Here is a 119,677-nt window from a genome sequence, read left to right on the forward strand (position 1 = left end):
CTAATTGTTTACTGGTTTGAATACGAAACTGGTCAAATAAGGAGCCAACTTCAGAATAAGGAGCCAACTACAGCATCGTCCTAATGCCGGGTGGTATGTATGAACGAGCTTTTTCTGCATTACATCAAACCGACATGCTTCCGGCCTGCCCCAAAAGTGCAAAAGTTAAGACAGTTGCATACAAACCCAGTACAGCCCAATAGAAATCAGGACACTTGGGAGGTATGGTCCAAACAGTCCCTCCCAATACTACGTTTAAGATCACGTGAAGCCCGCCATGGGACACACAGATATATATATATATATATATATATATATATTCTTTGTGTGTTCTGCGGTCCAACTAAATGACATCATGTTTATTTACACATGCCTTTAATCCTATAATATGAAGCCTTTATTCGCTGCATATATGTACATGAAAGCCAGTAATGTGATCAGCACTGGATATAACAACTATGTTTTATTATTCGGTTAGTACAACATTCAGAAGTCCGTGTAGAATGACGTAACACTGGAACAAGCCAATCAGACAAGAGCTTACAATTCTGTTCCCTTACCCGGAAGTAAACTGACATGTGCTGTTACACAAATACGCAGGGGCTATGCGTTAACGCGATCGCCTATAGAGACGTCTAAATACATGCGTGAATGCTATTTCATAATTGCTCACGGTATTTTATCGGTTTGAAAACCTGTTGATAATGTCAGAGAAAAAAACCGCGAACAGCGAGAATACTGGAGATTGGTCTGCCAGGCAAGTAGATGAATTCATCTCCAAGGTAAGATTGCCGTTTTATGTCAGTTGTTAAAAAATATAGTTGTGGAAAGCGTGTCAAGGATTTTTTTTTGGCGCCAGATCGATAAACGAGGTTTGAAAAAGCTATGTATATATATATATCACCGGGGCCTGTCTGTGGGTTTAAATGAGCCCTGATGCACTAAGAGCAGCGCCGAAAAATCACGAAGGGCAAGAGTGGTCCTAGTAGTGATCGATTGTTACATGGTGAACATTAACACTTATTATTATTATATAATTAGTATCACTACTACTACATTTAGTGTATTTATGTATTAATTTAGTGATTAATCCATCAGAATGAAAAGGAGACCGAGCTATGGCTAAATGTATTGGGCCATGTGTATTAATCTCATATAGAATATACAAATATTTACTAAATCATTCTTTTTGATTTTAGTATAAAAAAGTTAAAATAACACCAATGCACGTTTTTCTACTTCACAGTTTAGAGAACAAGGTGTAATTGTGGACGAGCTATCGAATTTGAAAAAGGATCGTGTGAGTTAATCTGCTGGGGTTTTTTTTTTTTGTTTGTTTTTTTTTTCCCCATCTAAAATATTTATTTTACTAGTACATATTTTTAGCATTCGCTATAAAACAATAATCAATAGCTGTCTAAAGGGGCACGTATCTGCTTTACCGAAAGTTCTGTAACTTCTATACATAATGTAAAATAATCTTTCTTTTTAGAAGGTGTATAAGCAGCAGCCAAACAGCCATGTTTTCTTCCTCGCTGACAGAATTCAAACACTGAGCGAGTGTAAAAGTAAGTGACTTGTTTTTGGCTGAAATTAATAAAAACAGCGGCCGCCAGCACAATTCATTATTTGTATTCATGTTACTTCTAGACATGTACCAAAAAAGACAGATGCCCTAATATGTTATTTCCATACACTCTGAAAACCTAAAAAATGCATGAGGCATCAGACACTGTTTGTGGCCAGTGATGTCAGATAATGTCAGACACCCCTAGTGTGAAGCTGCATATTCAGAAAATAAAGCTGCAATATGCGCCCAACGTACTAAAATGACGACATTGCACATTAAGTTGTGTGTGAAGTAGGGCTGCAACTAACGATTATTTTCATAATCGATTAGTTGGCCGATTATTTTGTCGATTAATCGGATAAAAAAAATGAATGTAAATTTTTCATTTATTTAAAATAATTTAATAAACAAATGTTAAATACAAACAGCAGAATAAAAAAAAAACTTTGATAAAATACATTTCTTGTCTTTATTTCCCAACCAGCCCCCCCAATTGATGCACATTTGAGCCCAGGCTTGCCATGCTGCCTCCCAGACATGCCAAGCTGCCTCCCACATATGCCACTCCACGCTGCCTCCCACATATACCACTCCACCCCCACATATGCCACTTTGCCTGATATGCCTTATACCCCCTGATACACCACTCCATCCTCCCCAGACATGCCACGCTGCCCTCCCCACATATGCCACTCCACTCTACCCCCAGATATGCCACTGTGGCCCCAGATATGCCTTATACACCCTGATACACCACTCCGTCCTCCCCAGACATGCCACGCTGCCCTCCCCACATATGCCTTATATACCGTATATGCCTTATACCCCCAGATATGTCACTCCGTCCTCCCCTGATATGCCTTATACCCCCCAGATATCTCATAGTCCCCTCATAGAGTCACAGACCCGTTCACAGCACACTGACACCATGCTTTAATAAATAAGTACTGGGTTAATCTTCACTGCCCCCAGGATTTATATTCCCCTTAGTTTGGCCCCCCTTTATCTCTAACTGCACCTTAAATTAACTTTATTAAATTTATCAAATTAACCCTCAGTCCTCATCATTAAATTAACCCTAAACACCCCATTAACCATAACTGCCCCTAAATTAACCCTAAACACCCCATTAACCATAACTGCCCCTAAATTAACCCCCACCTCCCCTAACTTTCAGCAGCCCAAATATTAATTTTATACTTACAGTTAGATGAGTGTCACAGCCATGTGGTTCTGGCCTTCTGGGAGAAGGAAGGGGGCGGGGCCAGTTGTCACAGTGATTACAGGGAGGGGCTGGTAAGTAGGAGCTGCTGCTGTGAGTCAGACTAAACGGTTTATATAATGAGGGGTATTTTTCAGAGCGTTTGCTCTGAAAAAACCCTCATTTTATAATCGATTCAACTAATCGATAATGAAATTCGTTGGCAACGAATTTCATTATCGATTATCGATTTTATCGATTAGTTGTTGCAGCCCTAGTGTGAAGTAATTGCTGCAGTATCAGAGCTCTAAATTTAAAGTTTTTGAAGGGCATATATATTTTATAGCTCTGTTTACAAAACACAAAACGAAAACTTTGGACAAGGTTGGGACTTCTTCTTTATGTTTGACTTGAGCACACAAAAAACCATGGATAATTAAAATATCCCAGACCATATATTGCCTCTAAGAATGCTTTGGGATCTGCATCGCTGAGATTTATATTTGCGTGTGTGTCTCTTTTAGGGAAAAAAAAAAAGTCCAATGTAGAAATAACTCAAAACCTAATACCCCCCCCAAGTTTGTTCTTGCATGACCTGCATTATGCTTAGTGAAAGGACACTCCAGCTATTAAATGTACCTTAAGGCATTTGATAGCTGACGGGCATTTGATTTGATAATAATTCTGCTGCACAGCTGAAGCTTTTAGTGTTCCTGTGGCAAATTATGATTGCAAGCTCAGTTTGTTTGGTAGAATGAAAAAAGTTGGTAAGGATAACATTTTATTTCTTTTTATTTGCTAGAAACATTTGATGACATGAAGCTTACTCAACAAGAGCTTCAGAACGCTGGAAAGGCAAATCCCAAGAATTAAGCTAAACGTTTTATGAGAATGTGTGGTATATGCTGTACTGTGAGTTTCATTGCTTGCCCTGGCGAGACATTTGATTCTGAAAATGATGTAAACCTTCAACGCAGAGGTCCCGATAGCAGCCAGCATTTAATTACTTGTGATTTTAATCATCGCTATAGTTGCTTTTTCTCTGGTCATGTTCTCCACTTGAGAGGGAAGTTGACTCCTCAGCCATTGAAAGACAAGCATGGTAACGTTTTTCTTTGGAATGGAGAAGTCTTTGGTGGCATTGAAATATCCTCTACGGAAAATGACACTCAAGTAATGCTTAATCACCTTTCTGACTGTAATGGAGAGCATGATATACTGGCGCTTTTGTCCCGTGTACAAGGTCCTTGGGCTTTTATTTATTATCATGCTGAAAGTCATAGTCTGTGGTTTGGAAGAGATTTTTTCGGACGGCGGAGTCTTTTGTGGAAGTTTAACCAGAATTCCGAGAAGGTCTTGTGTCTTGCCTCAGTAAAGGATTGCTCTCCGGAATCTGATGAGAATCCATGGCATGAAGTTCCAGCATGTGGAATATTTCGGTGTGATTTAGGTTCTTGTGGTATTTCAAAATCTCTTCAGTTGACGTGGTATCCATGGAAGTGCGCTGCTGAAGATATGCTTACCAACGAGCTAACATTATGTGAAGGGAAAACCCCGGTTGTGACAGAGTTCCCGCCGTTTATCACTGTATTAAAGAGTGAAAATGGCATATTAACTACTCCAGTTTCTCCCTTAAACAAAGAAGTCCCTGAAATATCAGTCGAGACTAATTTTTCTAACAACTCTAACAACGTTACTTTAGAAGACCTTAATGGATTGGTTACAGATGAAAACCGCAAAAATGCAGCTTTACTTATAGACGTGTTAAGTGAAGCTGTTCGGAAAAGGACTCTATACCTTCATCGAAATAAAGAGGATTTGCAGTCGGATGTTGAAAGTGCAAATATTGCTGTCCTATTTTCTGGTGGCATTGATTCCATGATTCTGGCAGTCCTTGCAGATCGGCATGTTCCACCGGAGGAACCTATAGACCTTCTCAATGTGGCTTTTATGATGAAAGCAGCAAATCCTCAAAGTACTCGCCTGAAAAATGTCAGAAAAGCCAAACACCAATCCGTATCTTTAATGCATCCGAGCAATTTTGACCCCTCAGCTTCAGATTCCTCCTTTGATGTTCCAGATCGAATCACAGGAAGAGCAGGTCTGGAAGAACTTAAAGCCATAAACCCATTAAGAACTTGGAATTTTGTAGAAATTAACATTTCTTTGGAAGAACTAAAAGAGATGAGGCAACAACGTATTTGTCAACTCGTTCAGCCGCTGAATACTGTCCTAGATGATAGCATTGGCTGTGCTGTGTGGTTTGCTTCCAGGGGTAAAGGCATGCTAACTAGCAATGGAGAAACTAAACAGTATGTCAGCATGTCCAAGGTAACCACCGCTTGTATTCGAATGACTTGTTAAGAACAAATTGATGTAAAACTGACTGTTGTCCTAAATATGGCATTGAAGATGACAGGTTTCATGTATGTAAAGCATAAAATTATATAATATATAAATGAATTGTATGTATTTAACCCCTTCGCGACCTTTGCCGGTTCAGGACCGTCATAACAAGAAGGTCACTAAATGACCTTTGACGGTCCTGAACCGTCAAAAAATTAAATAAGCTTAGAAAGTGATCAAGGATCACTTTCTTCGCTTAAACGGCCTTGCTGCAATGCCTCGATGTCGAGGCATTCAGCAAGGCCGAGATCGGCATCGGGGGCCATGTCTGGCCCCTCCCGGGGCGGACGCCCGTTTTAAAAGCGTTTAGGAGGCGATCAACGATCGCCTCCTAAACTTAAATGGTGTCGCTGGAATGCCTCGATCAGGAGGCATCCAGCGACACCAAACACTTACCTCTGGGTGGGCTGTGACCGCTCCGGAGAGCGGTCACAGCCGCCGCTGCCGGTGATCTTCGCCATCAAGCAAGATGGCGGCGGCCCGGGAAATAAAACAATAAAGACGAAAAAGTTCGCTAGAGGGTCTCCAGACCCTCTAGAGAACTGGCTCCACTTGCTGGTTGAATACAGGTACTGCATTCAACCATGCAAGTCAATGGAGCCCAGCTTTCTAATCACTATGTGATTAGTAAAATATTAAAAAAAAAATAAAAATAAATAAAAAATGGAAAAAAAAATAAAAAAAAAATGTGCTAACATTTAAAAATAATTATGCAGTGATGTCACTAGATGAACCATCCAGTACCAGCAAAATGTGTAAAAAAAAATATAAAAAAAGTATTAAAAAAATAAAATAAAATTAAAAAATAAAGTTTATTATTTTGAGCAAGTGCTAAAAATTCTCAAAAATCTCAACAAAGAGTTAAAATAAAAGCACTTCAAATACCCAAGGGGTGTCTAATATATAAAAAAAATGGCTGATGGGGTAAATTGGAGTGGCCTAGCTCAAATATAGGGCATAGGTACAGACTGACCAAAATGGAGAAAATAAGCGCACTTCCCAAATGTGGCATTTTAAATCTGAAACAACCCGACAAACCCATGCATGTCGGGTATCACTGCACTCAGGAGATGTTCCTGAACACACATTGGCGTGTTGTTTGACAGTGGCATATACCAGGACCTGTATATCTATAACTAAAGTACAATTTGTGTGAAAAAAAAAAAAAAAAATACTATTACAAAGTTTGACAAAGTGTAGTTCTATAATTGGTGCATGGAAAGGGTTAAAATAACAGCATTTGGAATACCCTGGGGTGTCTAGTTTTCAAAAATATATGGTTTGAATGGGTTAAATTGAGTTAACCGGCTTCAAAGATATTCCAAAGAGGAGAGGGAGGCACAATGACCAAATGACCACCTGAATTACGCATGCCCCAAAAGTAGCCTTTTACCAGCCAAACAATCTGACAAACCCATGCATGTGGGGTATCGCTGTACTCAGGAGATGTTGCTGAACACATATTGGGGTGTTGTTTGACAGTGACATATACCAGCACCTGTATATCTATAACTAAAGTACAATTTGTGTGGAAAAAAAAATAAAAAAAATTACTATTACAAAGTTTGACAAAGTGTAGTTGTATAATTGGTGCATGGAAAGGGTTAAAATAACAGCATTTGGAATACCCTGGGGTGTCTAGTTTTCAAAAATATATGGTTTGAATGGGTTAAATTGAGTTAACCGGCTTCAAAGATGTTCCAAAGAGGAGATGGAGGCAGACTGACCAGATTTGTTAAAAAAGATTTGGAAATCATAAAACGCTGCTTGTACTTATTGCCCTATAACTTACAAAAAACAGCAAAAAAACATAAAAACATTGGGTATTTCTAAACTCAGGACAAGTAGTAGAATCTATTTAGCTAGTTTTTTTACTTGCTTTTTTAGGTGAGTAAAAGATTTTTCAAATAAAAGTCATAAAATGTGTTTTTTTTTTCAATTTTTCACCATGTTTTTTTTATTTTTTTTATAGTAAATAAGATGATACGATCAAAATAATGGTATCTGAAGAAAGCCCATCTTGTCCTGAAAAAAAACAATATATAACTTATGTGGGTACACTAAATGGGTGAGGAGAAAATTACAGCTGAACACAAGCACCACAAAAGTGTCAAAACAGCCTCGGTCCCACAGGGTACAAAACGAAAAATGAGCCCGGTCCTTAAGGGGTTAAAACACACATAGGTCACTTTATATTAGAGTGACAGCAAATATTGTACTGCTATCGCAACAGGGAACAAAATGGACAACATACTGGCACAGGGGAAGATGGGACAGCTCTTCATTATTTACAGTCTGTTAGGAGGCTGAGGGGAAAATACATATTATACTGATTATGGTGTAAAAATATTATGAAAAAAAGAAAACATAAAAATAATAAAAAGAAAAAACCCTTACACCTCATTGCCCTAGCACTTCATGTATAATGTCGTTTTTTAACTCTAAAGGTGGTGTTGACTGGAATTGGCGCAGATGAACAGCTTGCCGGCTACTCCCGTCACAGAGTGCGTTTCAAAAACATGGGTCACAAAGGCCTTCTTCACGAACTGAGCATGGAACTGGGGCGTATATCTTCCAGAAACCTTGGTCGCGATGACAGAGTTATTGGTGACCACGGAAAAGAAGCAAGGTAATTCTCTTTAGCGCAGATCTTAAAAGCGCACTTCGGGAACAGATTAGGAGAAATAGTTCTGGATAATCTATAATGACTTCCTTAAATTTCAGATATTCCACTTTACGCAGACAAATACCGTATTGGCCCGAATATAGGCCGCACTTTCCCCCCCACTAAGTCTTTAAAGTGGGGGTGCGGCCTATATTCGGGGTCTAGCGCCCGACGCCCGGGACATGCAGTACCGGGCGCCGGGCAGGCAGCGGGGTTAGGATACAGATCCCCCGCAGCGGTGCAGGGGACCTGTATCCTACTCTCGGATGTGCTCAGACAGCCTCCCCTTCCAGCACTTTCCACGGGGGGAGTGCAGGCACGGGAGATTGTCTAAGGGCATCGCGCAGACGTTCACCAGCACTCGGGGGGGGGGGGGGGGATAGAGTGGCAGCAGCAGAGTAGTATGTTTACATAGTGACCTATTCGAAGGGATGTTTAGTTTGAGACTATATATTTATTATAATAAACATATTACTGTGCAAATGTTTGGCAGGTACGAAAAAAATGCCGTTTAACAAAATGCAAAGTGAGTTAACAGAAGAAAAGTCTTCTAGGTATGCTTTAACAAAGCCATGGGTTTTGTAGGCATATAGTTAGGGGTATGAATAAACAATTATACCAAACAGGTGCTAATGATCATCAATTTAATATGTAGGTTGAAACACAATCATTAAGTGAATTAGAAACAGCTGTGTAGGAGGAATAAAACTGAGTAAGCAACAGTCAACATTATTAACAAGGTGAGGTTGCTGAACACTGTTTAATGTCAAATGTCATACACCATGGTAATTAAAGGCAGATACTTATCCATCATGCAATATCATCAGCTGGGCAATCCTCAAATATTTATTCTGCAGCATTACAATGACCCCAAACATAGTCAGTCATTAAGTAATGTCTTCAGCATAAGAAAGAATGAGTCCAGGAAGTGATGGTATGGGCCCCAAAAAGCCATCTTTAAATGTTCCTAGAAGAATTGATGCTGTTTTTGACAGCAAAGGCTGGTCAGGCCCCTGATTTGATTTAGATTTGTCTTCTATTCACTCACTTTGCTTTTTGTTAAACGATAAAGATAAACTATTAAGGTGTCTTTATAAACGCATTCATACTTTACAACATGATTTCACACCTGCCTTTAACTTTTACACAGTACTATGTATGTGTATAATATATCTCGATCTATATAGATATAATGTACACCCATACATACTTGGGAACATCCCAGGGCAGGCTATTGAGAGAGCTCTTATCTTCAGGTAGAGTGGATTTGCAAAGAGTGGGCATAGCCTTAAATGTTTACAATTTACATGTCTAATACACACCAGTGTTAATTGTTAATATAAATAGGCTGTGATTTCTTGATGTAGCTTCACCGAAAGGATAGTGCCCTTTTCAAAATCCTTGTAATACACAGAGCTCTTAGTAGGAGCTGACATCTGTTTGAGTACATTAGTAACTTTTTGACGTTTTATGGTAGCATGTTTTTTTATTTATTTATTTTTTTTTTTTTTAGATTTCCATTTCTCGATGAAGATGTTGTATCGTTTTTGAACTCTTTACCTATCACTGAGAAAGCAGACTTAACCCTGGCCAGAGGTCTTGGAGAGAAATTCATATTACGGGTTGCAGCAATGGAATTGGGACTCGCCTCCTCCTGTGTATTACCCAAAAGAGCTATGCAGTTTGGATCCAGGATAGCAAAAATGGAAAACAGAGCCGAGAAAGCATCAGAGAAATGCAGCAGACTACAGACTAGTCTTTTAGAATAGCCTCCTTCGGGTTTTTTTGTACCCTTTGGCAGCAGAATATGAAATTCAAGGTTTTATTGTAAACATTACTTTAATAAATGGAATTCCCTAAGATTGCATTTGCAGAGTATGTGAGAAAATACTAAATACATAATTATATAAACTGATTTAACCCCTTAACGTCCATTGCTGGGTCAAGCACATCATGCAAAACGGTCACTTAACGACCTATGATGTGCCTGACACGTCATGAGACTTAAACAAACTTAGAAAGTGATCATGCATGGAAAGGGTTAAAATACTAGCATTTGAAATACCTTGGGGTGTCTAGTTTTCAAAAATATATGGTTTGATGGGGTAAATTGAATTAGCCGGCTTCAAAGATGGTCCTATTAGGACATGGGGGCAGAATGACCAGATGTAAAAGTTCCAAGTTAAAAAATGTGCACTTCCTAAATGTGGCGTTTTACTTCCCAAACAACCCGACAAACCCATGCATGGGGGGTATGACTGTACTCGGGAGATGTTGCTGAACACATATTGGGGTGTTGTTTGAAAGTGATGTATACCAGGAGCTGTAAATCCATACATGAAGAGCAATTTTAGCGATAAAACACAAAATAAATTACTACCACAAAGTTTGACAAAGACTGGTGGTAGAATTAGTGCATGGAAAGAGTTAAAATTCTAGCATTTGAAATACCTTGGGGTGTCTAGTTTTCAAAAATATGATTTGATGGGGTAAATTGCATTGGCCGGCTTCAAAGATACCCGAAATAGCATAGGGGAAGAATTACCAGATTTGGAAAAAATGGTTTTGAAATAGCAAAACGCTACCTGTACTTATTGCCCAATAAAAAAAAAAAAAAGCAAAAAAACATTGGGTATTTCTAAACTCAGGACAAATAGTAGAATATATTTAGTAGGTTTTTTTCATTAGCTTTTTTGGATGAGTAAAAGATTTTTGGGGTAAAAGTCAGAAAATTGTTGGTTTTTTTTTACATTTTTCATCATTTTATTTTTGTTATGGGAAATTAGATATGATTAAAACAATGGTATCTGAAGAAAGCTCTTCTTGTCCTGAAAAAAACATATCATTTGTGTGGGTTCACTAAATGAGTGAAGAGAAAATTACATCTAAACATGAACACCGCAAAAGTGTTAAAACAGCCTCGGTCCCAATGGTACACAAGGTAAAACACAGCCTGGTCCTTAAGGGGTTAACAATGCATTGGATATATTCTAAAATATAGGCTAAAGTAAGTTCCTTTTAATTTGATTCTTTTAAAAATAGTTTTGCACTACATCATTGAAGGTACGTGGGTATATTCCTGATGTTCTGTTGGAAATACTTGTGACAAGTTATGTAGGATTCTAAGTTCCCAACGTCAAAACGTCCAGATACTGGATAAACATGAACAGGATTTCTGTAAAAGAAAAAAAAAAACACACACGGAAGTTTTCCCTTTAATGTTGAGGATGAGGCCAGTGGTGGGGTTAGCACAGACAATAAGGACATACTTAAAATGAAATTTAAACCTGCGATCATGAAGCGTTTGCCCATGGATGAACCAAAAAAATGGAGTAATCTTAAATGCGAATGCAAGATAAGTGAGGAATGGTATGATTTGATCTGTATCAGAAACACAAGATGATACACGACTGGTCAGTAAACTTACAAGGTTGCTCACTATAAGGGACAGATTAAAAAGAATAACTTAAACCTAGTATTAAGGACGGTGTGTGATGACTCTGGTAGTAATGTGCAGACACTATGGGTGAAGATTAGCATCGACAATAAAAGGGGCCACAGATTACTTGTAGGTATATGCTACAAGCCACCAAGCACTAGCATTCGTGGGGAGGATATGTTTTATTGCAAACTGAAAACCTGCAAATCTGGGTGAAGTTTCAATCATGGGAGATTTCAATTACCCAGATATAGATTGGACAGCAAGTTCCTGCAAGTTTATAGATTGGACTGCTAAATGTCATTTATGTACCAATTGCTAGAGACCCCAACTGGAATGGATCTTGTCTGGATCTGGTAATAACTAACAAAAAGGAGCTTATCTAAGTATGAGAACATTTGAGAAATGGTGACCATAACATGGTTTCACTTGAGATTATTACAGCAAAGCATATTGGTAAATACTCCACCAAGACACTTAATTTTACAAGGGCTAACTTTTACAGACAGGGCATCTTTTGAACCCATACACTAGGATGGATTGACAGAAGACAAGTGGAATACACTTAAGCAAACATTACAAAATTACACACATCAATGAATACCTTTGGGAAACAAATGCAAAATACGCAAATTAAAACCAATGTAGCTTACCAGTAACGTAAAAGAGGAATTAAAAAAACAAGAAATGGGATTCAAACATTATAAAAAAATTATGTAAATAGAAAACGTTAACAGAAAATGTTGGTTCTTTGCTATCTGATACACTTGTGCATTCCGATTCTCTCAATCTCCGAAAACGAGGCCGGAAACCACACAAAACAGATGAAAAATCCGACGTTTAAGGGCTCTATCGCTCCTACTCTCTCACAATCCTCTGCTCACCACTTCCCTGTCTGGTATCTTCTTCTTTGTCTATCTCCATGGACACATAAGATTCTGGGTGAAACTTACGCCAAAATGGCAGAGCTTCCAATGACATCCTCAACCCAGATTAGAGGGTCGGAGTGGAGGACGTCATCGGAAGCTCTGCCATTTTGCCCTAAGATTACCCTGTGCAAACTTCAGCCAAAATGGTGGAGCTTCATGAGATCTCTGCCATTTTATGTGACAAAGCACATGAGATATTTAATGTACACAAGTGTTTCCCCCATACTTCCTTACATGCCTTTTGAGTAGCATCCTTGGACCAAAGAAGTTAGACAGTTATTTACTTGGGTATCATAAAGCAAAAGTCTTTTATTACCTGCCCACAAGCCAAGATAATAGATGTCCAGGTGCATCCTTTTCTTCTATGGGCGCATTCTATAAGAAAAGAAACGTTACATTTTAACAAAGAAAAAATATAAGCACAGATATTCTTTACGTTAAATATGAGTATTAAATTATTTTGCATGTATGTGCCACAAATGTTTATAGTTTGAAGCAGGATTAGCAAGGACTAGTGAAAAAAAAACTTAGCCTTTGACACTGCTTCTGTAGCAGACACCATAGATTAGACAGCAGAGATCCGGTAACACAATCTCCATACTGCCGAGGCCGTGCTAGTGTGGAATGGAAAGACCCGATGGTATCATACTGTTGATTGTGCTCTAATGTCATTGAGCCTTTTCAGGATGTTTTATATATGTCAGGTGTCAGAAGCCACCTTCCGAGATTTAGGAATCCCCTTTCTTCAGGGACACCTGTTTTTTGCAACTGAGACATTTTTAGTTAGCTATCAAAGTGGCATGGGATGTCTGATACAATAAAACCTAATATACCGCATAAAATACACTTGTTTAGAAAGTAGCATAGTATTTACCTTTTTTTCATTTAGGAATGCTTGCACACAGGTGAGTGAATCCTTAGACAACACATAGAAACATGGACACTAGGGGAAAGCAGAAGATATATTTGGACACTTATCTCTGCAGTCTTAATGGATTTACTTATAACGGATGCAAAATATTCACAAATCCAACACAAGTGTCAAATCTACTAATACAAAAAAAAGCTTCTAAAGACCATACTCAACATCTACAATAGGGCCTATGTTCAGCCATACTTATGGCATGTATGTGTTTTCTGTCAATCAGATAGTTAGGTTAAATTTGACCCCATAAAACCTTCATGATGTTTCACGCCATCAATAAAAAAGCGTATTTACCTGGCGCTGGGGACTGCATTGCGCCAGAGGCACTCTGGGAACTGCCAATTATGATTCCCATGTGAGACCCCATAATAAATGGATGCGTGTAAAATGAGTGCCTCAGTAAAGTAAAGAAGAAAAGTAAAAACAAATAAGTACCAAGTAGGCTGGATCACCGGGAACTGCCATTAACCGTCCCAGTGTACGAAGTCTTGCTTAATCAAAGTCAAAGACCAATCAGAAGCCATCAATAAAGTTATCCAGCGGTAGGCTGGATCGCCATAAACAACGGTTCCAGGTGAAGGGGACTATCTCGTACCCTAGTGGAACACCCTGGCTTGTCTTCTCTCCCAAATATATTTTTGTGCGGGTATTTTTAGGTAGTGTGCTGCTAAACAGTCCCAAATGAGAGACAAGATTTGCAAAATAAAAATGTAACAATTTCAAGTTTGGAAAAGGGAATGGGCATTTTGTGCCCCAAATGTACGTTCCTACCCTCAAATTATCGCCCTTCTCCTCACCCACTCTTCCAAAGCCTGCTTAGACCAATCAATAATAATCAATAGGAAGAGGTTGATGGGGAAATGGCCGTATGAGAGGGGGCAGAATATACCTTATAAAATACTAAATAGTAGTTTAGATATCTGTTTATGGTTTCAAAGGAAATATACAATATTTGTGGGTAACTTAAAGTAAAAAAGGAGTTTAAAACAGGCTTTGCCCTTCAGGAGTTAATTGTGAGAAATAATCGTTCAGATATGTTTCTCTATACTAATAAATGCGTGAGCAGTAACAGATCCACAGTAAATAAAAGGCTATGTTTTTAAATGCACACTTACCATTCTATTACTATTTAGGAAAGGCCATTTTCTGTGTTGCTACTTCCTGAATCACAGACCATTGGAGGTTCCAATGTACATAGACTTTGCCTCCAGCCAAAGACATGCAAGGTCAACCATTATAAAGCATCGAGGTTTATCCACGCCTTTCGGGGTTTGCCATGCGTAATGTATAGTTCAAATGAGGAATGTCGTACCAGTATTTTAACTGCAATTTATGGTCAGCAGGAGAAACTCAAGATGTGTTTAGAGTTAAGATGAAATGTTAAGCTCACCTGCAAAGTCTTGTTTTATAGTGAATATAGCTCAGAATGTAACTTTATAATAGCTCTGTATTGTGTTTTCATGAAGTAACTCTACAAAGACAGTAAGGCCTCCAGCTCTCTATGATGTAGGGAGCACATTTATGAAAGAGAAAAACAGACTCCCACTTTAAACGTATCTAAGAGAATGCTTCACAAATAACATTTCTATGAAGTGTGATACATCTTCTCAACTGCACTCAGTGTCTTACTGCCTGTCTGGATGCTGTGTCTGTGGGAGAGGGTTTTTCTCTCAGTGCTGTGACTTTGTGGTTTTCATCGGTTTCCAGAATCCCATACTTCCTGGTTTCTGTTGAAAACAAAATGGTTGGCAAACGATACCACACACAAATCACTTCATATGTCAATGTATATGGCAGCATTGGCCCACGAGAAGATGGAGTCACATAAGCTTTTGCATCTTCTCTTCTTGAGATAGAACCTTAAGACAACATCTCCGAAGAGGAGTACCTTTACTCCTGATTCCTTACATTACTCCATATCTTTTTCTACATTTCACCCCAAAAAAGCACCACCTATGACAAAAAAACCCCCAAAGTACTGTACTTTCATATCAGTGCTAATCTGTATACAAAATCATTTAAGTATTGTATTCATGGAATTAGATGTAACACCCTTTCTTCCCCAAATAATACACTCCAGCCTTGCTTCATACAAAGCTAATGGTTGTTGTTAAGATCTGGTATATTTAGTGAAGAAATATGTAAACGTGCATGAGCTTTTGGGACCTCAGACATTTCTAATTTAGATTAGATCAACTATTATAGCTTATCCACGGCCTTCTTCCCACCCTACACACATTAACCTGTCATATCCACTAAGCTCAGCTTTTAAATACCAATCAAGGCAATTACCACGTAGCATCTCAAATACATGTGGCTTGACTCCGTGGGCAATATAGTATCCAGAAGAAAACAAGACAGGCATTACAAAACTTGATAGAATTCAAGTTCCAGGAAACCTTGGCTTTTTTTTTTTTACGTCAATGTTATTTTTGATGTGTTTGGACATTTAATAAAAAGGTAGCTTGAACTTTGCTCTCTCTGAACGGCCAGCATCTGGTCGCAACTGTTTTATCATTTTGATCTTAGGATTCACGTTTATTCATCATTCTTCAACAATTATTCTAGCTAAAATAAACCAAGAATTGGCAAGGATAGTTTACCTTCATCCTTACAGGGATACGACAAAACCAGGTTGGCATAATTGTTGTCCTTAACGATGGTTTCAAATTGCCCAATAACATTATGTAGATGGAAATCCTCATAAAACAAGGTATCCCTAAAGAAAAGAAAGCTTAATTTGGCTCAGCATTACTAAATTACAATAAAAAATGATGTCATTTAGTAATAGAGGACATGGTACCGATCAGCTTCTACCTTGACTGAAGTCTGTCCTATCTCTGTCACTACCCTGTGCTTTCATTAGAAATATTATACTACGCAGTCTCTAAATCCCCCCCTTTGTATTGCGCAAGTGTCTCTACCAGACATGGTTGCAGTCTGCGTACTGTCTATTAATCTGTGCACTGAGAGAAACATGTATTTCTGATACATTCAATATGGCAAACATACCCTCCAATCACTAGCACATGATCATTTATTTGGAATTTGTCAATGGCCAGCTGTAAACAGGATACAGCCCCCAGTCGCTCCTAAAAACAAACAAAAAAAGTACACATGCAAAATGGGCAAATAATATTTAAACAAAACAAGCCTTAAAAGGCGTGCAAGTCCAATACTTTATATGTAACCCCTTAAGGACAATGGGCGGTCCCTAAACCCATTGAAAACAATACACTTTGAGCCCATACATGTACGGGCTTTGTCATTAAGGGGTTAAAATGTTCCCTACACTCCTATGTATAACTAGAGGCATTAGTAGCAGACAGAGGTCACAAATCTCTGGTCAGCCCTCACGTAGAGTATTGTGTACAGTTCTGGAGACCCCATCTCCACAAGGATATTGACATTTTGGAGAGAGTTCAGAGGATGACTAACAAAATGGTGAATGGTTTGCAGGATAAAATTATCAGGAAAAACTAGAGGAACCGTCATATGTATAGCATATTATAGTATATAGCATATTATAGTATTTAAATACTTAAGGGGATTTAACAATACAGGATTGAAGTTATTTCAAAGAAGGAGGTCATAGATTGTTGGAGGTTTAGATGTAATGTTAGTTTTACTTTACAGAGAGGGTGGTAAATTGAACTGCCCCCAGTAGAAGTAATAGAGGTAAATACAGTGAGGGATCTTAAATATGCATGGGATAGGCATAAAGCTATCATGAATCTGAGACAAGATCAAGGACTGATTAAGATCAGAGTCTTACATCAGGAAAAATGGGCAAACTAGATGGACCTAATTGTTCCTGTCTACTGTGTAATTCTAGGTTTTTTTGGTTCTCCATTAAAGAGAAAAAAGACCAGAGATTCTGTTGAGACCCTGACAGAATATCAGAAACATCTACAACTCTATGTTTGTACCTGCGTTGCTTAAATTTAAACTTACATTTATAAAAAGTACAATATACAAACTGCATTTTTTATGAATGAAAATGAAGCAGTTGATGTTTATCAGTCCAAATAACCTGATGTTTGTAATTGTGTTTGGTGGAAAAACTGCTAATTTGTGACAGTATTTTCTGTCTCTTGTCTTGACTGGCAATGTTCTAATGCACAAAGAAAGAAAAAAGAGAGAGAATCAATTAAGAACTCTTTCTACATTCAGAGCAGGAGTTCCAAATATATTTATATATCACACCTTTAAACCTGCAATTCAGAAGAGAAAATTAAGATAAAGACTACAACATACCTCATTGCTGGAAGTCCCATCATTTATTAACGTTACAAACGGATATTTCTGTGCCCACTCTTTAAACTTACGATGGTAATGATTGTTGGTCTGAAAAGCAACATTCTATTAGGAAAGGTGACAAAACGTTCCACAAAACTCCAAATACATTATTACACATACCATAACGAATGTATAAAGCAGGAGACACATGCATTTAAATTTGTTAGATCTGTTATTAAAGGACATCCTGCACCAAGCACATACAATACCAGATGAGAGACAGTCTCTGTGCTGGTACGCATTGTTAAGATTGTGAGACGCTAGAAGAATATGGGACTGTTAGAGGTAAGAGTTATAAAAAGGCAGGTTTCATTATGAGCTCTCCCAACCAAGTCACATTTTATGGTTTTGCTGATCAGGAAGGGCTTCACATCAACTTAAACTGTAAGATCTAGTGGCTTTATTCACTCAACTGCGAGTCCTGATGATGTGAAGAGCTACATCGCACTTGGTAAACTATGATTTATGAATGGCCAATATATTTCTAGTACAAGAAGTCAGAATGTTATCAGAAATAGGGGTTCTCCGAATAAATATTATTACACACTAGTAAAAAGATTGCAGTGAATAGAATATCCCTTCAAAAACTATAAAGTATTATTTAATGCAGATGGTAAATATCTAAGCTTAACTGTATTTTCTGGATAGGAACATTATGTTGCGTTGCCTTTGATGTTCTTCAGAGCTGGGATGGAAGGGGAGGCTAATGCATACAAGGGAATTCTGCAGAATCCCTCCATGCATTTGTAAGGGGGATTAAACAATAGTTAAATAAGACAGATCACATGCACGTTAATAGTAAATTAAAGTGCATGAAGTATCTGGAGTGTTAAACTCATCCTCTGTGCTTATCGCCACTGGACTCATTACTGATTCCATCTGCAAGTGACAGAGTGTCCCGGAAGAGCCTTCTTCCTTACAGAACGGATTCCTCAATGCCTGTCATGCATCCATCATGTAATAAAAATAGAACTTACAACTACAAAAATATCTGAAATGTCATCTCTGACTTTCAAGGCTTCCACCCAGTATGAGATGAGTGGCCGTTCTCCAATTGGAAGTAGTGGTTTCGGAACTCCAATAAGGTGTTTAAATTGTTCATTCCGATCATTCTTGAGATCCTTAAATAGTCTTGTGCCATAGCCGGCGGCTAGGATAATCACTTTCATTTTTTACTTTGTAAAACTGAAAAAAAGAGTGAATTGGAACATTGTAATGCTGGTTTTCATGCACTTTAATACATTTCATAGGTGTATTGTCCCTTTACCTTTTTCATTGGTCTGCTCTGAAGATGCATGGGAGGGGGGTTCTGCTTTCCCTACCCTCCAAGCTAAAAGCCAAGTACAATGTTTTGCCACTTGTATGATTTTATTATAAAAATATCATCGAGTCTCTGCTGCGAATGGGGATGCAAACCATGAAGAAGAGACACAAAGATTTAAAGATGACACAACCAATTGTAGGCGTTCTGTTGCATGGTAACGACACCAAAGCAGTTCACCTCATTCTTTGTCAACATAATAAGCTCCAAATGGAGTCAAGAAAAGCCTTAAAGCCAATTAGTTGACATTGAGCACACTGCACTGAAGCGTTTGTAACAGAGCTGAGGAAGTTCTGCTGATGCTGATGAATGGGTGGGTCACAACCACACCTGTGAACTCTCTGGCTCAGACTACCCAGAGCCGCCCTTGTGGGATGTGGTTAGGAGGTCCCGCTGACATCGTCGTGGGACACATGCCAGTTTTGGAAGGGGGAGAGGGCAGAGGGCGTTCCACTATGCTGCTCCCGCACTTCATCCGGAGTCTCTGGGCAAAACCCAGAGAGTTCCCAGGTATGGTCACAACATTTCAAGTAAAAGATGCGCATGGGGCACTGAGCCACCAGTGTTTGTACACTACAGTGGACAATGTCAGGTGAGTTCCAATTTCAACAGAAACTGTGGGTTCTATTCACTAAAGGTAAAGTTGACAGGAGAGTTATGGTTTCAACTTCTCTTTACATTTTGAAGGCACAACCTCATTAAGATTCTCCTGGAGGAAGAGCTTGGCTGACCCTGTATAAGGTTTAGTTGAATCTATGAAGTTTCTTTGTCGTCTTTTTCCCCATTGAAATTATGTATTATGCTGGGCTAGTTAAGCCATGCTTGCTGTTGGTCCTTCACAATGAATAGTAAAGTGGAAGAACTGAAAGCACAACTCCCCAGCGACCTATACCTTTAATGAAAAAATCTGTATCTGTTATAAAGGTCAAACTCAAGTGAGCTTCTCCAGCAAGAGCTTGGTTGTCTGTAAAATTCAGAATTAAATCAGTGACATTTCTTAAAAGCGCGGACCTGGTGTTCTGCCAAGCAAAACTTTCCAGAGTTGATCCTTTAGAATACATATGTAAGGATTTTACTTCAGTGCTCTTGCAAACTCACCTGCCGACGCCTGCTTTAGTTAAAGGCACGTTATAATATCTCTGACATCCTCCCCAAAAAATAATCCACATTAAAGTACTTTAACAGACTAAACAAAATAAATAAAAGCATTTATCTAAGGGAGCAGCTGCAGCTTCACATCTCCTCTGTGCTCTGATTAAGTGGCTCCCATTGGAATCAACATAAATCGGGAAATCTGGTTCTACCCGTGCTGGAGTTAACCAGAAGAAAGTAAACCACCGGAAAAAAGGGTTTGGAGAACAGGGCAACTGCATATGGACAGATACTGCTGAAACCCCCCACGCATATGCAAGCAGAACACCATGTAAATTGGACTAGCGCATGCATTAAAGTGGCTATGACGGCTATTATAAACCCTACTGATCCGGGTAAAGCGCATCCGATGTGAGAATTATGTCTTCTCGAGTCAATGGAGTTTGCAGGAGAGTTGAAATTTACTCTTGCAGCCCACGGTCAAGAGAACTGCGTCAGCCGGTCAGATGTCATTAAGATTTTTCTGCTGTATAGCGGGTAAAAGAGGTAGACATTGCTGTAATTTCTTTGTTACAAGAGTACAGTTATGTTTGAACGTTGAACTTGGCTCAAGTTTGAACTGAAAATAAAACACAGATCTCCATGTTGCTTGAAAGCTCTGGGAAGCAGCCGTTCAGGTTTTACACACTATGAGTTTGGTAGCTTAGTGTCACCACACGGGCCATTAAGCAGACAAGGAGCCCCTGAGCCACAAACTCTTTAGATGCGCTTCAGGCGATTGGCTATATAGCCTGCATTAACATAAAATAGGATTGCCACAGCCGCATAACACATACCTCTTCTAACTCCCACAATGCACCTGGGGCGTGATGAGTCACGTGATGCAATAGCTACGCCTGTGCTATGTTCTCACGCTTTCTAACTCTGTATAAATATCTGTTTCGTTATATATGTTAGTATACGTATATTTATACACGGGTAAGCAGCAGAGACAGAATCACCCCAGCAACAGGATTAAGCTCGGAATTGTTACTATGGTAACCAACTCAGCAAAATGAGTAGCTAATCGACGCCGGAGATGACGTATAACCCAACAGTACCTTTGTTACCTAGCAACTGGGTAACAGGAAGACTGCATTTTATTTGTTTCGGTGGAAGAATTTGCCGGCTGAATTGGTTCCGTACTGAGTTACACCTACTTCGAGTTTAGAAAGCGCTCCATGCTAGAAGAACCGAATAGAAATGGGATCTGAAATACGTGCAGTCTTTATCTTAGTACACGCTAAGCTACACAGTGAATGGTTAGCCTGTTGTTTTATACTTAAGCGTTGTGTAAACGTGGGATAGGAATCATTGAATTGGGAATGCATTGGGGTTAATTAAGCAAAGATTCTGCATAAAACAGAAAACTAAGTTTAAGAATTGTGCCATTATGCCAAAAATCACATTTGTGAATGAAAAGGCTCACACGGTCACAGGGTTAATGCTATCCTATAGGCTTATGGACCTCATTGGTCTAAAGGCACAGATCCCAGCTTATATTGCTGTCATGTCTCTTTTTCATTAACAAACTTGTAAACATGAGTTATTATGTCCCTTTATTCATAATGATCCATTTTTATTAATTGTACTTAAATCTAGAGACACCTTTTCACCATCACGTCATTAAAGGAGTGTATCCAGCATATAAAATATTGTTGGGATTGTGAGATAATGTAAGTACAGGCAGAGCTTTATGTGCATCAGTCTTTCATATACATGGCCTGGCTGTATTGTGACATATGGTATCATTATATGTTTGTGTGAAATTCAGGATATTGTCATAATAAAAAATAAATTCAGGCAAAAAGTTGGGCAGTATCCTTGTCCTGTATATTGCACGCCTTGATTACATGTAGTAACATCATTGGGAATTCTGTATGGTATTTTGTGGTTCGGCGATGAATCATATGCATTATGTATAGGAAGCTTACTACGTTTTTCGGTTTATTATAAATATTACAAATAGGATTATCGGATAGATTTCATGATTATCTGTATATTGAGTGGAAGGCTGAGGTTTGATTTTCGTTTGTTTGAGCGTATAAGATTTCTCGATATGTATGGTTATGGATTATTTAGGAACCAGAGAGAAATGACCGGGAATAGATCCATTCTAAGAATTTTAACATCAAAGTAGAATAAAAAGGGGCTAGCTAGGGTAGTCATTCCAAAAGATAGGGCAGCCCTTGCAAAGTCTTTTAGTATTCACTGTGTTGTGTAAGTCTTTATTAATTTGAGTATTGATTTAGTTGAAGTCATGAAGTACTACTGAAACCGAATAAAAAGATGAGGTGTTATCTGATGATTAAAACAACCTTTGCACAGAGCAGATCTGTTTTCTGTAATCTCTATTATGTCTGCTCTTATAGTCCTTTACTCATAAACTACTGATCACCGGTCTTCAGTGTATGCTTTAATGAAAGATACAGATAATCAATGATACATTTGGAGTGCTGCTACAAATATGTTATGAAAAAATGTTGATTTGGGGGTAAAGGATACATTTCGTTTTGATTTTTTGTATCGTTTCAATGATTATTTTTGCTAGTATATATGCATACATCAGACCCATACTCCAGAATTTGTGTTGTCAAGTAGCTTTCACACTACTTGCTGGAGACCCTAGAAATTAATTTATTAATAACTATATAAATTAAGAACTACTGGTACCTAAACATACTAATCAACATGGCATAAAGACTGTGTAAATATGTTATAACCTACCTTATGAGTCTACTTGCAATAAAATATGTCTCGCATTTACTATCTCCCCTTTGTGATCATGTATAACAGCATTCTCCTGGCTTGCCTGTCTTTAATGGCTGTCCATTTAGCATATTTTCTTAAAGAGTTTATAGCATACATTAGGTATAGAAAACAAGAAAGCTAGATGGGTGGCAAGTCCAAAAATGGGAAGTTTGCATTATTTCATGACAGGTATAGTAAGGCATGTCATATGGTGGGTGAGGCGGCTACTGTTGGAGTACCAGCAGAGCCAGGGCTCAGTTTGTCGAGCTGTACAGGAGCTGAGCCAGACTCACCCAAGTCCATCGTTATAGATACACACAAGGACCAAGGTACTAAACTGTAGTTGGAATCTGAGTTGGGTTTGCTGCAGCTTGCACTCCTTTACTGTTGAGGAGACAAGCCGAGCCAGATGTTGGAATTGAGCCCAGCTAAAGTGATGCCAATGATGTATATAATGGTTGGTTTTCCAGCTCTTGCAATATATCATTTCCCATTTCACGTACCACACAGCACTCCGTCTTCGGCCCTTCTCATAAACTCTTACACTCTTTTATAAGACTTTTTCCGAGATGCACCATGGATCTGCCGTACCATATAAATGGTAGCTCTCCACCTCCCTTTTTTTCATTTCAACTTATTCGATAAGCAGAATTTAGTTACATATAGTCACACGCAGTGTTACTCCTCATTGAAATAAACTATCTAACTCAGAGTTCTCCAAAAGTTCTAAGTTACCATTAGCTCGCTGTATACTACACAGTAGTATACTCAGCACATGCTCCACTTGATGAATGTACACAGTCTTATACAATTTTTACATCTTCACACCACCATAAGACATGGAGATGCAGTAGTCAAAAAAATGGCAGAACAGCATGTATAGTAAAAATCTGTTTTTTTATGAGCATCTTACAAGTTAATGTGTAGACAAAATACATTTAATGACTGGCAGCTTTTCTTTAAAGGGACACCAAGAAGTGCTTGTGTCTCGTGCCCCTGTACCTAAAACTGTGGTACCTTTATTTTTTTGTCAATACCATTTAACCTCACTGGAGAATTTGATGAGCATAGCGTTCTAATTTATTAAAAATTGCTAATATATGGTATATTTTATGTTTTTCAGAAGCTGGGGAAGAACTAAGATCGTATAACTACCATTATGATGCAGATGTTTATTTGCATACAAGTTCTTGTCTAACTTATATTATATATATTTAAGTTGTTATAGTGAATACATGCGAAGATGCTAAGATCAGTGAAAAAATCTGCAATGAAAATCCCAGGGCAAGATGAGGCTTTCATGGCTGAACTGGCAATTCAGAGGAATGCAAATGCCTTCTTTGACAAATTTGATCGAAGTGAAATACAGGAGCTTCTTGCTCATACGACTTCCAGCTGGCTCATTTCCATGGATGATGTGCATTTACCTCTTCAGCTTCCTAGTGGCTTGATAACTCAGTTGAAAACTCTAACCCAACAGAACATTTTCGTTTTGGCTCCAGTGGAGCTGGAGACTAGGCTAGACTGCCGAGAGGTTCACCAGATTATTAGAGAGCTGGCGATAGGAATTTATTGTTTTAATCAAATCCCTTCCATCAGTTTAGATGCCAATTATGACTGTAGTACATCGTGCCACCTACCTCCAGCCTATTATGATACCCTAGTGGGACAGATATTAATCAATATAGATTATATGATTAAGGCCCTCTGGCACGGCGCCTACATGGCAAAGGAGAAAAGAGCCAGATTCAGTGAGCTCTGGCGGTCTAGCATGGATATTGATTCCAATGGTAACCCTCAAACCAAGAAGAACATATTTGCAGAGTTCTCTTCAGCAGGTTAGCTAATTATATATTCATGAAGTCATGAAATTGTTCTTAAGAGCAGAATATTAGACAGTAATGTATGTTGTCATAGTTACACAGCCTTACGATTAAGTTTATTTTTCATCCAGAACATGGACCACTGAATAAGCTTTGCCTTTTGGCCCCTTACACATTTTTAATGATGTAAACAATTCTAAGATTGAATTAATCATGTATATTATTAACACAAAATTGATTTGTTTTGTTTATCCATCTTAAAAGAGGTGGATAAAAAACTAGCCCTATTAGTTACTGAAGCCATTTCTTTTATTTTATGCATAAGGTCTAATTGATATTTCCAGTGATCCTGAGTTTGATGACATATATTCCAAGACATTTGACGTAGATCCAACGTATGAACCCAACAGTCAAGATGAAACTAAGCTGTTCATGAAATACGCAGACAGCATGTCTATAAATATGACTTGTTTTACCCTTGAAGTCAAACGGCATGAAAATCTGTTCATGTATGAGGCATGTTATGTTCTCTCTAATGTTCTGAAACTTACCGAGGAGTACATAGATCCCATCTCATACCAGAGACTCCAGCAAAGATTAACTATGCATCAAAAGATTGTGAAGGAGAATCTTGAGAAGAAAACACAAGTCCGCAAAAATATAGCTTATCTTAAACTCATCGGTTTTCTTGTGCCTTTCTTTCTGGGACTGAAAAAAAAGATGAAAGTACCTGATTTCAGTCACCTCTTGCAGCCATTCTCAGGTATGTTATTTTTTTCCTCAAGAGTATAGGCAGACAAAAGAGATATGTACCTAGCTGTTTCATGAAACACTTGGGTTTTTATTCTTTACTTGTTACAAGAACTTACTCTAGATTGCTGAGCATTTATGATGGCCAGGGGAGGTGGGAATTCGGGCACTCTATAGCCTAGCTTATCTCTTGACACAAATCATTGGATTTCTTTCATAAATGCATTTTAAAAACATTGACTGCATTTGCCTCTTCCTAACACAAGATGCATCCAAGACTCTTGTTCATCCCTCCTTATCTCCTATATTCCCTACTGTAACCGGTCTTCCTCATACCTGCCTTGCCCCCTTTACAATCCATCCGTTAAGGCTGCTGCCAGACTTGTCTTCCTTACCCATCACTACCCTCCTCTCCTATCTGTCAGTCTCTTCATTGGTTATCTGTATGCTTCAGCTCTTCATAGCGGTTCCCCTACATACATTTCCTCACTCATCTCCAAATATATTCCCACCTGGTCTCTCTGCTCATCCGATGACCTCCATCTGTCATCTGCTCTGATTTCTACTTCACAATATTTCTCAAGGGCTGCCTCATCCTCTTGAATGAGCTTCCATGCCTTATCCAACACGCCTCCTGCCTTTAGTCCATCCTTCAAGACCCACTTCTTTAGGGATGCCTATCAATGTTAATTCCCTTCCTACCACCTACCTCTAGCTCACCTTTCTTAGTCCATCTCCTGCTTTCAGACTGTACTTACATGCAGCAATATTATTATTTATTTAACTAGCGTGGCAGGTCCATCGCAGAGAGTTGCACTTTTACCTCTTGTGTAAAATAACGCCTAGATCGTAAACTCATTTGATTTAGTGAAAATCATTACGTTATGCACTGCTTGCTGAGGCTCGTTTATCCATTGTACTGTATAATATGTTGTTGGATCAATAAATGATAAGTAATAATAACGTTCTTTAATTTGCAGACGATAAAGTTAAGACTGAACGTGAACTTCCTCCGCTCATGCTAGGTCAAGATTTTAAGTGCCAACATTTTCATTATCAAACAAACGAGTATTTCCACTTGCATGGTGGAATCGAAATTGATGTGGGAACACCTACTGTTGAACCTGTGTCTGAAGATATTAAGGTTTGGTGTAAAATATGATTTTTCTCTCTCTATATTGTGAGACTCTCATCTGTAACTTTTATACTAGAGGTAGTTTGTCTCCTATGTGTGGGTGAAGCAACTTTGAATATTTTTTATAGATTTGGTGATCCATGCATACTCCTCCATACCACATAACCTGAAATGGAAACAGCCAATGTATTACTCATCACATAGTGGTCCTCTGGCATAATCCACTATTATACCAGTTTACTGCAAAATAACACATTATTTTTCCAATGTTAAAGGCTGCTTGGATCTTGTATTTTGAGGGTATAAAAAATACAGGGTCCACAAACACTATTTTCCAAGCCTTTCCTAATGAAGCTGGCGGCACAAGACTTTTCAGACGTTCAGATAATATAGACCTGGCCTTATAATTGCCTTCTAGAAAAAATGTATGCATATATATCGTCTCACATAGAATGGGCATGAGGAGGCTCAGTGGATAAGGTGAATGGTTTACAGGATAAATATATATTTATGTATATAAGAAAGTATTAAGGGTTCTCTATATGTATAGTTTAAGTACATCAAGGGATTCAACTAAGTACAAGAGGGAAGTACTGGATACCTCAAAGGAGGAGACATGGTAAGATAAGAGGTTATAGTTAGACTTGCGCATTCATCTTCGGGCGAACATTTAAACGAGCACGAAGAGGCCGTTTTTTTGTTCGTGCCGAAGACGCGCCGAAGAGAATACAGTGCCGACAAAACGTAGGAGAAGACGAAGACTCACAACCACGAAGAATCGAAGATTCTTTGTGATCGTCTTCGTTTTTGCCGCGCAGCCGCCAAAATTTCAAACAGGAGTGAGCTGATCCTCGTCTCTCCAATCAGCTCACTCTTGTGACGTCACGCTAAGGGTCTCTTCCAATGCCTGTGCTGCTGTTTTTTTAATTCTGAAGGCGCCTTTATAAGACCAGAGCTTGCCTGAGAGATCCATTCATTTTTCGCTGTGACTGCTTTGGCAACGCTGCTGTGCTGCATCCGAGCGTTACAGAGAGATTGTTCTGTGTGAGACTGGTAAGCCTTAGCCTGCCATTTCTAACTGTGTACTTCATCCTCACTTCAGTTCTACTGAATTAATATTTAATAATAATAATTTTATTAATTTAAACATTTTTTTATTTAATTTTTTAATTATTTTATAATTAATAATTTAATATTTTAACTGTGTAGTGCTGTTGAGTTGACAGTGCACTCAGTGCCTCACTGGCACTGGGGTGCCCTTGCCCTGGGCTGGCACTAGTGCCTACTGCCTGTCCTGCTTAAATAAATTAAATAATAGAATTTATAAATAATTTAATAGAATATATTATTAATAATTGAATACATATAAAATGATATATATATTTGTCAGTTATATATACTATAGTTAGTATAGTATTAGTAATAGTATACTAGTGTAGCGTGTACTGTAGACATTCAAGATATCTACTAGTGTCTAATCTAAAATCAGTAATATTAATAATTAATAATTGAATACATTATAAAATTATATATATATTTGTCATTTATATATACTATAGATAGTAATAGTATACTAGTGTAGAGTGTACTGTAGACATTCAAGATATCTACTAGTGTCTAATCTAAAATCAGTAATATTAATAATTAATAATTGAATACATTATAAAATTATATATATATTTGTCATTTATATATACTATAGATAGTAATAGTATACTAGTGTAGAGTGTACCGTAGACATTCAAGACATCTACTAGTGTCTAATCTAAAATCATTAATATCAATAATTCTATAATTCTTATCTTAATAGTTAATTAAATTAGCTATAAAAATATAATTAATAATTACTACTATCTTATAGTTCAGCTAATCTATTATACTGGTGCTGCAGCTCTATAGTTTGTGCTTTGTTTTAGCAACAGCAAGAGACCAAGTACGTTTTTCTTAATTAATAATATTTCATTTTATTTCATTTGTTTTGCTCACCTCAGTCCATCAGTGAAGTGAACTTGTTGGGCCAGTGAGTGCAGCCGCATAAGTGCTGTGTTCTTTTTTGATCAGCAAGCAGTGACGTTAACTGTTTTGCAAAGATTTTCTCATTTATTTTACATTTTATTTTAATTTTATTAAAAAGTACCCTTAGTGTTTTGCTCACCTCAGTCCATCAGTGAACTTGTTGGGCTAGTGAGTGCAGCCGTATAATATAATATATTATATAATATAATATAAATTCTAATTCATAATCTATAATATATATAAGTAATTCTTTCTAATTCATAATCTATATTCTATCTATAATCCAAAATATAAGTAATTCTAATCTATTAATAATATAATATTATATATAACTTAACCTCAGTTTAGCTTAGTGGGCTTGAGAGCGTCTGCCTAGAGTTAGACTAGAATACTAATATAACTTTAGGTTTAGCATAGTAGTAGGATAGTCTCTTCGGCCAGTGTAAATTCAAAGTCTTACATTTTTTTTATCCCCCTTTTTTTTTTTTTTTTACGTTTTTTTAAACACTACACTACACACACAACACAAAATTTGAAATGGATCCTCCTTTTGGGACTAAGGAGAGACAAGCTCCACCACCACCACCACCACCAGCACCACCACCAGGTCTAAGATGCAGCCTTTGCGTCAGTCTAGTCCGCCAAGTAGGCCAAGCTCTCGCTTATCATTTGGGGAAGCATTGCTTGAAGGATCATCAAGTAAAGGAAAGGACCCAAAAGCAGGCAGTAGTAGTGCGGCTAGGCCCACAAGCTCTATGGTTTTTTACGGAAAGCCTAAAGCACCAGAAGCACGTTCAAAGTTAAAGGGTAGCACAACTAGTACTTCTACTAGCCCAGTGAGTAAAAAGAAGTGCCTTTTGCCCCAGGCAGCATCTTCCCCATCCACGAGCAGCATGCAAGGCACCAAGCAGAGCCAAATTAGCAGCAAGACTCAGAGGGGTCCCAAACCAAAGCGATCTCATTCCTTTGTAGGGAAAACCACCACCACCACCCCCACCTCTACCGCCTCTACCACCACTAGTGCTGCGCCTACTGTTCCCACCGGTACCGCCAAGCCATGTCCTCCTAGTACCTCTAGCAAGCCACCAAGTCCTTACAATATTTTTGTGAAGACAGAGAGAGGGCTACACATAGTGGAACTCCACCTAGCGAGGTAGCAGAGGAGCCTGAGACTGAGAGGCCAAGTGCAGAGTCTGTTCTTCGTGCTCGCACTACTACTAGTCATGAGTCTCACGACGATATCAGTCTTAGCTCCAGCCTAGCAGGAATTCCATTTGATCTGGCTAATGAAGAACTAGACAATGAGCTAGAGGAAGTAGAGGAGATGAGTGGTCAGGAATCAGATTCCTCAGGGAGCAGTGTCCAAATGACTAGTGCACAATTTTCCCCTGAGCCTCCACCTTCTCCGCTACGATCATCACCATCACCACCACCAGCAGCAGCAAAACCTAGCAAATCTAAAGTTAAAGCAATTAGCAGTCCCACTATGGCCAGTACTGTTACCACCAGTCCCACCACCACTAGTTCTGCATCTGTTCATCCACCCCGAGCAGTAGGAGCAGCACCCAAGGCACACTCCAAGGCTATGCGCTCCCCAATTTGGGAGCACTTTGAAAATGTTGAAGAAAGGCGCTATGGAAAGTGCAAACATTGTGGGAAGCTAATAAGCAGAGGGAAAGTGTCTGGCCATTTTACCAGTGCTAGCATGAAGCATCACCTCAGCACTCAACACAACGCTGTGCTATTGGGGAAAGATGCAGAAGTAAAACTTGCAGGCAGCATAGCTGGTGGCCGTGGAAAAACCCCAACAGCTGCTTCTGAGCCAATAGCAGCAGCAGCTGCAGCTAGTGCTGGCAGCCAGAGACCAAGGCAGGTTGGAGCACTGCATGTCCAGCCCACCCTGGAACAATTTGTAGCATTCCAATCCAAAAGGTCAATGCCCAAACAGCAGGCCAATAAAGTAACGCGACTTATTGGTCAGTTCATTGCTGTTGGAGGGGCATCCTTCTCTATGATCGAAGGGGGGCCTTTCAAACAATTGATGGCGGCTGTGGCTCCACAATATACAGTTCCGTCACGTTCCACTTTCAGCAGGAACATTGTCCCCTCATTGTATCGGTCCTGTGTTGCAGCAGTGAAAGAGGAGCTTTCCAAGGCTGCTGGTCAGTGTGTTCATTTCACTACAGATTTGTGGAGTGCACCTAGCGGCCAGCATGCCTTTCTTTCTTTGACAGCACACTGGTGGCAGCCCGGTGTGCCCAAGGAAGCTGCTGCAGCAGGCTACCGATCTTTCCTTCTCCATGCAGAAGTGATGGATGAAAAGCACTCTTCCCAAAATATTCTACATGCGATGAGGAAAATGTTTAGCCTTTGGGTGGGAGCAGAGGCAGGCACCAATGTTGAAGTTGGTTTTGTGGTAACTGACGGAGGTGCCAATATGGTGAAAGCGCTGCGAGATGGTCATATTGTTGGTGTGCGCTGTGCAGCCCACATCATCCATCTTGTAGTGAAGGCAGCAATGTCAGAAGGAACTAATGTGGCAGCAGTAATTCTGTCCCGCTGCAGAAAGATCGCTGGGCACTTTCACCATAGTGTTAAGGCTAGCCAACTTTTGAGGGAAGAGCAAGGTCTTCCCGTACACTGCCTACGTCAGGATGTCAGTACACGGTGGAACTCCACGTTAGACATGCTGGAGAGGATTTTGGAGCAGCAGAGGGCAATCCATAATCTTGCCTCAGAGCACAATATTGGGATTACATCTCCATTGAATAGGGAGGATTGGACAGTGATCGCCCAGCTAGTCGCAGTCCTTAAACTAGGGAACCGGCTTAAAATCACTCAAGGGAGCCGGAGGTCTGTTAAAGACCTCCGATACCGCTCCCTTGCGAGCCTTCTCCTCCAGCGGCGGACATTACTGTCTGTCTCTGGAGGGGTGCCGGGTTCTGGCAGGTTGGCACCCCCCTGATGAGCGGCACCCGATGTGGACCGCCCCCCCCCCCGGCCCCCGCTAGGTACGCTACTGGGCTAGATTCATGCCCAAAATGTCCCTAATGGTAAGGGTAGTTTCTCCCCCCGGGCTGCGTCTGTTTGCGGTGTTGCAACGCCTGCTGCCTCCGCCGGAGTAGCCAGCTTACGCTAGGGCCTAGTGTCTGAGCTCTGGAAGTCCGCTGTCAAACGTCTAGGACTGACAGTTGTTTGGATGCTTTGCCCTGGGGTGAAACAGGTGAGTGGGTCGCCAATTGCCCACTCATTCGCCTTTTCCATTTCCATTTCATTTTTTTCCGTCTGATACACAACCTACCAAACATAACACACACAATAACACATATAACACGGTGACATAACACATAATACACACATGTACAATTCACAAATCACAAGGACCTTTCCTCCTGTTATTTGCCCTGGCCTTCACTTCTACACTCACTAGCATTAACGCTATAACTCACACTTCACCCTATAAAATTTTTCAATCCACATAGCTGCCAACAGACCCAACTTTTTCAGGGACAGTCCTGCTTTTTTCCTGTCCCATCAAATTTAGCTAAACTAGGTATGCTAGTGCACATAGGTATAGCTGGGTAGGGTAGCACTACAACATTAAATAAATATAATAAAGTAAATAATAATAAATATAACTTTAAAATAAAATTAAATAAACCCATTAAAATTAAATTATTATTTAGACATAATACATCTTTAACCAAAACAGTGCACTGCTAATAATCTTAAAAATAACCGTACATTAACCCTAAGCTATTTTTTAGTTCTTGTCCAACATTTTTCCATTTGCATACCTGCCAACACACCCAACATTTTTGTGGACAGTCCTGCTTTTTTCCAGTCCTGTCCAGTAAACGTTGGGTTGTTGCAAAGTATGCCATTATAATTAGGTAGCAAATGTTAGGCATGTATTACAAGTGGTCCAAAATCAATTTAAAAATGTAAAATAATCCCTATTCTTTTATTAAACATCTATGGATGTGTGACTGTGTATGCTAAAAAGGAGGCCAAGTTCCTTGGAGCATTTGTCTAGGTCATTTTGTGTACAGTACACCTCGGTACGTGTGTGCAACTCTATTGGTCGTTTCGGCAGGGGGCTCGCCTGCCATCAACGAATGAGGTGCATTCTGCAGTTCTGCAATTCATTTGTTGATGCCAGACCAGCCCCCTTGCGGCGACCAATAGAGTCGCACACACGTACCTTCATGGTGCGAACGCATCTGCTGCTGCTGCTGCTGCTGCTCCGATGTGTTCTTAACCCCGTATTAACCCCTGCTACGCAGCCGGGAGGAAACGAAGATGAAACGAGCACGAAGAATGAGCACGAAGAATGGGCGAATATTCGCGGAATACGAAGGTTTTTTTTTCTCCGAAGACGAGTACGAAGACTAACACGAAGAGCCCACTGGTGCCCAAGTCTAGTTATAGTCTAAAGCTAGAGACTCAGAGACATAGATTCATTGTAGGGAAGTGGTTTTTTTTGTTTGTTTTTTTATTTTTATTTTTTATTAAAAAATACCAGACATCCAGTGAATATACAGCATAAACCAAATAAGTTTTAACTTTTCCAGCTGTTTCAAAATATTTACTGTATTTACTTTGGGCTCTCCCCTAAGCATGACCAAGGAGAGCACCCCTAGCCATCGCCCTCTGCCCCTGGTTTTGCAGCAGGGGGACTATCATCCTCCGGGCCTGCCACCGGTAAGGTTTTACCCATCAGAGTAAAAAAGTAGCAAATGGTACACGTGGCTGGTGAGAAGGTAGAAGATTTTAACATTTTAAATCTATTATATATAAGGAAAATTATAAATTAGAATATTTGTCTTTACTGAATAAAGTGTTTCTACGTGTTTCAGGCAGCATATGAAGATATAGTGATCACAACAGCAAATCATATTAATGAGCTACAAAATCTTGATACGACTTACAGAGAACATTATCCCATACCCATCATTCAGATTGATGGAAAGAGGTCAGTTACTATAGGCAATTTATATAACAAAATGTATTAGACAAGTTATTTAACAAAAAACACCAATATTTTCAATCTTGTGCCTGGAAATGTACTTGCCCCCCTCCTTCAATAATTGTTTTGGGCCATTTCAAAGTGTCCCAGACACTGTCAATATAATGATGTCACATAAAAGAACTTAAGGGAATTTACAGCATGATGGGCATCATCTTTGAGTACCTGGAAAACAATATTCTTTTTTGTGATGTCCTCAGATTGACTTATTTACATAAACTGACTGTTAATCCGTCTCTAATTACTGGAAGGGAGTTGCAATGCAAATAGCAAGTCTTTTCCAAGCTCAACATTTTAGGAATAAACATGTTTCTGAATCTTTAAATATTCTAAAAAAAAAAATATGCTAAACTGGGCATATAAATATTGAAATGTTGGAATCAATATCAAATGGCTAGGGTTTGGGGAGTATAATTTCTATTTTAAAATGTATTATAGTTACTATGCCATTGGAATCCAGCTTGAAGATTTCTATCAGGCAACAGTAAAGACACAGTGGTGGGGAGCAATGAATGGATTAATAAGCAATCTGAAACCCAAAAGGCTTCCCTTAACGGACTCCCAGCTCCATGAACAATTCAAGAAGAAATTTGGTTACAATAAAGCCATTAAATGCAAGGTACGATATGTGAAGGGTTAGGTAAGTGTTCTGTGTTCCATTGAGTAATGAACAGTAAGGGTTATATGCCAAAAGAGTCTGTAGATCGCCCACTTACATTGACATTGGTAAATAAAATAAGCAAAAGTGGTTAATGTGCTACGCATGTAAAAAATAAAGGGGTAACTTATGGGCAACTAAATAATAGGAGGACACAGCTGCTTCCCAGTACAAAGGGTGGCCCTAAGCCTCTAGGCAGCTAACAGACTAATGAATAGCTCTTATGCAAAAAGATGGAGAAACAGGAAAACAGAGGGCTTTATACACATAGGAGGACAATAAAACGCATGAACATAGATAAGCAGCCAAAACATATTTCAGGAAAGGAATCAATTCAAGGGAACAAAAAGGACAGGTGACATATGGGGCAGGTCTGGGGGAAGAAAGCTAGCGTGACTTATGAGAACTTCCCATTTCCGAGCCAAGTTGTAGTTGTTTTAGTCCCACACAGAGACATGCTTTACAGTAAAGTAATTAATATTTCGGCTGCTGGTTCACATGGGGACATGAGCACAAAACAGTAATTCGTATAAAGACTTCTCAGGGGCTGCCCCAATACGATGAAATGCCCTGCCCTGGCTTATTACACTCTCCTCTGATCTCCAGTTCTTCAAACATGACCCATGCACTACACATTATCATTACGGCACTGTGTATAAACTGTTCGAACACCCAATAAATGACACGGAGGCACATTGGATTTAGAATTGGCCACGGCATTTATTTACTAAATGCCGCGACATTGTTTATTACTCCAAATTTAACAGTATTAAAGAAATGTACACGTCTTAAAATTCTGAATTTAAAACTGAACCGACCATAACTTAATGGTCCTATTGACGACACCAGCCCCGCCAGATACCACCGGTAGTTGTAAAACTCAGGACACGATGGGTCGGGGCAATAAACACCTTGAATGTAGAAAACCTGTATGGGCATCACTCTAACACAAACTAGATCAAGGTCTAAAAACCTCTGGATCACTCCGCCAGATCCCAACGCAATCCAATGCAGCCGTCCTCCGCTGAACTCCTAGACTCGGGGAGGGAGGGCGGGAATCTTCTCTCCTCTGTATATCAGTTTGAAATAATGAATATGGTTATTTCACATAAATTTATACAGTATATTTTCCCTCCAAAATAAATCCCACCCAGGTGATACTGAGTCGCTGACCGATGTTTGACCCCAAATCCTCCCCCAGTTCCTTCCTGAGTGCATGGCTGGGTCATGTAACCCCTTCTGCCTATACGTCTCCAGGGGTCTCTTTCTCACTTCTTCAAGGAAGTTTATCAACTAACCAACCTCTCCTCCTCCTACCAACCACTACATTTCCTAGTTGGGAGTTTCTCGTACCTTCCTAATCTTCAGTTAGTCTATGTCTAGTCATAACATTTATTAGAACAATGATCACACTGGTATTCACTTGCCTGGCTGATCTAATTTAAGTTTTGGCACGTTTCCTTCTTTGGGTACATACCTCCACCTTCTTGTAGATTGTAACCTCATTAGAGCAGGACCTTTCTCCAAATTATTTGATGTACTGTTTTATAGACAGGTTGTCTAGTTGCTTGTTGTACATGCCTTGAGTATATACATATATATTATAGCTCAACATAAATCAATAAATAATAAGATGAACCCCCCAAATCAGCCATCTGTTTTTCAATCTTACAAGAAACTTGTGTTTGTCTTTCAGAATCTGTCATTTGGATTAAAATCTGCTGCCGAGAGAGGACTAACTGCAATTTTTCATACGTTTTGTCGGAAAACACCAGTTTCTGGTCTTAGTGTTGTTGATGTGGCCGGCTATGCACTTATCCACCACGCTGCCATCCACAATCGCGTGGCAATCGTATCTCAGATAGTGAAAGTTGGTTTGAATGTGAATCAAAGGCGCAGCGACCATCTCTCTGGTCAAGGTAAGCTGCTGCCTACCCTCTCTTTACCTTCTACGTGTGTAATTCTTTTTTGTTACACTAGTTCACCAAAAGATTTTGGTTAATTAAAATCAGTACTTTCTGACCATTACTCCTGTGCTTTTATTAAATAGTTTGGCTGTAGTTACCGATACAATACAAATATACTGCAGGATTATGATTTCAAAGTCTTCTTATTTTGTTAAGACGAACAAAAGCGAGTTTGGGATCGCTTGTGGAAAGAACAGGTTATTTTCTTAATTTACAGTTATGATTGTAATTTAGTTTCAGCTACAGAGATCATAGCCAAATAATTTCCGGGAACATAATTTTGTTTCAAATTAAAACATAATTTAGTGGGACATTTTGGTTCAGATTAGGCTATGGCTAGTGTGCTTAAACACCTATAAAACAGGTGAAATGCATGTGGAGGCTGAAACAGCCTGAAGTAGAAGTAAAAATTAAAATGGCCCCAAACTCCAGGGTATTTCAGGGCCGGTGTTGACGGTACTTTGGAAGACACAGCAGATTTTTATTGCTGTGTACAAATTGAGGGGACCTTTGAGGGTCCATCTTCCATATGCTAGTCACAACCTTACTAACCCAAAGCTGCATATCTCATCAGTGGTAGAATGCATCACATCATCCTGATTATTTGGAGCCTGCTTACTACATGTAATTATTAGGCTTTTGTCATTGATACCTGTATTTTACAATATGGCATTGCATATTATTACACAATATCTGTGGATATGCATGGGAATTTTCAAACTTGTAAATCTTGCTGCAGGACCAACAGCCTTACACCTAGCAGCTCAATGTGGCTCCTTAGAAGTCCTGTCCTGCCTCCTGGCCATGAAAGCAGATTACATGCTACATGACAAACGCGGATGGATGGCCATTCATTTCGCTGCCTTCTACGGCACCATTCCGTGCATTCGAGCACTCTGTAGGAAAGACCTTACACTGGTGGAAATGGAAACCAAATCTGAGTGAGTAAGCACTATGTCAGCAGCAAAATATTCTTTTAAATTAGAACTCTGGAAAAGTACTTCTGTAGTAAGTAAGGCTACTTGCATTTATTATTGAAGAGGAGCTTAAGAAGGTAGTCTGAGTTTTTCAGAATGCTTTCAAAAATATTTAGTAGACTTTTGCCAGTTACATTTCTCTAAAGGATGACATCACAATTAAAACACAGTAGTAAACGTATTATTTAATAAAGTAATGTATATATTTGGGCTGTATTGGGCTTTTTTTGTGTTCGCCATGAGACATGAAGGAAATATACATACACAGAGGGTGCACGAGAAATACTTTTGAAAATCAGCTGTTGACTGGACATTTTCTCTGCACGCAGATATCGGTCCACACCACTTTTGCTCGCAGTTACTTCTGGGGCATTGGAAGCCCTTAAGTATCTTTTGTCCCTTGGTGCAGATTGGAAAAAAACAGACAGCTCGGGGAACAATATTATTCATTTGGCTGTTCTCTATTTTCACACAAATATCCTGAAATATATTATTGGACTAAATATACAAGAGCTTGACGTGTGGCACCACCTTGTCGGTAAGCACAATTTCATATGTTCCTTTACTATCTGAAAAAAAAAGTTGTGTTAATTGGAAGCCAATATATATAGTGATATAATATGATCTCACATTGGACAGTCTTCTAGGTGTAGGAAAGAGTCTGAGACATATTCTTTGCTTAAAATGCTTGGTTGTCCCCAATCAATACCCCTGATCCAGGTGAAAATCTAGACCACACTCTAGAGCAGACCTGGGCAAAGCACGGCCCGCGGGCCACATCCGGCCCGCTGAATAGCTCGGACCGGCCCGCAAAGAGTGTTCTGGTGACTCACCAATGAGTCCGGTGTCCCCCCCCCGCCCCGGTCACTTACCTTAAACTCCTGTGTTGGAAGCGTTTGTCTCGGGTGCCGGCGCTTTACGCTGGGCGCCGGCATATGACGTCAGACGCCGGCGATCAGCAGTGAAGCGCCGGCACCCGAGACAAACGCCTCACGCTTCCAACACAGGAGTTTAAGGTAAGTGACCGGGGGGGGGGGGGAGATCCTGAGAAGGGGGGGTTAGGGAGTTAGAGGGGAGATACTGAGAAGGGGGGGTTAGGGAGTTAGAGGGGAGATACTGAGAAGGGGGGTTAGGGAGGGAGGTCTTACTGTGTGTGTGTGTCTTACTGTGTTTGTGTGTGTGTGTCTTACTGTGTGTGTGTATCTTACTGTGTCTGTGTGTGTCTCACTGTGTCTGTGTGTGTCTTACTGTGTCTGTGTGTGTCTCACTGTGTCTGTGTGTGTCTTACTGTGTCTGTGTGTGTCTTACTGTGTCTGTGTGTGTCTTACTGTGTCTGTGTGTGTCTTACTGTGTCTGTGTGTGTCTCACTGTGTCTGTGTGTGTCTTACTGTGTCTGTGTGTGTCTCACTGTGTCTGTGTGTGTCTTACTGTGTCTGTGTGTGTCTTACTGTGTCTGTGTGTGTCTTACTGTGTCTGTGTGTGTCTCACTGTGTCTGTGTGTGTCTTACTGTGTCTGTGTGTGTCTCACTGTGTCTGTGTGTATCTTACTGTGTCTGTGTGTGTCTTACTGTGTCTGTGTGTGTCTTACTGTGTCTGTGTGTGTCTTACTGTGTCTGTGTGTGTCTCACTGTGTCTGTGTGTGTCTTACTGTGTCTGTGTGTGTTTTACTGTGTTCATAGCTTATTCAGTTATTGTAATAAATATTTTAGCCCATTTTTTAGCTCAAAATATTTTTTCCTTTTTTTTCTCCTCTAAAATCTAGGTGCGTCTTATCAGCAGGTGCGTCTTATAGAGCGAAAAATACGGTATGCACTCCGAAGCCTTGTTCATTTTGTTCACTTCTGTGCTGTGCTAATAGTTATTCAGGCCTTACTTATTCAAGCACCTCTACCAATGACGTAGGCTTGAATAACTTTATTAAACAGCACATAAGTTAACAAAATGGACAAGGCTTCGGAGTTTGTAGTTTGTAGAGGTCTGGCCCTCTAAAACCATTCCAATTTCTCATGTGGCCCCATGGGAAAATTAATTGCCCACCCCTGCTCTAGAGTGTATAAACAGCCTGGTAGTGGGATGGAGAACCAACTCTGCTCTTCTGGATACTCCCCACTAGTGACTCAAAGTACTTTATGCAAAATTATTGGTTTTACAGCTTCACCAAATTCTTTGGGGCTCTCTGTTGCTATATATATATATATATATATATATATATATATATATATATATATAATTTGTTACCATCTATAAAATTGATTGCTGCTCTGCCTCTATTTTTGGTAAGTAAGTGTGATGTTTGTATTAAAATGCCTTTATTTTGTTGCTGATCCCCAGATATGCTAAAGTCTAAAGACTCACACAGAAAAGAAATGGCAGCCAGGTGCCTGGAGGTTCTCTGTGTAGTTAAGCAAAGCTACTGGGAGGACATTTATAAAGCAGGTGAGGGTTCAATGATTGTCCTTGGCAACCACATATAAAAGTGTTTATAAATATGTAAGCTGTCTCAGAAATAATTACTGAAATACAAGTACTGGAGTTTTGGTACATACCTAAATAGCAACACAATTCCCTGAAGAGTTAAACTGCGGGAACCGATGCGCTGATCCATACATTTTTGGTGGTATTTGATTTGATTTGAACCCCAATAACTTTCACCTGCAAAAAAAGCCTTATTAGAAGAAATAATGAACAATGCATATTTTAAGGGGGAACTGTCAAGTTCAGGGCTTTTAGGATAACTTCATTCAAACCACCTATAGTTTTCGCATATTAAAAAAAAAAATTTGCTTTAAATATCTGACCGTTTTTATGAAATTTTGAACTATTCCCAGCTTAGTGAATAAACTTTTTAACCTATATACATTTAGACAGATAAATAACTTGTCACATAATACTTCTGCTTTTTTTTTATAATTTATTTTTTGTATCTCCTAATTACAGGAAGTATCCCCTGTCTGGTTGAGCTTTTAAACAGCAGTCAGAGTAATCTGGAGTGTTTAGCCTCAGGGGTTTTAAGCAATATTTCCAACAATGTTCCAGTTTCAAAAGCTCTTGTTGAATCCAGAGCCATCCCAGTCCTGATTCGATTACTACGCTCCCGCCAGCCAGAACTACAGTCTCGATGCGCCGTTATTCTCTCAGATATTGCCCAGGTGGACAATAATTCAGATGTCATTGCAGAAATGGTAAGGTTACTAAATTACACAAAAAAAGACCTCATCGTGAGGTCAAAACATTGTTCTTTCTCTCAATAAATCTGCCTGACGTTGGAACTCTTGAGTGCCTGGAGACTTTATTTATCTACTAAATTACACAAAGACATTTGAAGGTGTAGCTAAAGAAGCACATTGCCTAAAATATTTTGTATAATACATGGAGCCCATGACAGGCTAGTAATGTTTTCTGGTACTCACCGATTATGAGTAATTTTTTGTTCTTTTTATTTTTTTTATTAATTTTAATTTCGTTTTTCAAAATTAGAGAAGTAATATGGATATTTGCCAGTACATAAATGCTTTGGGGTATCATGGCCTAGTCAAGAACATCATTTCAGCTACTTAGGCTTTAGATCTTGGAAGGAAAACTTGGACATTTTAAAGTCATTGGCAATTAATCACATACTTTATATTAGTTGTCTCTAAACTTACATGTACATGAATTTTAATTTTCTGACATCAATAAAAATCCATGCACGTACTAATTTGCGTGCAGAAAAACAAACATTGGTGTCAATGCACAGTGGTCTTCAAATATTTGTTATACTCATATTAGTGTCTAAAGTGCTCTTAAATAGTACAATACTTTTAATTTATAACACATTAATGGAAAGCTAAGATTCTGGAAAGTGATGATGTGCTGGTGAAAATACCGTACAGAGGTACCAAAAAATAATAAAACCTAATAGAAGCAATAAAAACATTATTGTTTATCAGAGATGTTTACTTTGAGAAATTAACTTCACCCATAGGAAACAATAAAGGCAGAAGCATGGAGTATAGTGTAACTGTAAAACTACAGCAGTGAGGTGCGCAGAAAATATCATAAAAATGAACCGGAGAAACGTATTTGTCCCATTAAAGTGATCCACTGAGACAAAAATATGTCAATGGGATTAATATTTATTTTTTCATATATGTGAAATTGTTTTAGGATGGAATTTCTCCCTTGGTCCAGCTTCTCTACGAAGAATTGGAAGATGTGCTAGTGAATGTTATAAACTGTATCCGGGTTTTATGTACAAAACACCCAGAAAACCAACAGAAAGTCAAAGATCTTGGTGGTATCCCACTCCTTGTGGATTTTCTATCTGCCAAATCAGGTAAAGAAAATCAAAATACAATTTTAAGGATTTGTGGATTTGGGCTTGCTTCAACCCTTAATCTCACCTCCTAAGCGACCGAGGCATTTCAGTGACACCGAAAAACCCATCTCAGGACGCAATGTGTTCGCTTCGAAAAGTGGTCACAAGTCAACCATGCATGTAGTGCAACCATGCTTTCTAATCACAATGTGATTAGTAAAATAAAATACGAAAAGAAAAAAAATGGTAATTTCCCAGTGATGTCACCATCAGGGGAACTATCCAGGTCCAACAAAATGTAAAAAAATAACATTTATATATACCGTATTGGCTCGAATATAGGCCGCACTTTCCCCCCCCACTTTAAGTCTATTTCGGGGTCTAGCGCCCGACGCCCGGGACATGCAATTCCGTGGGCCGGGCAGCCAGCGGGGTTAGGATACAGATCCCCCGCAGCGGTGCAGGGGACCCGTATCCTAGTCTCTGATACGCTCAGACAGCCTCCCCTGCCAGCACTTCCCATGGGGGGAGTGCCGGCATGGGAGATTGTCTAAGCGCATCGCGCTTTTGCACGTAAACAGCCTCCGCTGCCGGCACGTCTGCACGATGTGCTTTAACAATCTCCCTTGCCGGGAATTCCCACGGGGGGAGTCCCGGCAAGGGAGATTTTTAAAGCACATCTTGCAGACGTGCCGGCAGCGGAGGTTGTTTCTGCTCGCATCGCCGCTGCCGGTGAATGTCTGCGCGAACAATCTTCCTTGCCGGTACTTCCCACGGCGGAAGTGCCGGCACCGGAAGTTGAATAAGTGTTATGTGTAGATGTCCCCCGCCGGCCCCGCAAGACCCCGTGGAGTCTGGTGGGGGGGACATCTTGGGGACAGAGTGGCAGCATATTTCGGGGGGGGTAGAGTGACAGCATATCTCGGGGGGGTAGAGTGGCAGCATATCCCGGGGGGTACATCTTCGGGACAGAGTGGCAGCATATCTCGGGGGGGGGGAGCAGAAACGTTTTCCATTAAAAAAGCACCTAACTTTTAGGGTGCGGCCTATATTCGGGTGCGGCCTATATCCGAGCCAATACGGTATTGTGACAGGCCTCCCTTTTCCTTGGGATTTTTGTGAAGGATCTTGGCTGTAACCACAGTCTTCTAGGGTAAATGAAGTCCAGGACACATCCAGCTCAGCTTCAATGTTTATTTAAAAGGAATAAACAGCAGCAGTTGTAAGCAGAATAACAGTCTTTGCTTAGGACAAAACGGGTCACAAGTTACCATCAATATGGCTTTGCAGAGAGAAAACCACCCCTCAGTTCATCAGCTCTCCTAGCTGGCATAACAGTGGCTTCCCCCTCTGAATCAGGCTCAAACCCTTTAACCTTCTGCCTGCTAATTAATCAGCCACAGGTGAGCTGTTACTTAGTCCACACCTGTGGAGCTCCTATCCAGAATGCAGGCTCTGGACTGGATCAAAACAGCAATTAGTGCTGTTGGAGCACTGGCCCACCCTGCTCTTCCAGGTGCTCCGCCCCAGGGACCCTTACCAGGTTTTGCAAACTGACAGTAGTGCAGTTTGTAAACAAACAACATATTTCCCTGGGACATATTTTAAAGCAGGCTACTATTGACCAAGGCTGGTCTAATATACCTGCCATCTATCACTTTACCACACCTTTTGTCACATATCCTCCCCCCCAGCTCAGACCTAGGGGGTTGAGCGACCATGGATATCAGAGCATGTACTCTGGAAAGGCCATCAGCATTTCCCTGTTTGAGGCCTGCCCTGTGTTCCACTGTGAAATTAAAGGATTGCAAACTCAAAAACCACCTGGTAATTCTGGAGTTTTTCTCTTTGTTTTGACACATCCAAGTCAAAGGTGCGTGATCTGTTATTAACCGGAATTTCCGACCCAGCAGGTAGTATTTAAGAGACTCTAATGCCCATTTAATAGCGAGACACTCCTTTTCTACAATAGAGTAGTTTTTCTCTTGTGGGTTTAGTTTCCTGCTCAAAAAGAACACAGGATGTTCTTCACCCTGATATTCCTGGGAAAGGACAGCTCCTAAGCCCACATCAGAAGCATCCGTCTGAACTATGAAGCTTCTGGAGAAGTCCGGAGTTACTAAGACTGGTTGGGCACAGATAGCCTCCTTCAGTCTTTTAAAAGCTTTTTCTGCTTCAGGGCTCCATTTAACCATAACTGGGTACCTTGCCTTAGTGAGGTCAGTTAGAGGAGCAGCAATGGTAGCAAAATCTGGAATAAACCTCCTATAGTAACCAGTCAAACCCAAAAATGCCCTTACTTGTTTTTTCGTAAGTGGCTGTGGCCATTTTTGTATGGCTTCCACTTTTGCAGTTTGTGGTTTAACCAATCCTCTCCCAATTGAATATCCTAAGTACTTAGCCTCTTCCAAGCCAATAGTACATTTGGAAGGATTGGCAGTTAAACCTGCCGAGCGGATAGAATCAAGCACTGCTTGAACTTTTGGAAGATGGGATTCCCAGTCTGTACTGTGGATGACAACATCATCCAAATAAGCAGCGGCATAGCGAGTATGGGGTTTAAGAATTCTGTCCATCATTCGTTGGAATGTGGCAGGTGCACCATGTAACCCAAATGGCAATACAGTGTACTGAAACAGGCCACTGGGTGTTGAAAAGGCTGTTATTTCCTTGGCCTGGTCTGTGAGAGGGACTTGCCAGTAACCTTTTGTCAGGTCTAGAGTTGTCAAATAGCGTGCTTTACCCAGTCTTTCTATCAACTCATCAACTCTTGGCATCGGGTACGCGTCAAATTTTGAGATGCCATTCAACTTCCGATAGTCATTACAGAATCTCCATGTGCCATCCGGTTTTGGCACCAATACAATAGGACTGCTCCAGTCACTCTGGGATTCCTCAATGACTCCAAGTTTTAGCATTTTTTCGACCTCTATGTTAATAGCCTCCCGCCGGGCCTCAGGTATTCTATAGGGTTTGAGATTAACCCTTTTTCCTGGTTCTGTGACTATGTCATGTTTGATAACATTAGTCTTTCCTGGGACTACAGAGAAAACATCCTTATTTCTTCTTATAAAATCCCTGACCTCTTGCTTCTGATGTATAGATAGTGTCTCGGCTATATTTACCTCTGGCTCGGCCTTAGGAGGTTCTGAAGGCTTTAAAGCTACCAAGACCTCTCTGTCTTTCCAAGGTTTCAGCAGATTTACATGATACAACTGCTCAGGCTTTCTTCTACCTGGTTGCCTAACTTTATAATTGACGTCACTCACTTTCTCGATTATCTCGTATGGTCCATGCCAAGTTGCCAGGAACTTATTCTCTACTGTAGGGACCAGTACCAACACCCTGTCTCCAGGCTGAAACACTCTGATTCGGGCATTACGATTATAACTGTTTTTCTGAGCCTGCTGAGCTTTCTGCATGTGTTCCCTGACAATAGGCAAAATAGTAGCCATTCTATCCTGCATTTGAGATATGTGCTCAATTACGCTCCGGTAGGGTGTGCTCTCCTGCTCCCAGGTCTCTTTAGCTATATCCAGCATTCCACGGGGATGCCTCCCATACAACAATTCAAAAGGAGAGAAGCCTGTGGAGGCCTGTGGAACCTCCCTAATGGAGAACATTAGATATGGCAATAAACAATCCCAGTTTTTCCCGTCAGTGTCAATTACTTTCCGTAACATACTCTTAAGGGTTTTATTAAATCTTTCTACTAAACCATCAGTCTGTGGGTGATATACTGAGGTCTTAAGGTGTTTAACCTGCAGGAGTCTGCATAGCTCTTTGGTGACCCTGGACATAAAAGGGGTCCCCTGGTCCGTCAGGATTTCCTTGGGGATACCCACTCTGCTAAACATCAGCATTAGCTCCTTTGCTATTGACTTTGCAGAGGAATTACGTAAGGGTATGGCTTCAGGGTATCGTGTTGCATAGTCCAGAACGACTAGTATATACTGATGCCCTCTAGCGGATTTTATCAGTGGCCCTACTAAGTCCATAGCGATCCTTTCAAAGGGTACATCTATGATAGGTAGGGGAACTAGCGGACTACGGAAAGCCTTGAACGGGGCCCTGTGCTGGCATTCAGGGCATGAAGAGCAATAGTTTGTTATAGCAGCAAGCACTCCAGGCCAGTAAAAACGTTTAAGGACTCTCTCTCTGGTTTTATCAACTCCAAGGTGTCCTCCTAGTATGTGGCTGTGAGCCAACTTCAATACTATATTACGGAAAGCCTGTGGAACCAACAGCTGCTTAATAGTATCTGCAGCTTTCTTTTCTACACGGTAGATTAAGTCATTTAACGTTTCAAAATAAGGGAATGACAGTGCTTCTCCTGGCTGAGCAGCAACCCCATTTACAACCTTTATATTGTTTCGGGCTGCAATTAAAGTGGGATCTTCCCACTGTGCGCTTTTAAAGTTACCAGGACTGATCCCTATGTCCAATAAGTCATCATTCTCTGCAGTATTAGCCGGCTCCTCACTAGTTTGTTCTGGGTTGTCCCCCACTAGTACTGGTTTAGGGTAGTAAGGTTTTCCCGGGTGTCTCTCCCGATGGTCAAAATCCAATTCGGTATTGGCAAAAGGAAACACATAATCCTCATCAGCTTGGTTAATTTCTGACGAGCTTTGGCCTGTCTTTTCTGCAGAGGCCCATAATTCTAGAAAATGGGGAAAATCTCTACCTATTACCACCTGCTGGGATAGTCTAGGTACTACACCCACTCTGTACTTTAGAGAACCATACGGGGTTCCAATATTTACTTCTGCTGTGGGATACTCTCTCTTATCCCCATGAACACAGATAATTCCCACTTTTTGTACATGATCAGACTTCACATAGGGTATTACAGATTCTGCTACTAATGTGACCATACTTCCTGAATCAAGTAATGCTTTAGACATTTTTCCATTCACATTAACATAGCACCAATAAGAGTTATTATCATAGTCATTGTTAATAGACGCAACACAATTAAACAAAAATGAATGCATTCCCTCATTTTCACCCATATTGCACTCCATAGGTTCATCCTTCAAGGGGCATTCTTTAGCCATATGACCAGCCTCATTGCACCTAAAGCACTTCACAGCATAGTCTGACCCCCAATTAGTTCCTCTCCCAGGCCTATTACGTCTGGTTAACCCTGTGAGTCCTGGAGTATTGTCCCTGGTGTCCTGAGAATATAGCTGCAGTTCTTCAGCCCCCCTTAAACCCAGAACAGTCTTACCAAGTCTTGCAGAATCCTTGACCTTAGAATTGCGGGGTTTATCTGGTGAAGCAGGGCTTAACAGTTCTCCTGCAGCCACATATCTTTCCACCAAGGCAATTAGCTGGTCTGCTGTGTGTGGATCACTCTGGCTGACCCATCGACGCAGGGCCGCTGGTAAACCACGCAAAAATCGATCCATCACTAGGATTTCCACAATGTGGCTAGCTGAATTGACTTCAGGTTGTAACCATTTCCGGGCCAGATGTATGAGGTCAAACATTTGGGATCTTGCAGCTTTGTCCTGGGAAAATGCCCATGAGTGGAATCTTTGGGCACGTACCGCAGAGGTTACCCCTAGACGTGCCAGGATCTCAGCTTTCAATTTTCTGTAGTTGCTTGCTTCTGCAGGCTCTAGGTCATAGTACGCCTTCTGCGGCTCTCCGCTCAGGAATGGTGCCAGTACGCTTGCCCACTCGGTAGCCGGCCATTTCTCTCTCTCTGCTGTGCGTTCAAATGCCAGAAGGTAAGCTTCAACATCATCTGATGCAGTCATCTTTTGGAGGTAGTGGCTTGCCCGAATCATCTTTGGTCCTGGGGATCCCGCCTCAGGGTCCAAGTCCAGCTTTTCAGAAATAGCTTGGATCTCCTGCTGTAGCGCACGGGTAGCATTTTGCTGCTCTTCACGGGTTACTTTAAATGCCTCAAGTTGTGCCACTGCAATCTGTTGCACTAAGGTTTCAGTGCTTTCTATTTGTGCTTTGGCCAGGAGTTTAGCATTCTCTGCCTGGGTCAGTACCAATTGCTGCAGAACTGCACTGTTTTCTGTAGCTCTCCTGTTAGCCTCCTGTTGCACAGTGGTGGATTGGATCAAAGCCTTGATAATATCCTCCATGTTGAGCTGTAACTGACTTCTACCCACAGACTTACGTGGATGCCTGCATTCTCCACCATATGTGACAGGCCTCCCTTTTCCTTGGGATTTTTGTGAAGGATCTTGGCTGTAACCACAGTCTTCTAGGGTAAATGAAGTCCAGGACACATCCAGCTCAGCTTCAATGTTTATTTAAAAGGAATAAACAGCAGCAGTTGTAAGCAGAATAACAGTCTTTGCTTAGGACAAAACGGGTCACAAGTTACCATCAATATGGCTTTGCAGAGAGAAAACCACCCCTCAGTTCATCAGCTCTCCTAGCTGGCATAACAGTGGCTTCCCCCTCTGAATCAGGCTCAAACCCTTTAACCTTCTGCCTGCTAATTAATCAGCCACAGGTGAGCTGTTACTTAGTCCACACCTGTGGAGCTCCTATCCAGAATGCAGGCTCTGGACTGGATCAAAACAGCAATTAGTGCTGTTGGAGCACTGGCCCACCCTGCTCTTCCAGGTGCTCCGCCCCAGGGACCCTTACCAGGTTTTGCAAACTGACAGTAGTGCAGTTTGTAAACAAACAACATATTTCCCTGGGACATATTTTAAAGCAGGCTACTATTGACCAAGGCTGGTCTAATATACCTGCCATCTATCACTTTACCACACCTTTTGTCACAGGTATATATATATATATATATAAGTTTATTTTTACGAGCAAGTCCTAAAATAAGCGCTATTACTTCACATAAATTCTCACATGGAATGAATTGAAATACTGGCACGTTAAATGCTCATGGGGTGTCTAGTTTAAAAAAAAAAAAAAAAGATTTGATGGGGTCAATCGAATTGGCCGCGCACACAATGACCAGATGTCCAAATTCCAAACAAATACATACCTCACAAAGGTGGTCTTTTAGCCCCCAAACAACCCAACAAACCCATGCATGGGTATGGTACTGTACTCACTGTACTCGGGAGATGTTGCTGAACACATGTTGGGCTGTTGTTTGACGGTGACAAATACCAGGACCTGTTAATTCATACCTGAAGTAAAATGTGTGTGAAATAAAAACACAAAAAAATGATTACCACAAAGTTTGACAAAGACTGTTGGTAGAATTAGTGCATGGAAAGAGTTGTCTAGTTTTCACACATATAAGGTTGGTGGAGGTAAATTAAACTGACCGGCTTCAAAGATGTCCCAAATAGCACATGGGGCAAAACGACCAGATTTGAAATAAAAAAGGGTTTTGAAATAGCAATATGCTACTTGTACTTATTGCCCCACAAAACCATAGTAACATTGGGTATTTCTAAACCCAGGACAAATTGTAGAATCTGTTTAGCAGGTTTTTTTCATTAGCTTTTGTAGATGAGTAAAGAATTTTTCAAAGTATGAAAAGGTCATTTTTTCCTCAAAATTTTTCACCATATTTTATAATTTTTTATAGTAAAATATATGATATGATCAAAATAATGGTATCTAAAGGAAGCTCTTCTTGACCTAAGAAAAACCCAATATATAACTTGTGTGGATTCAGTAAATGAATCCATTCAATCCACTTCACCAATTTGGACTATTCTGTGTATGTCCATTACATGAAATCCAAATAAAAATCCATTTTAATTCCATTTTGTAATGCAACAAAATAGGAAAAATGCCAAGGTAGCTGAATACTTTACTTTTGTAAGGCACTGTAATTAACATTGCGCTTTTGTTTCTGTTTAAAGATATTTTGGTAAGCACATCTGCAACTGCAATTGCTAAATTTGCTGAAGGGAATAAACTAATCCAGGATGCTATTGCAGAAGAAAATGCAATTGTTTCCCTTATTAACATAATGGCTGGAAGGAAACTCAATATACAAGTAAAAGCCGCCATGGCTATAGAGGCGATTGCTGATCATAATCCAGCAATACAAAAGGAGTTTTTGGACAAATCTGTGACAAAACATATCTCCAAGCTGCTGAAGGCAAGTTTATTTTTTAATACGTTCTATAATCATGGAAAGATGCAGGACTACACATAAAATTGTAGCTCAGCGTATGGGAGTTTTGGCATGCAGGGATGGAAAGCAAGGTGAGGGGATAGGTAGACACCAGCCCATGGAGTTCCCTTTTGCAGTTACTGTATGTAAGGAAGAACAGCATTTTAAAATAAAACCAAAATGCTCAGTTGCATATTAAGGAATACAGCAAAAAATAGGAAGGTAAAAGCGCTAAGAACAATAAAAACAGCAATAAAATAAATAGTCCTATAAATAGCAGCAGCCCACTCGCCAAGGTTTCCTCTTCTTGGCTTGGTAAATAACTTAGAGGTCACAGGAGATAGTGGTTGCGCATACTGGAGAAGAAAGTCACAGTAATATAATATGTGGCTGGCACCGTGTGGTAAAGAGTTAAGGAATGGGTACTCACATTTTTTGGGGACTTAAGCAATTAGTCCCACAAAACTTGCATGGGCGATACAATCCTCGCCTGGGGATATCTTTAGCAGCAGTCCTGTGTAGTTCTTTTTTTTGGTTCTCAGGATAAGGTGCACATAAAAAGTTAAACAGAAATAGGCATAGTGCTTTCTGTATATATAAAATGAATAAAACAAATCAAAACAGTTCACGATATACTCACAATATGGTGAGCAATAAATGGATTGCTCACACCTTCTGGCGCAGGTGGAATGATCCCTACCAAGGATATAAACTTGCGTGTTTAAAACAATAAAAGGATAGCAGGAGCAGAAATGGTTAAAAACCATTAAAAGGTCAATAAAAATAGCACAAACGCGTTTCACCTACTAAATAGGCTTCCTCAGAGTGTCTAAAAGAGCTCCTGGCACTGAAATCCTTATATAATAAATTCAAACAGTGTGAGTACCCATTCCTTAACTCTTTACCACACGGTGCCAGCCACATTTTATATTACTGTGACTTTCTTCTCCAGTATGCGCAACCACTATCTCCTGTGACCTCCATATTAAGGAATACGTTTGTAACCGGCTCTATACCTCAGCAAAACGATAGCTCTCCAGAGAAACCAAACACTGTGAGTCTGTAAAGTTGGAGAAAATGATGTATTGTTACTGAATGTGATGAAAGCCATCTGCGACCAACTACTTTGGCACTTGTTGATTATCCGGAGTAACACAGTTGGAGTGATCTGTATATATCAGCCAAATATATCCAGTAGTTGGCTGATAAATACTTAGCAAATAAAACCAGGCTGATTTACATACTGAAGCAGGCCAAGTTTCACATAGAGGTAATATTGAATAATAAAGATTAACCAAAAGGATGTTACACAAAGGTATATACGGTATATACCCTTCCAATATTTACAATAAAGTTTAGACTTGAGACAAAGAAACATCTCGGAGCTCTAAACTTGCTGTGCAAGTTGTCAAGTAGTTGAATCAAAAACATGTTTCTGTATGGGATTGCTCAGTGTACCATTTGAGGAATTTAAGGTTTGTGAATATGTTTTGTGTTAGAAATAAATCCAGTTTAATACATTTGCTGTATTTCAAATTTCCTTTTTATGTTGCAAAGATGCCAATGTACATATTGTTTTGGTTTCAACTGTTGGCCCTATATAAATAAAAGATAATAATAATAATATTTTGCCATTCCAGGTTTTTCAGTTGGAGGTCAGAGAACAAGGATGTATAGCCCTCTGGACACTGGCTGGTCAAACAAGAAAACAACAGAAAACCATGGCAGAACAGATTGGTTACAACTTTATCATAGACATGCTGTTGTCACCATCTGATAAAATGCAATATGTTGGTGAGTTCTCTGCCCTCTAACAAATCATTGGTCAACCTAACATAGATAATTGACATGTATATTGACTATTTTGAAGGTGGAGAAGCTGTGATTGCTCTGTGTAAAGACAGCAAACAGCACCAAGACCAGATATGTGAAGGCAATGGCATTGGACCTCTGGTACGACTCTTAAGAAACTCAAAAGTGCAGGAAGGGACTCTTCTCAGCATTATAAAAGCCCTGGGAACCATGTGTATTGGTATGTTTTTTTTCCATTGGTGACAAAAACGTAGAATGGTGCTTATTGAAATGTGTTATTTTTTTGCAGTTCAAATATAGAAGAATCCCTTATTTTAAACCATAAACTAAAATGTCAGCTATCACTAGGGCATGGTATACATGCACCAATATATGGCTATAGTGATTGTAATAAAGTATCTCTGCTGGACTCATTTATTTACATTATATGTACTGTTTCTGTGGTGTAATCCAACTACAGACCTGAGAAAGTGTTACATGGAAACAAGATGATCCAGGAAAATAATATTTTTCTCTAAATAGGTGTTGCTCATATAAACAATCAGATAAGCCAGGAAACAATCGTGGAGGAGCAGGCACTGCCAACTCTTGTTCATCTTCTGAAAACTCATAGTTCCCTTACAATTAAGGTAGGAAAATAACAATTAAGTTTTATACTTATGGATTGAAGGTTTATTATTTAACGTCTTAAGGACAGAGCTGTTTTTTATTTTCTGTACCCTTCATGACAATGGCTGTTTCTGTGTTACTCATGTTTAGCTGTAATTTATAACACAAGTTATACATTGTTTGTTTCCAAGACAAGAAAGGATTTCTTTAGTTACCATTATTTTCTTTATCCATGTAAGGATTTCTGTGAAGATATAGTGCTAATTTTAGGACTTTTTTTTTATTATTTCTTTTTAATATTTAGTTTACTAACCACAATGTCATTAGTAAGCTGGGCTCCATTGACTTGCATGATTGAATGTAATACCTGTACTCAACCTGCAGGAGGAGCTCAGAGTTCTAAGGAGTGTTTGGAGAGCTCTTTTGGGAACTTGTTTTTTTTAATTGCAAGAGGCAAAATCTCTTGTTATGGCAGTTGTGGCCTGTTGCAAATGTCAACTTAAGTTACCTACTGAGTCACATGATCACTCGAATCTTTTTTTGTTTCTCATCTCGGACATCATCAACTGAGCTTTATAAGTGCTGTCTTTGAATACAGAAGAGACTATTTCTATTTTCAGTCATTGGCAGAGTTAAAATCACTCTTACCCCGTTTGTGACTAAGAATTTTACCCCTCTTAATGACATTGTTGCCCTTTTTACTAAATCTTTGTTAAAGCATGAGTCCCCTTTTCCGTGTTTAGCGTACCCACGTAATTTATATATGTAAAAACAGTAAAAGACTTTTTAATTTTTCTTAGGACTTCTTCATCAAGTTAAGTGCTACTAAGTAGAATAACATGAATGCATTTTGCTTACTTACATACTACAATGTGTTTCTTTATTTTTGGACTTTTTTTATATATATTTCTAGTGGGAGGGGCATATATTTTTTAAATGTTTTTTTTTATTTCTATTTTTTATTATTTTTACTTATTTTACCTTTTTTTTTTGACTGGAGATCCCTTTGGGGTCCTTAAAGACTTGGTACCGCATGCATAGTACCCCTTATGATGTCATGGTAATATCACTGTCGTTTTACATTGATCCCCATTGCTGCTGACCACAAAGCAACATTTGCCTGCATTGCTGATTGCAGTACCTGTGATCAGCCTGTGGATAAACCCTTCAGAAACATTTTTACTGTTAACAGTTTCCAGCTGTGTCAGTACTGAGAATGCTGGCATAGGATATCCGAACTTCTGTTTGGTCATAATTTGTTATTCCTGTGTAACCAGTGCTAGTGGGCTCATACCTAATGACAGTCTGATCTCCCTTGGATCAGCGGGGAAACAACCCGCCATTGCAAAAACTGAAGGACGTACTATTATGTACTTGGTCATATAGACCAGAATTTATAGGACTTATTAGTAGTATATCCTATTGCTGTGGATAGTTCCAATTTATGTATTTACTTGTTTTTAGAGAATTAGTACCCTTAAGTTGTTTTTGTTCCCAATATGAGAAACGCTTCATCTCCTCTCGTGTTGTGGTTTAAACAAACAGGTTGAAGCAGCTTGGGCACTTGCTTGCATTGTCTTGAGAAATTCCACTTTGCAAACCTATTTACATGAAAAAGAAGGATTTAAGTACATTGATGTTCTGGATCTTCTTTATGCTTCAGATAAGGTACTAATAATTGTTTTTCCCTATAGAAGGGGGAATTAAATGCTACACTTGTAATCAAATCCCCTAACCAACATTTTCATTAACAAATACCTGTAGCAGGTGCTTTTTATTTGTTTTAATCAGTGTAATGTTTGGAGAAATTTGATTTAAAAGAGAGTGTTTGTTTTTATTTAGTAAAGACAAAACTATCATAACTGGTAACTTTCTCTACCACATACCATTGTACGCTTTCTTCATTCCACTTTCTAAAGCTGTCAAAATAATTTTAAATCAGTTGGTGTGGTGGGAAGTCAAGAGGTGTTACAGGGACACTGTACCCAAGGCTGGGTACCCCTGTTTGAGGGCTGAGGAGCCGCTGCTGCTTGCCATGATCCCGGGCAGGACGAGGTATCGAGACCCCAGATATCATCCCTCATACGGATAGCTACTGCTATCCACGGATCAGTCAAACCACAATTCGTGCAGTAAAGCAAGGACACTTTTATTTCAAACACATAGAACTTATATAGATCCTTAATTCTATCAACATTCCTCTAACAGACGTTCTCAATACACAGAACCCAACCCCAAATGCCATCAGCTCGGGGAGTACACAGGCAAAAACTCACAGGCCCGCAAACATATTCCTACCACCGTTACATTTTGAGAGCTCTTTGCTTATGCTTTTGATTCATGTAGTTGAAGTCTGTACTAGATATGACATTGTAGTTACAGGTTGGACCTTGTAATGTGGTAGATGTGGGTGAAAAAAAGAGGTTTATGTCAGACAGGTCTCTTTAGAGCTCGTGTATGCTACAAACTAATGTTTAACCGGTACTTTTCTCTACCAGTCAGCATTTGACCATCCATAACACTCTTGTTTAAGAGAAGATATGTGTAGATGATAATTTTTTTAATTTTATCTATGACAACATATTAACATTTTTAGTAAGTAAAAAATCCTATCATTTATTTCAGAATATTTGCTTACGAGCTGGATATGCACTGGCTCTGTTTGCTTACAACAGTAGCTTGCAGCAGTTTTACATTTTGGAGACTGGAGGTATTGAGATTGCAGTCTTTGAACCTTTCTTTGAGTCAAACATTGAGACAGAAAGAGCTATGGCTGCATTTCAGGTATTTAAATTACTGTAATATTTTTCCCTTCATGATGTAAGCCTGATTCTTTTTAACGGATGTAGTATCTAGTTTCCTCTATGCAATTCAGAATTTACACAACAATAGATAAATAGTCTGGTTACTAGAAGCATTCTCACTAGGTTTTTAAACTCCACACATAGTGTGCATAAAGAGAGATGCACTAAACTGGGACATGGATGCTGAGAAACTGTTGCCTGGAAGTAGAGGACTGCAAAAAACTTGCGTGCGGTCTTGCTTGGGTGGCGGGCGGGAGCGGGCGGTCAGGCACAGTGCCTGCAGTTCCCGGTAATCCTGCGCAGTCCCGCAAGGCTGCCTTCGCGCTGCTCCCTTGTAGTGATGTCCGGATCATGAACGTATCGTTCATTTGATCCGGTTCTTTTTAGTGATCCGGATGAGTCGGTTCACTAGACTGAACGATTCGTTTGTAGCGGTTCAGTCTGTGAATCATCATGCAGCTGTAACCTGATCCTAGAGCTGTGAGTCATCTGCAGAGCACTCTGGGGTCAGGTTACAGCTCATTAATTCTCACAGGAACGATGACTCATAGAGTCAGAGATTCGTTCAAAGAGTCGAATGATCCGAAGAGTCGAATGAACCGAAGAGTCGAATGAACCGAAGAGTCGAATGAACCGAAGAGTCGAATGATTCGAATCTTACAGGGATCCGGATCTTACAAGGATCCGAATCTTACAGAGATTCGAATCATTCAGAGAAAATCACTGATACCATACTTTTATAAATAAATACATTAATAATGTTCACACTGCCCCCAGGATTTAGATTCCCCTGAGTTTGCCCCCCTTTACCTATAACTGCACCTACAGTTAACTTTATTAAATTAATTAAATTAACCCTCAATCATCAGCATAAAATTAACCCTTATACCCCATCAACCATAACTGCCCCTGAAATTAACCGTAAAGATCCCATTAACCATAACGGCCCCTGAAATTAACCCTAAAGACCCCATTAACCACAACGGCCCCTGAAATTAACCCTAAATACTCCATTAACCATAACTGCCCCTAAATTAATTGCATGTACTCCAGATAAATTACCTAATAAATTGGTATGGTTGATGGGGTCTTTAGTGTTAATTTGGGGGCAGTTATGCTTAATGGGGTGTTTAAGGATAATTTAGGGGCAGTTATGCTTAATGGGGTCTTTAGTGTTAATTTAGGGGCAGTTATGCTTAATGGGGTGTTTAAGGATAATTTAGGGGCAGTTATGCTTAATGGGGTCTTTAGTGTTAATTTAGGGGCAGTTATGCTTAATGAGGTGTTTAGGGTTAATTTGGGGGCAGTTATGTTTAATGGGTCTTTAGTGTTAATTTAGGGGCAGTTATGCTTAATGAGGTGTTTAGGGTTAATTTGGGGGCAGTTATGCTTAATGGGGTTTTTAGTGTTAATTTAGGGGCATTTATGCTTAATGAGGTGTTTAGGGTTAATTTGGGGGCAGTTATGCTTAATGGGGTGTTTAGGGTTAATTTGGGGGCAGTTATGCTTAATGGGGTCTTTAGTGTTAATTTGGGGGCAGTTATGCTTAAAGGGGTCTTTAGTGTTAATTTGGGGGCAGTTATGCTTAATGGGGTGTTTAGGGTTAATTTGGGGGCAGTTATGGTTAATAGGGTGTTAAGGGTTAATTTTAGGGGCAGTCATGGTTGATGGGGTGTTAAGGGTTAATTTTAGGGCAGTCATGGTTGATGGGGTGTTTAGGGTTAATTTAATGGTGAGGGTTAATTTAATTAATGTAATAAAGTTAGCTTAAGGTGCAGTTGCAGGTAAAGGGGAATGTAAATCCTGGGGGCAGTGATTATGAATGTATTATTTATAACAGTATGGTGACATTCTCTGAATGATTACAATGCCAATGAAGGCAGAGAGTCGTTCAAAGATCCGGATCTTACAATGATCCGGATCTTACAGTGATCCGGATCACTGTAAGATTCGGATCCCTGTAAGATCCGAATCTTTGAACGACTCTCTGCCTTCATTGACATCACTGGAGGCAGGGGGGAGGATTCATAATGAAAGGGGCGGGGCCAATCGTTAGTGTGCCTGCACGGAGTTACTGGAAAACAGTAACTCCGTGCAGACACACTGAGTGATCCGAAGATCCGGATCATGAATCGGATCATTTCAGTGAACGAATCGAAATGATCCGATTCACTTTAATGATCCGAACTTCCCATCACTACTCCCTTGCAGTGTCTCTTCTCTTGCTCCGCCCAGGATCAAAGCGGAGTCACGTGATGTGACATTACTTCCCGTGACTCCGCCTTGTTCCTGGGCGGAGCAAGAGAAGAGATGCTGTGAGGGAGCAACTCGAGGGCAGCCTTGCGGGACTGCGCAGGAAATCTGCAGTTCAGGTAAGGGGGTGGGCGTGATTGGCCACAAATGTGGTGATAGCGGGCGGGATTGACCACAAATGTGGCGGGAGCGGGCGGGAGTGCAACACCCACATTGCAGGAGCAGACGGGATTGGGAAAAAAATCAGCGGGAGCGGGATTAAAAAAGCAGTCCCGCGCAGGGCTCTACCTGGAAGGTTTATCCAGCAAAGAGGACAGATGAATGTGAAAATTTAAATAAACATTATGAAATTGCAACTAATCCCTGCTCATATGAGATGCATGCTCAGTAAGAGACTACCAAAACGGTACTGGTTTTATAATATATTCCTAATGGGTATGTCTTTCTTTAGATTGTTGTATTATCTAGAGCTATTGTGGATGTGGATCAAGTCTGTCTGTCTGCCAGAGGTGTAACAATACTAACAGAGCTCCTCAACTCGGAGAATTCAATCACACTTATTTTAGTGGGTAAGACCATTTTACTCATTTGTGGATTCACATTTCCAGACTCACTTTTCCTCGGATGTTGTGTTTTTGGAAATGGGGTAGATCTTGCTGCCAAACATGCCATTGCCAAGCAATGGACAGACATCAGCACTTTTTTGCAGGAAGTCAGCGAGAGTATGCATTTTATCTAGGAAATGGAAAAATATCACAAACTGTAATACCATGCACAGTTATAAAAAAGTTTGGGCGGCTTGGATTGCTTATACTCTAAAGGTGGAGGGTGTTTTATAAACTTCACAAATCCCCTCAATAATTGTCATTATGCTCCTATGTACTACTTCTTTAAGGTTTTGTATTTCATTTATTACCTTAATTCTTAATATATATCCGTCTCCTTGTCATCAAAATATATTTCAATAATTCTGCTTATCTGCTGCAATATTTATATAAAATTTTGCCCAAACATATATAATTATATGATATATGGACCATTTCTATGTATTTTTGCTATGAAAACTTTTTGTGTTTTTCAATTTCTTGAAGAAAAGAATGTAAAAGAAAGATTACATGTAAAAGTAAAAAGAAAACAAAAGCTTGACTGATAGGGTTGCTCTAGCCTATTAACACAAGTAATATTAATATCTTACCTTTTAAATTTAAAAAAAAATCACTGTTTACCATCATAAAAAGGTAGGTATGACCATATTGTTCCCAGAGAAGGCAGTCTTTAGATGTTTGTATTTGTAATACCTCTAAATGGGCCAAAATATTCTCATGAGCTTTCAAAACCTCAGATGACCTTTCTTCATATCTGAAAAAATATCTTATGTCTTGACAGATTATGTGACTCTCTACATCTCCCCTCAAGAATATGTTGAAACAATGAAAACATCTCCTAAGTGTAAAATAACAAAACAGACATTGTGACAGTGGCGTACATAGGGGAGGTGGTGCCACTTATCAGGGGTGCCACCTATCAGGGGTGTGCCGAAATCGCCCCCCCAGGCTAGTCCAAAATTGTTCACGCAGACCTGGACCAAGCCGGTCCAGTACTTTGTGAACAATTTTGGATCAACCCAAGAAACCCGGAAGGCAGTGTGGTCATAGAACGTCGGATTATGTGACTCTATGGTTAACTTTGAGGCTGCTCACACAATGCGTTAGTACCAGAGAGAAATCTGCCGCCGGTGAGGTAAGGGGGGGTGAGAGGGAGTAGTGAAAGTCTTTGTATCCCAGCACTCCAAACAGCTTCCAATCTTTAGGATACTTTATTAAGCGAACGCAAACAAAAGCAACGTTTCTGCCAAACAGGGCCTTTGTCAAGCTGTTTGGCCGAAACGTTGCTTTTGTTTGCTCTCGCTTAATAAAGTATCCTAAAGATTGGAAGCTGTTTGGAGTGCTGGGTTTCCTTTTCTTTGTTTGTGTGCTTCAAGAGGGTTTATGCTGTCCCTTTTTTCCTGCTAGCACCCAGCTTCCTGGGAGTTGAGTGCAAAACCACATTTGTGTGTGAGCATGTATGTATGTGTTTGTGTGTCAGCATGCATGTGTATGTATAAGTGCGTGAGCATGAATGTCTGTGTGGGAGCATGGATGTGTGCATGTTAGCACTATAGCATGTGTAACTCTATGCAAACGTGAGTGCGCTTGCAAAAATGTGTGCCAGTGCATGTGTGAGTTAGCCAGGCAAGGATCCAGGGCCCGATAGGCAAGTGCCAAAAATACGATACGCCTCGGGGGCCAAATACTTTTAAGTATGCCCCTGCATTGCAATATCATCAAATAAGTAACTTGAGAAGCATGTACTATAATATACTGTTATATTACAGTAATGTAATTTCTGTTAAGTTTGAAAAACATTACAGTAGCATGTACAACAGTGTTTAGTAATGTTTGTATTTGTAACTTACAGGAGAGTTAATTGCCAGTCTGGCTCATACCAGAGCAGGTATTCCGGATGCGATAACTACATTAGGAACTGTGGGGTGTCTTTGTAACCTTTTAAACTCCGAAGAAGAGGAGGTAAGGGACATGTTTTTTTCCCATTGAAGGTCGGTCTTTGTTCATGTATGCTTGTCTGTGTAATCATAACTATAACAAATTGCAAAGGTCAACATATAATGTCTAGGCAGTGGAAGGCTCTGAGCAACAGCACATACACAGTGTGGAAAAAATTACACCCTCTTTGAATTCAATGGTTTAACATCTCAGGAAATCATCTGTTCCTTAGCAGGTCTAAAAATTAGGTAAATACAGCCTCAGGTGAACAACAACAACACATGACATATTATACCATGTCACGATTTACTCAAAAAGAAAGACAAAATGGAGAAGCCATGTGTGAAAATCTACGTACACCTTATAATTCAATAGCTTGTAGAACCACCTTACCTACCACCTATCAGCAATAACTTAAAGTAATCATTTTCTCTGTGACTTTATCACTGTCTCCCATCGTTGTGGAGGAATTTTGGCCAGCTCATATTTATAACCTTGCTTCAGTTCATTTAGGTTTGCAGGCATTGTTTATGCACAACGATCGTAAAGTGCAGCCACATCATTTCAATCAGGTTGAGGTCTGGACTTTGACTGGGCCATTGCAACACCTTGACTGTTTTCTTTTTCAGCCATTCTATTGCTGGTGAGCTTGGGATCATTGTCTTGCTGCATGACCCCATTTCGGCCATGCTTTAGCTGTCGGACAGGTGGTCTCACCTTTGACTCTAGAATACTTTGGTATACAGAGGAGTTCATGGTCGATCACAGCAAAGTTCCCAGGTCCTGTGGCTGCAAAACAAGCCCAAATCTTCACCCCTCCACCACGTTGCTTGACAGTTTTTATGAGGTGTTTGTGCTGAAATGCTGTGTTTTGTTTTTCGCATGGCGCTGTACATTACAGCCAAACATCTCAATTTTGGTTTCACCAGAAGTCTTGTGGTTTGTTCAGATGTAACTTTGCAAACCTAAGTTTTTTTTTTGTGTTTTTTTTTAGAGAGATAACTCCTGGCAAACCTTCCAAACAAACCATACTTGTTCAGTCTTTTTGTAATTGCACAGTCATTAACATGCTAACTGAGGCTTGTAGAGTCTGAAATGTAACTCCTGAGTTTGTAGCAATTTCTCATTGTACTGTCTGACCTTGGAGTTAATTTGCAGGGATGTCCATTCCTGGGAAGACTGGCAACGTCTTGAATGTTTTCCACATTTGAATAATCTTTCTCACTGTAGAATGATGGGCTTTACATTGTTTGGAAATGACCTTATAACCCTTTCCATTTTGTTGGGCAGCAACAGTTGCATCTCTAAGATTATTGCTGACATCTTTCCTTGGCATTGTGTTAACACACACCTGAATGCTCCAGACCAGCAAACTGCTATAACTTTGGTTCTTATAGAAGTGGTCACACTTGCTGATGATCAATTAATCAAGGGCATTTGATTATCAGCACCCGTTTGATACTTAGCATCTTAATTCCCATGGAAGCAGTAAGGGTGTACTTAATTTTTCACACATGGCTTCTCCGTTTTGGCTTTATTTTTGTTGTTCATCTGAGGTTGTATTTACCTAATTTTTAAACCTGCTAAGGAACAGATGATTGTTATGTCCTGATTTGTAAAACCATATAATTTAAAGAGGGTGTACTTTATTTTTGACATGACTTATATATACATAAAACTTATTATTTAAGTTAACTTTGTAAATAACTTTAAATCTACACATATATCTATGTTCATTAGTGCACTAGTTGAAGCATCTTGGAGACTAGATGAAATTTTGTGGATTATACAAAAAGGTATCTTAGCTTCACAGTAAATTACGTAAGTACAGCATTGTGAGTGTACAAGTGTGTTGGTGTTGTAAAGGAGAACATTTTTTTGTTGTTTGTTTTTTGTAAACAAAAGGGACCATGGTAAGCAAGATGGTCAGTCTCTTATTGTCAATATCTAGTCAGCCTTTCTGCCTGAATAGCCTGTAACTGCACATTGGCACAATGTATATAAATCTGAAAAGTGGTCTTCGTAGTATAATGAGCAAAATAATGTTTTACCTAATCCCTAATATCTTCACAATGGATTTCTTTATTATAGTAAATCACCACAATGTACAAGTTTGTGCTAAATCATGCAATCAGTAGAAGTCAAGCAGGCAAAAAGTCGGTTGTACTGTGATACTACAGATTATTTTCACCAATTTTGATTACAAAAAAAAGGACATGCATTCATGCAGAGCTATAGTAACCATAAGGCACGTTTATGTAGTTTAATGGTTCATCTGTAAACTAAAAAATCTCTTCCTTTTTCAAGGTCCGTATAGCTTGTTCTAATGCTTTGGGGTATTTAACGTTCAACCGCACTGCATATCGCCATCTTCTTGTGGAATGCAGGAACAGACCCTCATTGTATAACATACTCATTGAAAACATCAGCAAAGATGCGAAAATCTCCAAGCAATTTACAGACGAATTTAAAACACAGAAGCAAATAGGATTGCCCTCTCTTAGGTAAATAATATGTTAATGTATATGCTAAGTAACATTGGAAAAAGTTGTTTAGGACAGTTGTGAGTGTGAGGATGAATAGTTCCATCTATCAGAATGTAGAAACTATTGTCACAAATTGACAGTAAAGGCTATTGAATAAGTATAGTGTAACATGATGTGATCAACACAGCAATAATGGGTCAACAATATTCACTGAGTTAACTAAACATTGTTAAGGGCATTCACATGCCCCCCAACTGTCCCGATTTTGGCGGGAAAGTCCTGATTTTGGGATTGTGTGTGTAAGGGCTTTGTATGTGTATATGTGTGTTTATAGGCAGGTGAGTGTAAAGGCAGTGTGTGTGGGCAGTACATGTGTATATGTGTGTGTAAAGGTAGTGTATGTGTATATGTGTGTGTAAGGGTAGTGTATGTGTATATGTGTGTGTGTGTGAGGGCAGTGTGTGTATATGTGTGTGTAAGGGCAGTGCATGTGTATATGTGTATATAAGGGCAGTGTATGTGTATTTATGAGCAGGTGTGTGTAAGGGCAGTGTATGTGTGTCACGATCCGGGACATTCTTGTCCCGAACCGCAGCGGAGCCATTCTCCCGAGTACCCGCGGGTAGCGGGTACTCGCCATTTACCTTCCCCGGTGCCCAATCTTCGGTGCCCACGTCCGGCGGGCACTCGGGGTCTGCTGCTCCCCATGCCGCCCCTCCAGAATAGGGAGGAGGAGCACTCACACATGCCACGCCCCCTCCCTCTCTCTATGCCTCAGTGGAGATCACGCTGCACGCACAGCTCCACGTCATCCGCTGGGGGCAGGGCTTGGAGAGGCGGCAAGTTTAAAACCTGAGCACTGACACTCATTCAGTGCTCCGTTGTTGTTCCCAGCTGAGCTGTTCCCTGCTGCATATTGCATTTACTCCTGATTTGGTTTGTTCCTGGCTACTCTGATATTTCCACTCCTGACCCGGCTTGTCTGATTACCCTCTCGTTGCTGACTCGGCTTGTTCCTGTTTACTCTGATTTCTCCACTCCTGACCCGGCTTGTCTGAGGATCCTCCTGTTGCTGAACCATTGCCTTACTCCTGACTACGTTACCTTCTCCATTCGTGACCCGGCTCGCTCAACTATTCTTTGGACTCTGTCCGAACCGTTCCTGTTGCTACCTTTCCTGCATACTGGATTCCTTACCTGCATTTACCAACAGAAACATTACATAACAACCGAGCCATTATGGAATCCGCAGGTTTGGCTGAGGCTGTGGCCGCACTTACCCAGCAAATGGCCGTGTTTAATCAGTCACTGCAAGATGTTCAAGCAGGACAGCTTCAGATACGCCAGGAGATGCACCAGAGGCAAGGCAGCTCTAACGCTCAAGGCGATCCTTTCTCGGCTCCTTCTATGGCACCTGAATCCATGACTCTGCAAGGAGCATTTGCACCTGAACCTCAAATTCCTATGCCTGAACGTTTCTCCGGTGACCGTAAGAAATACACTACTTTTATGATGTCTTGCCAAATTATGTTTAATCTAAGACCACGTACTTACTCATCGGACTATATAAAGATCCATACGGTTATTGCACTATTGTCAGATGAACCTCAACTTTGGGCTCACCACCTACTTCGTAGTAATAGCTCTATTTTAGAGTCATGGGGCTTCTTCTGCCAAGCTATGGACGCTCTCTACGAGGATCCCTTCCGATCTACTGCCGCTACCAGCACCCTATGGGCACTTAAACAAGGTAAAAGACCTGTGGAGGAGTATATTGCTGAATTTCGTCGGATCTCTATGGAGACATCCTGGAACGAACCTGCACTGCGTGATCAATTTAGGTTAGGATTGGCAGAGAATATTAGGGATGAACTGGCCCGCACAAATATACCCAATTCTCTGGATGAGTTTGCTAACTTAGCCATTCAAATTGACCGTAGGCTACGGGAAAGAAAGGCCGAAAGACAAACCACCTCCTTCTCAAATTGGTCGTCCATACGGCAGACAGTCAAGGTAACCCCTAGGGACAATGGGGAGGAACCAATGCAATTGGGCCTCATCAGGGGACCTCTATCAATGGCTGAGAAGGAGCGTCGCCGAAGCCTGGACTTATGCCTGTACTGCGGAGGTAAAGGTCACTACGCCAATGAATGCGGAACCAAGACACGTTCCCCTAAGGGTAAGCAGAACCCTCGGTTTATGCAAACTGACAAGGGAGCATTCTTACACTTCTCCAATCACTTATCCCTTTCAATATCTTTACAGTGGAAAGACGACCCCATCAACCTTTTGGCCATGATTGATTCTGGTGCCAGCAGTAATGTTTTGGATGCTGACCTCATACAACGCCTGTGAATGACCACCAGGGAGAAGACGTCACCTATTTTTCTTCAATTGGTAGACGGAAGCCCTTTAAAGACTGGTCCTATTACTAAAGAGACTGTACCTTTATGTATGCGTATTAGTCCTAATCATATGGAGGAGATTATATTTGATGTGGTGCCTTCTCCTGTTTTTCGAGTCATATTGGGTCTACCCCGGTTAAGGACTCATAATCCTGCTATCAACTGGGAGACCGGTGCTGTACGGTTCACCTCTAATAAATGCTCACAACACAATCAACCCTCTTTGTCTCTTAATGTGGCTCATGACTTTAGTTCACTGCCTATACCTAAGATACCACCTCAATACTCAAGATTTTCTGATGTGTTTGAGAAAAAAGGAGCTAATGAACTACCTCCCCATAGGGAGTATGATTGTCCGATAGAATTGTTCTCCGGTGCTCCTATTCCTTTTGGTCGCATCTATCCAATGTCTGAACCGGAACTAGTTACGCTCAAGAACTATATCGACGAGAATCTGGCCAAGGGATTTATAAGACCCTCTACATCACCTGCCGGAGCGGGTATTTTCTTTGTTGCTAAAACAGATGGTGGCCTTCGCCCCTGCGTGGACTATCGCGAGATCAACAATATAACCATCAAGAACCGTTACCCTTTACCTCTAATATCGGAACTTATGGAACGCGTTCGCTCTGCCTCTGTGTTTACCAAAATCGATTTATGAGGAGCCTACAACCTGGTCAGGATTAAGGAGGGACACGAGTGGAAGACTGCGTTTAGATCACAATATGGTCACTTTGAGTATTTGGTGATGCCTTTTGGATTATGTAATGCTCCTGCTACCTTCCAACATTTTATGAACAATGTATTCAGAGACATGTTGGATCAATTTGTCTGGATGATATTTTAATTTACTCAGAATCTTTACCGGCCCATCGAGAACATCTATCCAAGGTATTGATGCGTCTCAGAGAGAACCGATTATATACCAAACTTTAGAACAATATCTCCGTTGCTTCACGTCTCACCTACAAGACGACTGGTATCAACTCTTACCACTGGCAGAATTTGCCTATAATAACCATATTCATTCCTCGATACAGATGTCCCCCTTCTTTTCTAACTATGGCTTCCACCCTTCCATGCTTCCTGGCTCCCCCATCTCCAGTGCTGTTCCTGCTGTAACCGATCAGATCTCGAGGATGACTAATATTTATCGGGACTTACGTACCACCCTTATGAAATCTCAACAACGTTACAAATTCCAGTCGGATAGACACCGTAGTGTCACACCTGCATACAAACCTGGGGACAAGGTATGGTTATCCACTAATCACCTCAAATTAAGTTGTCCCTCCAGAAAACTAGGACCCAGGTTCGTGGGTCCCTACACAATCCTACGAATCATCTCTCCCGTGGCAGTTGAACTAACGCTCCCACCTTCTATGGATTGAGAATCCTTTTCCAGGTAGACACCCAGATCCTCCTGCTCCCATCGTCGTCGACGAATCTGATGAATATGAGGTTGAGCAGATTATGGACTCCAGAAGATACAGGGGTCGTCTCCAGTACCTCATAAAATGGAATGGATACGAAGTGAATGAAAATTCTTGGGAGGATGCCAGGGAAGTACATGCCGATGAATTGGTACAGGACTTTCATTCCCTTCATCCTCACAAACCAGGTCCCTTGAGAGCCCGGAGGTCTCTCTTTAGGGGGGGAGACTGTCACGATCCGGGACATTCTCGTCCCGAACCGCAGCGGAGCCATTCTCCCGAGTACCCGCGGATAGCGGGTACTCGCCATTTACCTTCCCCGGTGCCCAATCTTCGGTGCCCGCGTCCGGCGGGCACTCGGGGTCTGCCGCTCCCCATGCTGCCCCTCCAGAATAGGGAGGAGGAGCACGCACACATGCCACGCCCCCTCCCTCTCTCTATGCCTCAGTGGAGATCACGCTGCACGCACAGCTCCACGTCATCAGCTGGGGGCGGGGCTTGGAGAGGCGGCAAGTTTAAAACCTGAGCACTGACACTCATTCAGTGCTCGGTTGTTGTTCCCAGCTGAGTTGTTCCCTGCTGCATATTGCGTTTACTCCTGATTTGGTTTGTTCCTGGCTACTCTGATATCTCCACTCCTGACCCGGCTTGTCCGATTACCCTCTCGTTGCTGACTCGGCTTGTTCCTGTTTACTCTGATTTCTCCACTCCTGACCCGGCTTGTCTGAGGATCCTCCTGTTGCTGAACCATTGCCTTACTCCTGACTACGTTACCTTCTCCATTCCTGACCCGGCTCGCTCAACTATTCTTTGGACTCTGTCCGAACCGTTCCTGTTGCTACCTTTCCTGCATACTGGATTCCTTACCTGCATTTACCAACAGAAACATTACAATGTGTATATGTGTGTGTGTAAGGGCAATGTATATGTATATGTGTGTTTATCATCATCATCATGGATGCAGTATGTCTGTCTGAGCTTCATGCGAACTGTAGTTAACAGCAGATAATGTGACAAGTGTTAGTTGTGGATTACAACTCCCATGATGCCTAGTCATGGTGGACACCTGGCTGGCTGAGCATCATGAGAATTGTAGTTCACAGCTAACATGTGCAGCTTTATCTGCACTTCCCATGATGCTCCGCCAGCATCATGGAAGTAGTATTTATGGCTGAGTCTCATGGGAATTCAGTTCAATGTGTTGCTTTTTTTTTTTTTATATGCTGAGGCATGTTTTAAGTGGCGATGCAAGCACGACATTGTAAAGTGCAATTGCTTGTATTGGTGATTTTTGAAATGTTGGGAGGTATGCATTCACTAGACTAGCTACTGCAGAGGTATAGTGTTTAGCTTAATATCTGGGTAAGGCTCTACCTAAACGGAATATAAACAAGATACAATATGCTTAGTTCTCGTGTTTATAAGTGTAGTGTGTAAAAGTAAAAAAGAAAAATGTGATATACTTCCCAAATGACCGCAGCAGCCCAAAAGGCACTCTTCCTCAGGGTGCAAATGTACAGATAAGCAAATGGTTGGGGCGCAGGTACAGGTAAGGGAAGAAAATAAATATATAGTGTGAAAAATGAGTATAATTGTGGTTGCACTCACAAACGGATAAGATGCTTCAGGCCCTTCAAATTGTGTTGAAAAGAATCTTTAATACATCTTCATACAGAATCTAAAAGATAAAACTGAACATGGTGCAGTATCCTCAGTAAAACAATATTTGCTATTCAGAATGCACTCACAGTTCGTCCATGCACTGAGTGAATATAAAAGCGATGGGTTAAAACTCCACCAAAAAATCAAAGGGGGGGGTCCCATGTAAGAAGGATCACACGGGACCCCCCCCTTTGATTGATTTTTTGACGGACTTTTAACCCATCGCTTTTATATGCACTCAGTGCATGGACGAACTGTGAGTGCATTCTGAATAGCAAATATTGTTTTACTGAGGATACTGTACCATGTTCAGTTTTATCTTTTAGATTCTGTATGAAGATGTATTAAAGATTCTTTTCAACACAATTTGAAGGGCCTGAAGCATCTTATCCGTTTGTGAGTGCAACCACAATTATACTCATTTTCCAGTATTTATACTTTTCACACTATATATTTATTTTCTTCCCTTACATGTACCTGCGCCCCAACCATTTGCTTATCTCTACCTAAACGGAGCAGTATTTCCTTTTATGTGACTTTAGATTCAATCTGCCAGAATAAATTTTTATGTCATAACTGTTCAATGTGATGTAATTTTGTTATTATTAGCTGTTAATTGCTGGTGTTTGTTTTTTTCAGTCTAGTTGTGAATGGTGGACCACCAGTAAATCCTTCTTCATGGAAAGGTAAAGTAAACATTGAATCTTTTGATTGGCCTGTCGCAACTTAAAACACGCTTCATTTTTTTCAGAACAGTCATGCATATTAAAAAAAACCCAATACATTGAAATTAATTCCAAGGAGGCTCAGCCAGACATACTACTTCCATCATGCTGGATAAGCATTATGGGAAGTGCAGTTAACAGTAGAAAAAGCTGCAGATGTTAGCTGTGAACTACAATTGCCATGATTCTCAGCCAGCCAGGTGTCCACCATGATGCTGGCTGAGCATCATTGGAAGAGTAGTCCACAGCAGCAGAGATTTTTTATTATTTTTAATAATAATAATAATAATAATAAAAAGGCTAATGTTCCCAGGACCCTTATACACATACACTGCCTTTACACACACACATGCATATACACACACAACAGCTTACAAACACACAAATACATACACTGCTCTTAAACACACCTGTCCATACACATATACATACATATATACATAAATACCGTATTTCCCCATGTATAAAACGCACCTTAATTTTGGGGCCCGAAATTAGAAAAAATATATATTACATAAAGTTATTGTACTGGCTGCCTGGGCATGAAAGTGATATCATGCTCAGGCAGCCAGTACATGCACATCACTTTCAGCCTCCTGTGTCCCCTCCCTGTGCCCCCTACACACGCATCCATGCTATCACACACATATATTCATTCATTTACTCCCCCACCCTTACCTGAACTGCAGATCTTCTGGTGCCGCTCGCAGACTTCTGTGGGGGCCGCTGTTTCCCTCTGCGTTGCCTGAACAGGAACAGGAACACAGCGGAGTCATGTGATGTGATGTACATTCATGTGATTCCACTGGGTTCCTGTGTTGCCTCGACGGAACAAGAGACGCTGCTGAGCGACACAGAGTTAAGCAGCAGGTCCCCTGCAGATGATTATTTCCAGTAAAAAAAAAAAAAATGTACCACCACTGTATAAGACGCACCCTGTTTTTAGACCCCAAATTTTTCTAAAAAAGGTGCATCTTATACATGGGGAAATACGGTATACACATACACTGCCCTTGCACCCCTTTCTCCCATCTTACCCTTCTCATCCTCCATCCTGTTGTGGGAGTGTGAGGTCTGTCAATTTGGATCTTGGTTTCTGTGCTCCCTAATCACTATGTGCTGGCTATTGATGCAGAGCGTGAGGCGCTTTGCATCATTTGCTGGCACATAGTGATTAGGGAGCATGGAAGCTGACGTGACAGACCTCGTGTTCCCTACTGTTGAGTCGGTTAGAGGGGGATTGTGATCTCCCCAACCAGTCCTACAGACTGCAGCTGCTGATCGAACGGTTGCTTCTCGTCTCGCAGTTCCTACCTCCCTGACAAAGCGGGAAAGAGGTAGGGACCGTTTGGGGGGGCATGAAATACTACTAGTGCAGAAAATTGACTCGAGGGTTGCATAAGCTTTCCTACTACTTCTAATTTTCAATGGAGGTAACAGGAACCTATGTATCGAGACTGGACAGTGGAAGGACGAACTCAGGTCCCCTTTAATAGCTAGTGATGGGATTTATGTATGCATGGTCATGTGACCGCATTACGCAAGGGAGGCCTGAAATCAGGCTTACTCATGACACAGAGGATGCAGGAAAAGCAGATTGTTGTGGTCAGGCACCGCCACGGAGGTAAATTCTACTACTAATAGTGATTCCACTTTTTGTGGTGTGAGCAGAGACGGCATGCGTGTATGACAAAGCAGTCAGGTGAACCCTGATACATAAGGGGTCAGTTAATTATGCTAGAAAGCCAGAATAAGACATGACCCTCTGCCAGGGGGAAATAACGCTCTATAAGCTATAAAGTTGACCCCTTTTCTTGCTCACTATACTCTGAAACAGTGATATGAATTCACAGGGAGGAAATATTTATAAACCATCAGATATTGCGGAAGAGTTTACCGCCCAGTACAAAAGTCTTTATAACTTGCTAAGCTTGTCCTAGCGAACAGGTTGGCCTCATTCCTCCTACACGTATTGTGTAATGATCAGATGCAGTTTGACAAAGAATGTCATCACCAGAAAAGTGATTATCAGTAGCTAAATGAAGAATATTACAGATATTCTAATTTTCGTTTTATCCTTGGACGCAAAAAAAAAGGGGTTGATCGGCTGAGCGAACGAAGTGCTAGGTAAGTTTGGTCTGTCAGGTTAACTAAAGTTGGTTCTTTCCCCATCTGAAATGGGACTAGGAGCCCCTAGCGCTAGCAACAACCCAGACATTCATGGGTTTGACATTGAGGATTCTGGGTGTACGAAGATCAGTTTGTTAGCAGATGACATTTTATTGACGATTAATGACCCCCTGATCTCTTTACCAAATCTGCATTAAATTCTTAGATGTTTTGGTGACATTTCAAATCATACAATAAATACTGGCAAATCTCAGGCACCAAGAGGAGCTCTACCTGGTTCCCTACTGTGGTTAGGCTTTAAACAGTTATTTAGATATATGCAATTTAAACATTGCTTTTTAACACACTCAAGACTTATGTCAACCAAATCATCTTCCATGTTGGCGAGTCTCTGTGAACAGGCCCCTATGTTGTCATATAAAGCCATACCTGTATTCTATGACTGTATTTTGGAGGTGTCATGTCAGCCTAAGCTCCAATAGCTGTTAAAGTGAGAGGCAGATCAAAACAAAAAGTTTCCCCAAGAAGTGTGGGAAAGGACACCTGGCTAATGCAACAAGATGTGCTAACTTTATGGATTTTAGAAGAGGAGATTCTGTTCTGGTGGTATTACACTCCATACACACTAAACGCTGTGAACCCAACAATATCATACGTATGGTGGAGGAGGTGTGACACCGCACCTGCAGTGCTACATATTTGGTGGTCTTGCCCTAAAATTTGGAAAATTGTGGCAGGATGTATTTGATTTGGTGCCATTTTTTTATGTTGTATACCTTAGGTCTCAGAGTGGGCCCCATTAGGGATTATGCCACATTTTTTCTGAATTTTACAAACTTTTGGGGTACTTGCTTCTTGCAGTTAAAGTCAAAACAGACAAAGACAAAGATTTTCCATTTGTGGAGAAGGGGTGGAAATCTATGGGGGGGGGGGTGTTTCTTTTTATCCATCATTTATTAATTAAAGATGAATTTAAGTACACTATAGACATTTATTCTGAATATATATAGATGTGAAATAATAATTAAACATTTTTTGCTAAGGGTCTGGTGTTATTATGTGTTATTATTGCTTGTTAACACAAATAGCTAATCAGCCAATCGCATGGCATTTAGGCATGTAGACGTCATAACTTGCTGTTCAAACCGAGCATCAGAAAGGGGACTTAAGTGACTTTGAACGTGGCATGGTTGTTGGTGCCAGACGAGCTGGTCTGAGTGTTTCAGAAACTGCTGATCTACTGGGATTTTCAAATACAACCATCTCTATGGTGTACAGAGATTGGTCAGAAAAAGAGAAAATATCCAGCGAGCAGCAGTTCTGTGGATGAAAATGCCTTGTTGATGTCAGAGGAGAATGGACAGACGACAGAAAGGCAACAGTAACTCAAATAACCACTTTTTACAACCAAGGCATGCAAAATACCATCTCTGAATGCACAACACATCAAACCTTGAAGCATATGGGCTACAACACAAAATGGAAGACTGGAAGAACGTTGCCTGGTCTGATGAGTCTTGATTCCAGCTACAACATTCAGATGGCAGGGTCAGACTTTGACGTAAACAACATGAAAGCATGGAACCATCCTACCTTGTATCAACGGTTCAGGCTGCTGGTGGTGTAATTGCGTGGGGGACATTTTCTTGGCACACTTTGGGCCCCTTAAAAGAGATAGCCTACCTGAATATTGTTGCTGACCATATCCATCCCTTTATGACCACAGTGTACCTATCTTCTGATGGCTGCTTCCAGCAGGATAATGCACCATGTCACAAAGTTCACATCATCTCAAACTGGTTTCTTGAACATGACAATGAGTTCACTGAACTCCAATGCCCTCCACAGTCACCAGATCTCAATCCAATAGAGCACCTTTGGGATGTAGTGGAACGGGAGATTCCCATCATGTGCAGCCAACAAATCTGCAGCAACAGCGTGATGCCATCATGTCCATATGCAAGGCTCGTGCAAGGATTTTTACCACCCTAGGCAAAACATAATTTTGCCACCCCTGGCTTCACCCCCACAAGTGAAAGTCTTTTTTTGACTTCACGGTATTCCATGGTCATGGTTATGTTATGTTTATGGGAAAAAAATACTTCAATAAACATGAAAAAGTTCTGAACTATAGGAAGTTCTACAAATAAAATACATATGTGAATTTTGTGAGGGGAAGTAACAATGTGTGTGTATGAATTTTTTGTTTTCATTCAGGCAGACAAAGACATCTTGGAAGCGGAGAGACTAAACAAAGCCACTGGACAGAGCATTTACGATCCAAATCTGCAGCCGTTCACTCATCACAGAAATGCAGGACAGCAGATCCACTTGATCCCATGGGACTAAGTTTATCAGCCTCCCCTACTCTAGCTGTTAGAAGACCAAAGACCGCACATATGGGGAACACAAAACCATTTCAAATGAAAAAGAATGCATAGCCTGGGCATATTAAAAGCCATATGCATGTTACATCAGAGACATGAAACATTCAACGGCAGGAGTAGGAGATACCGCATATTGGAAAATCCTTAAACAGACAGCCTGTGTTTCTGTCACATTTCAGTTTATTCCCAATCCTAATTTCTATCACTATATACAACATTTCATTCAGTTTTTGTTTTGGTGTTACAATTACCTTTTTTTGCTATGTGGGAGGTCTATCATCTTGGTGCTGTTTTTTATTATTGATCTGCCCCTATTGAGTAAAAAAATATGTACAGATGACCTGCACTTGCAGTTTGCATGAAATGTTCTTACTGTTCCTTTAGTGGAGACCACTAAATTAATTAATGATTGTGTTTCCCTGACTTTGAGCAAGTGTACCTAGAAGAATTGATTCTGCTTTGAAGGCAAAGGGTGGTCACACCAAATATTGATTTGATTTAGATTTTTCTTCTGTTCACCTACATCGCATTTTGTTAAATGATAAAAACTTGTGTATGTTTTTAAATCAATTTTCACACCTGCCTAAGATTTTTGCACTGTACTGCATAACTCTGAAAAAACTATTAATATTACAAGTAACATATCAGTATACTTACTATAATTTACATAGTTACTGTAAAGTATATAAGTATATCCCTGTAACAGATGTTTATTGTTTTTTCTGTAAAAAAATAAAAAAATTCCTCAAATTAGTTGAGTTCAGGCTGTTATAACTTAGTGAAAGCTAAAGGGGTTCTTCTACCGCTCTGTAAGACAACAATTTTAGAAAACAGAGTCACATACCAACACAACAAAAATCTGAAGCATTATAAATGTGATCTAAGGTAAGGTATGAGTACAAATTCCTTGCGTATACGTATCCTTTTTAATACTATTTGGGAGGGTTTGTTGAGGCCAATTAAAAAGGAATTAACAATTGTGGTGCAAAAGTCGCTGGACATGTGGGTACAACTCCTAACATATGGCACATATGGATAACTAACATCTGGTTATCTCTGTGCTAATTGGTTAAAAATTGCAATATTGTGTTAAACATTGTTATACATTTTTGTGTTAAACCAGTATGTGTTTTAGAAGACTACTAGTGTTAAAACATCCAAAGTCTTGAAGAAGAGGAGTTGAAATCATTGTAGCTTGTTTAACTTTCCAATACACGCATGTTGAGAGTGGTAGCAGAACATTTATCCAAGCAGCCGTTTAAGAGACGGTACTTTAATTGCAGCTTTCCTGACACTTTCTGAAATATCAGTTCCGAGAGGAGCTCTGCAATAAGAGAAAAAAGTGTAAGGATCTACCTTGTTAATTTCAACCAGATATTTAATTTATATTCCTTTTAGATTATTTTGATATTGTGTTTGAATTCTGGTACTATGATTGTAAAATTAAATTGTAATACGTAATGGCTACTGTGCATTGGTAACGTTATGTACTTGTGTGTGAAGAAACGTGGACTGAATTATATAATGCAGGAACAAAGGAGTCTGCAGTGACATCTGGAAAGCCACATAGCCCCATCTTTCATCCATACAGAGACCATTTTCTAGGCGTTTAAGACATAGAACCAGAAGTGAAGACAGGTTATATAACCTGACACTATGAATTACATGATTGGATTCACAACATAAAAGAAATTAATAAGTAGCAGGAGAGACTGCACAGCGACTAACCATAATTTTGAAATCTCACTGGTGTACATTTTTAACATACAAAACATTTATTTCAGTATTGATTAAATAAAGTTGAGTAGTGTGATTTAAATGAAACTATTAATGTTTGTCTTTAAACATATAAAAAGTATTGCAGGTGAAGCGTGAACACAGTTGTCATCACAATTGGAAGTCACTTGTTTAAAATCTAGTCACAACATTATTGTTATTAACAGAAGGCTAAATGTATTCACTGGTTATTTCCCATTTGGGGCAATAAAGTGAGAGGGACCAGAAACAAAAGGTCTAGAACTGAGAATACTGACAATATTACCTTGGTTCATACCGGATGCCATCTATATTATGGAGAATGCCAGCACCAGAGCGTAACCTTTCAACACCATTCCTGAAAAGAAAATAAGAAAGTTTGACAGTGTAGAGAAATTCAGAGACGTGGTACAGCACATGTGAAATCCTAAATACGCAAATGAAAAGCGGTAATAACAGGAGAAAAGAGATGCAAATCATAGGAGGAACTAAAAGGGCGGTTATAGGTGCACTTGGATAAAAGGGTAGAGATGTAGGGAGTGCAATGTTGTTAAGGGCTCTATAGGCCAGGAGTTTGAATTTGATTCCGAAGAATATTTGAAGCCAATGGATCGATTGGAACACAGTGTGGCATGGATTGAAGCAGTGAAAGGCAGAAGAAGGGGAGGCTAGGTAGTTGAAATAATCCAGAATATGGTCTGACCTGATTGAGAGGCCATGTTTTACCGTATTTGCTCGATTATAAGACGACCCTGATTATAAGACGACCCCCCAAAATCTGAATATTAACTTAGGAAAAAAAGAAAAAGCCTGAATATAAGACGACCCTAAAGGAAAAAAGTTTTACCAGTAAATGTTAATTCATGTAAACTATTTTTTTTAATAAAAGCTATGATTGAGAAAAATATTTTTTTTGTTTTTATTTCTTGTATTTTCCAACCTGTCCCCCAGTTACGCACATCTGCCCCCAGGCTTGCCACTCCAATATGGCACTGTGGCCCATGATATGCCTTTTAACCCTCTATATGCCACTGTGCCCCATGGTATGCCTTTTGACCCCCTATGTGCCACTCTGCCTCCAGAAATACCTTATACCCCTATATGCCACTCTGCCTCCAGAAATGCCTTATACCCCTATATCCCATTCTGGCATTTAGGGGGTTAAAATGCATATTATGGGGCAGAGTGGCATATAGGTGTATAAGGCATTTCAGGAGGCAGAGTGGCATTAAGGGAGTTAAAAGGCATTGTATAGAGCACTCTGCCTCCAGAAATGCCTTATACCCCTATATGCCACTCTGGCATTTAGGGGGTTAAAATGCATATTATGGGGCAGAGTGGCATATAGGTGTATAAGGCATTTCAGGAGGCAGAGTGCTCTATTAAATGCCCCCTTAACGCCACTCCAGAAATGCCCTATGCCCCCATTTAACACACACACACACACACACACACACACACACCCTATACCCCCATTTAACTAACACACACACTCTCCCCTCCCCTCCCCTCTCAGCCCTCTCTTACCGGTGCTTCCAGCCGGGGCAGCGGGTTGACGTCGCCTTCTGCTGCAGCCGGAAGGAGGTGGAGTTGGCAGCGGGGGTTTGTATCCGTCCCTCGCGTATACTTTCCCCGGCTGTCAGAGATCAGAGTTCCCCGCACCGGTGCGGGGAACTCTGATCTCTGACAGTCGGGGAAGGTTTGCGCGACGGACGCAGACAACCCCCGCTGCTAGCCACACCTCCTTCCGGCTGCAGCGGACGTCAACCCGCTGCCCCGGCAATACAGCAGGAAGCACCGGTAAGTGTGTGTATGATGGGGGGGGGGGTGAGACAGGAGGATCCAGGTCCCCTGCAGCGGTGCGGGGGATCTGGATCTTAGTCTCCTAATCAGACTCTATTTGAGGTCTGATTAGAAGACGACCCCGATTAGAAGACGAGGGGTTTTTTTCAGAGCATTTTCTCTGAAAAAAACCTCGTCTTATAATCGAGCAAATACGGTATTAATAGCGGTGTTCTGCCTGGTGTAGCCCACACTGTTTGCAATTTAACATTGACTGCCAAGTACAGCACATGTATGTGGAGCTCTAGAGAACTTCAAATTACCCTTAATTACCTTTGTTATTTAGACTAATACTAGCCACACATTTTCACTTTTATATCTAAATATACAAATCTGAAATGATTAACCCCCTATACTCACCAGGCAATCATGATGCCATTGTCTGTACAGAGTTTTGGTGGAGGGCACAATAAAGACATATCCAGAGAATCTGTAACACTTTGCAGAACTCTTCGGATGTACCCGTTACTGGCAACCCCTCCTGAAACAACCTGATACAATAAACATCACAGAAAATGTTTCTGAAGTAATTTCGGTTTAACTTTATTAAGTATTTTCTACAAACTTAGTTTCAAAGAGATCTCCACAGATATATTATTTTCCAACTACAGTAACCCTCTGCCCTTTAACCATTGAAATGGATACATAAAAGCATATGAGGGGAAATGGCAAGACACCTAAATAGTACACTGAGGTTCTTTAACAGCAAATGCCACATGGAGGTCAGTAATTGGCACCCTTGGTAAATCTGAGCAAAGAAGGTTGCAAAAAATTGCCTTTATTGTTTAACCCTTTCATCTTTTCTTTAAAAAAAATACTCTGCTCTCATCAAACAATTGCAGACACAACACAGGTTTATCCAAAAAGTGTCTTTTACTATTATCTAATAAACGGAGAATTGAGAAAAAATAAAATAAAATATATATATATGTGTATATTGGCACCCTTAAGAATTCATATGAGAAAAATATAAATATAGGTAACACATAGACCAAATTCATCACAATGGAATAGAGCTGCGATGTGGGTCAAAAGGTTGTTGAGCTTTACAAAATGAAAATGACAAAAGCATTGAAAATGGCAAAAGCCTCTACTCTCATCTAAAAACAAACTCAACAATCTTCAGTTTGACAGACACTACTGGAAAGGGATCGGGTTCTATGGTCGGATGAAATAAAATATTTTTAGCAATAAAAAAACAATTTGTTAGAATCCATAATGCCATGTAGCCTATCAAATATCAACAGATGTTAGATTAATTCCTGACAGCCTCTGCCAGAAAGCTTAAAATGGGCCATGGTTGGATCTTCCAGCAGGACAGTGATGCAACACCTACATCAAATTCAACACAAAATCAAGGTCCTACCAAGGCCATCCTTGTCCCCTGACATGAACCCCATAGAAAACCTGTGTGGTGAACTGAAGAGGTGAGTCCACCAGCATCAACCTTGAAATTAGAAGGATCTGGAGAGATTCTATATGGAGGAATGGTCTCAGATCCCTTGTCATGTATTCTCCAACATCATCAGGCATTATAGGAGAAGACTCAGAACTACTATCTTGGCAAAGGGAGGTAGCACAAAGTATTGACTAAAAGGGTGCCTATATATATATATATATTTTTATAAATCTGTGTTGTTCGATATCCATGAGAGCAGAGTACCGTATTTGCTCGATTATAAGACGACCCTGATTATAAGACGACCCCCCAAAATCTGAATATTAACTAAGAAAAAAAGAAAAAGCCTGAATATAAGACGACCCTAAAGGAAAAAAGTTTTACCAGTAAATGTTAATTCATGTAAACTATTTTTTTAAATAAAAGCTATGATTGAGAAAAATATTTTTTTTGTTTTTATTTCCTTGTATTTTCCAACCTGTCCCCCAGTTACGCACATCTGCCCCCAGGCTTGCCACGCCAATATGGCACTGTGCCCCATGGTATGCCTTTTGACCCCCTATGTGCCACTCTGCCTCCAGAAATGCCTTATACCCCTATATCCTATTCTGGCATTTAGGGGGTTAAAATGCATATTATGGGGCAGAGTGGCATATAGGGAGGTATAAGGCATTCCAGGAGGCAGAGTGGCATTAAGGGAGTTAAAAGGCATTGTATAGAGCACTCTGCCTCCAGAAATGCCTTATACCCCTATATGCCACTCTGGCATTTAGGGGGTTAAAAGGCATATTATGGGGCAGAGTGGCATATAGGGAGGTATAAGGCATTTCAGGAGGCAGAGTGCTCTATTAAATGCCCCCTTAACGCCACTGTGCCTCCTGAAATGCCTTATACCTCCCTATATGCCACTCTGCCCCATAATATGCCTTTTAACCCCCTAAGTGCCAGAGTGGCATATAGGGGTATAAGGCATTCCAGAAATGCCCTATGCCCCCATTTAACACACACGCACACACACACACACACACACTTACCGGTGCTTCCAATTTCCTGCTGTATTGCCGGGGCAGCGGGTTGACGTCTCCTTCCGCTGCAGCCGGAAGGAGGTGGAGTAGGCAGCGGGGGTTTGTCTGCGTCCGTCGCGCATACCTTCCCCCGGCTGTCAGAGATCAGAGTTCCCCGCACTCTGATCTCTGACAGCCGGGGAAGGTATGCGCGACGGACGCAGACAACCCCCGCTGCTAGCCACACCTCCTTCCGGCTGCAGCGGACGTTGACGTCAACCCGCTGCCCCGGCAATACAGCAGGAAGCACCGGTAAGTGTGTGGGGGGGGTGTTAAATGGGGGAGGGAGACAGGAGGATCCAGGTCCCCTGCAGCGGTGCGGGGGATCTGGATCTTAGTCTCATAATCAGACCTCTATTTGAGGTCTGATTAGAAGACGACCCCGATTAGAAGACGAGGGGTATTTTTCAGAGCATTTGCTTATAATCGAGCAAATACGGTATTTTGTATATTTTTTTAATAAAAGTGCAAAGGGTTAATCAATAATCAATCACAGCCTTCTTTGCACATATTTACCAAGGGTGCCAATATGAGTGGAGGGCAATGTAACTGAATTAGTGTCGGAATTTGTAGATCACATAGGAGGATGATGGGTTAAAGAGAGCTTTATAACATATAAATGAGTACACTTACCAAAGTTGGATTTGTAGGAGGTAACAAACCTTCCTTCTTGCAGAATAATATAGCTCTTTGTGTTCTCTTTGCTATGTGAAGGGCCACCGTGTGCTGTGCTGATGCAGCAATATCAGCAACACAGGACAGAATATGCCCCATTTTTGTACCTGTAATACATGCCACAGACCTATATTATATATATATTATAACAGACATATCTCATATATATATAATGATATGTAGAATACTGAGCATCTGTACAGAGAAAAATATTTGGTCTTATAATTTATATTAAATATTAAAGTAATAATATGACATCACCTTAAGAAATAGTTACTGTGTGTTTTCATATCATCTACTTTCACTGCATGTTAACCCTTGCATTATATTATATCACTGGCTCTTAGGACATGTTTACGCATCACGTGTATGCCCTTATTGGTCACTTGGTGGCATTAGAAATTTTCGTACAATGTTTTTAAACTGAATTTAAAAAATCATGGAACATCAGGTTTGACAGGTGTGATCTTAAAATTGCAACAACATAACATGTTCCGTGGCAGACATCATAAGTTTAACAATTAAAAATACCTCAATAACTACTAAATAATTTTTAAGAAAGGCAAAGGATGCTGATCAGAAATGCACTTTATACATCACTTATCTTTCAGATGTGACTTCTAAAAGAGGTAAATTAACATGCATCACTAACACAAGGGATCACATATACCTTCCTCGGCTTCCTTTTTTTGGATAACTTGATTAATGTGATTGCGTAATCCAGCAAAAGAGAAATTGCAGTCCTGCTGCTGTGACATTGGGACTGTAAAATGAATGTGTGTCCGATTCCCGTACTGAGCTAAGTGCTCTATACCTTGTCCACCACTCATAGAGGCACATTCAGGATGGTGTATCAGTGACAGCCTCCGGGCAACCTAGAGTATAGAGTCATTATTAGGAGACATATCCCTGATGTGTGCAATCAAGTGTCATTTGTATAAAGGCAGTCTTTGATGGTTAAAGGTAGCAATAAGACTCATTTTTTATTGCAATCTCTGGCCACTACATGAAATGGATATTTTGTGGTGCCTCCCCCCCTACAAATTACACAACACAGATCACAAGCGTGTGTTACAATATGACATATTGCGTAACTATTTAGCCAAAACACCCCCTATGACAGGGAAAAGATTAATATAATTACCTTATCTAAAGTCTCCCCTGGCGCTTCATCCAAGGATTGTCCAAGCAGCAGAAAGTCTGATACGTTATTAGCTACGGCCAAGATGCAATGGCCTCCAGATATTAGGAGTACTATGAATGGAAACTCCACAGGGTGTAATAATCTCACAGTCAGTGCATGTGCCTCCATATGATGGATAGGTATGAAAGGTTTGGAATATTCATTCACCATTTTTAAGCTGTAGGAAAGACCCACTCCAAGGCTCAGTGCCATCCCTGGCTTTACTGTGGTGGCCACTGCAGACAGTTCATGAGGAGAAATCCCACTAGACAAGAGCGCCTCATTAACAACTCTATCAATATTGTCCTTATGGAGCTTTTGAGCCACAGGAGGAATAATACCACCAGTTCTGTAAACAACGCAATACATGGAATGTGAAAAAAGGTGAGATGACCTTTTTCTACTATTTGATACTAAAAGGAAAAAAAATTAACCACAGGCATAACAAAGGGAGAAATACATTTATATCTAATATTAAAAGAATAGTAATAATAACAGGGATAGATAACATAATAAATAATAAGAAAACTAGAGTATTTGGCACCTGGGGCAGATCCTGTATGTGGCACCCCCCCCCCCACACATGCATAGCTTTTACCGTTATATACCGGCGCAGACACTGAAGGTGGTACAGCATAACACTTATCACTATATACTGAGGCAGAAATTGACGGTGGTACAGCATAACACCTATCACTATATACTGAGGCAGACATTGACGGTTGTACAGTATAACACCTATCACTATATACTGAGGCACACATTGACGGTGGTACAGCGTAATCCCTATCACTATACATTGAGCCAGACATTGTCAATAGTGCAGCATAACTCCTATCACTATATACTAAGCCAAACATTGATGTGGTGTAGGCCTACCACTTCAAACAATTCTGGACTGAAACCGAAAATGCAGCATTTACCTGGCCGAAACCGAATATGACCCCCCCCACACCATAAAAAAAAATCTAACACTTGTATTTAAAGTAAGTAACACACCAAAATAGGACAAAACATTTAAATAACAATATTATATATATATATATATATATATATATATGATTGTTAACAGCAATCACATTCCTATCATGCCCAGGCATACCCAGATTCCAGGATGTACTCGCAGACTTGGCATGATAGGAGTATGATTGCCCTATCTACCCCTTCTCACTCCCTTTTGTCCTACCTACCCCTTCTCACTCCTTTCTCCCTATCTACCCCCTATCCCCCCGTCTCACTCCCTTCTCCCTATCTACCCCCTCCTAACTATCTACCCTCTCCCCCTTTGAAGTTCACTTACCTTTCAGGAGTCCTGCGGTGGGGGTGCAAGGCCTCTGTCTCCCAGCTCTGCCACTGTATGGAACAGTATAGAGTGATGGGGGTTATGATGTACTAGAGCATAATTATATAATGAAAAATACATTGGAAATGGTACAGCATAACACCCATCACTCTCACACACTTACCAATCTGCACATATACCAATCCACACATATACCAATCCACACACATACACCAATCCACACACACACACACCAATCCACACACACACACACCAATCCACACACACACACCAATCCACACACACACACCAATCCACACATACACCAATCCACACATACACCAATCCACACATACACCAATCCACTCTCACTCACTGAATGCTTTCCTACCTTTCCTCTTTTCTCCTTACAGCTTCTTTTCCTCCTCTTCTTCAGTTCTTCTGTCTTCTTCAGGTTCAGTGGGCGCGGCTTCAGTGTTGTGCGCCCGGATCTGACAACAAATCCCGGCGCACAGCAGCTGTTGCCGCGCGGATCGCAAGGGAGCGATATCGGAGGTCTTTAACAGACCTCCGGCTCCCTTGAGTGATTTTAAGCCGGGTTCAAGGGTTGAACCCGGCTTAAAATCACTCAAGGGAGCCGGAGGTCTGTTAAAGACCTCCGATACCGCTCCCTTGCGAGCCTGCTCCTCCAGCGGCGGACATTACTGTCCGTCTCTGGAGGGGTGCCGGCAAGTTGGCACCCCCCTGATGAGCGGCACCCGATGCGGACCGCCCCCCCCGCCCCCGCTAGGTACGCTACTGCCTGGAGCTACCATTCTCTAGCAAAATATATTTCACAAATACCACACACACAAGCTGTTAACAGTGCTAGTTTTATTTGTGTTTTTTAAAGAAAGTACAGATGTATTATTTGTAGCATCTATGTTACTTTTTTTTGTGTTGAAAATATTTTGATTGACCACTTTTCTGAAAAGTAATACTTGAAAATGTTTATAATTTGGTTTTATGTGTTTATCAGCTACTATTTTTATTAACTATCACTACACTGAATATTGCTACTGAGCTCTAGTGGATCATGTTCTGTTTTACATTCTTACATTTAATATACACATAAGATAATGTTTACATTTGCAAGAAATCACAAAATGATACTTTCTTAATGGCCTTATGCTAGAAATGTCCTGTACATGTAATTTGTGCCACCAGTGGGTTTACAATATAATTATTTTAATGCCACTTTGATCATAAATTAACAGTATTCCTACTGAATATTTGTTTCATCAGCAATAAATACAGATTCCCACCTCCTCCATTCTCAATAATTTCTCAACACTGACTGGCTGCTTGAAGCAGCCAATCAGAGGCAGAGAAGTATTCCCACTTGAATCAATGCACATGCTTTCTGCGCACACACAGTGGTTATACTACACTTGGAAAAGATCCTGTATTTGGATTGAAACGTTGCCGTGTGGTGGAAACATGTCAATTCACTGAGTGCAGCGTTATATCGTTTTATTATTATACCCCCGTCTGGAGCGTTCAAAGCCAGAACTTTAGCGAACTGGTGTTAACTATACGATGTCTATCTGTCCATAAGCGAAAACTACAGGTATGTCATAATCATTCTTAAAACTGTCCGCATAAGAAAAAGCAAAAAAGTTTGCATGGAAATGCTGTATTCGGTTGTAACAGTAAAGGGGTTATTGAGCATTTTATTCCATTCGCATTTACTTACTTTAGGTGAACGTCTTTCTGAGAATGAAGGGCTTCCCCAAGTATTTTACCATTTTCATCTACAACAGCAGCGCCAGTGTCATCACAGCTTGTTTCTATTCCCAGAATCAGTCGGGGATGTGTTACCACGGAGTGGAAAGAAACTCTTCTTCTACCAAAAGCCAAAGCAAACTTGCGCACATTATAAAAACATCTTGCCATCCTTACCCTGGGGAGGAGATACAATTTCAAAAGCATATAGAGATAAATGTCAGTGTTTTTTTATTCAGAAGCATGGACTTTGATGGCAGATAAGAACCGTTCTGCCCATCTAGTCTGCCCTCTTTTCCTGCTATAAAGACTGAAACTATATCCATATGGCTCTCACATGCAGCTGAGGCTGTTCCATGTATCTACCATCCTCTCAGTAAACTTAAAACTTCCTTATATTACATGTAAACCTCTGACTTTCTAATCTTACAATCTTGTTGTAGCATTGATTTTCCTTTCGTCCAGCACATTGTTAAATCAATGATATGCATTTAAAATGTTGTCAGAGCCTCTCTGTATCTTCTCTCCTCCAGGCTCAAAATATTGAGGTCTTTCTTGAAGATAATAATAATAATAATTAGGGCTGCAACAACGAATCGATAAAATCGATAATAATCGATTATGAAAATCGTTGTCAACGATTTTCATAATCGATTAGTTGAATCGATTTTTATCTTTTTATAAAAACTCCCGTCCTTCTATAATCCGATCTCAAACAGAGATCGGATTATAACTGTAGAATCCAGACCCCCCGCAAAACTGCAGGAGACCTGGATCCTCTCTGCCACCCGGTGAGGGTCTGTGCAAAACACACAGACATCCTCCGCTTCTCCCCTTCCGCTTCTCCCCTCCACTTCCGCCGGGGCTTCTATTACTGAACCCGGCGTCACGTGACCTTCCAGTGCGGCTTCCATCATGGAAGCCCCAACGGAAGCGGAGGGGAGAAGCGGAGGGGAGAAGCGGCTGTCTTCGCGCATCACACAGACCCCTACTGGCTGCCGGAGAGGATCCAGGTCCCGCTGCAGCGCCTGCTGGGGATTTGGATTTTAGTGCGCGATGTGCGCAACCTCGCTACTTCATCTCGCTGCCACTTCCACCTGCCCCACCAGGGGTTAATATATCAACAGAAGAAAAACAGGACAAGTAAGCAGCACTGGGTAAGTATTATCTTTATTTTTATGCTCATTTGCCCTGTGTTTCTTCTGTTGATATATTAACCCCTGGTGGGGCAGGTAGAATTTTTGCGGGATCTATTAATTATGTGCATTTGTGTTTTTTTTTTATGTCTATAATATTTGATTTATTGTCCATATATTTATATATATTTATATTGTATTGTGTATTTTTTTTTTCTATATTTAATAAATATAAAAATTTTTTTAGTGATGTCAGTTTTTCTTATATCGGGGGGGCATAAGACATATCAGGGGGCACAGTGGCATAAAGGGGCTATAAGGCATATCAGGGGGGACAGTGGCATAAAGGGGCTATAAGGTGTATCAGGGGGGACAGTGGCATAAAGGCGCTATAAGGCATATCAGGGGGCACAGTGGCATCTCAGTGGCATATAGGGGTAAAAGGCATATCGGGGCATGGTGGCATATAGGGGGCTATAAGGCATATCAGGAGGGCACAGTGGCATATCGGGGCACTGTGGCATATATGGGGCTATAAGGCATATCAGGGGGCACAGTGGCATATTAGGGGACAAAGTGGCATATCAGTGGCATATAGGGGGCTATAAGGCATATCAGGAGGGGTATAATGCATATCAGGGGACAGAGTGGCATATAGGAGGTATCCCCTTATACCTCCTATATGCCACTCTGTCCCCTGATATGCCTTATACCCCTCCTGATATGCATTTCTGGGACAGAGAGGCAAGCTGGGGGTGAGATGTGCATAACTGGGCAAAAATAGTTTACATGAATATTTACTAGTAAAGCTTTTTTTGGTATTTTTTGAGTTCTTGTTGGAATATAGCTTTAATTATTATGTCAGTAAAATAAGAAGGCGAATCGTGAAATGCCATTGTAAATTATACGTTTTTATTTAAAATAAACGAAAAATTTGCATTTTTTTTTTACCCGATTAATCGATTAATCGAAAAAATAATCGACCAACTAATCGATTATGAAAATAATCGTTAGTTGCAGCCCTAATAATAATAATAATATATAATAAATATATTGCTTAATTAAATTAGTAGTGAGATCTAAACTAGCTGTATATAAGAACGACCCTGCAACTAATAAATCTATTAGTGCTCCCTATTCTCATGAGTCTCACTACTTACACAGGTGGCTTTGTCAGGGAAACTAAAAAAAAAAAAAACAACTAAAAAAGTATATAAGGAAAGTTGTTTCATTATGTGGCAATGGTGAGTATACAAAACACGTGTATAACCAGTTGATGGCAGCACCACCAGCCATCCCAGGCTTAATAACTAAAGACTGTAAACATTCGATACAAAACAGACAACTATTTACCATGTGAGGCTTGACAGAAAACCACAATGATTTAAAATGCAATCAGTGCAAAAAGTAAAGCATTTTAATCTCTGCTTCCTTATCGGTGTTCCTGGGAACTGTCTGACACTGGGTTTCAGGGTTTTTGCCCCAATTTCAGGTCCTCAGGTTAAAGGAGTGGATTCTCAGGGTCACATAGTCTGGGGCTGACTCCTTCCTATTCTACTCTGCTGTGTTCTTACATATAACTGCCAGTTGGTGCTTTTGCTACCAGTATGTTATAGTTAATAGCCCTGCTTGAATGCAGGTGACTCAATTAAATGTAATAAAATAATCACAAGTCAAGGTTTCCTCTTGGTTAACGCATTTGCTGTGTAGCCACATAGACTCTTCATGATGGGCTATTCAAGGGTTAATATTTCAAGAGTCCCAGGGTCAGCTCATTCAGAAAGTTCCCAGGTATGTCTATCTGTCAACAAGATTTTGTGCACAACGTGCTAATTTTCTAGCCTGTTATACTATGTGTATACATAGTACTGAGAGAAACCAATAAATGGAAAATCAAGAAATTCCATGGACTGCTGGATTTCTCATCACGGCAGCGTAACCACGGCCATCACATGGGGTACAGCGGTGATCAGGCCCAAACCCCACTCAGGAGCCAGGTTATAACCTCATAGCGGAGTGCCTTACTCACACACATCTTACAGACCATCATGGCGGAGGATACAAAACAAAGACTAGGGGAAGAATTGTATAGATTTTAAAGTTCCTCTACATGGCCATCAGAGACTCATCCTGGAGCCCCCTATAGTCAGACATAGAGAAATAGCAGCCCCAACGCATCTAGCTATGCAACGTATGGTGAAGTCACATGAAAATATGCTTATAGTTTATCTGTAAGTAGATTACACATTTTGACCTTACATACATTCAGTGGATTTTGAAGCTGTTGCTAATTTTGGTGTGCTGAAATGATACCCCCGTTATAAACCTTGCCGGTGAATCACTTTCTAACAAATGATAGAAGAATTTTATTTCATATCACACCGAGAATTAGATTCATCATTTCATAAAAACAGAACATGAACACATGTAAAAAATCTATCTCAGTGTGTGTTAGAGAATGCAGTAACCACTGAAAATAACTTTGGTACACAAAAACCTTATCTATTACCCAACTTCTGCAGCACGGGTTTCGTAACGTTTCCACCACAGGCAGCAAACGTATTAAAGCGAGGAAAGAAGCTGACGTGCCCCATCTGTTTTTCATTTGTTTATCTGCTCTGGATGGTAAATCATACAAACCAACAGTTCAATCAATCAAAGAATCCTGGAAGACTAAGTTATTAAAGGTGACAAACTATTGATTGTAAGTATTGTGTATTTAGATAAGGATCTAAAAATACAAAACATATTTGCTAAAGGAAGTTAGAGAGAGCGAGTTCAGCTACGCAAAACTTTTTATATGTGAAAGACTCCATAAAGATACATAATAAAATAAACTAAATTGTATTAAGAGATTTGAAGGGGGAGTATGAACTGTAACAAGCACAGAGCAAGCAATAACTGATGGGATGCAAGCAGGCCCGGACTTGGACAAAAAATAGGCCCGGGCATTTAAGTCTGAGCAGCCCATTTTTATTTATTTATTGTTAAAGCCCACCCTTCATGTACCATCTTTGCATTTACTCATTCACACAAATCATTAACACATTCATTAATGCAGTCTCACAAATCATTCAACCAATTCATCCACACATGAATTCATTAATTGTCTTACGCATTCACACAATTCATCCACACATTTATTCATTCATTCTCATAACCATTCACACTACCCCCCTCTCCCCATCTTATCTTCCCCTTCTCAATATGTACCCCCTCTCACTATCTAACCCCCCCTCTGCCCCTTCTCACTGCACCCCCCTCCCTCACCCTACTTACCTTGTTGCCGGAGCCAGCAGCAACCGCGACCAGGCCCGCGGCAGGGCCGGATTGATTTAGAGGCTGATGAAGCTGCAGCTCCAGGCCCCTACCTTAAAATAGGCCCAGTCAAGACCGGACTGACTGGGCCTATGCGGCCTCTACGTACCCCTTAAGACCTACGGACGCAGGACCCCTTAAGCCCGCCGCAACTGCGACCGAGTCCGCCACTCTAAGGGGCCGGGAAGCCCCCACCAGGGTCGGCCTTATGGGTCTGCGGCCGCACAGGGCTTAAATTAAAACATCGGGGTTAACAAAAACTTTATTTAACATGGAGGATGTTAAATAAAGTAAAAAACCAAAAACCAAAAAAACCCCCGATGTTTTAATTTAAACCCTGTGCGGCCGCACACCCGTAAGGCCGGCCCTGGTGGGGGCTTCCCGGCCCCTTAGGGTGGCGGACCCGGTCGCAGTTGCGGCGGGCTTATGTGGCAGATGCCCCTTATGCCCTGCGTTAATGCGGCTGTAGAGGCCGCATAGGCCCAGTCAGTCCGGTCCTGACTGGGCCTATTTTAAGGTAGCGGCCTGGAGCTGCAGCTCAATCAGCCCCTAAATCAATCCAGCCCTGCCGCGGCCCGGCCCACCGGGCAAACGCCCGGTGTGCCTGATGGCCAGTCCGGGCCTGGATGCAAGCAAAATGGTGTTACAAAAGCGTAACTTGCCCCAGACCACTATGTAGCATACCTCCTCCTCCTCCTCCATTTGGATCCAAAAGCCCTTAATCACAAAAATGTGTATAGAAACAGAAGGAAATGTCTTCAGAAATTAAATTGTGTAAGTAAAATGCATGTTTATTGTCGCTCTGTGCGCGTTTGCCCATCAATTGTATTTCATTTTCTTCTGCATCATTTTTAATCACAGAGAAGGCCATGGTGGAGCCCCTGAAGATTCATTTTTCCTGGTGAGGGAGGTGTGGTAGCCTTTGGGCTACCCCCTCTCTCTAATGACAGTTCCAGTTGTCCTTCTCCGCAAGATCTGGCCCTCCTGCAGGCCTTTTAGCCAAGGAGGAAAGGAGTCACATATCCCTTCAGGGACTGCGACCGCCGACGACAAAGATTGGGGGATCTGGTGTTTGCCGCAGGCCCTTACAAGACACCAGCTCTCCTTCTACAATGAAGCACTGGCCTCTGAGCTTCAATAATAATAATAATAATAATAATAATAATAAAAACCCGTCAAGACGTCACGAATGACATAAAAAGTCTCAGTAAAGCCCCGCCCACAGGAGCACGTTCGCTGCCATGGAAATAATGGACAGCCTTCCTAGCAACAGTCAGTAAAACGGCTGTGCTTTGGTTAGGTTTGCGGGGGGCATAAGCTCTCGTTGGGCCGGGTAATAGGACAAGGAGGTTTTAAAAATAAAACAGGGAGCAGCAGAAACAAAGCAGTAAGTGCGACGACAAACTATGTAAAGGGCAAAGAAAGCGAGGTTGATACCTTTTACAGAAAAGTCACATAAGATTTGGAGACCTCAGAGGTCTCTTTTTCGGGCTGTATACTAGTGTAATAAACAACACATTTGTGGAGATACAGAAGTGTAAATTAAGTACCCAAGCGTGTGGTGGTATTTTATTATAATTTAAACAGATGACGCTGTATATAGTTATTATAGTAACTACTGCAAGACGCATCCCGTTTAGTACATGTCGGTGATAGTATATCAACATAATGCATCGCAGACAGGTGATATATGCTGGCACACGAGTAACACCTAGTGTGCCAAACAGCAGAATAAGTGGCCCTAAGTAACTGAGGGAAGAAAGAAGTTTCAGCATCCAAAACGGCGGTAAGTTTGCTTTGAAGTGTATATCGGTAACCAGACATTACACGACTTCACAATGAGCCGGAGGGTCTGTAATTCTGACGTCTCGGGCATACGAATTTGTATTACTAGACATTAAACAGCGCTAATTCATGCATTATTACGTCATCTGATAATCCACCCGTACTAACAAAATATAACGTCTCTCCTCATGTACTCACTTCAAGGACACTTCTTCCTGTTTCGGTATAGCGCTACAATTCTAGGTCTCGGTTATCGATAAGGTGATAGGCTGAGAATATTGTCATGTAATATCCCAGGCTTACCATTGGTTCTTATTCTTGGGTGTTGCGTCGCCATAGCGCCGGGTAGGTGTGGCTTTCCCAGTATCACATCCAATCAGACAGCAGTGTAGTAAAGACTTACACCGATATAAATATGGATTGTGTAGTCGTTTAGCTGCGCGTATGTGCGGGCTCGCATTCATAACTAACTTATTTTAGACTGCAATATAACGAAATAATTTACTAAAGATGTGACGCAATTGGCTGCTCAGTTTGCCCACATTCATACCTCCGTTTCCAAAATTTTGTGAATACAATATTTCCTTCACAGACTCACATATGTACATATGTATGATTGAGCAAGTGTGACTGTGAATGTGTTAGTATGTGTAAGTGTGTGTTACCATGAGTATGTAGGCATGTAAGTTTGAGAATATATGTTCCAGTGTGTATGTTAGTTGCTGGTGGGGGGCAAGGGGCTGATGGGGCTACTTGACTTTACCTGCCTGCAGTGGCGGCTGGTGGGTAATTCCAATGGGGGTTCACAAGATATACATTTTGAAAATAAAAGGTACATTTACAACGTCATTTACAGGTTAAGATACATTTCCCTAAATTAACCCTAAAGACCCCATCAACCATAACTGCACCTAAATTAACCCTAAAGACCCCATCAACCATAACTGCCCCTAAATTTACCCTAAACATCCCATCAACCATAACTGCCCTAAATTAACCCTAAACACTCCATCAACCATAACTGCCCCTATATTAACCCTAAACACCCCATTAACCATAACTGCCCCTAAATTAACCCCCACCTCCCCTAACTTTCAGCAGCCGAAATATTAACTTTATGCCTACTCTTAGATGAGTTGCTGAGCAGTGTGAATGCTATAAGGAAAGGGCAGGGCCAATCACCAGTGTGACTGCAGGGAGGGACTGGGAAGTAGCAACTGCTGTAAGCTTCATCGCACAGACACCCCCTGCCAGCTGTTAGAGAGGAGAATCCGGGTCCCCTGCAGAGCATTTGCTCTGAAAAAACCCTCATCTTATAATCGGTAAAATCGATTCAACGAATCAATTATGATATTTGTTAGCAACGATTTTCATTATCGATTATTATCAATTTTATCGATTAGTTGTTGCAGCCCTAAATATCGATTGTAAGCTTGTGAGCTGAGTCCTCTTGAGCTAATTTATCGGTTTGTCTTAGTCCATCAGTTCTAGTTTTGTCAGACCCTTTGAATGTAGGGACTGTAAGAAGTGCTGTGGAGATTGTTGGCACCACATAAATAAACGTCAATAATAATCAGCGTGCGTAGTAATTAATGTGACAATTTGCATAACTGCTAATTAGATCTGTTATTAATATTCCAGTTATGTTTGCAGTTTATTTATACCCACAGATTAATCATTGGGTAACTAGCGCTGTTAGCCCTCGATAGGGTAACAAGGCATTAATTGTCTTATCACTTGTCATTCTGCTTAGTGAGACGTTGTGCAAGTAAATAAATATATACGGCGACGGGTCTCTGGCTTTAAATCACATCTTAGCTGATGAATCGAGACTCAGATCGGACCTGTGGGTGCTGTTCAGCAAAATTAAAATTATATTATGTATTGTTTTATGTAGCACCATCATATTCCGCTGTACAATGGGTAATCAGGACGTAACGATTAGTATATAAGATTACAATTCGACTTACAGAAACAACAGCACTGCTCAAAGGAGCTTACAATTTAAATGTTCAAGGTCCAACAGAAGATGGAGTCACAGCACAGAGACATTTAAAGTTTAATACGCGATGAACCTAGAACTATTACTGCTGGTAATATCACTTTAACATCTCCAGCTGCAAGACATCATAAACTACAAGCTACAAAGATAGCTTGCAGCATGATGATAGTGATGTCACAATAGCAGCACAGTAAACAAGCTGCCATCACGGTGAGATAGACAGTCAGTATAGACCCGTGTTGTTAGCATGATGTCTAGACAAATCCTCTTGCTGTGTATGCTCTTTTGCGGTGCGTGCGCCTTAGTCAAGGGGCAAGAATTGCACGATGGCTCCAGCTCTAAAGGTAATCGGGGGTATTATAAACTGTTTGCATCGTACTGGATTATTTTAACGGTTCTTTTCTCCTTCTCTGAATTATGTCATTTTAGACCCAACACGATAAAGGCTTTTAATTTAAGTTTAATTTCTTTATGTTTTTATAGCTTTTCCCTCCTCCTTCCAAGTCAGACTGTGAAACCCAGCAAGTGTATATATATATATATATATATATATCTATATATAGATATATATATAAAGATATTTCTACTTTTATTTGAGAAAAAAATGTAATCCATATCTGATGCCCAGATGGGAAAAGTAATATCGTGACTGATCTAAATATTATTCAGATACGATTTGGAAATGTATATTATTTTTCTGTAAGCGATGATCATACAGACATTATCGCCTTGTATAGATGTGGTATTTTTGATGGGTTTTAATATTTGGTAAACTGAAAATATTAATGAAACATCGAAATTATTTTTTTTACTTGAAATCTTTCCTTAGGAGATCTGGAAGTAAAAACCGGAAAGCTTTCCGATGGTGTTGTCCTTAACGTGGTATATGGAATGGTTGGAGTAACCGCGACCCTGCATGTCATTTATTCCAGCATCATGATATTCTATGTCATTCTTCAAAAAAAGAGATCCTGTGAGCCAATATCTGTTTAAGCGGACAAAGAAGAGCGCTGCCCGTGTCCTGATGGGAGGTGGTCGGACTGCAGAAATCGAATGTCCGGAAAATCAATCAAATCCTTTTTTTTTTCTTCTTTTCTAAATTGACTTTAATTTGACTTTATCGCTTGATTTCGCCTGTGACCTCGGATATCATTCACCTCGGATATCATTCATTCTCAGGACGCACGAGAGGCAGCTGGACCCCTGCAGGCGCATCAGACACAAGTTTTACTTAAAGACTTTGTATTCTAAATCAATAAAATGTAGATTAATTAGATAAAGATTCTTTTGTTCCATTTCCGCTTGTTATGGCTAGATTCCAGCTGAATGGGTGCGATCACTTTACTTATATTCTTATTAGATCGGATGTTGAACGTTACCTTAGACGGGGGTCTGTTGGTGACAGGAGTCCTCTAACCCCTATTATGAAACAGATCTGCACCGTACTAAACAGTCTGCTACAAACTTACTTATTTCTTCACATTCTTCTACATCAAACACAGATAAATTGTCTTACATGATTAGTTGGGTTTTGTCGACATTCCCATTTCTGGGGAACAATGGCTAAAATCAATTAGAGATTCCTTGGGTGCCACTCGTTGTTCTAATCGTATGGAAACCCAAATTAAAGTACTCATGAGATGGTACCTTGTTACTACCAAACTGGCCGAGATATATCCAAACGCTAGTAATTTATGCCGGAGACAATGCGGCAACGTGGGTACCATGCTACATGTATGGTGGTCCGGCTCCTGCATTAACAAACTCTGGATGGCAATGGTTCAGGAAAAAACTATTTGGCAGAGAAATGTCAGCTTCTCCACTTCTCCCCTTCAGTCCCCTATGGGCGTATCGGTACGTCCCCAAAAAAAACGCATCCCAAGAATCCCCTATGGACGTACTGGTACATCCTGCCCTTCTTGCAGCCTGGACTCCCCCCTGACAGCAGAAGCCAGTATCGCTGGCTTTCTGCTGCCTGATCTCCTGTATCAGCTTCCGGCACAAACACCAGGAAACTGTTACATTTTAAACGCCGATCGCGTGATCAGGCATTCCCTTCCAGGTCGCGTCACTGCTGAAGGACAGACCAGACCCTGCAGGGATATCCGATCGCTCCGATGAGGCACAGACGCTGTGATTTCTATGCAAGTCTATGGGGACTTGCATAGAGATCACAGTGTGATCGGTGCAGGGGGATCGCAGGGAGGACAGTGAGAAACTCTTCTCACATTCTGAAACACAAAAAGAAAAAAAAATGGTTACTGATTTAAAAAAATGAAATAAATCACTAAAATAATACAATAAATAATTAAAAAAAAAACAATAAAGTGAACTAAGTGATGTCATTGTGACATCACTGACATTAATAACATGTTCAAGAGGTCCCTAAGAGGACCTGTAACCATTTAAAAATAAATAAATAAATATATATATATATAAAAAAATTTAATAAAAATAAAACAAAATAAAATAAAAAATTAAAAAACCCTTTACATCCCATTGCCCTAACACAACATCTAAAAAGTATAACCCTCCTGCCCTCATTCACAACTTTCAAACCCGTTCAGGCATAAGCATAAAAATTCTACGAATAATGTACAAGACTAACTTGACTTCATTTGCAGATATACGTTTTGTTGTAGAGATACTTTTCATTTAAAACTTCCACTTACTTATATCCCTGCTGAGATTAGATAAGTGGAACAGCCAACCATCAGTGGTGGTAAAGGGTTTTAAACGTGCATGGGATAAGCATATGGCTCTAAGATAAGTCCAAACGGGCCTGATCCGCCATAAAATTCTATGTTTCTGTGATATTAGTCAGGGAGCCGCTACAATGTCACGTGCTGCTTTGGGAAAAGAATAAAAATTCTACGAATAATGTACACCTTATAGTGTGTTCCCTATAAGTGCTGGGAAAGTATGGACAATCTATATAAATTAGGTATTTCTGAAATTAGGATACCTGAATTGATTAACTTGGAGGGGATTTTCCATCACTTTACCTAATTTGTGAGGATTCAGATGGAAAATTCTTAAAAAATTAGGTGTTTTGTTCTACTTTTCACTAGTTCTTACTAAATTCCTCATCCGAAATTTTCAGCTAACTATGGTATCAAAAGAAAGCTCTATCTCTCCTTGAAAAAAACAATATATAGTTTACATGGGTACACTATTCGCAGGAAAAAAGAATAAATCGCTGAACTGGCATACCGCTAAAATGGCAAAATTGCTCCAGGACTTGAGGTACCAAAAACCCCTGTGACTGAAGGGGTTAATATCATGCCCCAAAATCTACGCCTCTGTGAGAAAAAAACAATAGTTTGTATTGCCCCTAAAACTATAATTGTCTGTCATTGGGAACATACGCCAGCCCCGTCACCAATGTTCCAATGTTCTGTTGTGCAAAATTTTTCCCAGAGCCAAAATTTTGTGCGCACAATATGCTTCTACAGTCCATATAAAGTTGGTGGAGCTGAAAAAAAAAATCACATTGCAAGGGGGTGGAGCTATATATTTCCAACCCTTTTGACTCCATGGTCTATTCTAAGGGTGAAATTCTCACCGCAAAAATTAATTATGAGCGAATCATGAGCGGGGGCTCCGGGCTGCATAAAGGATCAATATATATATATATATATATATATATATATATATATATATATATATATATTTTATTTTATTTTATTTTTTTATTTTTTTTTTTTTTTGATTGGGAAAAACTGCATACCATTGACAGGGGTACAGCATAACACCTATCACTATATACTGAGGCACACATTGACTGGGGTACAGCATATCACTATATACTGAGGCACAGCATAACACCTATCACTATATACTGAGACAGACATTGACGGTGGTACAGCATAACACCTATCACTATATACTGAGGCAGACATTGACGGTGGTACAGCATAACACCTATCACTATATACTGGAGGCACAGCACAACACCTATCACTATACATTGAGCCAGACATTGCACATAATGTAGCATAACCCCTATCACTATATAGTAAGCCAAACATTGATGTGGTGTAGGCACACAGTGCTTCAGTGTCTGGCTTAGTATATAGGGATGCACCAAAATGAAAATTCAGCAATCACTTTATTAAAAATAACACACCAAAATTGGACAAAAACCCCCAACAACAATATTATATATATATATATATATACACACACACATATATATATATATATATATATATATATATATTGTGATCCTGCACCCACACAGGGTACCAAACAGCACGGTCCTCTAGGGTATTAACGCCACATCTCAGTTAGGTAATCACCCACAATTTATTTGTAGTCCACGTATGAAGTTATTTACAGGATTACATAGAACACAAATTCCCTACAAACAAAAGCCTAGCTCGTCTGAGCGCTTACTAACATATAACTCCCTCACTACTAAGGGTCTAAACTAAAACAAAACATAATCCCACCAACCTCTTTGATGGTCTCTTTTGTGCATAGCAAGCTCTGCTGCTTCCAAACAAACTCTCTCTCCCCCTCTGTCCAACAGGTCAGGGTATATTGCAGTCAGTGCAGCTAATTACCTGCAGCTGACCAGTGCATTGGAGTCAGCTTAAACTCCCGGCCTGGAACCCGTGTCAGTCCAGGTGCATGTAAACTGCGGGGTGGAGCACCAGCCTGCCCTATATGTCGTATAAAACCCTGAAAAATCGAGGGGGAATGTATACCCCTTCCACGACAACACCCCGCACCTTGTTACAATATGTATACACACATATATATATATACACACATATATATATAAATACACATATATATATACATATATATATATATACACACATATACATATATATATATATATATATATATATATATACATATATACATATACATATATATACACATATATACATATATATACACATATATATATATATATACACACATATATATATATATATACACACATATATATACATATATATATACACACATATATATACATATATATATATAGAGACACATATATATACACACATATATATACATATATATATATATAGACACATATATATATACACACATATATATACATATATATACACACACATATATATACATATATATACACACATATATATACATATAAATATTGTGACAGTGAACAGGGCATTGTGGTGGATAACATGTACATTTCCCACAAAATACTGCAGTGCAATGTATTCGATAACCCCAGGGAGAATGTTTTGTTACCAGCAAAGTAATGGTAATGTTGTAGTTATGTTTGGGTCCCTGGGTTGGAGCATTTGGAGAGAAGGGAGGGCCAGTGCTCCACTCCACAGTTTACTTGCAGCAGGTGATGCAGCCAGTCCAGGAGTTCTGGTTCAGAGATTTACTCACCTGTTACCAATGAGCAGCAGGGGGCTGCTACAAAAAGGAGCCCTGTAAGTTAGTCAGGTGAGAAGCATACAAGTAGTGAGTGAGACTGCATTTTCTCCTAAACAAATCTGCTGAACGGTTCCTAAACGAAAAAGGTCTGTGCTAAATGTTTTTTTGTTGGTAGCGGGTAAGCCGTCCAACGATAGTTAGTTTGTTTGTCAGTAAGTGCTCAGAGAGCAAGGCTTTTCTTTTTGTTTGTTTTATTTATGTTTGTTTACAGACCTTTTAATAAAAAGGACTACAATTCTAAAAATAATTCAGCCTTATGTGGTATTTCAAACCTTAAGACTGTGTGGTTACATGATCCCAGCTCACAATATATACACATATATATATATACACACATATACACACATATATATATATATATAATTGCTAACAGCAATCACACTCCTATCATGCCCAGGCAGCCAGTACATGCTGGAACCTGGGCATCATATTAATGTGATTATGCCATGCTACCCCCCCCTTACACATCCATGCTATCACACACACACATACTCACACACATTCACAAACATTCAGCATAAACTACAGCATAACACCCATCACTCTCACACACTTACTAATCCACTCTCACTTAATGTTTTCCTACCTTTCCTCAGTTGCCACGCGCATAGGAAGGGAGCAGGATCGGAGGTATGTATTAACAAACCTCCCGCTCCCTTGATTGATTTTAAGATTGATTTAAGATTTGAAGCTTGCCCGCAATGTGTATAACCCTTCTCCCCTATTCTCTGTCTATGCTGTCTTTATCTTCATCAAGCCCTACAGCAGACAAGCTGTACTCCTGACTCATTTTAATTTTGTCATTATAAAAACAGAAAACACAATAAAGATATATTGTACCAGCAAAAATAATTGCAGATCTTGGAAAGAAGATGGAGTCTTTAGTAAAAAAAACATTGAGTGTACCTGTAAGGCGTTGGTAACGGTAGGCCGATTCAAGCTGCTTTTATAAGGGCTTATGTTCAACCCAATTGACCCCCTAAAGAGAGGGATCCACAGCTTCTCATATGATGCAGTACGGGGTTTCGGCCAAAAACAAAAGGCACCCTTGACAGCAGAAGATCGGGCCAGCTGTCCATAGCAGTAGCTCGTCTGTTGGCCAGCCTTGGTTCCCCATGTGCATCAATGAGCCTCGGCCTCCCATGACCCTGCCGCCAGCTCACCGCTTTGGACTCTTTGGACTCTTTGGACCACTTTTGATAAGTACTGACAACTGCAGAACACCCCACAAGATCTGCAGTTTTGGAGATGCCATCACAATTTGGCCCTTGTCAAAGTTGCTCAGATCCTTAAACTTGCCTATTTTCCCTGCTTTTAACAACTTTGCATACAAAAGGTTAATTTGCTGCATATCCCACCCACTGACAGGTGCAATGATTATCCGTGTTCTTCACTACACATCAGTTTATTATGGCTGATCGGTGTATGCTTGTTTAAAACATTTTCTAGGGTAGCCTTTTTGCCTTAATTGTTGCCACAGGAGTTTTGCCTCCTATTCAAAGTCCTCCAAATTACATCAATTCCATTTGGCCCTCAAATACCGACTGATCCGGTTTCTTAGTGATTTGGGATGGAAACTACACCAATCTAAAAAAAACTATTAGTAGCAGTCTCTTTCCTATGTAAAGTGTTAATAAGTGTCTCAATCAGTGTCTTTCTTGATGGTAATATCTATAAAAACAAACTCATCCAAAACTCCAACTCCAACGTAAATTTCAGATTAATGCCATTCCTGTTTAGATGATTGACAAATATGCAAATTAACATTTGATTCACAGACAGAAAAAATTATCTATGTACATACAGTATCTCCCAAAAGTGAGTACACCCCTCACATTTTTGTAAATATTTTATTATATCTTTTCATATGACAACACTGAAGAAATGACACTCTGCTACTATGTAAAGTAGTGAGTGTACAGCCTGTATAACAGTGTAAATTTGCTGTCCCTTCAAAATAACTCAACACACAGCCTTTAATGTCTAAACCTGGGCAACACACAGGAGTACACCCCTAAGTGGAAATGTCCAATTTGGGCCCAATTAGCCATTTCCCCTCCACGGTGTCATGTGACTAGTTAGTGTTACAAGGTCTCAGGTGTGAATGGGGAGCAGGCGTGTTACATTTGGTGTTATCGCTCTCACACTCTCTCATACTGGAAGTCACTAGAAGTTCAAGATGGCAATTCATGGCAAAGAACTCTCTGAGGATCTGAAAAAAAGAATCGTTGCTCTACATAAAGATGGCCTAGGCTATAAGAAGATACCAAGACCTCAAAACTGAGCTGCAGCACGGTGGGCAAGTCCATACAGCAGTTTCACAGGACAGGTGCCACTCAGAACAGGCCTCGCCATGATCGACCAAAGAAGTTTAGTGCACATGCTCAGCGTCATATCCAGATGTTGTCTTTGGGAAATAGACGTATGAGTGCTGCCAGCATTGCTGCAGAGGTTGAATGGGGTTGCCTCATTCTCTCCTAAAAAAATTACCACTTACCACTCGTATGATCATTGTGATCGCATTGAAACTTCTGATGCTTCTTCAACTTGATATTTCTACAAACGGTCTGTCACGCGCAGCAGCAAATTGGGAGACACCGAAGTCCAGTAGAACTACAAACGTTATCAAATCAAGACAAAATAAGCAAAGACCAGGGTACCAGGAATCAGGATCAGCAGATAACTAGCCAAGGTGAGGATACTGAAGAACAGGGCTGTAGCTAGGGTGAGGCGAGTGAGGCACTCGTCTCGGGCGCAGCTGCGAGGGGGCCCTCAGTGATGAGGGAACACTAAAGCAGAGGCCTGGAGTGACAGACCTCATGCTCCCGTGACAGCATGGAAGAAAGAAGATAATGTATGATGGAGGATGATGGAAGATGATAGAAGATGAGAAAGGTAAGACATGGGGAGAAAGGGTTGTAAGGACTGTGTATATATATATATAGATAGTATGTAGATAGTGAGAAGGGAGGAGACGGGGTATATAGTAAGAAAAAGGGGGTGTAGATAGAGAGAAACGGGGTCGTAAGAATACTGAAATAAAGAGTGAGTGAGTGAAGGAATTAATGTGTGGATGAATAGTGTGAATGAGTGAAAGAATAAATTATTGTTTGAATTAATTATGTGAATTTAAGTGTGAATTATTGAGTGATTGTAAAAGGCTTTGTATGTATCATAGATGTATAATATATTTGTAGAAAGGCAAAAATCACACAAGCAGGGTGTTTGCGTTTTGGGGACCAAAATGGCAAAGGCGGGCGGTTTGGGGACAAAGTAAACTCATGATGGGATGTTTGGGGACAACTATGGGAAGTCCTATGTGTGTAATCTGGGTGCTGGTCAGGTTCTGCGTGGGCAGCATGGATGCCAGGGCTGGCTTTGGGGTGTGGTATCTGTGAGGTATACCTGTAATGTAGGGGTTTATCTATACCCTTAATGCTAAGTTTTTATGTGAATTCCAATTGATCTATACCTGCAAAGATGGGTTTGTGTGTTATTCTGTTGATCCATATCTGCTATGCTATGTTTCTATACATTATTGATGTATACCTGCGGTTTGTATGTCTTATTCAGTTGATCAATGCCTGCAAAGCTGTTTCTGTGTGTTTTTTATTTGATCTATACCTGCAATGCTTTGTTTGTGTGTTCTATTGCTCAATACTTGCAATGCTATTTTTCCATGCATTATTATTGCATACCTGCAAATACAGGATTTGTATGTCTAATTCTGTTTATTTGATCTATACCTTAAATGCCGAGTTCACATGAGAATTTAAATTGATCCATACATGCAAAGCTGGGTTTGTGTGTTCATGTGTTGATCTGTACCGGCAATGTTTCCATACATTATTTTTGTATACCTGCAAATATGGGGTTTGTATGTCTTATTCAGTTGATCTATACATGCAAGTGCTGTTTTAGGTGTTGTTTATTTGATATATACCTGAACTACATGGAATAAGTAAAGAGAGATTCTGGGGATGATTATGGGGGAGAGGACCTCTCAATATCACGGTAGGGTCAGAAGGAGTGAAGACTGCACTGACTCTCATAGTCTTCCCCTAATTTGTGGCAAATATTTTTTATGGTGTGGTAATGGAGGGAATTATTGCATGCTATGGAGTGTGGAGCGAGGCCCGAAGAAATGCTTGCATAGGTTCCAATTATTTCAATATAAACTTGTCAGCAGGGGCTAATATTTATATGTATTGTCAGCATGGGCTAATATTAGTATATATTGTCAGCATTAATATCCATCGGCAGCAGGATCTAATATTAAATTAGATAAGTATATATTAGGTAGTTACATGTGTATATATATACACACACACACACACCTGTGTGTGTAATCTCATGCGCTTCCCTCAATGGCAGAAATAAAATGTGGTCACCCTAGTGTGTGTGTGTGTGTATGGGCAGTGTTTGTAAGCCAGTGTGTGTGTATATGTGTGTGAGTGTGTAAAGGCAGGGGAGTGTGTAAAGGCAGGGGAGTGTGTAAAATTGTGAGGGCGGTGTATGTGTATACTTGTGTATGGACAGGCTTGTGTAAGGGCAGTGTATGTGCATACGTGTGTTTATGGGCACGTGTGTGTGTAAAGGCAGTGTGTATGCAGTTTGTGTGTAAGAGCAGTGTAGGTATTTGTATGTTTGTAAGCTGGTGTGTGTGTAAAGGCAGGGTTGTGCAAGGGCAGTGTATGTGTATATGCGTGTTAATGGGCAAGTGTGTGTAAAGGCAATGTGTAAGGGCAGTCGAGTGTAGGAGCAGTGTTTGTGTATTTGTGTGTTTATGGGTAGATGTGTATAAGGGCAGTATATGCGCATATGCGTGTTAATGGGCAGATGTGTGTGTAAAGGCAGCGTGTATGGGTAAACGTGTGTGTAAGGACAGTGTAAATAACATAACCTCTGTGAAAAAAATAGCTGGGGGCACAATTTTCCATTCTTGCCTAGGGCGCAAAAGGAGCTAGCTACGGCTCTGCTGAAGAATCAGAAAAACAAGCCAAGGTCAAACACGTAAAGACTGAGAAAGGATTAACGCACGCTGAGGACAAACACTATGGAACATAGGCGACCATTGGAGGGCAAGGTCCACTGGTAACTGAAGGATTTAAATAGGGATCAGAAGGATTGAGAGTGAAATTCAAATTTGATGCCAAAATTCAGTCTGAAATATCGCTTCTGGTTGTCAGGACCTGAGGCCATCTTTTATGTGGTGTAATTTATGTAGTGGCACTTTAGCCAGAAGTTGTGGGTGTTAAGTGTACATACCAGACAACCGGGCATTTGATATTTACGTTAAAAAAAAATCAAAAAAATCAAAGGTCAGTTGAAAAATGGGTATTCAAAATGCATATGTACAGTCCCAACGCTTTCTTCCCACATAACTTGTTTTTTCATTTCCCCCATCCACATCTTGTTGCGTTCTACAAACCACATGGTGAACATTTTTGCACATCCTTCCACTCATCCCTACATAAGAAACAAGTGTACTATAAACATGGTTATGTAAGAATCATGTGTTTTGGGTGGATATTTTTGCTTAAAAAAATAAAATGTTTTTGCTTGCAAAAAACCTTTTATCTGTGAAAATTTTCTACTGCACTAAACAGCTACACTAATGATGAATGCATATTAAAAAGGGAGCTTCTGTGATACTTTTATATTCTTTTGTTATTGTTCTGTGATTTGTATGATACATGTTGGTAATATTAACTTTCTAATTTACTTCTCTATTTCATGCAAGTACTAATCTACCCATGATCCTCTGCTATTTGAGAAGCTACTTCTTGGGACTCGGAAGCCTATAAGAGGTGGGAACACAGCATCTGATGTTGTATGTATAATCTTGTAAATATTGATGTTCAACAGTTAGTCACAAATGGCACCTAGCATCCTTGCGTGAAGCATGTATTGTGGAAGAAAATAGATTTTGCTGTCCCTGTAAAATGCATATCAATAAAATATTGTTTAATTAAAAGCCCCCTCACACATAGATATACACATTATGTAGGGCCAGCTCAGCAAGTCTTGCATAAACCTTCCAGTGTTGGCCCTTCAAAATGAATGGTGAAGTGAGTTAAAACCACAACTCTCCTACCATCTCTCTCTTTAGTGAAAGAACCCTGCTGACAAACACCACAAAAAGGGATATCCCTTTAATAAATACTTACGTTTCCCCCCTTTGATATTTTGCTATCTCTCTTTATTGCTTAAGAAAGTCCTAATCCAAAGGAACATAACTAAATTGAAGGTCAAAACATGAAAGCCCAACAAACCATGGTGGCCATGTAAAATCTTGGAGGAAGGGATCATTCTCGTGTGTAGGCTGTGGAATAAAATACTTAAGACTTTTATTCAGGCTTTCTGCAAAGACAGAGGATAACGTTCATCTATCCTTCCCTCAAGGATCTTAAAGCAGCACCACACATAAAAGGAGACAATGAGCATAACAAGCACGAAAGCAGCAGATTATCTAGGAAACCATGTGCATAATCCAACGTGTGTTAGATATTTAGCTGTGTGTTAGATAGTTGCCGTCTATTACAGATCTTTCCTAAAAAGTTAGCATATTTATATTTGATAAAATAAGGTACAGCTGTTAAGCATCTTCAAGAAACGTAAGTATGGATTTATAATATATTTTACATGCTTGTTCTTACTTATGATTGATAAGATGGGTCACTAATCATCAGCAAAGCAACATTATAATCTATAATTATATATACATATAAGGAGGTAAATAACTTCCACAAAGTGTGATCAGGGCAAAAATATTTTATTCTATCAACTGAAAAAGCCACAAGAAAGAAGAAATATAAAAACAGTTACAGTGTTTACAGTAATTATAACTGAAAACATGATCTAGGTATACATTTTGTGCAAATATTGATAGTTTTTCCAAAACAATTCCACACCAACTTTAAAACAGCATTTTCTTGGTGGTACTGGGATGTCCCCACACCTTCTTTTGAAAATTTTCTTAAAGAAAAAGTAGGGCTAATAAAATAAAACAAATTGAGTACAGCCATTATTATTCTGAAAGGGCTATATCCTCCCTAAACATCCAAATTATATCTAAGATTTCGACAGCTTTAAAACAAAAAACATATCTATATGTTTTTGTTCTTTATAATGCTGCAGAAGGGAATAGGTCTCCTACTGGAATCTTGTTTGGTCATGGAAAGTTCAGTTGTGGTCACCTTGATAACATCCAAAATTCTGTAAATCATTTCAGATCTCTGATACAGCAGAGTATTGGAAACCAGTGAGAAAAAACTTTGATCGCCGTCATAAACATAACTTTTTTTTTCTTTTTTTTGTAAAGAAAGCGAAATAAAATATAATTTTGCCTCCATAAATCAAACCTATCCGCAGGGTAACAAACCCTTATTAAAATATGATTTTTTGCCCCTACTTCAAATCTACAAAATGTTCATATTCATTGCTAATGTAATATGCCTGAATTGTACATTGAATGAATATATTTTTTGCATTAGAAATTCCATGGTTTCTATGAAAACTATCAACAAAGAAAACCGTACCACTCCTGTGGATTTTAACTATATTATGAATGTCTTTAATGGTTAACAGATAATATGTTGTGGGATGGCAGGAGAATGGATGATTGTTAATACTGGTCTCCTAAACTATCCTAAATAATCCTGGAAAAAAAAAAACCCCACAAAACAAAACCCCTACAGACTCTTTCATGTGCTATCTTTTTTTCGTACCAACTACTCAGTAGGTGTTCAGCAGCCTGCTGACATCTCAAACAGAATGTTGACTAAAGTCCCAATCGGCTTACAAGACAATTCTGGGATTCCAATGCATTATAAAACAATGCCCCCCCTACATTCATGAGAAATTAAAGAATGTCCCTATTGAATTGAATGTACTGTTAAACGAAACCGCAAATGCAAGCAAAAAAAGAATACCTAAAAAAAAATCAATTATCGAATGCTTGTAGCTTAAGTGAAAGCCAGTAATATGTTGACATCCGTGAAAGTGCCACATGCAGCATTTCTTTTTGGGTAAATCACAAAAGTAATCAAGCAACAAACAGCCATTTAAATAGTGGTGTAAAAAAAAAAAAATACAATAACATACAAAACTCCTAAACATCTAGATCATTGCATCAACACAGCATGCAGCACAATGCTATGCTAGCTAATGAATGCTGTTTATGTCACATATGGACTTGATGATATAACCAAAACTGTAACAGAAAAAAACACAACCAGAAAATTCCTTCTTTAGATGCGTGTGTCACTTGCCCATTAGTTTTCGCGGAGGTGTTCCAACGTTCTTGGTAACTCAGGTGAGTCTGGTTTATTATGCACTTCAAACTTCAGGTCGTAGCTGGGCCCGCCCAGCTAACAAAGGAAGCCCCCTTGCTTAAGATCTACTACTCTCAGAGAAGTCTGGGAGAGGCGCCTTCTTATCAAAAGTCCATGTGAATTTAAACAGCTTACAAAGAAGGAGCAGTTAGATCTTTAATGTATAAACTGTTAAAACGGTCTAGTAGGCTATCCATTCCAACAGAACAGAAAGTGCCAAGGATGTGTGCGCTCAAAATTACATGTGGCTCCCGAGATTCCCGTTTAGTATTTGTTGATGCCGAAGATCCGTACACCATGTAGCTGTGGAAGTTTGGGAATTAGGACACTGAGAAGGGAAGCTGTGTTGATGAAGAAGTGTGTTGGATCATACTTTGTATAAAAGCTTGTTAAGAAATACCTGTCAAGAGAAAATAAAGAACATTTACTTGGAAAGGAGTTATAAGATCTTAGCAAATATGGTCAATATAGGTGTATTAAAGGGTCATTTGTGCATGATAACAACTGTAGAAAACAAAAAGAAAACTATAGAAACATTTATACCTGTGTGTGAAAATATAAATTGACATAATAGTGAATATAGCTTTTATGGTGCAAATAATACTAATGCATTTTAGACTACATGCAATTTTACCTAGACATTGTGGAAGCCAATCCTATAAGAAATATGTAGATTAACCCAGTGATGCCATGAACAGGTAAAAATGAATTACAGCAATTACATTGTGGCTGGATATACCACCCATCCACCAAACAGCATGAGAAGATAAAAACAATATCTTTATTCGGCTGTTTATTATGTCACTGGCAACTACAGATCCTTTAAGATGTTCTTTGGATTTTAATTCATGAGAAGTAGCTGTGTTTATCTGGATATTGATATTTATTTGCATTATTACTTTGTTTTTCTTTTTTATAAAGTATAAACTCATTTCACACCAGCACCGTATCAAATAATACACTGTATATAAGCAAGAAATGGATAAAGAGGAACAAAAAGGAAACGGAGAAAGTCGTTTGTAATGGTTATTAACCCTTTAGGCCAAGGCCTTGAACGTTCCACACATAACTCACTGTGCTGTAATAAAAATCATAATCTTTATCTATATATATATATATATATATATATATATATATTATTGTTTTTTACAATGCTGCAGTATTATTACTGCACTGGTGGGAGGAGAGGTGCTACTACAGCATGAATACATAAAATAGCAGAAAAATACAAAATATTGGTCTAGCTCACTACTTAATGCCACTATATTTCTACAATAAAATGTTTACATTTTGAGCTCTTATTTTCAATTATAAAATACACGCCAGCAACTTACAGGATAATAGGAGAAATAGTGAAGAATTTTCGCGATGAGGTGAACTGCACTCCGTAGTCTAGCTGTTCCCAATGAGTTAGCAGTCTAGCTTTACCCTGGTCTGGGGTTTCGAAAGGAGTGCCTTTGACTGCATGCAGGAACACATACATTCCCTGTAAAAGTAGGTCACAACACAAACATTCATATAAAATACCGGGTCGTTATCTCCAACATAAGACAAGGACGAGATAAAAGTTCAGGTATTACAGCTGGCATAAGCATGAGTCTTACCTACCATCAAAATCTGGTTTTGTGCATGTAAAAAAATGCTAACGGTGTTCTTCCACTATTAGAAAAACACAGATTGACGTTCAGCATGTTAAGAAATTTAACTCCATCAGACCACTTATTTATTCCTGAAGGTTTCATCGCACAGAAAAGTCCCATGGAAAAACATGCAGTAATTTATACAGTAACGTATATAAGCACTGAAGAAAATGAGTTTATTTAGTTTAAATGTGTTCCAATAAAGACTTTATAGATCTATAGTCCCAGAGGCTGCCATTTTTGTTGGTCCTGTGATATTTTGGTTCACTTTCCATGTTCAAAAAACACACTGAGCTGATTCTTTATGGCAATGACAATTAAATTTCATTAGTGTTGTGATGGGCTCCAACCTTTCCTCCCATGTAATGTCTTAAAAAGAGGTTATTCTCCACCCTAAGTGAGAAGTTACCAATTCAATAAATGAAGCTGTGAGCACAATTATAAGAAAGGACTGACAATTCAATTGTAGTTATAATTATATACAGTATTATAACTAGATCTGTGTTTTACTACCTCAAAAGTGGCTGACGTTCAGAGCAAGGAGAGGAAAATTACAGCCAAGGCTAAACTGCGGATTTTGTTTTTGCAGAATAACTAAAAACCGTCTAATCTTATGCCATGAAAAAAATCTTAAGGAAATGTACTTAACTGGCATATTTGAATCTTTAACCATACATTTACTGGTGCCAGATTAGGACTGAGACATTTTCTATGTTAGGCAGTATTGTAACATGTAAGGATGTTTGTTTAGTAGAAGAAATATAAATATGACAATTATTTTACATGATTAGGTTGGGAAAGGTTAAGGCATCCAACAGTACTGGGAATGATGTTTGTAAAGCTGTGTTTAGTTAGAAGAGTGTTTAAAAGGCACTGTTTCACCTGGGGGGGCTCTTAAAATATTCTCTTTAATGATCCCTGTCTCTTACAAGCTGTGTTTAAAAGTTTATAAAAATACTACAGTTGCCTAGAAACAGAGTCCAGTCATTCCTCCAAAGCCCTACCCTATGTATTACATCACAGCAGTCTGACCATCTACAGCCATGCCCACCCACCATTTCATGCTCATGCATGCAAAACTCTAAAGACCCCAATACACAGTGATAGGCAGTGAGTAATGATGTGCGATAGATGTGATGGAGTGAGGTGTTTTGTGTCATAGGAGTGAGAGAGTAAGGTCACTTTAAAACTAGAAGACCTTAAAGAGAACGCCTCTTCTCTGAAGTCAGAGGTGGTCAGGCTGAGCAGTGCAGAGACAGTCAAAATTAACCCTTTCATGACCAAGGATGTAGGGGATATGTCACAAAAGTGGTCCTAGAGGACCAAGGACGTATCCTCTACGTCATGGACATTTTGCGCTGGCAGGGCTAAATCCCTGCCGGTGAACAAGAGACCTGGCTATCAATGACATCTTGGTTTCTTCTCTGCGGCCTCTCTCCCAAATCTATAGCCTCAAGCTGTCAGATTGTTTGTAACGGTACTCTAACTGCACTATTAGATTCACCATCGATTTAAATGCCAGATCAGTATGCTATTTTAAAAAACAAAAAAACCTAAGATGTATACCATAATAGTACATAAAAAGTTATGTGGAACAGCAACTTTAAATTAAAGCGAGGAAGTATACGACAAGCATAAGTTAGCCACACGATCTATCATTTTTTCACTTAACATATATGCCATTAAAATACAAAGTTGATTAAAATAAGTTATCTTCTGCAGTCCTCTAAATTAAAGGATGAGATGCAAAAATTCTAACCTTGTAGCAGGTAAACAGGAGTAACTGATCAGTATACTCACCAGGTTATGAATGACGTTGGTCAGTGTCCACGCCACAGGGACGCTGAAGAAAGGAATGCTGAGTAAGACGATGTGAAGCATTCCAACTCCAAGAGCGTATGTCAGCCACATTCCGCGACTGTTCATAACACGCGTGTTTGGGTTGACCTCACTGTGTGCTACACCCACGTTCATCTTTACACTAAATAAGACAAACATGTCATTAACCGTAAATCACATCAAAAGTGTTACAATGGACATTTTACTAGAATGCCGGGATCATACAATAAACACGACACACAGCCAACAGTCTGACACACAGCCAGTCACAAGATGTGATTACAACGTGGCCAAATCACAGTCCAATGGTGGTGGTTGTTGTTTTTGTAATGTATTTTATGCAGTAAAACCCCTGCATTAAGATAGGTGCTTCCAGCCATCTCCAGGTCAGGGGAGTCATATTCAGGAATGTAAAGCCAACAGTGTGTTGCTTACTAATCTTACAAATAAAAGTTATATAATGTTGTCAGGCCTAAACATTTTATGACTACAGTCATGTCACAACAGAGATGAAAGATCACCTCTAATCAACAAATTACTGAAAACACAAAAATATAACTGTAGCGGAGAAGTCTTCTCGCCGCAACAATGAATAGAATGTTCCTGCTGACTAGACAATTCAATTGATTGCCAAGACAAAATACAAATTATCACTAGTAAGGGGAATGTATTTAGAATCCAAATTCTGCTAAAGAAAATCTAAATTTCCACAGTTATGTCAATCTGCTTATTCGAGAAGCGCACCAAAGGAACATCAGACGATTGTTTATATAAATAAATACATTTAAATAACCGTTTGTGGTTTTATTTGACTTGTTGGTTTTTTTTATGGGGAAATCACAAATGCTGATCCTTGCATTCTCTATCTTGCTTGCTGGCAGCGTGCGGCTACTGCTCCTTTTTTTTTTGCACTTGTTGCCATATTAGGCTGCCAACTCCATGGGCCAATCTCAGATTTCAGCTTTATTATAATTTGCCCTCTTTGAGAAGCTGCACATTGGTCTCTGTCCCCCTGGTCCCAGCTCCACTTCTACTTGACCCCCAACAAAGATGTCCCGATTTAAACCACTTAACTGCTGAAGATGCTGCAGCTGAACACAATTTGTCCACAATTTAGTGTCAGTTTGGGTCCTTAAAGCAGCCAATAACCATAAGGAAATCACTCGTTTTAAAATCAATGGTATTGCTTTCAAAGCATGAGAGCATAGAGCAAGCCTGCAATGAAGCTGGCTGGTTAAGGCATCTGCGCATGCATACTATTGCTCAGGGGATGCATTCATTTGAACGTATCTCCTGCAATGCAAATATCAGGGTTTCATTTCAGAGACCTGGCGTGACATATTTCAACTCTAAACATATGCTTTGTTATTGTTACTATGTGTAATCTCTAATGCTTTGAACATGTGGAAATCTACCCGGGACAGGTTTGAAAAGCAAATCAACTCTTGCTGCTTAACTCATCGATTGAAAAATGACTGCAGAACCTAGAAGCCATTGTGATATTTAGGAGCTACTTTCTTGGGGAACACAGGAAGGTGAACCAAAAGTCATACAAATAATATAAAAATCCTAAACTATTCCACCCCTATAGATTTACACTGTATGGATCCACCATGTGGAGAAATTTACAGACTTCTGCTTTACGCAGAGTCACAGATTTGCATTTCTTGAAGTAGAGGGGGGATCAGGCATGTCTCCAGGACTATACTCATATTATGTTTCTTTTAACTCAATCTTTAACAAAATAGTTCCAAAAACATGTTGCATTTTTACCTTTATTGTAGTTTTAGCGGGGTACAGATATGTTTTGGGGTAGGTATAATACACAAATACATAAATCTAAAGGAAAGCTAAAAATAAGGAATCTACTTACGGTATTTCCACAAGCGCTCAACAAATAGCAATAATATCTCAATCCCAAACTGCCAGCAGTTCTGAACAGTGACATTCGCTCCTCTTGTTCAGTTTCGTAGCAGTAAACAAGAGGAGGAGCTTGTGGGTTACTGATTTTTAAACGACAAGGGCTAAAAATAAGCCGTCCATTGTCACAAAGGTCAAATCATGACGGACCCGATTTACACAGTAAATACAATGCAGCAGAGAATTGCCCCTTCAGCTCACACTCTATAGAGGAAGCGGGATTATCAATAAGCAGAAAAAAAAAGTACTCTCAGCACCAGATATTCAACCATCTGTTTTAACCCTTTGGGTGGCAATGTAATTTTCAGTGCAACTTGAAGCTCTGGGCAGTTTTTGTTAGTTATAGGTAAGTGACACTTTCAACCTAAAAAAAAAGATATATACCGTATTGGCTCGGATATAGGCCGCCCCCTAAAAGTTTGGTGCTTTTTTAAAGAAAAAGTTTTTTTCTTTAAAAAAGCACCAAAAAAACATGCTGCCACTCGTCTCCCCCCCCCCGAGATATGTTGCCACTCTGTCTCCCCCCCCCGAGATATGCTGCCACTGTCCTCCTCCTCCCCCTCCCCGAGATATGCTGCCACTCTGCCCCCCCCCCGACTTACCAGAGGAGACTCCCGGGTGTCTTGCGGGGCTGGCAGGGGACATCTACGCAATACGTGTACACAACGGTCACCGGCTGCGGCGATGCGGGTAAACAACCTCCGCAGCCGGTGACCATCCGCAAGATGCGCTTAGACAACCTCCCGTACCGGCACCCCCCCCCCGGGGAAAGTGCTGGCAGGGGAGGCTGTCTAAGCGTATCGGGGAGTAGGATGCAGGTCCCCTGCACCGCTGCGGGGGATCTGTATCCTAACCCTGCCCGGCGTTTAAAGAATATATTTGATATGGTAGTGGAAGTTGCCACTATTATGAGTCAACATAGCAAGTTTCCTTTTACTCATTACAGGATCTTATAAAGAGAGCTTTTATCTCAGAGAGCTCACCCAGTTTAGACAGTGAATGGGCAATGCTTTTGTCCAATGCATTGTGACCTAGTCACCATGCCCCTTAAATCACAGGGTAATCCTCGGACAAAGACATAAACACATTTTATCCCAAAAACCAACATTTACAACCCACTCAAGATTTAGCCTACTGGCATATCCAAACAACACAGAATACCTATCCTAACGCATTGTTAAAGGGTGAAATATACCCTACACATAAGCGATGGCTTCCAAGCACTGTATTATACATGGCTCACAATCTGTCTACAAGACCATCATCCTCTCAGGTGAGTGCGGGGTCCTGATCACTCATCAGAAGGACACGTGGAACTGGATAAAGATACTATGCAGACTGCGTTGACTAAACTAATACCTTCATAGTATAACTGAGCCGAGCAAGAGCGAGATTTCTAATATATACAGTCAGCCTATAGAGTGGCACAGCACAAGGAAACCCATCTGTCCATAAGAGCGGACAGACAGGATTAAAAGGAAAGTTGAAATATCAGTAAGAGATATGATCTAAAAGGGAATCCAGACAGTGCTGGCTACTTTTGTTCAGCACACCAGAGCCTGCCAAAACCCTTGGTTTGGTACCCACTATATCCGTCATTTACTGTTTACATTTGACTCAAATGAGCAAGCACAGGCATGGCCAACTAACGATTAGGATAGGTCATAAGACAGGGGTTAGAAATGTTTTCAATATTTAGTTGTCACTTATTTTATGTTAGTAGGCCTATGTGTGGCTCATCCGTAAAGTTCCACATAAAATATCGCAGCCGGGAATTTATGTTGTACTGCTTTTAATATGCTACATCAAATGTAACGTGAATGCACTCTTTGAACAAACAGACAAGTTGTGTCAGAAATTTGTTCCTGAATAACAGCCATCACAAATATAATGTTATGCCAGCTGACACTCATGGTTATATCACACCTGCTGCAAAAGCTTGTGTTTGACCTCAAAAGGGACAATAAATCACTATGATGAAACAAATGTAGTTAATATAATGACAGATTTTTAGAGGTATGAGAAGCTGGTGTTAGTCTCGCACCATTGACTGCCCTGGACACTACAGGAGGATCATCTTACTGGTTTTAGACCACTTGCTTTTAGTGGACGCTTTTGTATGATCAAATATAAACAAATCTCAGTCATAAATGGACACTGACTGGTAATCGGAGACCTACACAGGCTCCAAAAGTAGAGGTGTCCTACCATGGTTTGAAAAGTCTCTCCACAGCAGAATAGAAATATAAAATAATCTTTAGACACCTCTGACATGGAGACTTCCTTTGACAGTGGCCTCCAGGATTTGAATGAAATGGCTCCATAGGGTCCAGCAACAGGTATCATTCATGGCCAACAGCTGACGTCACATTCCAGCTGCCTACCACTTATATGAAATGCTCATTTGGAATCCAGGACACCGTGGCAATTAGTAAATTAATGGTACGGTTAGGAGATAACCAACATTTAACTCTAATGACATTTTATTAGAAACATACAAAACGTATTAACTTATTAACTTCTAATTAATAGAGTATTTCTGGATCATCAAATTTCATCTCAAATTTACATTTAATTTAATGACATTTAAATGTATTCCTTTATATTTGGTGGGAAGGGTTTTGAAAAGATTCTTATGCTAGAAACAGTCTTATAGACCAGTTCATATATAACGTATATAAAAATAACAGGTTTGAGCACCACCTGGAGTGGAAGGCCAGGATATGCCACGGTCCACCAGACATCCTTTAAGCAAATCCATCAAATTCTAAGGCCTACTAGTTCTGCCACACAACCCACCTTTCATGTCGTATCCTACATTTTAAGCCAAGTACCCCCCAAAAAAGCTGTGAAACTGTATCACGTATGTGACAATGTACACAATGTACACAAAAATTGTCCATTACTAGTAGTTTTAGAAGGCTTTACTGTTCCCGTATGTGAAATGCTGTTACTGAATACACCAAATGACTTATTCAAGCTGGAAGCACATATAGTCATATTTTTTATTTTTGTGCATTTTCTTGTTGCCATGAGACCTGATAAAATTAACATCTAGTAAAATATGACTAACAGGTCTTATACACAAACGGTCTTACCGGTGAAATAATAACTTGGCACATTTATAGCATATGAAACGGTAAAAACAATTAAGTGACAAGTGTAGGAAATGCTAGGGGAACTAATCACTTATAACCGGTCCGGACTGGCCACGCTGAGGCGGTTTTGGAACTTTATTCTTTATGCTCACGCAGCTTGTGGCCAGGTACATCCAGAAGATGGAATGGCACATCGGGTGAGTGAACGTGTGGCACTGTTGGCCAGCGGGCATTTGCCCAGAGTGCCAGATGACCAGTACTGGCCGGATTGAGAACGGATTGCTTTGTGCTTCAAATGGCTACTGGCCTATTTACCTGTTCATAAGAAAGGTTTGTGATCACAGAGCACTCTGTGGCATGTTCTGGGGCAGCCATGCTATAGTCATCAGTGTGCATTGCATGTATTACCAAGTTATCGCACAACACAGAAAGCATAGGTAAAGTTGGCGATAGAGAGTCACAGGGAAGCGAGACAGAAACTTAGAATATAAAGTGGGGTTGGCATGAATCAAGATGGCAACCAGCCACAGGGGCGGCCATAGGGGCAGCCAGAGCCAGTACACAGACAGGGCAGTTTTGAATAAGATGCCCACATGGTTTGTTGTGCTTTGTGGGCAGAGCCGTTATTCGGGATATGAGAGGGTCCCGGCCAGCTGCTGATGTAATGCTCGTTTGTTTTGCATTTAGCAGCTAGCGGTCTGTGCGGTGACTTCATCCGTGGGGACCGAGAGCTGATCACACAAAACGGTACACCCGGTACAAACCACACAATACCCCCCCCCCCCCCGGCGAGTACTCATTGAGATGCAGGCCATCCTGATCTGCCTTTTGAAATCATCGCCACAGTGATTCATGTGGAATGTCTGCCCTCCCAGCGAAGCCCCATCAGACCCATTGTATCGAATCCTCTACACGTATTTATAGCGTACATTTATTTCTACAAACAAAACGGCGGAGGAACCTTTGATAAATCGACGTTATAAGCTACGGTACAGCCATATGCTCTCGGTAAATACACTGTAGTGGATGTATTATGCAGAGTATTTCTGCCCGAAGGCTGTTTCAGGAATGACATCTGAATAGCCTGACAAAGCCAGAGTGATCGTCATTTTCCAGGACAAACGATCAGAACGGAGACAGCCTCTCAGCCGCCTGCTCGAGCAGGAAAGTGACCGAAAGTGAATCGCTTTCCTGCAGGAGATACAGGATGAACGGTGCTATATATCCACCTTGTAGCCGGAGGTACATCAATGTTTCAATACCCCAGAATCGTAACCCATCTATCACTGTATCAGCCAGCGCTGGCATCTGGCTGCGATGGAGCCCTAAAACACAAGTAAAGCTTAACGGTCCGGTGTCGAAAAACAACCAGTTGCTCAAATAGCATCGGGATGCCAATAATGAAAACACAAAAGCCATAAATCAGATTCCATGCACGTTCCAAATGTTAAACACACGCCGAAATCGCAGTTTCCATTAAATCCTCTGCAGCTAACATTATTATGCAATGGTCTAATTCCCTTCTGGGAGCAAATGGGTTAATTGTGTTCTTCGCAGATACGCCGAGGCTCGCGTCGATCAACAGATCTATATGATCGGTCTTACCAGCTGGTGATCGACCCCGTTGAAGAACTCCTATCACACGCAGCTAGATTTGGACGCTGCCACAAAGATTCTAGAACGTTGGACCAGATCCCTACAGAAAGCACAGCACGGAAGAGACGACAGACCTTGATTGACTTCCAGCTAAGCCATTGGGCTAACAGAACGCGTTAATGATGTCAGGGGGCGGGGCTTCCGCTTTGTGACTGCGCTGCATGCTTGGAAGGATCCCCCACATGGAAACGTATACATTACCGGGGAGAAGAGCCCGGTGCAGGTACATATACCGTAAGCGTAACGCTAATGGACGCTGCGTCATTTTAAACCCTATACCCGAAGCCTATAGGCAGACATTTTTCAAATCCCAACGTTATGTTGCCTTTTAGATATAGATTAACCCATTCGGTACCTGGTGCTTTTTGTAACACCACTTGCCAAGAGAGGGTGGCATTTAGATTAATGTATACTTAAAAATCGCCATAAACGTCCTTGTAACAGAGTTTGTGTAATTAGGGCTCTTTGCTAACCTCTAACTATAAGTGGAATGCTTGTGATGTCACCAAAGAATCTGATTAAAGTTTTTTTGGCCTTTTGAATAAAAATAAATTGCTAGCCACCACTCCAGTCCCAGTACCAAGGCGTAGTGTGTCTCTGTAATGCATCGGGGGTTATGTATGTAAAGTGATTCTTGTTCCTTATCTCATAAGGAACAGTGTATTTGTTGTAATGATGAGACTGCTATAAAACCTCCTATACATAAACCTCAGTATTTGGGGGCTGAAGCCCCTTGTAGTTGCCGGCTCGTCAATCTGTTTGAGCAGGCACTTGAGGCTATGTACTGCCGGGTGAGCTGGCTTTGGCTCAGAACCTGGTTATCGAGTGCGCAGAGTTGGCCAGCTTGCCCTCTTCTCTGTCTGTGAAACGAGGCGAGTACTTGGAACGCTGTACTGGAAATTTCAGTGCTAAATCTCAATGTATGGCTCTTTGGATCAGACAGAAATTCCCTTTCAAACGTGGATTTGAAGCTTTTCACACACTGATAAAACACAGTTTACGTGTATGTTGCTACGGATAGAAAGCCTTTACGCTATTCATGCTACCTACCTTTGTTATGGTACCCTTATAATGGGATAGCCAACTGTTGTTAAAACGAATCTGCCAAATATTATAACTAAAGTATTCTAAAAAATCCTTGTCTTTTTAAAAGTCCAAACAGTGCCTCTTTAGTTACATAATTTTACTCCACATTTCCAGGGACTGCTCAATTCTAGGCTGGACTCCATATAGGTCGGCTGGTACGCTGATCTCTTGCCTAATTACAAATAGCTGCCACTGATTGCTAAGCAGAAAAAAACAAAAAACAGGCATAACTGTCCCTTTAACCAGTTTGTGTATGTGAAGCGAATAAAGATCTATAATATTGCAGGAGTAACTGATTAACTGTATGCTATATTTGTTTTGCTTCACGTACTTTGTATCAAGTTGTATAGTTTTGTAGACTTTAACAATTACATAAAGCTTACACTACACACATTTATTTACACATCTAATGTTCTTTAGTTATTACATAATCAGCAGTTAATCATAGCCTGCCACAAATGTTACCTGGAATTAATATCTATTCATTAAAAGAAAGGAAAACAAGACATATTTTACATTTAAGGAATTCCTCTTAGCCGTTATTGCCAGTGAAGTGACTAGGCATTCTGCAGATATGGCACAGTTGGGAAAATCCCAGCCAAATAGATAAGAGCGATGACGTCAGCTGCACTGAAGGTCTAGACAGCACGTAAGGAGAAGGATGTGGTTGAAATTCTTTCTTTTTACATGAAGACATGTTCGGTATGTCTGTTTAATGTATGCAATACAGTTTCTCTGTGTAATGCGCATATTTGGATTGCATAAATATTCACATAAAATATGCTTACGCAGTGTTTATTTGTAATATTGATTATAATTGAAACGTAAGCTAGCCACAGGTCACAGGCAACAGAGACAGAAGTGCCAGGAAGACAGCACAGGGGCTTCGTGTCCATTATGTTTAAATAGTTGAAACCGGTGCCAAAGATGTTCTGCTGACCTGTGTAATGTTGTCAACACGCACATGACTGTAAATTACAAAATGTTGTGATTATTACAGAGCATCTTCAGGGTGGTTGCAGACAGACACCAAGCTGGCATGATGGAGGTGAACTCAGCTGCTGTTGAACACCTCTTGTCTGATATGGCCACTCAGGTAGTGATGCAAAACAAGTCAGATGGCAAACATAAAAGGCACAAACCTTGATTATGTAACATCGTGGCTGAACGTAGTGTACCGAATTGTAATGTTGTGACACCAGGCGGGCCACGGTGCACTGCAGAACGTCGCATCCTCCTGTTATGATTACATCTATGATGACCTATGGTCGTGTCCAACTTCTGTCACACAATGGCTGTATGTATCATACCGTTCTGTATCATGCTGGATCATCAACTCTGTTGTTGCTCTCCCTCTTACCCCTTTTCCTCCTGTACCCTTCTTCTTTTGACATGTTAAAACAATAAAAAATTGATTTAGCTAAAAAGCACAAACCAACTGTGCAGCATTTATTTACCTATTTATTTGGTCAGGTATTCCAGCCAGCCATCACACCTCCAAGACTCCCAGACTAGAAGAAGGAGGAGGTTCAGCAATGGCAAAAGAGATAAAGCTTAAGAAAAGTGTGACTCTTAAAAGAAGCAGATAGAGCCAAATGATACGCAACAAGATTCACTTAAGCAGTAACAAAAAGGGGGCCTACAAACTCTGCTCCTAATTTTTCTAATCTTTGATGAGTAGGAAAGTATGTGGTTGAAAACCAAACAAGTCTTCTGGACAATATGACATAGGGAGTCTCATATGGTGATTGGCAGCAGAAGGCAAGACACTTGTGTGCTCTTTTGTGTACTGGATCCTTGAAAAAAATATTAACCAGAAAACTAAGGCATGTAGGAGTTCATGTACATGTAAAACATCTGGAAGCAAGGCAGGATTGTATCCATAATTAGCAAAAAATGGGAGACCACACAAGAATGCAGTTTTAACTCTTTCACTTAACTATTATGAAGGACCAACATTTCCAGCAATAGGGACTGAGCCGGCCTCAGATAATTTGTAATTCAATGGCTGGATAAATATCACTGATTTTAAGTGCATTTTACAGCCCACCCAAACTCTTTCTGCAGCAGAATTTCACTGGGGTCAGACATAATGTTTAGTGAAGTTAAGAGACTGAAACACAACTCTCCCTTTAGTGAATAAACATAATTGTTCAAGGGTTTGATTGGTACTTTTGTATTATCATTGGTCTTAAGGTAAAAAGTCATAGAGAAAAAATGACTAAAGAATGTCAGAAATTAAGTGGAAATTCAATCATTCTGGTCAATAGAATTAAGTGGGACATTTGTGAAGTGATCCACTACAATCTTGATTTGTAGTCCCCTCCTTTTCAAGGGACCACAAGTAATTGGACAACTGACTGAGAAGCTGTTTCATGACCAGGTGAATTCTCAATATGAGGTCCAAAGGACTGTCAGTGGAAGTTAAGCAGGTCATCATTAGGCTAAAAAAAACCCCAAACAAACCCCTTAGGTAGCAGAAACATTCTGAAAAAGGTAGGATAACTGTAGTGGATGATCACAGAATTTTTTCATTGGTAAAGAAAACACCCTTTGCAACATCTAGCCATGTAAAGGGCTGTCCAGGAGGTATGTGTATCATTGTCACGTATACAATCAAAAGAAGCCTTCATGAAAGTAAATACAAGTGGTTTACCGGTAAGCCTCAAAAATAGGAAGGCCAGATTAGGCTTTGCCAGAAAACATATAAAAATGGCTGAGCAGTTTTAGAACAATAATCTTTGGAGAGATAAAACTGAGGTTAACCTACACCAGAATGATGAAGCGAAGTGTATGGAGTAGTCAAAGAGGTGGAATATTCTTCAATAATCAGGTCAGTCACCTGACCTCAACCC

General features: G+C 40.3%; 4 protein-coding genes across 4 annotated transcripts; 2 read left to right on the plus strand and 2 right to left on the minus strand.

Annotated features, from left to right (window-relative positions):
• Positions 1-3,662: 3,662 nt before the first annotated feature.
• LOC149290623 (asparagine synthetase domain-containing protein 1-like) lies at positions 3,663-9,611 on the plus strand. The gene is made up of 3 exons (XM_089488544.1): positions 3,663-5,102; positions 7,625-7,806; positions 9,356-9,611. Exons 1-3 carry the CDS (start codon positions 3,663-3,665, stop codon positions 9,609-9,611), a joined length of 1,878 nt encoding a protein of 625 aa, XP_089344670.1.
• A 14,269-nt stretch (positions 9,612-23,880) lies between these two features.
• Positions 23,881-72,568, plus strand: LOC149290624 (ankyrin and armadillo repeat-containing protein-like). The gene is made up of 22 exons (XM_089488427.1): positions 23,881-24,475; positions 24,786-25,223; positions 26,191-26,354; positions 33,221-33,336; positions 33,829-34,009; positions 35,745-36,045; positions 36,755-36,956; positions 37,322-37,530; positions 39,324-39,428; positions 39,930-40,174; positions 41,139-41,307; positions 49,101-49,342; positions 50,998-51,151; positions 51,228-51,389; positions 51,692-51,798; positions 53,324-53,446; positions 54,404-54,562; positions 57,287-57,404; positions 59,293-59,402; positions 61,686-61,882; positions 68,004-68,055; positions 72,437-72,568. The coding sequence occupies exons 1-22, from the start codon at positions 23,881-23,883 to the stop codon at positions 72,566-72,568; spliced, it is 4,281 nt and encodes a 1,426-aa protein (XP_089344553.1).
• Positions 72,569-73,848: 1,280 nt separating this feature from the next.
• LOC149290625 (tRNA N6-adenosine threonylcarbamoyltransferase, mitochondrial-like) lies at positions 73,849-90,146 on the minus strand. Its single transcript, XM_089488428.1, has 9 exons — positions 90,113-90,146; positions 85,867-85,888; positions 83,542-83,748; positions 80,486-80,873; positions 80,012-80,216; positions 79,300-79,448; positions 76,564-76,694; positions 74,648-74,719; positions 73,849-73,930 (listed from the first exon to the last, which is right to left on the minus strand). The coding sequence occupies exons 1-9, from the start codon at positions 90,144-90,146 to the stop codon at positions 73,849-73,851; spliced, it is 1,290 nt and encodes a 429-aa protein (XP_089344554.1).
• A 15,701-nt stretch (positions 90,147-105,847) lies between these two features.
• LOC149290626 (ORM1-like protein 1) lies at positions 105,848-109,197 on the minus strand. Its single transcript, XM_089488488.1, has 3 exons — positions 109,024-109,197; positions 106,918-107,069; positions 105,848-105,983 (listed from the first exon to the last, which is right to left on the minus strand). Exons 1-3 carry the CDS (start codon positions 109,195-109,197, stop codon positions 105,848-105,850), a joined length of 462 nt encoding a protein of 153 aa, XP_089344614.1.
• Between the last annotated feature and the right edge of the window lie 10,480 nt (positions 109,198-119,677).

This window comes from Sceloporus occidentalis, unplaced genomic scaffold (assembly GCF_023333645.1).
Source record: "Sceloporus occidentalis isolate IW3139 unplaced genomic scaffold, rSceOcc1.0.p SCAF_38, whole genome shotgun sequence".
Lineage (NCBI taxonomy): Eukaryota > Metazoa > Chordata > Lepidosauria > Squamata > Phrynosomatidae > Sceloporus > Sceloporus occidentalis.

Coding starts and splice junctions, on each gene's coding strand:
- LOC149290623 (XM_089488544.1), top strand. CDS start 3,663: ATGTGTGGTATATGCTGTACTGTGAGTTTCATTGCTTGCCCTGGCGAG. Junction 5,103..7,624: donor AGTATGTCAGCATGTCCAAG/GTAACCACCGCT, acceptor TTAACTCTAAAG/GTGGTGTTGACTGGAATTGG. Junction 7,807..9,355: donor GACCACGGAAAAGAAGCAAG/GTAATTCTCTTT, acceptor TTTTTTTTTTAG/ATTTCCATTTCTCGATGAAG.
- LOC149290626 (XM_089488488.1), bottom strand. CDS start 109,197: ATGAACGTGGGTGTAGCACACAGTGAGGTCAACCCAAACACGCGTGTT. Junction 107,070..109,023: donor CCAACGTCATTCATAACCTG/GTGAGTATACTG, acceptor CTACTTTTACAG/GGAATGTATGTGTTCCTGCA. Junction 105,984..106,917: donor ACTATTTCTCCTATTATCCT/GTAAGTTGCTGG, acceptor TTCTCTTGACAG/GTATTTCTTAACAAGCTTTT.
- LOC149290624 (XM_089488427.1), top strand. CDS start 23,881: ATGCTAAGATCAGTGAAAAAATCTGCAATGAAAATCCCAGGGCAAGAT. Junction 53,447..54,403: donor TTCTTTATGCTTCAGATAAG/GTACTAATAATT, acceptor CATTTATTTCAG/AATATTTGCTTACGAGCTGG. Junction 57,405..59,292: donor AATCACACTTATTTTAGTGG/GTAAGACCATTT, acceptor TGTAACTTACAG/GAGAGTTAATTGCCAGTCTG.
- LOC149290625 (XM_089488428.1), bottom strand. CDS start 90,146: ATGGCGACGCAACACCCAAGAATAAGAACCAATG. Junction 80,217..80,485: donor CAGGGGAGACTTTAGATAAG/GTAATTATATTA, acceptor TCTATACTCTAG/GTTGCCCGGAGGCTGTCACT. Junction 74,720..76,563: donor AATGGCATCATGATTGCCTG/GTGAGTATAGGG, acceptor TTTTCTTTTCAG/GAATGGTGTTGAAAGGTTAC.